Source organism: Juglans microcarpa x Juglans regia, chromosome 3S, assembly GCF_004785595.1.
Source record: "Juglans microcarpa x Juglans regia isolate MS1-56 chromosome 3S, Jm3101_v1.0, whole genome shotgun sequence".
Lineage (NCBI taxonomy): Eukaryota > Viridiplantae > Streptophyta > Magnoliopsida > Fagales > Juglandaceae > Juglans > Juglans microcarpa x Juglans regia.
In genome coordinates, this window is record NC_054599.1 from 2,093,168 (window position 1) to 2,221,165 (window position 127,998).

Here is a 127,998-nt window from a genome sequence, read left to right on the forward strand (position 1 = left end):
ACATTACATTTCCTAATATGTATGAGATGTTTCTTAGCCACTTCTGCTTGTTAATATGTTTGAGCCTTTCCTTGATTTGTGTTTGTACGATGGATAGCTAGTTGTGTTTTTCCTTGGAGGTCAGTTCGATAGATGATACAATGTTCCTTTGTGTTGAGGGATGAGAAGGGAAATGCTCCGTTGAACTGTTTTCATCCTGTCTGCTAGGTATGAGTGGAGACACTCTACTTAAGTTTGGCGGGAGGTTACCTTGACTGCACTTAAGGGGCGAGGAGGGAAACACTTCATCATGTCGTTTCCCTCGTAAGGTTGCTAGGTGTGAGTGGAGACACTCGGCTTAGATTCAACGAGATGTTTCCTCAACCGTGCTTAAGGGGGCGAGGGGGGAACACTCCGTTGAGTTTCTTCCTCTTATGGTCAGTAGGTGCAAGTGGAGACACTCCACCTAAGTTTGGTAGAGATTTGCCTCGACCACACTTAAAGGGGCAAAGAAGGGAACACTATGGTGAGTTGTTTACCTCATTTAGTTGCCAAGAGCTAGTGGAGACACTCAGCCTAAGTTTGGCGAGAGGTTGCCTCGACCGTGCTTAAGGGGGCAAGGAGGGAAACAATTTCCCTCCTATGGTCGGCAAGTGCAAGTGGAGACACTCGACTTATGTTTGGTAGGAGTTTACCTCAACCGCACTTAAAGGGGTGAGGAGAGGAACACTTGGTTGAGTTCTTTTCGTCCTATGGTTGCCAGGTGTGAGTGGAGACACTCGACTTAAGTTTGATAGGAGGTTGTCTCGACCGCGCTTAAGGGGCGAGGAGGGGAACAGTCTGTTGTGTTGTTTCCGTCCTTTGGTCACCAGGAGCGAAGACAGATCTTGGGATTCAACAACGCTTTTATTCTATTTAAATTATTACATGGGGAGCTATACAAGGTACTTCTTTAAATGCTCAACATTCTATCGGTGAGGTACCTACTTTCCTAGGGCATCTTTAAAGTGGTAAGATCCTAGTCTGTGGCTTGCTACGACAATGTAGGGGCCTCCCCATCGTGGTCTGAACTTTCCTTCTTCTGTGGTGGTTACTCCATTTTCCCTTAGGACCAAGTTTCCTATTTTGAAGGACCTTGACTTGACTCTTTTACAAAAATATTGCTCCATCTTCCTTTTGTTAGTTGTTGCTCTAGTCTCCGCATCGGCTCTTTTTTCTTCGAGCAGGTTAAGGCTCTCCTCCAGTAACTCTATGTTCTCTCACTCGTTGAAGTGATGGGTTCTACAGCTTGGCATCCCAACTTCAACAGGTATTACTGCCTTGCTACTATCCATCAAGGCGAAGGGTGTTTCTCTGGTTGAGATTTTGATTTTTTTCTATAGTCCTAAAGTATTCCAGGGAGTTCCACGGTCTAGGCGCCCTCTTCTCTTCTAGTCTTTTCTTCAGTATGCCCACCTTAACTTGTCCATTGGCCTGAGGATGTCCTGGGAAGAGTATTTTACTTTAATTCTGAGGTTGGGGTACCAGGTTCGATAGTGCTCATAATCGAATTGTCTGCCATTGTCTGAGGTGATGCTCTACAGTATCCCAAATCGTCATATGGTTATTTTTCACAAGAATTTGGTGACGTTTTGAGAAGTTACTGTCACCATTGCTTCGGCCTCTGTCCACTTTGTGAACTAGTTGACGACGACGATGATGAACTTCGCTCCTCCTTTGCCCGATGGCACGGGGCCAACCAGGTCCAACCCCTACTGGGCAAACGACCATATGGAGGTGACTGACGTCTGTTCCTTGGGTGGGTTGCTCGAAGCTAGCACGTGTAATTGACAATGGGAGAAATTCCTAATGAACTCCTAGGCATCTTTAAGGACATTTGGCCAATAGTACCCTACCCTTTTTACTTTAGCTACCAATGGTCTTTGTCTTGAGTGGTTTCTGAATGAACCCTTGTGCACCTCCTTCATAATGTAGTGGGCTTCTTTCCTTGACACACATCTCAGGAGGGGGGGTTGAGAAACCTCACTTGTATAGTGTGTCATCTATCAAAGTGAACTAGGTAGCCTTCTTAACCTTTCTTGCATCTACCTTACCGGTAGGAGTTCCCCAATTGTTAAGAATTTGGTTATGTCATGCATCCATGCTAGGGTTCTGTTCTTACCTCAAAAACTTCGAACCTGGTGGCTTGGTCCTCTAGTTTTCGAGTGATTGCATTCCATGATAGGGTTGTTTCATCTTTCCTAGATGCTGCTCATGCCAGTCAGTCGGCCTTCTAATTGTCTTCCCTTGGGATGCAGTCATTAGGACGTAATGAAGGCAATTGCATCCTTCATAGACCTGTTAAAGGTATTTTTTGAGTTTCTCACCTTTTGTTTGGTATTCTCCTGTTACTTGGTTGACTATAACTTAGGAGTCTACTTTAATCTCAACTTCCCTTGCTCCCAAGTTTCTTGCTATGGCTAGTCCTCCCAATACTACTTCATATTCTGAATTGTTGTTGGTGACTTTGAATCCCAATCTTATCACATAATATGTTTCGGTGCCATCCTTTGTTGCTATATAGACCCTTACTCCCCTTCCCATCGGCAAGACGAGCCATTGACATATACTTGTCATGGCTTCCTCATAGGAAATTTCGGTGCTTTCCTGAAAAAGTTTGAAAATTCGGCCACGAAATCAACCAGAACATGCCCTCTCACCACAATCCAAGGAATATAGTTGAATGGACCACTTTACTAGTCGGTCGGAAGTGTCTGGTCATTGTAGTATATTCTACAGGGATGTTGTCGTCACAACTCTGATGGGGTGCGCTTGGAAGTAAGATTGCATTTGGCGGGTGGCTATCACTATAGGGAATGCTATCATTTCAATTTTAAGGTACAAGTCTAGGCCCCCCTCAATGCTTGGTAGCTTCTACATTACATTTACGAGTTGGCTTCAATTCCTCTTTCCGATACTATGAAACCCAAGAACTTGCCCGACTGTACTCCGAATGTGCATTTTGTTGGGTTGAGTTTCATTTTGTATTGTTGTAATACTCCGAAGGCTTCCCTCAAGTCTTCTACATGTTGCTTTGGTTTTTTACATTTGACCAATAAATCGTCAACATATACTTCCATGTTTTGCCCTATTTGTTATTTAAGCATCCTGTTTACCAACCTTTGGTATATTGCTCCTACATTCTTTAAGCCGAAGGGCATGACTTTATAACAGTACAACCCTCAGTCAATTATGAATGTTATTTCTCCTAGTCAACTTGGCTGATCCCGATCTGATTATATCCCGAATAGGCATCCATGAAACTCAACATTTTGTGCCTTAAGTCTACGATTAAGTCTATTTCGAGTAGGGAAAGCTGCCCTTTAGGTAGGCTTTGCTGATATCGGTGAAATCCACACACATTCGCCATTTCTCGTTTGACTTTTTCACGAGTACTACGTTCGAGATACATTCAAGGTAGTGGGTTTCTCTAATGAATCTAGTTGATAGGAGTTAGTCGACCTCTTCCGCAATAGTTGTGTACTTCTTGGTACTAAAGCTCCTCTTCTTTTGCTTGATCAGCCGTGCACCTAGGTTGACACTTAATCAGTGTTTGATAATTTCTTCGTTGATTTTAAGCATATCTTCGTGGCTTCAGGCGAAGATATTTTGATGTTTCGTGAGGAGTTGCTTCAATTGTGGCCTTCTTTTGCCTTTTATTCTAGTCTCGATCCTTATCATGGCTTCAAGGTGGGTTGGGTCAATGGTGATTAGTTTGAGAGGCTCGTCGGCCTTGCCCTACTTCAGGGCATCTTCGTTTCTTGTTTCTACCACATGTACTATTATCTTTGGTAGGGGAGGTGGAAAAGAATCATTTACTGCCTAAAATGCGACCATTCTCACATCCTTTTTCTCCCTCCCTAAGTTTTTGCATATAGCATTCCCGAGCAAGCACTTGCTCGTCGCGAACTTTCCCTATTCCTGATTCTGTGGGAAATTACATTTTTAAAGGGTGAGTGGAGGTAATGCCCTTAAGGGCATTTAATGTTCATTGCCCAATAATGGTGTTGTACGATGATTAGGTCTTAACCAAAAAGCAATATGTCATCATAGTAGTTGTGCAAGGGCCGGACCCTACCGTTACTGGTAGGGCAATTGAGCCTATAGGTTGCACTGTCTCTGCTGAAAATCCCTTCAAAAGGACGAGTGCTCAGCATAATCTACTTTGGCTGATCCCTATCTTCATAAATGCATCCCAAAAGAAGACGTTAGTTGAGTTGCTGTTGTCGTGTGGATAATTGGACACTAGTGTGGTTATTACCAATGTGTCGTCATGCAAGTAAACTACTTCTCTACAATCGTCATTGTTGAAGGATACAACGGTTGTTGGTTGCAACCTGGGTTGCTTTTTTGGTCTCCCGATGTTGAAGATTTCCTTGTATCTGGCTTGGCGAACTTTTCCGTATGGAGAAGTTCTAGCTACAGCCTGCAAATCCTCTGGCGTTTGTGCTGATTTATCCAAGGGGTGGATCAACCCGATCCATGCTTCACTTAGGAGCTCTATGGGCGTTTTTCTCCTTCTCGGGCTCTTGCTTCTTTGGCATCTTTGTTCCCAATCTTGCCTCCTTTCGTTTGGTCACCTCAGGGGCGTGGTATTTCAGGTGACTAAACTCTTGAGTTCGCCATCGTCCTGCATTTTCTCGATCCTTTGTTTCAAGATGTGGTAGTCTTCTATTTGGTGCCCCCTTACATTATCGTAAGTGTAGAAATTTTGGGACCGTTGTCCATGGTCATCATCCTGGGTAGGTTCCTTGGCCTTTTCTTGGACACTCATACTGGAGTCTTGGGTCCTAGAACTTATCGCTTGTGCTACAGGACTTGAAGGTTCTCGTGTCCCTTCACATTGGTTCTTTTTTGTCCTTTGGTAATTTTCTCAATCCTTTTCTTGACCCATTTTCCTTGTCCCATCTTTTGATCGCTCCATCTATGATTTTCTTAGTGCGGTCAAGAAGGGCCTGCATGCATCCTCTATATTGAGAAAATCGTCTACCTCATCCATGAACTAGCGTAGTGTGGCTGGTCTCCTCCTCCTCCTACTTGCCATGAATTGGGTCAAGAATTTTCTACCCAACTCCTCAAAGCTCTCTATGGACCCTGGTTGCAAAGCTCCAAACCACCCGTGTGCCACTCCCTTCAGCGTCAGAGGAAATGCTCTGCATGCAATTTCACTAAGAAACCTGTGGAGTGTCATATGTGTTTGAAAAGTCTTGTGGTGCTCAACGGGTTCTTTGGACCCATCATACATTTCCACCAATGGGACCTCGAACTTTGGTGGGAGTGGTACTGTCATAATTTTTGCGTTGTACAATAGGTCTATGATAGTGAGTAGCTGGTGTATTGAGGAAGAAGCACCTATCTTTTGCACCATTTCTTCATATTTTTCCATGAGGCTCTGTTGATCGTAGTGCATTTTCCTCTTTTCCTCATCATTGTTGAGTGGCTTGTCCGTGCTTTGCGACTCTGCTTCCTCCGTGTCAACTTGACTTGGCGCAGCATCTTCCCCTGATGCCATATTCATGCGCTTTAGGGCCTCGTTTTCGCATTTCAAGTTCTCTCAATATAAACTTCTAATGTCTAGCTATGTCAACCATGCATGTCAACCAAATTCTCAATCAAAGATCGTATTCCAAGTGCACGCTAGATATATGCCGAGAATGACATGGAGTATATATGAATGAATCAAAGATTCAAAGTAGAGGCTAGCATGGGCTACATCTCAAGTTTTTTCTTCCATCTTTTTTTTAAACAATCTATATATTTGTAATAATGTAATGATAAAAGTGCTGGACGGCCGATTGAGGACTTTGGGTCGTTATTTTTTTTCATTTATTTGTTCTTCTCCTTATAAGTAGTTACGAAAATAAAATTCATTAATCGTTGAGCCTTCTGCATTACATTGGTTGTTATGGTGGCACGTAATACTTAATTTCCGAATGACCTCAATACAACTGCATGCATGGGAAGACTTGGTATCCTCATTATATAAGTACTTTATGAGAATGGATGGTCTGGCGACACCACACTGCTTTGATGGATGAAGCTGCAAAATGTTTCAGTTGTTCCGATCGAGTCAGAATGGGTAATGTTTCTAAACTTGCTAAATCTCCACCAGTATTGGGACATCATATCCTTGAGGTCACGAACCATAAGACAAAAAATTGCAACTTTTGTATGACATTTGAGATTCCTTGTCGATAAAGGAAGGTCTGATAGTCTAGGAGATTCAAGCACCCATTCTACAAGATGTCTTCCGAAGATGTCATCTTTCTTAAGACAATCAGTTTTATCGCCATGATTACATGTATATGTCCACACAATTCCTTTCACCACGAAGATCATTGCATCTAGGGGTACTCCCTATAACAATACAATTCACAAGAATAATTAGTGAGATAATATATATCAACTTCTACGAGATGGACATTGTTGCATAGTACTATTTTCAAAGCAAACAGGTCAAACGTGTTTGGCCTTATTTGGGAACAGATGAGATTATAAGATGAGATATTTCTATCCAAAACTTCTCACAATCTCTTTCCCAAATATCACTTAAATACAAAATATTTTTCAATTTTAAACTTTCAACTTTTTCATCTAATCATTATTCACATACAAAACCCTATACAATTTTCTCAACCTTCTAAACAAAACACAAAAAACATTAGATTTTTTTCAAATTTTAAAATAAAAATTATATTCAAAAATTATATTCAAACAATTTTTTAACTTTATAATATTTTTATTCAATTTCTTTTCTCTTCTTTCCCAAAACCCAATAAAACATCTTAACTCAAACAATTTTACTATTATTTAGAATATCCATAATTTCTCATCTTATTTCCTTACCCAAGTATGCCCATACATAAAAGTATGTAGTTAGTGTAAGTGAGGATGAATGTCATATATAAATCTCATTATAGCATTGTTTACAGAAAAATAACTGAAATTTTCACTTGAATTATTTTTTTGGTGGGGGGGGGGGGGGGGGGGGGGGGGGGGGGGGGGGGGGGGATCGAAACTCTCTCCTTCGTAGGGGCAAGAAGAGATGGAGCTAAATCAATCTTCTAAGTGGTGTGGGAACATGAGGAAATAGACTTTCTGCATCAATATTTTTGTTTTGATCATCTTCTAGTATTGTTATCACACAGTTCTTGTTTATCTGTTTTAACTGGTCAGGGAGTCTGTTTGTGCTTATCCAACACTCGATGCTACCTATTTTAGTTACTGCCATCCAAGTCTGCAAAGGAGCACCTAACATTTGACATCTTCTATTTGCTTATGATAGCCTTTTGTTCTGCAAGGCTACTATTGAAGAAAACTTTTGAATTTAACAATTGTTGGATTGTTATGAGAAGGCTTCAGGGCAGAAGGTTAACAGAGAAAAGACTGCTATGGTCTTTAGCAGAAATGTGGATGCTACTAAACAGGAGGAGATAATGTCTTTTTGAGGAGTACAACAGTTTTTACAATATGAGAAGTGCTTAGGATTACCCTCCTTGGTTGGTAGATGAAAAAGTAAAGCCTTCTATGATATCAAGCATAGAGTATGGAAGAAGTTGCAAAGCTGAAAGGAGAAGATGCTATCCTTGGGAGGAAAATAAATTCTTATCAAAGTTGTTGCTCTCTCTATCCCTACTTACTCGATGAGTTGTTTTAAACCAGAGATTCAAACTCAACCTCCAAAGGAGGTGATGACTTTCACTCTATGGACCAAATGTCTAAGAGACTATTTCTTTTTTATTTTTATCTAAACAAAAGGAAATAACAATAAATATAAAGATAGATATGAAAATGAAGGATTACAACTACAGATCTAAAATTCCAGCTTGAAGGAAAGCAAATACAAGAAACAAAAAGAATGTGGTGGCGCGTGAGGGACACGCGTCACGCTAGGAGTGTGGCAGCCAGTCTAGTCTAAAGAAACTGAGGTTTCTGGTCCCATAAATGCCATGCATGGCGGCAATAGAAGCTTCCTGGTGCAGTGGTGCATGGATCGCACGCGCTGCTATGACCCACACGTTTAACTCATGCGTCGCTCCTTTCGATGAAAACCTTCGACCATCCAAAAGATCGGCAACTTGGGAATCTTCTGGAAGGGACGTGTGGTGGTTGCTGGGTTTTAGAAAATAGCAGAACGACGTTTCACCATACTTTAGATGAAAAAATAAACAAAAAATTGGAAAATAAGGAGCTACACATAGTCCCTAATCTAACCTAATGGGAGGAGAGAGGGAGGAGCCAAAACTCCACCCATGAGTAGGATTTTTGCTCGGATGGCTCTTTGGAAAGAAAATGGAGAGAGTTCTTTTCCATTAATTCAGGAAACAAGCCAAGCTGCACAAATCTAATCTTTTTTTTTTTTTTTTGTCTACTATTGAAGGGACAGAAATGCATGGGTTCCTATTCACTACCAACGTACTACTACTACCACGTGACGGAAGCTGGATGTCGCCACTAAAACAACACTTGAATCTTATATTTAAAGTTAAGTTCGAACTAACAATGTTTTATTTAATATAAAATTAATATGTTCAAACGTAAACTACTACAAATGAAGATATAAAAATAAATAAAATTAGAATATTAGGCTTTCCAACGCAAGAATCTTTCCCATTAGTTCATGTTAGCACACCTGAATATTTTGCATCCTTGCACAGCAGCTCACAGCACGCATCCACTACCAGCACACCTCAACAGAATTGCTCACAACAGAAAGGCAAAAATCGTGTAATGGCACCTCAAGATCCTAACGATAAGGACTATGGAAACATCTAGAATATTTTTGTAAATCTGATTGGAATTACTGATATCTCTATAAATAGTGTACAAGCACGATGTGCTGAGATAAGAAATGAAATACTCTCTGTAATATTCATTTTGAAAAGTATACGCCCATTGAGGCATTTCAACAAATGTCTTGTCTTCATGTGTGCTATACGATTTCTCTTCATGGTATCTAGAGCCGCATAGGACCTCTGTCCATTCTTTCCTTATGGCTCCTCCCCCACCTCCGAATCCCTCCCTCACCAATGCTGCTACTCACCTTATTGCTGTCAAACTTTCCACTGATTATTTTCCTCTTTGGAAAGCTCAACTTCTCTCCTTTCTCAAAAGCCATCAGCTCTATGGCTACATCAATGGTTCAATTTCTCATCCTCCTCCCTCTATCGATGGCAAAACCAATCCTGCCCACAGATCAAATGATCATTTCGGCACTTTACTCCTCTCTCACTAACACTATTCTCTCTCCACTTGTTGATTGTTCAACCTCTCATGAAATCTAGACTACTCTTACCAATCTCTATTCGGCTCAGTCCACCGCTCATCTCATGCAAACACGTTACCAATTGGCTACCCTCAAGAAAGGATCCGACACTATCTCCGCATATTTTCACAAAACCTAAGCATTAGCCTCATCTCTTTCCTCTGCTGGCCATCCTCTCTCTTCCCATGAATTTATTGTTTATCTTTTGACTGGTTTGGAAGCAGACTATGAATCTGTAGTTTCTTCTATAACCACAAGACCCGAACCCTTATCCATATCTCAGGTTTTTAGTTATCTTCTAAATCATGAATCAAGGCTTGCACATCAGACCCAAACTACTCTCTCAGTTGTGTCATTTTCCGCTAATTCCACCTAGTTTCACTCTTCCCCTAATCCTTCCATTTGTGGTCGTGGTCTTGGTTATCGTCATGGTCGAGGTGGAGCTCGTATCTCTACTTCGGGTCCTCCTAATTTTTTCTCTGCTCAAAATAAAAATAAATCAACATGTCAAATTTGTACTCGGGTCAGTCACTCTGCTTTCCAGTGCTATCATCGTTTCACACATAACTATCAACCTCCTCCACCTTCATCTCTCACAGCCAATTATACCTCTATTCCATCTGCTTCATCTAATTTTTGGTTTCCAGACTCTGCCGCTACTAATCATTTCACGACAAATTTCTCCAACTTAAATATGGAATCCACACCGTATACTAGACCTGATCAAGTGCATATTGGCGATGGGTCTTCTCTTCCTATACAGAACACTGGCGCTAGTCTTCTTCCCACACCAAATGGCAAATTTCTTCTCCTTCATTTACTTCATGTTCCATTTATTTCTAAGAATTTATTATTTGTGCGTCAGTTTTGTCTTTATAACTCTGTTTTCTTTGAATTTAACTCCTCTGGTTTTCTTATGAAGGATTTGCACACCCAGGAAGTACTTCTTCAGGCCCCTGTTAAGAATGGCTTGTATGTTCTTCCATCTCATGATGAGCTTATTTTTGGATCTACTGCTTCTATTCAACATCAATCCTTCATCGGTGAAATGATTACTCCTCAAATTTGGCATTCCCGTTTAGGACATTCGTCTCCTCGTATCACTTCCTTGACTATCCGTCAACATAATCTTCCTACCACCTCTACACCACTCTCTCCCACTTTGTCATGCTTGTCTTCAAGCAAAATCTCACACTCTCCCTCACCCCCCATCTCCCTCTCGATTTGCTCATGCTTTTCAACTTTTATTTTTAGATGTTTGGGGACCGGTGCCTGTGCTATCCTCTAGTGGTTTTAGATTTTACTTTTCCATTGTTGATGATTTTACTAAATATATTTGGTGTTTTCCCTTACATGTTAAATCTGAAGTTTCTACTATTTTTTTAGCTTTCATTAAATTTGTACAAAATACATTCTCTAAAAATATCATTGTTGTTCAAACAGATTGGGGTGGAGAATTCCGTCCCTTGTCTTCTCTTTTTCTTAAATTTGACATTTCTCATCGCTTTACATGTCCTTATTCTTATGCTCAAAATGGTAGTATAGAAAGACGTGATCGTCATATTGTGGAAACTGGGCTATCCCTATTAACCCAGTCCTCAGCTCCATCAAATTTTGGGCTGAGGCTTTCCAAACTGCCACTTTTCTAATAAATAGGATGCCTACTCCAATTTTAAAAAATATCTCTCCCTTTCAAGCTTTATTCAACCAACAGCTTGATTATAATTTTTTGCAGATTTTTTGTTGGCCCAATCTTCGTCCGTTTAATCGTTATAAAATGGATATGCGTTCTCAACTTTGTGTTTTTATTGGATATAGTTTGAATCACAAAGGTTATAATTGCTTACACGTTCCTACTGGACGCATCTATGTCTCACGGGATGTGCGTTTTAATGAAATACAATTTCCTTTTTCCAACTCCAGTTCATCCTTGCACGCCTCAGGTTCACCCTCTCCCTAAACCGTCTTATATTCTTCATCCCCACCTTCAAATTCTTCTGAGCCCACTTCTCCCGAGCCCAATGTTTCTCTTCTTCCCATTACTCCACCTTCCCCTCCTAATAACCATTCCTCTTCCCCGGCCCATTCTTCTAGTATGCCTCTAGCCGAAACATATATTCCCTCATCAGCCCAGAGTACTCAATCTCCTCAAAACCTACCCGACACCAACCCACCCGTATCTCCTTCTCCATCGTTATCTCTTGCGCCACACTCTTCACATCTCAACCTTCCTTCTTCTATCACTACACATTCGATGCTCACATGATCTAAAACCCATCATTCTCGTCCTCTAACTCGCATGGATGTAACACTTCTTTGGCCTCCTTTCAAACACTCCACTTCTCTCACAGAAACCGTCTCTATTCCGGAGGAACCATCGTCTTATATTGTAGCCTCTCAATATCTGGCTTGGCGTGATGCCATGGCCACAGAATTCGAAGCTCTTTTGCGAAATCACACTTGGGATTTGGTTCCTACCTCTCCTAGACTTAATATCCTTGGCTGCAAGTGGAATCTTAAAACCAAAAGACACGCCGATGGCACCCTAGAACGTCGAAAAGCTCGACTTGTTGCCAAAGGATTTCATCAGCAAGTTGGATTTGATTATTCTGAGACCTTTAGTCCAGTAGTTAAGCCTGTCACCATACGTTTAATTCTTTCCCTTGCAGTGACTCGAAAATGGCCTCTTCATCAATTGGATGTGCAGAATGCTTTCTTAAATGGGGATCTAGAAGAGGATGTCTTCATGCATCAACCAACTGGGTTTGTGAATCCTGACTATCCACATTTTGTGTGTAAACTCCGAAAATCTATATATGTTCTGAAATAAGCACCCAAGGCTTGGTTTGCTAAGTTGAGTTCTCGTTTGTTAGAGTTGGGTTTTCATGCTTCTACATCTGATTCTTCTCTGTTTATTCTCTCTATTGCCTCTGTCTCTATCTATGTCTTAGTCTATGCAAATGATATTATTGTTACCGTCTCTCACACATCTCTGATCAATGAATTCATTTATGCATTGCGCCAATCCTTTCTTGTCAAAGACTTTGGCATGTTACATTATTTTCTAGGTATTCAGGTATGTAGAAATTCTTTTGGTTTACTTCTCTCGCAACATCGATATATTTCTGATCTCTTACATCGCACTAATATGCATCAGTCCAAACCTATGTCAACTCCAATGGCTTCTAACACCAAAACTCACTGCAGTTGATGGCCCCTCATTTGAGGATCCACTTCTTTATCGTAGTGTTGTTGGAAGCCTTCAATATCTCTCCTTTACTAGACTAGACATTTCTTTTGCTGTTAACAAAATATGTCAATATATGCACTATCCTCGTCTAACTCACTTTCAAGCCGTCAAACGCATTCTTCGTTACCTTCGTCTCACCTCTTCCTTTGGTCTTTCTTTTTCCCCCACCTCTTCATTTAAAATAACGGCGTTTTCAAATGCAGATTGGGCTAGTTGTCCAGATGATCTTAAATCTACTGGCGGTTTTTGCATTTATCTTGGTTCTCATTTAATCTCTTGGGGTTCAAAGAAACAACCTACTGTTGCTAGGTCCTCAACTGAGGCTGAATATAAGTCTGTTGCAAACACTACTTGTGAAATTCTCTGATTACAATCATTGTTGACAGAATTAGGAATTATCATCTATATATATAATGGTATCCACAAAGCCGTTTAAAAGGTTTGCAGTTAATTAATTAATTAGAAGTGATCGATGTATGTGGTCTAGGTTGTCGGGAGGGAATATGTACCTAGAGAAGGTACAAAGTCTTTGATGATCAATTACTCTACATGCATGATTGATCATCCGGCCTTTTGATTCAATACATGCATTAATCAAAGTTTTTTTTTTTTTTCCTAATCTCTTGGCTAATTTTCCGTCGGAAAGGGAGCATGAACCTGCAGGAGATCATCATGAAGTCTTGGATAATTTGAATCTTTGCACCTAAATATTTAATGACGTGATTTGAAGTTTCTGCATGCATTAGGTATAAACTGATCTAACTTGTATTGAATTTTCAAACAAAGAAGTTAGGAGTAGACCAAACTTTTCTAAATCTCGGTCAGATTGAATGGATTGAACAAGCTAGAGATTAATTTCCACTTGAGATCATCTAGTTTTTCTATAATAGCATCTAGAATCTGTTTTTTTTTTTTTTTTTTTTCTATTATTATTATTAAAATTACATAATTTTATATTTTTCGCCAAAAGAAATTATAAGGGATATAATTTTCAAATGATTCAATTAATACTGATTATATATATAATATTGGGATGGCAATAGTGAAATAAAGAGTAGAAAACCGCACATTATATACATAGTGGTGTTGAAGCTGCAAACCATGTCGTTTGAGATCATGACTTTGAGTAGCAAGCCTCGTTGTCGTTTATTGCTGGGAATTATATATTGATATTTGGCATTATATGTGTGTGGTGAGGACCGGTGTTCGTTAGAGTAGTTGTTGACGTTAAAAGGATAAGTCTAAGGTAATCAAGTCCGTACTCAGTTCAACATCTAAAAGTAGTTTAATCATTATAATTATTTTTAAATTTTCATATAAAATAAAATAATTAATTTAATTTTTTTAAATTTTAAAATAAAAATAAAAATAATAAATATATATTTTAACAATATTTTATTTAATTTCTAACTTTAATTTCAATCGATTTCATTTCGTCTGGTCTGATCTCTTCTGCGAAAGCAAACTAGCTTTTAGCAGAAATTTGTAACTTTTTAACAGAAAATTTTGAATCGATATCCTGTTAAATAGACAATATTTCTCATGGGTTTCAAAAATAGCATATGTTTGTTCAACATTTTTAACATTGAACTCAGTTTTAAAAGCAGATTGAACCCATCTAGTATTGTAAATGGATTTAACATCAATTTTTGGAATACTCTATTTATTAAAATCAACATTATCAATTTCTTTAATAGAAAAGTTCTCCTCATTAATGATATTAGAGGGCATATTAGATCTAGAACTAATAGATGAATTAAATCTAAACATTTTATTTATCATTAAATCAACCAAAACTAAACTTAACACTCACTAATCCTACCGTTGCTTATATCTTTGTTGCATTTCGAAACACATATCCTAAGGTCAACCATCTACCCACTCATGCACTAAACGTTTTTCCTAGCAAAACGAGTCTTACAGACATGGTCATTGAGATTCTTTACAACCGGAGTGTGCCATCAGAAATAGGAATTGAATAAGATGAAGAAAGTATGAAGTAAAGGATGGGCGACAACACAATAGATAAGATGAACAAATATAAATCACCTACCAGAAGCCAGATTTGGCTTTTATACCAAACGGGGCGGAATTAAGATAATGAAATAAGATAAGATAGAGAACAGATAAACAGATACAGAAATAGGGACCAGATGACTGGAATTGAAGTAGGGACTAGATAACTAAAGTGATAGTGCAGGTGAATTGACAAAAGAAATGAAAGTAAGACCAAATAATTGGAATTGATTAAAATAATAAAAGCAGGACTAGATAACTGGAATTAGATGGAGATAATAAGTATAAAGATAAAATGAATGTAAGTAGAAATAGTCGTTTATTCAAAATAACTTACAAAATATATCAAGTGTTATCAAAGAGAGATGGGAGAAATGGGAGAAAAGGAAGCTGATCCTCTTCTGAAGCTAGGTTCTCCTTTTATAGATTAAGGATGAGCCTTTACAATTATCTCAACAGTAGTGCAATAGTGCACAAACGGTGGAAAGTCCCAAGACTTCATTCTCTAGTTGATGGAATCATGACATTGTTATCTGGTATTGAGTCGATTTTGATTCGATCTTGTAACGATCCGGTCTAATAATTCTAAGATTGAAATATTAATAATTTTTATTGGATCTAAATTATATTTAATAAGTCATACTGGATAAGTCCATGAGCGATAAATGATTGATGTTGATTAGGAGTTTTAATTAGGTTCAATAACTAGGTTAAATTCTAATTATTATTTATTGAAGGAATTGGACTCCTTTTAAAATTTAAAGATCGACTATTAGAATTTTATTTCAATTTAAAATTATCACTGATTAAAGTCTCCTACGTAATTTCAGTCACTATCAATTTTGCATTGAATGAATTACTAGTTTTGTTTACATTTTGAAATTTTTTATGTCAATATAATATTTATAACTGATTTTTTTTCTCTTTAATGCAATGTCAGTTTTGTTTACATTTTGAAAATTTATAAAGAGAAATTAAATAATAAATTTATCTTGAAAATAAAAAATATTTTTACTAAAACAGTATTTCGTTATCTTCTACACTTTTATTTATATTTATTTTTATTCAAAATAGAGCGATGGATTTATAAACGTTGAGGTAAAATGAGTGCAAAGAGTTGAGCCCACCAAAGAGCCCATGGAGATTGAAGGTCCAGTATATAAGGATATAAAAGAGAGAGGGAAGAAGAGAGTTACCTGCCAAGGCACGATTGGACATAATGCTAGGATGAGCTTAAAGACGGAGGAGAAAACATAAAACGGAGATGAGACATAGAGCAAGGAATGATGAGTCATAAAATTGAAAGATAAGACATAAAATAAAGAAATAGACTACATGAGAGAAGATGAAAATAAAAAGAGTAATACCACGTACAATCGTAAAGTACGTAAATATTAAACAGTCGCTTTGAAAATGAGTGAGTCTATTATTAAAAAATTAATTTATTTTCACGTGAGTTTTGTATTTATTCATTTTTTTTAATGACGCCTGCACACTCACGACTAAATTTCTATTTCTCAAATAGAAAAGGGGGTTGCTTTCGATTTTGGGCTTCCTATGAAGACTAGAGAGCTGGAGGGAGAACTCGAAGACTATAGAGAACTCCATAGGCACTTGTAAAGAGCTTTGTGGAGATGGAGAGCTTGTATAAAACTTTGCTTATATTGGATTTACACTCCAAATCTCCTTTACTTTCGGTTATTTATGATTGAGTAAGACATGAATGAGAGCTTCAAACACAACACCACCACGAACTACCGTGTGAGAAGAGAGAGTACTCATCCGATCATACTCGTGTATTCAACTGTGACAACAAAATGCATTAAAAATATCCCAATTCCGTTTGGCCTCCCACATTAAAAGTTTTGGTTGCATCTCTACCGATGGAAGGTATAAAGTTTAACATTAAATATGTTAAGGTCCACGTGCTAAGTTTGTTACTTCTTAGTCACTAAAGGAGATTGAACAAAGAATTCATGTTGGGAATATGATCCATGAACAAGATAGTTAAACTAAACTATATGTTTTTGGATTTTATTTAAGAAAAAATTTACATACAAGTCTATTTTTTATATACCCAATACATCGCTGATGTAGAAGCTATATCAATTATATTAAAAAATGATTAATGTTTTAGTTTTTTTTTTTTTCCTTACCTTTTTAGGAAGGAAATTTTAGGATTCTTGCCGGAAACTAGCCACTTTTGTGCGTTGTTTTGGCATCATCTTTCGTGCTTGTAAATTTTATTTTTTTTTTGGAAAGACGTTAGATTCACAATTTTTTTTTATAAAAATAAATTAATAATTTTGATGTAGCACATAAGATTTATTGTATAGTAAAAATAATTTTATAGTCTGACTTACTACTTATAATTATATCGATTTGTACATTTAATTTTATAAGATCTCTTAATTTGTAAATAAATCATTTTTCCAGTGGTTGTTTGAGCTAACAAAACCAACACAACAGCTGCGAATGGGTTAAAAGTTCAGACGAGTAATGATTTTTGTAAAAAAAAATGATTTTTTTTATATGAATCTTTTATTCATTTTTTTTATTTTTTTTAAAAAGTAATAAATATATATGTTCACTCCAAATTTGAGGATGAATCCAGTGTACCGCAAATATTTTAGTAGGCAATGGGGCCGGATGCTATAAAGACCACGTTCAGTCCGAATATGGACTCCACCAATACAGGCTGTGGTTGCAAATATGTCAACTTGACAAAGTAAAATAAAATTACCTGTCAATGTGTTCACAATACTGTTTCTTATAGTCATTCAAAACATGGATTTGCATGTTGTAGTTTGTTTTTCGCAGATACGATGTGATTAAAATTAAAAATTAAATAAAATGTTATTAAAATATATTTTTTTAATATTATTTTATTTTAAGATTAGAAAAAATTAAATTATTTATTTTATTTTATGTAAAAATTTAAAAAAATTGTAATAATTAAACGAGGTAAAATAAGATAAATTGAAAAGAATTATCAAAACAAATTACTTGAGGACATCCTAAAAGACTTGAGTTTATCTTTAACAAATGTCAATAAATTTGAGATCTACGTAAAATAATTATTAGTTTACAAAAACAATCCACACGTGTCCTTAAACGACTACAAACCAGCACTATACAATCCTCACTTGCTATTGGCATCGAAATGAGTTAGAGTCGAACCATAAAATGTGAAATTTTTTTCTTTAAAATTTATTTTTTAAATTAAATTATACACATAAATGATGTTTGTTTTAGATAAAATTATTCTTTTTAATTTATTTTTTAGGATAATCCCAAAGAATAAGATTTTTCCTAGAGTTCTAACTCTACTATTTATTTAAATAAAAAATAAATATTATAAAATTTATTTAATACATTTATCTCTCCCATATTCTTTTTTTTTTTTATGTGGATTTAAATGCTTATAGAGGAAAGAGATAACATTTATCTCTCCCATATTCAAATCTTGGGGAACTCTAACGGCCCTCTTCCAGTCCCCAAATTCGAAAATTTTGAGTTTCTCTGCTATATATTAGCGTCATCAATATCTAGAGGTGTTTTGATCGTAGCCTTCTTCTCAACGATTCTTTTTTTTTTTTTTTTTTTCCTTGGTAACCAAATAGTTCAGTAAATGGGGGAAAGGGACTCGGAGGTGATAGAGATATCGCCGCCCTCGTCTGAGAAAAAGCTAAGAAGAAAGATCAGTCAGGAAAGTCAAGATTTTTATTTTTTAGTTTCTTCATACTGTTCTGCAGAGGAAGATGAGACTCCCATGAGACCCATGCTTTGCCTCAATAGCAAGAGCAGCGTAGATATCAAAAGCATCGAAGAAGTGGAAGACTGCTTCATCTTGGACTACGACCCATTTGAGTCCATCGACTTTACCAAGCTCTCCGTAAACATTAATCCATCTGATGCTTTTGCTGCTTCTGATGGCACTAGTGATCTCTGTGTCATTGCAGAAAAGGGCCAGGTTTGTGCAGAATATATATTGGTAAAAAGAGATTGAAAAATGAAGTATTAATTGCTGCTGCTTCTGTTGTTGTTTTTTTTTTTTTTTTTTTTTTTTTTTTTTTTTTTGCATTTCTTATGCTAATGATTTTGGAGGAATCGGATTGGAAATTGTGTTGAGATGTATGAATGAATGGTGAAGTGGGTTGGGAAAACTTGGATGTAAATGCATTTTTCATGTTAGAGCTTGTTTAGAAAAATTGCAGTACTTTATTATTCAGGTTTCTAAATCTTCGTGCTTGAATGTAACAAGTCTATAGCTGCTGTAGTTGTTGAGCTTCTCAAACAGACAAGCATGTGAAATTCATATGGTCTTAGTTCCTGGTGCCAGGAGAGAGGGGCTGGGTGGGGGGGTCGGGGGTGAAAGGAAGTTATGATGATGGGTATGGTCCAAATGGCTGGTACAAGGAAGAATTAAACAATAACCAGAGATTGATGCATATGTATAAAGTCCTATCTGAAGGGGTCTGCGGGATTGTTGCTTTTGATAAGGTTTTCATTTGTGCGGTGAAAGGAAGTTACTCAAAATATGTTGTTGTGTGTGTGTATGTATGAACATAAGGTTTTCATTTTATTTGATCATGGATAGGTAGCTTGTAGAGATTATCCGCATTCAAGGCATCTCTGTGTGGACTTTCCCTTCGAGACAACTCCTCATGAGAACTACTGTAAGCTGGTAATGGTATTATTCAATGTCTAATCAACTCAATGTGTATTTATCCTTCACCCTATGCAATTGAATTAACTTTAATTTCTGGATTGTTTCAGTGTTTCTGTTACGTTTGCGATTCCGCAGCCCCATGCAAGTATTGGACAGATCTCAAGCTAGCACATTGCAATGCTTCAGAGCATGTTGGAGATTGGACATACCAAAGGAAGTTGAGGAAACAGACATCAGCTGAGTTCAAATAAAATTGTTCTTGATTATTTGTGCCGTACCTCAGTTAATGGTACATTACAGAGTAATATTATTTTGTTACTAGGCTGTCAAAAGGATGCTTAGAATTTAACCTCTGGGTACTTTAGGTAGGTTTCTGATGCATACAGAAGTAATCCTTCAAGGCAGAACATATGAGAGTTTTGGGATGTTCATGTGACATGTAGATATTCTTAGATGTATAAGATGGAGAGATTTAGTGCCAAATGAAAGAAATCCATTCAGTGACTGGAATATTTATGGTCTGCATTAAGTTTTTCAAATCATGTCACTTTTTGAGATTGCAGTTTTCCTTTTAAGGGACATAAGTTGATTACACATCTTGTCTGGTGTTAATCCTGAATGAAATACCAAAATTGAAGTTGTTTTATTGTTCGAGGCCATTAATGCAGTAGACAATACTACAGTGTCACTAGCTCTGAGAAAGTTGAGGGTGAGGAAAGCCAGTTGCTTCCAGGAGGAAGAAGCTGTAATACTTTAGCGTCCTAGAACTATACTGGTTGCATTTCACAGATGAACTCCTTCATGGGAAGCAACCTTGGCGATAGAAGGCTACAATTTGTACCATTTAGGTTGTGACAAATGAACTGAAGAGTTGAGTTTACTTGGAATTTCTATACCCGAGTTAGTCTACATACAATCCCCATTTGGAGTTTGCTCATACAAGCCCATACAATTATGTTTAAAAAAATTTTAATTACAATAGTATCATTTTTAAAATAATGTTTTTTTCCCTTTTACTCTTATTCATTAATCGCAGTCTCCTACGCAGGACTGCAAATAGAATTTCTCTTCTACCCTCCCTTTCTTTCTCTTCCTCTTGTTGGAATTCCCTGCACTCTCTACAGCACTGATTTGCGACAAAACCAGATAATTACTCCCCCCCTCCTCTTCTTTCTCTCTATATGTATGCATATATGTATATATCTGACATATATCTGACATCAATAAGATTGCACACGCAGTCCCCTACGCAAGACTGCAAATAGAATTTCTCTTTTACACTCCCTTTCTTTCTCTTCCTCTTGCTGGAATTCCTTGCACTCTCTACAACACTGATTTGCAACAAAACCAGATAATTACTCCCCCCCCCCCCTTTCTCTCTCTCTATGTATGCATATATGTATATATCCGACTTAAATATCTATTGAGTTCTTTTTCCAATCTCCAAATTGTGAAAATTTGAGTTTTTCTGCTAATACAGAACCACTACTTTGTACTGTTGTAATCAACACCTTCTTCACATGACTCATTTTCTAGGGCAAAAATTACTGTCAGGTCTAAACTTTTTACAAATCAAATATTACGAAAGACCCAAACCAATATGATAAATCAACAAGGCATGTAATTGCCCAAACTACATATTTAAACACTATTTGGTAATAGGGCAAATCGGCTATTTTCATACAAGAGTATAGATACTGATAAGAGAATGAATAAAGTATTGTAGAATTGTATTGAATTAGAAAATGAAAGGATACATTTATAGTTGAGTTCTAGCGGAAAATATACAATCTACAGCCAAGTAACTATTGTGCATGGGATACATGTGATAAAACAAATTTATACAACTGGTAATAGCCCTACTCAAGCCAGATTGTGTAACTTAAGAACACCCAACTTGCCAAGAAATATATGAAATCTGTTAGAAGCCAAATGTTTGGTAAAGAAATTAGCTAACTGGTGTTCAGAAGAGACGTGAAGGTTCACAACTACTCTAGCTTGAACCATGTTTCAAACTAAGTGGCAATCTATTTCAATATGCTTAGTCATCTCATAGAAGACCGGTTGGCATCAACATGAATGGTTGCCTCACTATCACACCGATTCCTTTCGTCCAACTTAGTTTCAACCATATTGGCGCAAGTCAGATTTTTTTAGGGAGGGCTCTGATGATTGTGTGCTCTTCACGTATCCTTCTCCTTTTTTTAATTTTTCGATTATTTGTTTGCAACTGATTGCTTCACTAATCAATTGTGAACACCCGGCCAGTACATTTGGCATATATATCAGCCAGAAAAAATATATTTATAAGTATAAATTATAAATTATGTAACTGTCACGTAATCATATTAAAAAAATTAAATAAATATAAGAATTACATAAAAAAATTAATTTTTTATTAATAAATTTTATTTTTTTAAAAATAATTATACAGCATTTACATATTTATATATAGAATTACTCATATTAGCCCGATACAGCGATAGGCACGTATACAAACTCATTTTTGTATTAAACTAATAATGATAAAAGAAAAGTATATTTAAAAAAAAAAAAGATAAAATAATTATTATTTGTCATACTTTTAATTATTCGGAATTATTGGGAAAGATTCTTGCGTAGGAAAGCCAACAAAATTATTGCCGAGATGAGGGGTGGGTGAGGGGCAGAGGAGTTTTCATTACACTGATCCCGTGAAAAAACAGAGTCCCTTTTGAAAAGCATAAACTAAAGCTTTACATTTTGTCGTATACGAAACAGATGATATGCAATGATGCATTTCAAACGTGTTTATAACTTTATACACCGTTTGGATTGGATCAGGTACGTCAACTCATCTCCTAATTCAGCTTCCGTCACCTGGTAGTACGTTGGCATGAGTGCATGGGAAGCTGTGTGGGATTTCTGTCCCTTTCAAAAGTAGAAAAAATAAATTAGATTTGTGTGGCTTGACTTGCATTGACCTGAATTAAAGGAATGAAAAAGATTCTTCTCATGCAGAACGGATAATCTTCTAATTTTATTTATTTATGTATCTTCATTTGTTGGGTGAGGATATCATAATAATAATGATATTAGTAGGTGTCCAACCAGCAATTCTCAAATCCTAAAACGCAGTAATCGCAACCCTGATCATTTGTATTTTTTAATAAACAGACAAATAAGCATTATTATTAAAAATATAGATATTATCGTTGTGAAAAATAATAACCTTATAAAATATTAACATTTATTTTTAATAAAGTAGCATGATTTTATTAATAACTTGAAAATGATCAGTTGTAAAACAGTTGTAAATCGAATTATAGGTCATAATTTGATCCATTACATGAATTGTTTGAAAATATTACATTTTACATAAATTATAATGATTTATTTTATTTTTAAAGAACGATGCTACAATCATCGCTCTTAGCTACTGCTGGGAGTTACAGTTAGTTATAGAATTTTTTTTTTTTATTTTTCATACATGTAATTTTTTAACACTTTTAAATATTTTTTAAAAAAATAAAGAAATTATAATATTATTAAAAAACACTTCTTTAATCATTAAGTAAATAAAATTAAAAAATCAAACCAATAGAATAGAGTGGTAAGAGTAGTATTATCCATTTTCAAATCAATGTGTAGAGTATATAATCACTTAAATGATATGTAAGATTTAAATTATAAAATTTATTTTTTAAATTAAATTATTGTAAGCAGATTAGGTGTGGTTGGCGAGTTGTACTCTGGATCAGCTACTGCTCATGGTTGATCCGTAGCACACCTTAGCTGGCACTATATATATATATATACTAGCAGTGAGTGACGTGCAATGCATATTTTCCTAGTGACTAATATCCATAAAATGTAAAAATAATATGTTTTTTAAATAAAATTAATTAGCCAATAATTTAATGTACATGAGTAGAAAAATAAATTTTAACAAGATAACAAAATGTTACAGTAATATGAGTAATATGAAAATTAAAAGATTTTGGATATTCTAGCAATAGTTTTCTTAACAAAATATGTGAATTGTAGAATTTAACCATACTACTCAGGGAGCACTAAAAAAATCATTTTATCTAAATGATTTTAGTTAGTTAAGAATATTATGAGATTTAAATTATATTAAAAACTCTAATTATTTATATGATTTTATTCTCTTAAAAATATTTAACAAAACTTTATTTTTTATTTAATGATAAAGGATTAATATTTTATAAATTAAAGTTGAATTTATATTTTAATTATCTATTTTAAATTTGTTTACTTTTAATGTTTTAACCTCTACTGTTGGATCAATTTTGATGATTCAAGATGAAGGGTTGAGATTTAAAGTCTCAAATCTTAATTTTTTTCAATCACTATTCATTACTGTTGGCTTTTAACGTGAACAGTGATTCGTGAACAATAATCATTGTTCAATACTTTTGCCTTTTAACGTGAACAGTAATAACTGTTCATTACGGTTGGCTTTTAACGTGAACAATAATCACTGTTCATCACACTTTAACGTGAACAATAATTACTGTTCATTACTGTTCACGTTATACATGCTTTTAAGATATAGAAAGATATATATTCCTTTCTTTCTCTAAACTCTATTACATAATAATGATCTCTCAGCTGCAGGTCATTTATCTACTACAGAAGCTACATGTCATCTATTACACAATAAATGACCTACAACTGGGAGATCATTATTGTGTAATAAATGCAGACCACATCTCTCTCATTCGCTCTCTCTCTCATCAAGCTCTTTTTCTCATCACATCTCTCTCACTCCTCGGGTCTCTCTCTCATCTAAGTTGCCAAAGTTGCACCAAGGAGGATCAAAAGAGTTATGGTAGGGAGGAGAGGCATAGTTAGGGAAGCCATGAGAGCTAAGACCGAGAGAGAGAGAGAGAGAGCGATATAGACAGAAATGAAGAGTTTTATTCAACAAGAAATGTTATAAGGTGGTGGCGAACATGGACAAGATTGTTTTTGAGATTTAGCCAACAGATGTGAGCTGTCTGCTAAAGTAATAAACAATCCGGCCCCAGACATCTCTTGGGTAATATACTTCTCTCGAACTTTCCGTCCAGCACTCTTCAAGGAAAGTGGGTGCCATTCACTTTTGGATTAGAAATAAGAAAAAAGAAGGGGAAAGAGAAATTAGAGGGAACGGATGGAGTTTTATTATAGGATGTTTTTGGTAATTTTACTTAAACGGTGTGTTGTGGTTGCTCTCCAAACGGTGGCTGCTCCCCAGCTTTTTTCGTGGTTGACTGCGTGGGTTGACGAAGGAGTGATACACAACACAACTTTGTTTTATATAGGAGTTCATGCTAGGCATTTGATTGCACCACTCGAAAACCTATATAGGCGTTTGTCTCAAGACATTGCTCTTGAGTTCAGACAATATGGCCCCTGAACCTAATTCTGGTACCAAGTGTACTTGGAAAAGATTCCTCAAAAACTTTATTATACCAACCTCCCTACCATGGCGCAGGGATGAGAGCAATAAGGGGTCGACAGATGACGCTAACACCCGAAATCTTATCTTGGTGGCGGCTGCTTTGATTACTCCGGTGACCTTTCAAGCTAGAGTCGCTCCTCCTGGTGGAGTTTGGCAAGATGATGACAAAGCTGCTGGACACGTCCCGGGAGTTTCTATATTCTCTTCTCGAAGGGTACCCTATATTTTTTTCTTGATATGTAATACCCTTGCCTTTTCCTCCTCAACCTTTCTCTTACTATCCCTTACTTTTGGGTACCCTTTCTTCTTAGAAGTTTTAGTTTCCACTCTTGCAATGGCTGGGACTTATGCAGCGGCTATTTTTTGCATTACACCTGATGAAACCGTGCCGTCTCGTCTCATCTGCGTGGTAGCACTTGTGCCTTACACTCTAAGGGCGCCAATCTATTACTTCTCCCTCAGGGCCAAGGCCAAGGAGGAGGGCGACCCATCGCTCTGAACAAATAGTACTAATAATAAAAATTTGTATTTATCCCTTACTTTTTTATATACTTTTATTCTTATTCTTGTCCACAATTCATAGCTGGCCGCCCATGCAACCCGTTACCTTTCTAAGTAGAACCAGTTTTATTTTAAACTTTTAGGTCAGCCAGTCAAACTCTCTTAGTTCTCTTTTATCTCTTTTCTAAGCTTACCGTTCCTTTGATTTCACTGGGCGGAGGGGGTCCGGAGTTTAGGCTCCGACCACGTCCTCCCCTAGCCAGCCTCAGTGGCTTTTTAATGTTTATAGTTTGCTGTCTGTTTTTTTTTTTTTTTTCCTTTTCTTTCTATCTAGTTTTTTCTCCCTAGTGCCGATCTTCCCCGATCTACTACCTTCCGACCAACACGCGATGTCGATTCAACCTCTCTGGTTGCCAATCTTCATGCTCGCAGAAGAAGAATACGAATCTGCCCGGCAAGTTTGATGCATGCGCGGCCACAGCCGTGCTATATTTTCAGCCGCAGCTGCATACCAGAGGGGCTTCGACAGCCACACGCGGCCCCACCGGTCTTAGAGGCCTTAGATCCTTCAGATATACTCGTCTGTTCACCTCCTCAGGTGGCGTGTGTCATATATGCACCGCCACCGCCTGTGTTGGTCTGTTGCTACCGACTCGGCTTGGATTCCGGCTGCTCTATGTTACTGCTTTCTCTAAGTAGTAATCTTGTAAGAAGAATAGTAGATCTCTTCAAAATTCCACTCCAAACAATATGTGACAGTTCACCCACCACCACTACTGCTTCGAGTGGAGGAACAACGGTAGTTCCACTTTTCCGTCTTTATATAAGATGGCGTCCTCTTGTAGGACAGGGGTAAAGACTAAAATATTGGTCCCAAATAAACCTCACCCCCTCTCCATGTATTTAGCACTATTTTCTATAGCTTTGGGGTGATTGTTGGAAAACCCCGCCCTCTCTTCATGTATCACTTTTCCTGTTTAATGAAGTCAACTTGCTTAAAAAAAAAAAAATGAACCAGTTTTATTTTCGTTCCTTTTTCTTCTTTTACTGCTTTGTTGTAGTATATATATAGGTTTTTGTTAGTGTCCTCGCCCTCCTCATTTATCGTTGATTAATATTAATATCTAGTTTGTTTATAAAGAAGATGGAAGGAAAAAAAAAAACCTCAGCCTCTACGTACTTTGATTCATATACACTATAATATTGCGCCCGTTATTCGTGCAGGTTCATGTACTGACATGAGTAAGATGTTTGATTGACAACTCCGGCCAATCGATCGACATGGTGATCATGCATAGACATGACAATTAATTAGTTTAAGAGAAATACTACTACGCCGCTCTATTGTTACAGCTCATTTTGACCGTTTGGTAAAAATTTTTTTTTTTTTTAATTTAGTGATTAAAGAAGTGATTTTAAGTGTATTAGTATATTTTTTTTATTTTTTAAAAATATTTAAATGTATTAAAAAAATGTAAAAAAAAAAAAAAAAAAAACAACTAAGCGGCACGCCCAACAATAAGAGTGGGATAACATAATAGCCTCACTCATGATGATATATCTCTCCAATACATTTCTCATGCGTACGTCTTTGCTGATTTCGTAAGCTGGCATTTATGTCTCAAAAAAATTTATTCATTATCTCTATACACTACATTCTATTTTTTTTTTTTTTCTTATCAAATGTGTGATATATAGATGATGAGTAGAAGAATTCAATAAGTTTAAAAAGAATAAAACTAAAAAATTAAGAAAAAATTAAGAAAAAAATGTAATGTATGGTGTATAGAAGATGATGAGTAGCAAAGCGCAATAAAACAAAAGAAAAACACACAACTCAAACTGACCATGCATCAGCAGGAACTGGTAAAAAAAAAAAGTTCATACGATGCCACACCGATTGCTTTCATCTAACCTAGTTTCAACAATATTGGCGCAAGTCAAATTTTTTGGGGAGGACTGGTGATTGTGTGCCCTTCACGTATCCTTCTCCTTTTTTAATTTTTGGATTATTTGTTTGCGATTGACTGCTTCACTAATCAATTGTGAACACCCGGCCAGTACATTTGGCATACATATTACCCCGATACAGCGATAGGCACGTATGACCCTGCATGCGTAGCCAGTCAATCAGAAACACTAGTTTTCAGTATCAGTTATTTGCATGGTCCTAAAGATTTTTAATTTTGGATGATTAAGGTAATGACATGAATTACTTTGGTTGACATGCACGCAACTGACCTATTTATTAATTAGATCAACATGGTTTGACACGAACCTTGCTAATTTCTATAGAATTCAGACAAGCTTTAAGAAAAAAATAGGGCTGAGAAGGAAAGCCAATAGATTTCTTTTCTCGTCCCTTTCCACCATGTTCATTTGGCTAGACTTTGTTGCTCCGATTTATGCATGTTGGCTTTTCTCCCACCGCCTCCACTAGCCTGCCTGCTACAACCTCAGGCCACCACCCATTCTGCCTAGCATGCGAGCTGCAACAACCCCCACCCCCCCCCCCCCCCCCCCCCCCCCCCCCCCCCCCCCCCCCCCCCCCCCCCAGGATGGTTGGGAAATCGCTGGTCTCCCCCTTTCTGTAAAATTTCCTTTTTTTTTTTTTTTTTTTTTTTTACCTTTTTCCGCTAATTTTCGAATTATTCAATTGTTTTGACATTTTAAAATCCATTTAAAGTTTATTACATAATTGTTTTTTAAAAAAATTGCTAACATGTCAGGTTTTTGTTGACCCCTACCCACTCAACCACTCAACTAGTAGAGTAGACAATAATGAATGAAAGTAGTTAATTGCAAAATTTTAAAATATCAAATATAAATGTTTTGTACTAAAAACTGAGATGGCCTTTTGCAAACTAGGGAAAACCGAAACAGTGAGTTTGCAATTAACCCTTAAATTAATATATAACCATTTGCGAAGAAAATAAAAGATATTGGGCTGAGGGTTGTCCTTGTAATATTCTTTGGATGTATATGGGATTTCGAGTAATGATTTTCAGCCTATATTATTTTATATGGAAGAAACTTCCAGCTCATTTTTTATTGAAAATAGCCTTTTCTTCATCATCTTAACATTTGGTACTAGGATCTAAAGATACATGAGAAATGAAACCAAAGTTCATTGGACAACTACTCATTCAGAGCACCATAAAATTAGGTACAACACATTCAGATGTCTTATAAACAGAAACTAGTGTGTAAAAAGAAGGGGCTTCCATTCCTAGCATCTCACACTTTGGCCTTAGAACAGATCAGGTGCACACTTTTTTTATTAGTACAACAGATCAGATTCACACTTAATTTAATTAAGACTTCAGCTAACACATTAAAAATTTGATTGACCATCAAGAAATAAATCTAAATTTCCGTTTATATTTCATGGATAATCATTTCAGCCAAGCCTGTTATTGATATTAGTTTTCATGCATTTTACACGGTTATAGGATAACTTGCATGTCACTCTTGATAGCAGGTTTACCACTCCATTAAATGAACAAAGAAATACCACACTCCCAGAACATGATGATAATGCCAAAATCCATGATATGATAAAAGTTGCCATCCACAAATTGATTGTTGAAAGCAATGATATTACATGCTATAGAATATAAAGGCCTCACAAATACCTTGAACTCGGGTCATGGCCCCCATCTATTGGAGTGCAATAATCACCCAGTCTCTACTTTCACCGTTGGACTGATTCTCTATGTCTGAAAATCTACTAGGAAATGCAGATTGGTTGTCCCGAGATTGGAGAATCACGAAGAAAGGTCACCTCCCTTTTCAGAAAGGATGGCAAGGCAAATGCGGCTGAATGCATCTGTTACAAAAACAATGCCATTTAGGCCGTGTACTTGGGCTCTAACCTATCCTCATGATCAATAAAATCTAGTTTACCAATCAAAAAACAAAAATAGTGCCATTTGGTTTCAAGCCATAATGTGGCATGTGTTCAATTGAGCAAATAGGGTTTCATTCTTCTTCTTTCCTTTAGCTTTCAGTGACTGCAAATAAGGACTTCAATCACAAGAAAATGTACAACTTTGTGATTCTAGTATGAAGCGATTTCGTTCCATTTATAATGATTATAGATTAGAATGCAGAAAAGTCAGAATGATTCACCAAAGACCTATCAGAATAGGTTTTTAAGTACTCAGGTTAAGTGCAGTTTACCCCCAAAACTTGATCGCAGTCACAACCTTCCTAATGTCTAGGGTTAAAAATAAATATAGCTCTAACTAGAGATATGGGGTCAACATTTTTCTATGAAAGGAAAGAATAAGTTGCAGAGTAGGTTGTACAAGAGATATAAATTGAAGCAGAGTTATCTTACCTCTGAGTTGTAGAACCTTAGTTCTCTTTTATGCTTGAGAGCTCCTTCTAACTTCTCAATAGGATTGATGGGATTTATAAAATCAACAGGTGGCCCATCAGTTGAGCATATAAGAAATCCTATCACGCCACTGCATGACACAGAAGCAGTTCACAAGAATATGGTGATGAGATGTAACCATAGCAATTCAAAATGGGAATACTGAGTTGGAAGAATACAGTTGTGCAAACGGTGCAAACCTATTTGTAGTTGATTGTTTACTAAAATGTCAAAATGTCCAACTGAATGACAATAAAAGATTTTCCATACTATGAAAAATATTCATTAGGAGAAGCAACAAACACAAAAAGTTCAGAATAGTGCCAGACCAACAAGGAAACAAGCTAACCTTCAGTAACCCCCTACCAGTTTGACCACATACAAAGCAGAAAAAGGCAATACGCTGGCAGTAAAATGCAAAATGATAATCAAGAATTTTGGAATGCCAAGTATGAAATTAAGGAAAAAAAAAAAGTACATCAATACCTTGGATATGTTGGAACGCTAGCCCAAGCATAATGGACAGAACCCTTGAATGTTTGACGGCAAGTGGAGATCATATCTTGAATAAGATGAGTATGGAGCCACATGCTTTCTGCCATGTTACAGAGGACACCGCCAGGCCTTAATGCTCTAGCTACTGTCTCAAAAAAAGGCTTCCCTACAAGCTCCTGAGCAGGACCTATATCAGAAAAAAGAACCCCATGAGCAAGGTTTCGGGCGGTTAAGAGTAATGTTAAATACAGTCATGGATTGTGCATGCGCCGAACACTCCTTTTGATAAAGAGTGGGATCCACTATTAAAAAATTAATTTTTTCATGTAGACCCCATATTTACTCACTTTTTTCAAAAGGAGTGTGCAAACACTTGCACAACCCATGACTGTATCTAGCATTACTCTAATAATAAGATGGTTTGTGAATACTAATGAGATAATTTGAGTTAAGTGTTTATTGAGTTTTGGGAAATGAGAGAAAAAGTTAAATAGAAAATTATTATAAAGTTAAAATATTGTTAAAATATTATTTTTTAATATTATTTTTGTTTTAGGTTCCTTTCGATATATATATATATATAATATTTTTACTTATAAAAAAAAAAAAATTGTTTTAGGATTTGAAAAAATTGAATTGTTTTTTGTTTGAAAATTTAGGAAAGTTGTAATGATTAGTTTGAAAAAGTTGTAATGATTAGTCTGAAAATGTTTGTGTTTGAATAATATTTAGGAAGGAAATGAGATGAAATGAAATGAGATGAGAATACATAGAAGTTGTTTCCAAATATCCCCTAAGAGTGAGGACACAGAGGATGGGGGAAAGAAAATCACAGCTTTTAGCATCTCCTAAACAATCAGACCGCATATTTCAGATTTCAGGAAAACCAACATTTATTGGCAAATTTGAAAAATTAAAAAAAAAATCGAAATCAACTTCAGAAAATAATCTGCACCAGTAATCAATTATGAATATTATTTTTTTTATACGTATATCCATTATGAAAATTTTAAATGGATCATAACAGAGAAAGAAACTACAACATACCCACAGGGTCCGATGAATCAACAATGACAGCATCATACTTCCCCTTGGGTGCACACCGAAGAAAATCGACAGCTGTCAGGGTAACAAAGTAGGATCAACTAGAGGCATATAGCCTTTTATACTCACCAATTCAAAAGAAACCAATTAAAATGGAAACGAACCAATGACACTATTTTAAGCATACCATCAGCAATATAAAGGTGGACACGAGGGTCCTCAAATCCAACAGCCAACTCAGGAAAAAACCTTTTAGAGACCTAAAAGAAAAGAAAACAACCCAATAAGTTGATTAACTAGAAGCAATCTCAACTAGCAATAACACGAAGAATGCACGGTACATCATCCACTTACATCAATGACCATCTTATCTATCTCGCATATGTCAATTTGCTCCACAGAGCTATGTCGAGAAATCTCTCTAAGAACACCACCATCACCGCCACCAACAACCAGAACCTGTAAATTTGACTTTAGTAACACAGAGCACCATACTAATACAGAGAGGAAAAACCAAAATGCAAATCAAGCAGAAGTAAAAGGTGCCTGATGCTCCTTAGAGCTCTCTCAATTTATATCAAGTAATATTCAATCAACCAAAAACCTTTCCTTGAACATATTTTAAGAATGCAAAAAGCACCAAGAATTACCTCAAAGAACCAATTTTCCAAATGAAAGAAGCAAAACTAATTATGAAAAAAATAACCCACAAAACTACTCATTGCAGATGAAGCGCCCAAGCAATATTTTTTTTTTTTTTTAATGTCGGCGAACCTCTCCAAGGCAGCTTCGGGCCCATTCCTGCAGAGTAAACTCCGGTCCCGTGCACCGTACTCTCGGAAATTTTCTTACACGGAAATGGTTAAATCGCTAGCTTTTCACCAGGGGGTGTAACTCCAAAGGATTGTTTGCATCCATGACTCATAAGGTTTTGAACCTTGGACCTTGAAGGGAATGATACCCCAAGACCAAGGCCTTCACCACTTCGGCCAACCCCTTGGGGTTCCCAAGCAATATTTATACCATACTATATTCAACTAAATGTTCTTGGTGTCTACTATAGTTGAATAATCCCATATAAGGCTCTTCATATACGGTCTCTTCTCCATATGCCTAGAAACTGCACTTTGTAACCAAACTAGTTTATGACCAACGGAATGGCCACAATAATTCAGTGAAATGCAATCCAACCAAATTTATTACTGGGGCAAAGTAAAACTACCATTCTACAGCACCACATGCTCCTAAGACACTGGCAACTATAAGCATTCCACCACAGCAACCACTATAACAGAAAATACATTACCATGCCAAACTTATCATGCAACGAACAAATCACCATTACAACTACCACAGTCAATGCATTTCAGCACCAACTAGCATCACCCACATTGCTAACACCACAGTTGTGACAACATAAAGGATTTGCACTATGTTGTCAATAATAGACAGAACAGAACTTAGAGATTTTCCTCTCATTTCCCGCTTCAGATAGAAACTCTCTCTTGCACCCAAAGAGGGTACCAATATCTTTTTAAAAAAAAAACAATTAACAGGCTACCAATATCTGTTGTTTTTCTTAGAAAAGAAAGGGGTACTAATATCATTTCTTAAAAGAAAAACAGGCTACCGATATCATCTGGTCAAAATGGAAGAATTATCAGATTGAAAAAAATAAATTCAAAGCTGTGTTTTTCGAAGCAAAGCAAAATGACAAGATGAAAAGATCACATAGCAGCATGGCAAATGAAATGTCTACCCATTCCTGCCTAATACAGATTGATGGAACAACCTTTCCCACCTGTCTAAAGGGTTTCAAAGTTCCATTCCACTCTTCCTATCACCACTGTTTGCTGTTCTAATTTCAAAAAGAGAATGATAATCAATTGGCTTAAGTAGAAGGAAAAAAATCATATTTATTATCAATACTTTCTCTTAAAGTGCCCAGAGGCAGTACAGTTTTATAGTAATATATTTCTAAATGATACAGGCGCATGAAAGTATAAACTTCAATAATCACAATGCATTGATGCTGTAGTTTTTTGTTCTAATAATTTACTTCTCTTTGATATAAAAGGGAGTTAAGATTAACAGCATCATCTAATAGTATCAAATACCCTACATCTAGGAACTTTGTACACCCAATACTCAATAAAAAATCAAAAACAAAGAATATGAAAGAGAAAATAGTGCACAGAAAATGCATACTATCAACAGAAAGACAACAAACCAAGATTTTCAGATAGAAATTACAGTTTTGGGCGATGGAATAGAACAAAGAGGAAGATGAGCAATCATCTCCTGGTAGGCGCATTCATCTTTCTCTGTCAGTTGAACAATGCCATCAAGTACAAGTACTTTCCCATATGTTGAGGACTGCAAACAAAAGAAATGGTCTGTAGCAACTCAAATGAAAGAATTATAAGAATCCCATGTAAGAATGCCAAACCTCAAAAACCAGGACCTCTTGAAACTCTGAATTTCCCTTGTACAAAACCTTTTCCACTGCTAGTGAATGGGCTTCTCCTAAATATGATCAAAGAAATATCAGCTTGGTTATTTGTATGACTGGATGATGCATATCCCCTAAATTAAGTTAGACATTAACGAATTACATATAAATTAATAGAGAAACAATAAAAATAAAAGCTTCCTAGTATAAGGAGAGTGTGACTGGCTAGTCTACCACAAAAGATCCCACATTTGTGCTCAAAGAGAAAAGGGCAATCTAAATATATCAGAACAATAACATAGGTCACATAACTCAAGATATCAAAATCATGTAATAAAACCCTGTCATTTAAAAATGCACACATTCACAAAAAGAAAAAATGCTTTAATCCTTCTGCAAGAATACAATCTCAAAATGTATGAAATGGATACAATAATGAGAAACATGTAGTGCATGACATATACGAAGGCAATGCCTACCAGGCCACATCGGGTTGTTAAAATAAACCTTTTTTCCAGCTTTCCCTATACAAGGAAGACAAGAATAGGTTTATATCATTTAGCCCAGTCAATGAGCATAGGTGTATGAGCAAACATAAATGAAATGTTTAAAAACCCATAGATAATGACCAGAGCAAGAGTGAGTTTCCGAAAACCACCCAGAAACAACAGTTGAATGGCATTTTGCCTCAAGCTCAGGGTCTGAAGAGCTAGCCTTCAAACAACAAGAAGGGAGAACCTTCTCTGGGCCATTCCGGTTATTCACCTTCCCATCCATAGTCTTCCGGCATTCCAAACCTCTTCCTGCGCCGCCCTCCATATATTATCTTTTTCTTTTCCAGCTCCAGTCTCTAAATACCAAAATATATCCATAAAATATAAATTTTAAACCAAGAACTTATAATGGGATTAATCCTTCATACGCATTGATAAAAACAAAGAGAAGCATGTACCTTGAAGTTCAAGAATTCATCTCCATTACAACAGTTCATAAATTAAAGCATCAAAAGAAATCTATATAATATACATTATGTATGTATATATGTATAAAGAGAATATAGCATTGCAGAGAATAGCACCAGGCAAAATATCAAATATACAATTCCAAGCAAAAGGGTGCAAGCTATAAAGAAATCCATTAGCAAAAACGGAAATACATCCTGCAATCATAAATTAAATGAGTAGCAAATGCATATGATTTACAAATACATAAGATTAACAACAAATACATAAGATTTACAAATACATAAGATTAACAACAAAATCGATCACAACACTTCCCAAAGTACATTTTATGTAGCAAATAAAGAACCAACAATCATCATGAAATCATGCAATCGTATATCCCAAACTTAAGAAAATATCACAAGCTCCATTCCCAAAATGAAAATTTCCTACACCTCTTAAAAAATTCTCAGGTAATTTTGTTCGGTTTCAACTTTCTTGGTTTCTGTTTTGACTCTTGTAATTTTATACTGTAAGCAAACGTGAGAATAAATGATGGAATGGAAGGAAATATGGAACCCATGAGGGAGAAGATGAAATGCTACGGTAATTCCATAAATTGGATTTTCAAGGAACCCAAAACCTCCAAAGATCAGAGATCTGACAATTTTCCAGGTTCAGAATTAATCCCCTCGTCTTCTTCCTCAAGACTTAGCATGCGTGACCCTAACAGAATTTCAAGTAAAATGACTAAACAACCCCACTAATGACTGCTGTTAAACACAGCGTTTTAATGGAAAGCAATAAACTAAGGCCCTGTTTGGATAGTGAAAGTGTTTCATCTCATCTCATTATTACAACTTTTCCAAATTTCCACACTAAATATAATAAACAATTCAACTTTTTCAAATCCCAAAATAAAATAATATTCTAACAATATTTTATTCAACTTTCATCTCAACTCATCTCATCTCAACTTACTATGTAAACGACACCTAAAACTACACCATTTACATCAATGAACCCTGCCTTATAGGCTTACAACGACACCATATGCCCCTTCTCCAAACCGCCCGTTTTATACCCAATAAGCCATCCTCACTCTCGCAGACTTCCATTTGCCCTAGCCTCTATCCTTTTCGTATTCTCTTTCTTTAGAGCCAAGATCTCAGCTTTAGCTCCTTCCTTACACACGATCTTCTCACTGGAACCCATAACAATCTCCCCTCTTATAAAACCTTGCTCACAAGGTGTGGGTACAAAGTCCTGAGCTTCCACAAGTTTTCCCTAGTGCTATCCTCCAAGGGGGCTCCAACCCATTTAATCAGAGCTTCGGTCACAACATGGTGGCCTTGCTACCTCATGCGGTGCTCCAAAATAGCCTCAGGCTCAGGTATGATCTCTCCCATGTCATTTGTGGGCAGAAGAGTAGGAAGGGGCTGAACTCGTTCTCCAACTTTCATCTTTTAAGCAGAACACGTGAAAAATAGAGTGGATCTTGGAAGTGGATGGAAGATCAAGGCGGTAGGCCACCGATCCGAGCTATTGGACCACCTTGAACGGCCCATAGAAGCAGGGAGCGAGCTTCAAGTTGTGGCGCACGGCCACTGACGTTTGTTGGTACGACTGAAGCTATAGGTAAACCCAACCTCCTTCCTTGTATTCCCTTTCTGTTCTCTTCATATCTACATACAATTTCATTCAGTCCTGAGCTGCCTTGATGTTGTTCTTCAAAAGTTCCAAAATTTGATTCATGTTTCTCATCAACTAGTTGACGGAATCATTATTTGAGGTTCTTGGAATGTAAGTCATTAATTTTGGGGGTGGGTACTCGTATAGAGCCTCGAAAGGCGACAGCTTGGTGGAACTGTGAAAAATGTTTGAATATTGTTTTGGTTAAGGCACTGGAATGAAATATTTCGGTACCAGTAACATTTCAGGGTAGTCTATATATAATAAATTATTATATATGTATAAATTATATTTCAAAATAACATCAATGCAAATCTTAAAAAGTTAAAACATATATTTATAAAACTCAATAATACTTTTAAGTTCTCAATCCAACTATTTAAAAAAATAATTACTCATCTTCATTGGGAAAAAGGAAATAGGGATTTGATGTTAAGTCCTCGAGAAAAAGATATTAAAAAAAGTCAAGAAAATAGTCTTCAAATGTAAGAATTGAAATGAAAATTATGAAAAAGTCAGAATTTTTACATTAATTACAAAAAAAATAATAATTTTGGCTGGTACACCGAAAATCAGTCGGTATTGACCGAAACGCACTGGCAAGGCCAGTATTTGACCCGGTACGAAACATATACATTTCCTGTACTGGTCACTACTCCGGTAAGCTAAACATTGGCCATACTAACCGATACAGTACAAAATTCAAAACTTTGATTATACCACCACTCTACTAGTGGTAGTCATTGTCCCCAAGTCTTAGGTCTTGTTCACTTTCACAAAACTTTTCATCTCATTTTATCTAATCATTACAATTTTTTCAAATTTGCATACAAAATATAATAAACAATTTAACTCTTTCAAATCTCAAAAAAAAAATAATATTAAAAAAATATATTCTAATAATATTTTATTCAACTTTCAACTTTTATCTCAACTTATCTCATCTCATCTCATCTGCAAAAACATACAAGGCCTTAGGTTTTTGACCCACGTAACACCTTAGGTACCCCTCCAGACTTTTATTCAAAGCTTCTGTTTGTCCATCACTCCAGGGATGATAGGCAAAACTAAAATTTAGGGTAGTGCCTTGGAGAGCAACCAGACTTTTCCAAAAAGAGTTAAGAAACACAGAATCATGGTCTGACACAATGGTCCTCGGAACCGATGTAATTTAAACACTGAAGTCAAGAACACCTGAGCCACATCCTGGGCTGTTAGGGATGGGAAAGCGCCATAAAATGGCCATATTTAGTGAATCTGTCCACAACCACATAGATAACAATAGCTCCTTTGGAACTAGGTGGACCCTCTATGAAATCCATAGAGATGTCGGTCCATGCTTGTTTTAGTATGGCCAGGGGTTGGAGAAGATCAGCTGGAGGAATTGCTTCATATTTAACAGCCTAACACACCACATTCCCGCACCCACTTCTTTATGTCCTTTTTCATGTCGGCTCAGTAAAAATTCATTTTTGCCCTATGGTATGTTTTAAGATATCCAAATGCCCAGCCATAGGATCAGTATGAACATAATGAAGCACCTTTTCAATAAAAGGGGACCTCGGCACTAACATCAACCTTCCTTTCTTTAAAATGAGCCCTTGCACTATAAAGATTCCTTTAGGAATCTCATGTTGTTCCCTTGCCTTGGCAATCAAATCTGTGAACTCCTTAGACAGCTAGTAGCTCCACTTCAACTCTTCCACCCAATCTGGATTTTGGAAACGTTATCTAAGCCAAAACCCCTTCTGTGGAGTAGCCATCCTCCCTTTTTTGAGAAAGAGCGTCGTCAGCCCTATTCTCCAGGCCCCTCTTATATTCGATCTTAAACTCATACCCCATCAGTTTAGTGAGCCACTTTTGCTATGCTTTCGTGTCAATCCTCTGTTCTAATAAAAACTACAAGGCTTGCTGGTCTGTTTCCACTATGAAGGACTATCCCAATAGGTAGGGGTGCCATTTTTGAACAACCGTCACCAAGGCTAGTAGTTCCCTCTCATACGTGGAGAGGAGAAGAGCCTTTCCCTTCAACATCTTGCTTAGAAAAGATATAGGTTGCCCGAACTGCATTAGTAGAGCTCTAATTCCTTTCCCACTAGCGTCGCATTAGATAGTGAATGGACGCATAAATCAAGGAGTTTCAATACAAGGGGCTGGGTAACTACTTCTTTCGATTTAATAAAAGCTTGATCGGCTTCTGTGTTCCATATAAAGCCATTTTTTTACAAGAGGCCTGTTAGGCATTCCATACTCTTTAATGAATTTCCTATAGTAGCCCGTTAGGCTTAGGAACCCTCTCAAGGCCTTAGGGTTCTTGGGAGTGGGCCACTCAAGTATAGAAATTACCTTGGCAGCGTCTGCCCTTCCTCCTTAGGCAGAAAAAATGTGACCGAGATAATCAACTTTCTCCACCCCGAACCTGCACTTGGACAGCTTTGCATAAAGCTTGTGGTATTGCAGTAATTCCAACTCCTGTCTCAGGTGATCTAAGTGCTCCTTCCAGCTTCAGCTGTACATTAAAATATCATTGAAAAACACCAAAACAAACCATCGCAATAGCGGCTTAAATACATGGTTCATTAGCCCTTGAATAGTGGAAGGGGCATTAGTGAGCCCAAAGAACATCACTAAGAATTCATAATGCCCTTCATGAGTTCTAAACAGTCTTAGCAATATCCTCAGGTACCCCTCTTATCCGATGGTACCCCGACCTTGGATCCAGTTTTGAAAACAATGTCGCCAAACTCAGCTCATCCAGTAACTCATCTATTACTGAAATGGGAAACTTATCTTTTATTGTTTTTTGGTTCAGCACGTAGTAATCAACACACATTCGCCAACACCCATCCGCCTTGCGCACTAGCAGCATCGGGGAGGAGAAAGGTCTGGAACTGGGTCAGATCACAGTAAATCAGCCACTATTTTTTCAATCTCCGATTTCTTGTAGTAGGGGTAACTATAGGGTCGGTTAGAGATGGGTGTTGTACCCTCTTTTAGCACTATTTTGTGGTCATGGCTTCTTGGAGGGGGTAACCCCTGAGGCTCCTCAAAAACCCCTTTGAACTGCTCCAATAATTCCCTAATTTCTGCACTATCCACAACATTGTTCTCCTCCTTTTCTTCCGTCTGAATTTGTAACAAGAACCCCTTCCCTTTGGTTATCAAAGCTAACATTATCTTACTACTCCCCTCAAGGGACAGTGGCTAGAGTCCCAGCCCTCTAAGCTCAATATTCCTGCCATATTTCAAAATCTGCTTTGATAATTTGGAGAAGTCCCAAACAATGAGGCCAAGAGTCTCTAACCAATTCACCCCCAATACAACATCACACCTGCCCAACTCAAGAATATAAAGAGAAGGGAAAAACTGAGTATTTTAAGAAGGACCAAGTCACAATAACCTTCACTCTGAATTATTGCCCCATTTGCCACCCTTATAGCTAATTTTGTGGACTTCTTTACATTCAGTCTGGCCCTTAAGCTATGGGTGCTTCCTGAGTCCACTAGAATCACCATTTGTTCCCCACTAATCCTTCCCATCAACCTCATCATACTCGGGCTAGGAGTTCCAGTTGTCGCATTCAAAGAAATTTCAGGTGCCACCTCCACCATTGGGCCCATTACTATGTCATCCTTCAACTGATTTTCCTCCCTTTCATTTCTAGTTGGCTCATCTTCAGCCTCATCATACCCCTGCAACAAGTAGATTTTTGGAGATTTACACATGCAATGGGTGCCACTTTTCGTCGCAATGGTAACATAACCCTTTCTTCGTTTTTCATCCATCTGAGTTGATAATATTTTCTTTGTATGTGCAAATGGTTTGGACCACTTACTGCCCCCTTCAGTGGACTGTCCCCCGTATGATGTATTACTGGCAGTAGGTAAGATACCCTTCTCACTCCCTATTTTGAGGCTTTTTCGTGTGCTCATAAAATATTCTACTTGTCTTTTGGTCAACCCAAAGGCCGCATTTAAGCTCACCGGATTTAGCATTCTTAATGGTGGGCAAATTTCATCTTTCAACACGCTAAGAAAGTAGCTAAGTTTGTGCACATCTAAAAGGCCTTTAAGCCTGTTAGATAGTGCTTCAAACTGTATTTTGTAAGCTGCCACAATAGAGTTCTGTTTCAACCTCGTCAAGGCCTCCATCGGGTCATCGTAAGCAGTGGGACCAAATCTAATTTGGAGAGCTTGGGTAAAGTCTCCCAGTTGGTAAAATGGCCACTATCCCATGCGTCCTGATACCAAATAAGTGCCTCCCCATGCATGTGATATGAAGCCATTAATAAATGATGTGATGGATGAATTTGATGAAATTCAAAATAATGGTTTGCTTTAAATACCCAACATGTTGGGTTGTCCCCATCAAATTGTGGAAAATCTAATTTAACACCCCTTGTTAATGCTCTTCTAGGGTCATTTACCTCAAGGTCTTGGTCTGGTTTGTGTTCTAGTGTTGGTACCTGGTTTTGATTTTCAAACAGTGTGCGTAGCATGTCAGTGAGTTGATCTACACACTCCCTAAGATCCTGGATGGTGTTCTCCTAATCCTCCGATTTGCATTGCCTGGCCTCTTTTTTTTTTCTTTATGTTGGGGAACCTCTCCAAGACAGGACCCTCAGACCCACCCATGCAGAATAAACCCTGGTCTTATGCACCACACTCTCAGAAGTTTCCATACACAGAACTGGTTAAATCAATGGCTTTTCACCAAGTGTGTGGTCCCAAATGATTATTTGCACCCATGACGTATTGAACCTTAGACCTTGAAGGGAGTAATACCCCAAGACCAAGGCGTTCACCACTTGGGCCAACCTCTTGGGGTTTGGCCTCTTGTTTAGATCTGGTGCTTTCTGTCATTTGGATCGATAGGCTCTAAGATACCACTTGTTATGACTCTTGTAATTTTATAATGTAAGCAAACGTGAGAATAAATGATGGAATGGAAGGAAATATGGAACCCGTGAGGGAGAAGATGAAATGCTATGGTAATTTTATAAATTGGATTTTCGAGGAATCCAAAACCTCTAAGATTATGACAATTTTCTAGGTTCATAATTAATTCCCTCGTCTTCTTCCTCAAAACTCAACCAGCGTGACCCTAACAGAATTTCAAGTAAAATGACTAAACAACCCCACTAGTGACTGCTGCTAAACACAACGTTTTAATGGAAAGCAATAAACTAAAGCTACACCGTTTACATCAATGAACCCTGCCTTAATAGCCTTACAATGCACCGTTTTATACCCAATAAGCCATCCTCACAATTGCAGACTTCCATTTGCCCTAGCCTCCATCCTTTTCATATTCTCTTTCTTCAAAGCCAACATCCCAGCTTTACCTCCTTCCTTGCACACAATCTTCTCACTGAAACCCATAACAGTTTCAAATAATGTTATAAAGATTCAGAATAAAATCATAGCTCGTCTTATTTCATTTCCAACGTTTTCTTATCAACCAAGGAAATCCACTGTCGCGAAGAAAACAACGAAACCATCTTCCTTTACAGTCAAAGCCATATCAAACCACGTACGAACCAAGAAAAAATTCATCACGGAAAGCATCAGATTTTCCATCTCAGATTCCACATGCCTATTGCATTAAATTATCGCACGATCCTTCCTCTACGCACCGTTTTGTCACCCATATCTAACAAATTAGCACAAGCCCTAAGAACCCGTTTGGGTGGGAACAAACTTTCGGTTGAGAAAAATAAGAAGGGCATCAACTGGCATCGACGATAATTCAAACGAACATCGTATACCATTTCCAAACGGCAACAACTTCAAAAAATTTCTCTCGATATTTTCCCAGGAGCCAAACAGAGGCACTAGGGTTTAACACAAGATGATCCAATTAACAAAACCCGAAGCGCCACACTATAACCTCTGCTTCTATAATTAGAAGGTTAAATAAAATAGAACAAAATACAAAAGAAAATAAAGGAAAAGAATTCATTTTTCAGTCAGAACCTGAAACAGAGTAAGGGAGATTATATTATTTAAAAAAAAGAGAGATATTATACTGCAAACCTTCAGATATGGAGACAGAGAGAAGGAACCTCTATATATACATATATATATATATATATAGAGAGAGAGAGAGAGAGAGAGAGATCTTGCCTGGCGTTAATGGTAGTGATCTCTTTTCTTCTTCCTTGTCTCCCTACTTCTCTCTCCTGGGGGCAAAGGGTGAGCGGGAAAGAGATCACAGAAGGTCTGCTTGTTTCTCTGTCTCTCTCTCAAGCCCTTCGTTTGGATGGAAATGGAGGTAGCCAATATTATAAGATTGGTGCTAGAGCCACCGAGGATGCGGCGATGCCCACCGAAGTCTTCTACCCGAGTAGTGTATATTGTTTTTTAAAATAATATTTTTAAATTCTTTTAAATATTTTAAAAATTAAAAAAAAATATTTTCTTAACCAAGTAAAAATAAAAAACAAAAACAAAAACAAAAATCAATTTGATACATAAATTCGGTGAGATTATAAAAGAGATTGAGTGATAGTGAATTTTGTTTATAAAATTTAAAACATAATTTTTTAATTTTAAATTTTTTTTATAAATCAAGTCTTATCATGTCAACTAGATAAATGTGTAGATAAACTTTTAAATAGAATTTTTTATTTCGACGTGACAACCAAACTAATGCATATATGAATACACATTCTATTCCAAATACTTCTATTTTCAATAATTACTATTCCTTTTCTAAGGTGTCAATTATAATATTCAAAGCTTACGTTGATCTGGTCCAAGCAAATTAAATAAATAAATGTCTTTTCAAAGCATGAGTTATGTTTGACGTTGAAGAGAGATCGAGGAAAGAAAAAAAGAAGATGATTATCGATCTATTGCCTTTTATGATTAAAGGGATAATGTATGTCTGTCCCACTTTGGACCATTCTATTCAAAGACTACTTTTATTTTCGTTTTTTCCTTTATGCTTATTTAGAAGATTTTAGTGTAATTATGTCTTAGGTCTTCAAAGATGATCTTTTTTGTCAGATGGTTGGTAAGAAAACCAACCACTAGCGTTGATTCAATAAAAGAAAATTATTAGTTGAACATAAAACTGATTGATTGAATTTTTTATTTTTTATTTTTTTTTATTTAATGCTTAAAAAAGTGAATATAAGTAAATTGATATTTTTTTTATTTTTTAAAAATATTTAAAACTATGTAAAAAATAATTAAAAGAAAGGAGGAAAAAAATTAAAAAATTATTTGCACTTATCGATCCATTTCTTTGATTAAATCATCCGTCCCAATAACACCATCCTTGATAAAATGACGACAACTTAGCCATTTTTGTGTATTTCAACTGCCAACTAGATATTCAACACTTAAGTATTTTTGTTAGGAATGGTAGATGCGATTGTTAGGCATAGTAGATGCAAGGTTTTTATGCAGTATTTTTCTTCTCAACAGATGAACGCTCTACTGACTACACATTATAGAAGTCGTATATCATCTTATTCTTGGAAATGCTAGGGAATCGATAATGGTGCTCTGCATTATAGTGTAAATTTATTTTTTTATTTTTTTTTCCAATTATTTTTTATATATGTTTAAATATTTTAAAAAAATAAAAAAAAATCAATTCACTAATAATTAATTCCTTAATTATTAACTAAAAAAACCAAACAAACAAACAATCGGTCATATTTCTTGATCCATTAAGCATTTTCTTTTATTCTTTGGAGATCCTTTTAACTTCTTGTCTGCCGCACCAACAAAGCCGAGCAACGCCACAATAGGGATGCGACAAGGCTTTTATCTAATATAGATCTTTTGATTGGGCTTTTGAGTGTTGGGCTTGGAGCCCATTATATCCTGCCATGGTGATCAACGATTCGAGCCCACCTTGTGCAATCATTCTTTGATGGAGCAATGAACAACGAGCATTGCTTGAATCGTTTAATTAATGAGCTTTCTTAGGTGCAAGAACTTTGACGCATCAAATCACGTATTAATATTGATATGATTTTTTTTTATTTTAAAAAAGTAAAAGAAATATTTTTTAAGAGAAGTAAAAGATCTTATATTTTACAAAAATTATTTTCGTCTTCAATTCGTACCGTCTCATTAAACGGATGCCTTACATGTCAGTATCGGTGTGCAATTTGGTGCGCAAACTCACATACAAGAAAAATTTTTCTAAATTAATTTATTTAGAGCATTCTCATTCGATTTCTTATAATTTTCTCTAAATTTTAGCTGGAAATCACGCGTCTTATAATTTTCTCTTAAATTTTACTCATCTTTAAAAAGCTTCTTACATCAAATTCTCTATCATTTTTCTATTCTATTAAAATAATCTTTTTCTATTCTTTCTTTATTATTATTTCTACTATTTTATTTATATATCTTTAACTACTTCCAATAATATATATATATATATATAAAGTGATTTAGAGAATAAATAGTAGTTTCTTAAATATAAGGAGCTACTATTCACTTCCTAAATTTTTTTCTTAAATTAAAAAACCGAATAGAGCATATATTTAAAGAAAATTCTAAACATAAATCCTATAATTTAGAAAAAATGATATTTTAGACATCCGGATGAAAATGTTGTTTAACAACAATGAATTGTCGGGAGGCTAATGTTCATGTATGCCTTGTATCCTTATCCTAGTAGCTCACGGGACACGTGATAGACCCCCCTTTTTTTTGGTCTCTAGTGTTGTCCGTCCTTTTACAGCTTTGCTAGGGACAACCGCGACATGCAAACGTGGAGTAACCGGTTGTGCGTAAAAACTTACGTGGAATTTAAAAAAAAATAAAAAAAAAAAAAAGCAAAAAGGTAAAACAAAGAAAGAAAAAGACCTCCCTCTCGTTCTCTTTCTTCTTTCGAGTCTACGGTCTTGGATTTGGTTTACTTTCTTGATTTTTTTATTTCTACCTTTCAATTAATGTGTAATCCCTCCCATCTCCTGCATATTTTTATTTGGGCTAGTTTTTTTTAATAAATCCATCCATCACTTGTTTTTAACATTTTTCAAAAGAAAAAAAGAAGAAGGAATAGCTTGTATGGTCCATGTACATAACTACCACGCAATACACAAAGTATTTTGTGGTCAGGTATTTGGTATCTCCTCTAATTGGAGAAATATTAAAAACTTAACGGCGACGGTGTATTTCATCAAGACAACGACAGCAGCAGTGAGCTCTCCTTCTTCCAAACCCAAGATCGAGCAGAGCTTTCTTCCCAGACGCGATCTCTAGCTTCTTTTCATATGAGATTTTCCAAAATTTCCCTCATTCGTTTTAGATCTTAACATTAATTGCAAAAAAAAAAAAAAATGAAGTTTTCTCTAGTTAATATATTTGCTTCCCTTCTAAAGCATTCTAACATCTCCCATAAAATTCTTGAGATCGTCACTTTTTCTTTTCTCTACTCAATTTTAGTTGAAGGAAAAGCAAACTTGCGGGGTTTTGAAATGAGCAAAGAAACTACGGTGAAATACTTGGTACTGATTTCACCTTTCAAACACTTCCAGTTTAATCATTTTGGCACATCTTCAAAGCGAAAATTTTCATCATCTATGTCTTCAAAATCGTTGTTGGGTCTCTTGTCTTTGTGGTCTTCGAGAGTCTCAAATTTTTAACTTTGCACTAGACCCTCTAGCAGAAGTGGGAAAAAATTGATAGAGAGAGAAGGAACAAAACGAAAAAGTGGGAGGGAGTAAGAAACGAAATAGAGAGAGAGAGAGAGGATAAAGAAATGAGAAATTTTATTAAATGGGGCACTAGTTGTGCACCAGAAGGTTGCAACAAGTATTTTTGTTACTAAAATATGAGTAATGCTACACAACCTCTCATCCTCCATACACTATATTTTTTTAAAATTTTAAAATTTTTTAATATTTATTTTAAATTTTTTTTTTTGAGTTTATTCTTTTTAAACTAATTTAATTTTTCTATTCATTATTCATATATTAAATATTTGATAAAAAAATAATAAAAATTTAAAAAAATGTAATATGCGAAGGTTGTATGAATAGTAAAAAATTGTGTAAATTTTTTACTAAAATATTACTCACAATCACACTCATTGGACAATGTGCTGCCATGTTAGACCTGGCAGTTGAAGTTTTGTTTTTCTTGAAGGCTGAAGCCCATTTGTACTATGCATATTTAGAAGCAATATATATATATATTTTTTTTTTAATTTAGAAGCAATATTATTTTAAATCCTAAAGCAAGAACCTTCTATATTCTTTTCATAGAATACTTAAGAATACTTATTTACTACTATTTAATATTTATTATTATTTTTTTAATATTATTCACAGAATACTTCAAAAGATCTCACTATCCAAATGCAATAGTAATTAATTAGAGGATACAATATGTCATTTCATAGTATGAATTAATTGAAAAGTGTAAAACACTTTATAATAAGACTCTTTGCATTTACACCTCGTTTATTTTTACAGATAAGATGAGATGAGTTGAAATTAAAATAAAAAATTGAATAAAATATTGTTAAAATATATTATTTTAATATTTTTTTTTTTTTAGATTTGAAAAAATTGAATTGTTTATTTGATTTTTTGTATGAATTTGATAAAGTTGTAATGATTAGATGAGATGAGTTGTAATGAGTTGTAAAAACAAACGAGACCTTAATGTTATTTTGTGGATGTATGCAATCAATCTCAAATTTACCTCACTCCAAAAGAGAAAGAAGTGGGAATTGAGACCCTATCAAATAAAGGCTCCTTGCAAACTTCACAACACGATTGTTCACTAAAACTTTAAACACGACCGTGAGTCTTAGGAATCATATATTTTGGTTTTTTTTTTCCGTTATTATATAGGTTAATTCGAATTATGTTAAGCGGAGAAGAATTCCCGCAAGTTTGGATTATTGCTCATCTTACAATTCACGTCAAGTTGTTGAAATTGCACATCTAAGTCACTTAAGATACTACTAGAGTCTCTCAATAAATTACATACTTCAAGATCAAAAATCTAAGATGGTTGTTCTAGAAAAACGATAGAGAGAGGGAGAGACCTTTGTTTGTACGGTCACTCTTTTAAAAAACTAAAGAACATAAGATTTTTATTTTAAGAATATGGGTGATTAATAAATTTTTCTAAAATTTAATTAAATATTGTAACTTTTCCACTCATGGGAATGCTACATGGGTGTTGGGTTACCCATTTACTAATAGTATGGACCTAAAAAGTGTCATGGAAGACATTTTTCATATTTTTTAGATGTACTTCCTAGTATTGCTAAATGCAAGCTATCAACCGAAAACATTTCTTTCATCTAAGGTGAAACATTTTCCAAGGAGATTGTTCTTGTCAACTCACCGAAACATGCATCAGTATTACATATATATTTCTACATACTTTACAGTTTAAGTTCTAGCCCGCGCGCGCATAGCCTGATCAAGAGCTGACTTTTTCACTCTTGCAAAATTAGTATCCAGGTTTTTTGCTCGACTAGTTCATTTCTTCACGCTTTTAACATCAATCTCTGAATTCTGACCAAAGATTATCTCCAAATGTAGGCGATGGCCGTGATGTTTTCTTAATCTTCCCTTATAAATTAAAGGGTGTCTAGTACTGTCGATTGAATATATAATATATATAGTACGTAGTATACCAACCACTCGCGTTGATTCAATAAAAGAAAATTATTAGTTGAACATAAAACTGATTGATTGAATTTTTTATTTTTTATTTTTTTTATTTAATGCTTAAAAAAGTGAATATAAGTAAATTGATATTTTTTTATTTTTTAAAAATATTTAAAACTATGTAAAAAATAATTAAAAGAAAGGAGGAAAAAAATTAAAAAATTATTTGCACTTATCGATCCCTTTTTTTGATTAAATCATCCGTCCCAATAACACCATCCTTGATAAAATGACGACAACTTAGCTATTTTTTTGTATTTCAACTGCCAACTAGATATTCAACACTTAGGTATTTTTGTTAGGAATGGTAGATGCGATTGTTAGGCATAGTAGATGCAAGGTTTTTATACAGTATTTTTCATCTCAACAGATGAACGCTCTACTGACTACACATTATAGAAGTCGTATATCATCTTATTCTTGGAAATGCTAGGGAATCGATAATGGTGCTCTGCATTATAGTGTAAATTTATTTTTTTATTTTTTTTTTCCAACTATTTTTTATATATGTTTAAATATTTTAAAAAAATAAAAAAAAATCAATTCACTAATAATCAATCCCTTAATTATTAACTAAAAAAACCAAACAAACAACAATCGATCATATTTCTTGATCCATTAAGCATTTTCTTTTATTCTTTGGAGATCCTTTTAACTTCTTGTCTGCCGCACCAACAAAGCCGAGCAACGCCACAATAGGGATGCGACAATCTAATATAGATCTTTTGATTGGGCTTTTGAGTGTTGGGCTTGGAGCCCATTATATCCTGCCATGGTGATCAACGATTCGAGCCCACCTTGTGCAATCATTCTTTGATGGAGCAATGAACAACGAGCATTGCTTGAATCGTTTAATTAATGAGCTTTCTTAGGTGCAAGAACTTTGACGCATCAAATCACATATTAATATTGATATGATTTTTTTTTATTTTAAAAAAGTAAAAGAAATATTTTTTAAGAGAAGTAAATGATTTTATATTTTATAAAAATTATTTTCGTCTTCAATTCGTACTGTCTCATTAAACGGATGCCTTACATGTCAGCATCGGTGTGCAATTTGGTGCGCAAACTCACATACAAGAAAAATTTTTCTAAATTAATTTATTTAGAGCATTCTCATTCGATTTCCTATAATTTTCTCTAAATTTTCGCTGGAAATCACGCGTCTTATAATTTTCTCTTAAATTTTACTTATCTTTAAAAAGCTTCTTACATCAAATTCTCTATCATTTTTCTATTCTATTAAAATAATATTTTTCTATTTTTTCTTTATTATTATTTCTACTATTTTATTTATATATCTTTAACTACTTCCAATAATATATATATATATAAAGTGATTTAGAGAATAAATAGTAGTTTCTTAAATATAAGGAGCTACTATTCACTTCCTAAATTTTTTTCTTAAATTAAAAAACCGAATAGAGCATATATTTAAAGAAAATTCTAAACATAAATCCTATTATTTAGAAAAAATGATATTTTAGACATCCGGATGGAAATGTTGTTTAACAACAATGAATTGTCGGGAGGCTAATGTTCATGCATGCCTTGTTTCCTTATCCTAGTAGTTCACGGGACACTTGATAGACCCCCCTATTTTTGGTCTCTAATGTTGTCCGTCCTTTTACAGCTTTGCTAGGGACAACCGCGACATGCAAACGTGGAGTAACCGGTTGTGTGTAAAAACTTACGTGGAATTTAAAAAAAAAAAAAAGGCAAAAAGGTAAAACAAAGAAAGAAAAAGACCTACGTCTCGTTCTCTTTCTTCTTTCGAGTCTACCGTCTTGGATTTGGTTTACTTTCTTGATTTTTTTATTTCTACCTTTCAATTAATGTGTAATCCCTCCCATCTCCTGCATATTTTTATTTGGGCTAGTTTTTTTTAATAGATCCATCTGGCAATTTGTTGGGAATTTTTTTTTTAATTTCCTTTTTATTTCTAAATTTTTGAATAGATCCATCTGCTCAGTCACATGAAGGAGATGGGTTTATTTCTGAATTTCCGTTAAGTCGTTGCAAAAAGGTATAGATCATTGTAAGCTCTTTTATTTCAAAATCCATCCATCAACTTGTTTTTAACATTTTTCAAAAGAAAAGAAGAAGAAGAAGAAATGGCTTGTATAGTCCATGTGCATAAATACCACGCAATACACAGTATTTTGTGGTCAGGTATTTGGTATCTCCTCTAATTGGAGAAATATTAAAAACTTGACGACGACGGTGTATCTCATCAAGACAACCGCAACGGCGGCGAGCTCTCCTTCTTCCAGACCCGAGATCGAGCAGAGCTTTCTTTCCAAACGTGATCTCTAACTTCTTTTCATCTAAGATTTTCTGAAATTTTCCTTATTCGTTTTAGATCTTAACATTAATTGCAAAAAAAAAGGAAGCTTTCTCTGGTCAATATATTTGCTTCCCTTCTAAAGCATTCTAACATCTCCTATAAAATTCTTGAGATTGTCACTTTTTCTTTTCTCTATTCAATTTTAGTCGAAGGAAAAACAAACTTGAGGGGTTTTGAAATGAGCAGAGAAATTACGGTGAAATAATTGGTACTGATTTCACCTTTCAAACACTTCCAGTTCAACCATTTTGGCACGTCTTCAAAGCGAAAATTTTCATCATCTGCGTCTTCAAGATCGTTGTTGGGTCTCTCGTCTTCGTGGTCTTCGGGAGCCTCAAATTTTAGCTTTACACTAGACCCTCTAGCAGAAGTGAGAAAAAATTAATAGAGAGAGAAGGAACGAAACGAACAAGTGGGAGGGAGTAAGAAACGTAATGGAGAGAGGGAGAGGAGAAAGAAATGCAAAATTTTATTAAATGGGGCGCCGGTTGTGCGCCGGTTGCACCAAGCGGCTGCAAAAAATATTTTTATTACTAAAATATTACTCACAATCACACTCATTGGACAATGTGCTGCCATGTTAGACCTAGCGTTTGAAGTTTTGTTTTTCTTGAAGGCTGAAGCCCATTTATACCATGCACATTTAGAAGCAATATTTTTTTTTAAAATTTAGAAGCAATATTATTTTAAATCCTAAAGCAAGAACCTTCCATATTCTCTTAATGGAATATCTCAAAATACTTATTTACTATTATTCAATATTTTATCATTATTTTTTTATTACTATTCACAGAATATCTCAAAATATCTCACTACTCAAACGCAACATTAATTAATTAAAGGGTACAATGTGTCATTTCATAGTATGAATTAATTGAAAAGTGTAAAATACTTTATAATAAAACTCTTTGCATTTACGCCTCGTTTGTTTTTACAGATGAGATGAGTTGAAATTAAAGTAAAAAGTTGAATAAAATATTGTTAGAATATATTTTTTTAATATTATTTTTATTTTGAGATTTGAAAAAGTTAAATTGTTTATTTTATTTTGTGTGTGAATTTAATAAAATTGTAATGATTAGATGAGATAAGTTGTGATGAGTTGTAAAAACCAATGAGACTTTAATGTTATTTTGTGGATGTATGCAATCAATCTCAAATGTACCTCACCCCCAAAAGTGAAAGAAGTGGGAATTGAGACCCTATCAAATAAAGGCTCCTTGCAAACTTCACAACACGATTGTTCACTAAAACTTTAAACACGACCGTGAATTTTAGGAATCATATATTTTGATTTTTTTTTCCATTATTATATAGGTTAATTCGAATTATGTTAAGCGGAGAAGAATTCCCACAAGTTTGGATTATTGCTCATCTTAGGGCATTGGCAATAGCCTAGCTATTGCCAAGTCCAAACTTTAGCTAGAATTTCAAGTTTTAGCTACAGCATTAACCTTTGGCTAGGTGAATCCACATTGAACTAGCCATCTTAAAGCCAAAATAATAATATAATATTATATATTTTAATAATATTTTACAATTTTTTTTTTATATTTTGCAAATACACTTCATATATTAATTAATAATTTACATTTTACTTAAAATTATTATTTCCCAACTATTTGTTTCCTTAACCTAATATTAACATTTCATACTAATATTAACCAAGGTATTTAACCACATCCATTAGAATACTATAATACTAATATACAAATAGATGCATGGCTGAACCACCTATATTATTATATAATATCACTTCTAATAAAATTGCAAGTGTAATCAAATTTCACAATGAATCATGCTGATATGGACATAAAAATTGTGTGAGAGAGAGATAGAGACCTGAGCATAAAGAACAAATCAAAAACTCTATTCTCATTCATGAAAAGGAAAAAAAAATACAAATGTTATCTTCTACCTAGCACTCGACTGTACTGTCCATTGCACTTAAAATCAAACCTACTAAAAATACTAAGAATGACACTAACAGAAATTTATTTACAAGCAACAAGCCAAAATAGAGTGGTCCTTTGGTAAGGAATGATCTCTGTTGCATTGTGCATTCCCTGGTGGCTGTTGTGCATCACTTGGTGGCTGCACCTTCATGTCAAGATCATTGAGAGCCTCAACCTGCACAGTGAGCATGATCATCATGCTTCAAAATTTATGGAGGGTTAACAAGAACAATAGAAAAGTGCTTGTTAACAAGGCCTAGTTGTTAAACCTTTGAAAGAACTTTCTTAATCAAGACAAGAAACTCAAATGAGGAGTTGGTAGATAAATATCTAATAGAATGAGAAGGTAGTTATGGATTAGTACAGTGGCAGTGGAGGATTAGGGAGGGATATAGAGTATATTTCAGAGTGGAAGCAATACCATGTCTTTGATTTTTTTAAATGGGTAATAGATAATTTATTAAAGGTGCGGCCACTGCACACAGGTGGCAAATCTACAAGCAGTAAGCTAAAGTTATTATATGCCACTGTCCAAACATTGAGAGACGAGCATAATGGAATCATTCACCACACAGCTAGGCGACAAAGATTACTACTTTCCCTTTCAGCTCCACCCTTCCCAAGGGCATAACCCAAACTATCCCAAGACATTTGAAAATTCTGACCAAAGTGCTCTGGCAATGAATTAATTAGAAATATGAAAACGACAATGCCATAACAGTAGCTCAAAGCTATCAAGAATCAATGGAATCAATTTGCTTTACCTTGCTCATCCTCGGGGGGCTTTAGCCTAAAGGAATCCATTGTCTCAGAGTCTATAATGCAGTGGGAACGTCGGCCAATAACCAAATGACGAAAAAAATCATGTAGGCAATCTTGTTTTCTAACTTGTTAAACTGATGAGAATCGATGAAAGTTGGATCACTATTTTTGAACATCTTCACTGAAAGGGGATGGCAAAATCAGACTCAAAATCAGTACTCTGAGATGAGGACTGTTCCCACTCTGTAACTCTGACTCAAAACACATACCCTATTTCTTGAAGACATCTTCCTTGTGAAGCATTTGTTGGCAGCTTGGGTGCAGTTATATATACACTGTAGGCCTAAAAGCTTACCTCGAGAAGACTAAAATGGTTTTGACTGGGTTTGGAACAGTGGGTTAACTAGCCAATTACTTCAAGCTTGGTGATCAATGGGTTTCCTAATGATTTAACTAGCCAATACAAGTTACAATAGTAGCAAATAATGGAAATGCAAATACATCTATCCTTTCTTTCTTTAGTTTTTATTGGGATCAATAAGGACAGACTGGAAGGATCCAAAGGCAACCCCACTTCCATAGTTCCATTATTAACAGGGAAGAACAGGCTCATTCAGCCTCTAATAAAGTTGATATTTTCCACAAACAAAACCAAGAGCAAGAAAAAAGGAAAGGAAAAACATAAAATAACTTACATAAAGAGAGAAAAAGGAGGTTTGGGGGTTTGTTCTTTTTCTTCTTTCCTTGCAACCTCTGTTAAGCATCTTTGCTCACTTCTCTCTCTCTCTCTCTCTCTCTGAATTTTTTACTGGATTTTTTTGGTTTGATTTGGTTTTCTACTATCATTTCCTCCTCTGCTTCAGCTATAACTTATTGTTTTGGTGAGTCTTTATGGTTTTTGCTCTTTTGCATTGATTTGTTGTTTTAGCCGACAAAAGTTAGGTGCTTTTCTTATTAATTTTCCTTCTTGGGTTTTTCTTTTTCCCTCTAGAATTTGGTTTTATGGAAATTCACTGTTGATCCTTTCTGGATCGTATGATCATATCCTCTAGCTCGAATATAAATTTCTTTACCAATTTTTTGAGCTTCAAATTTCTGAATTTCGTTTCCCAGACTTTCATTGGTGCTCTAGATTTCATTACTTTCTATAGTTCGTTTCCCGGTCACAAACATTAAACTTTTGCCGATTTCTCGGCAATTTTCGTTCTTTATTTACCTAGGATTCTAATTCCATGGGACTCTGTCATGGGAAACCTATTGACCACCCAGCCATTGATATCAAGCATGATTTAAGACCCATAATTTAGGACCCCATCACAACCAAACATGATGCAGACTAGATCAAGCCAAAACCAAAACTAAATAATAAAATTACAAATCGAAAAAAACAAGAGAATGGGAGTTGCTTACCTTTTGTGAAGCACAATAGAACCCTAATAGAGGCATGACCAGTTGATTAAAATCGATTCTCTCTTGCAAGTCGACGGCTCCTTCTCCTAGTACCAGATCCCCAACTTCGACAGCCCTGGAGTAATGAAAACAGCAAGAGAACTGGAAAAAAATGGAAAAAATGGAGAGAAGGGAAGAGAGGGAGTGTCGGGCCAAAGAGACAACAGATGAAAGAAAGAAGGGAAGAGAGAAACGGGGAGAAAAAAATGAAGGGGGTGTTCATGGAGGGAGAAAGGGAGAGAAAGCGAAGAGAGAACGAATTCACGAGGGAAATAGGATGTTTCGGTTGAGTAAATGTGATTTTAGAATAAAATAATAGTTTGGCGATGAATAGTACCTCGCCATGTTTGGAGAAAAAGATGGAGTTACTGTAGCTGAAAGTTTGAACTTTATGTTTTACCGAGTCCAATGCAGCGGGCTCAAACACCATGAAGTTCATAATTTAGCTTTTTAAGAGTTTTAGCGAGACCAATGCGGATGCTCTTGCAGTTCACGTCAAGTTGTTGAAATTGCACATTTAAGTCACTTAAGATACTACTAGAGTCTCTCAATAAATTACATACTTCAAGATCAAAAATCTAAGATGGTTGTTCTAGAAAAACGATAGAGAGAGGGAGAGACCTTTGTTTGTACGGTCACTCTTTTAAAAACTAAAGAACGTAAGATTTTTATTTTAAGAATATGGGTGATTAATAAATTTTTCTAAAATTTAATTAAATATTGTAACTTTTCCACTCATGGGAATGCTACATGGGTGTTGGGTTACCCATTTACTAATAGTATGGACCTAAAAGTGTCATGGAAGACATTTTTCATATTTTTTAGATGTACTTCCTAGTATTGCTAAATGCAAGCTATCAACCGAAAACATTTCTTTCATCTAAGGTGAAACATTTTCCAAGGAGATTGTTCTTGTCAACTCACCGAAACATGCATCAGTATTACATATATATTTCTACATACTTTACAGTTTAAGTTCTTGCCCGCGCGCGCATAGCCTGATCAAGAGCTGACTTTTTCACTCTTGCAAAATTAGCATCCAGGTTTTTTGCTCGATTGGTTAATTTCTTCAAGCTTTTAACATCAATTTCTTAATTCTGACCAAAGATTATCTCCAAATGTAGGCGATGGCCGTGATGTTTTCTTAATCTTCCCTTATAAATTAAAGGGTGTCTAGTACTGTCGATTGAATATATAATATATATAGTACGTAGTATACCTTCTGAGACCGTAATTCAATTCATCAAAGAAATATGAGCAAGTAGAAATTTAGAGATAGAAAGACTGCCAATGAGGAGAGCTATCACGAATCAAAGAAGTACTTATTTCTTACAGAGAATTATCAAACAGATTTGTGTTAATTATCAAATATGGGAACACATACTGCCCTTTTTGACATGGGTATTTCCAACAAGTTCACCTCCATTTCAATCCGGTATCACTTTCTGAAGATGTATGCTTGCTAGCTTTCCGATACTAACATGATCAAGCTCGATTCACCTGATTGAATTGATGATATTGTTTGATCTAAATCATCCACCATATTCTGATCAATTTGTCTTTCTGGTGATGATAAGAAAGGTTTGGTAGGCATTCAACTTCTCCTTCAAGCATTTCTAGAACTTTTTTCATTGAAGGACGATCATTAGGTTTCATTTGCATACACCATAATGCGGCTATAATCATCTTCATGCCTATTTTCTTCTCCTCCTGCGTTGCATCTTCCATTTCTATTTCATTTCCATCTTCCAATTGGTCATATACCCAAGTGGGAAAGTAAATTTGGCTAGAATGATCTGCATAAGCATTCAAGTTCTTTCTTCTACTTGCCATTTCCATCAATAACATTCCAAAACTATAAACATCAGCTTTGTATGAGACGCCTCCAATGTTTTTGTAGAACAATTCAGGAGCCATGTATCCCAATGTCCCCCTTGCAGCAATCAAAGAAACAATGCTATCTTCTACTCGGTAGAGTTTCGCCAAGCCAAAATCAGAAACCTTGGGATTAAAATTCTCATCAAGAAGAATGTTGTGAGGTTTGATATCAAAATGCAAAATTTGAATGTCACAACCCCGATGTAAATATTCAATTCCATGAGCCACCCCTAAAGCAATATTATGCATTTTCCTGTAGCTTAGGAGGATACTTTTTTCTTGAGAAAAAATGTATTCATTGAGGGACCCTTTAGACATGAACTCATACAAGAAATCGTTTAGATCTTTCAATACAAAAACCAATGAGTTGGACTATGTTAACATGATGAATCCTTCCAATGGTTGCAACTTCGTACATAAAATCTTCTCCATTAGTTTTGGACTTATCTAAACTCTTTATAGCTACAAGTCGGTCACTTCGAAGTGTTCCTTTAAATACAGTGCCATAGCCTCCTTCACCTAGTTTGTCTTTAAAATTCTTAGTCATCTTCTTAATTTCTGAGTAAGAGTACCTTATTGGCATGAGATTATTGTGACTTTGTAGAAAACTTTCAATACCATCATACATTGATAAATGCCTCCTCCGCCATTTGTATATCAAGAATGCAACCACAAATGGAGTTCCCAATACCATTATTATGGCATGCAATAACCCTATACGTACATAGGCGTCACCAAAAAGAAAAAAAAAAAAAGTTAGGATAAAACAAATAATGTTGTTGTGCTAGCTGAGTCAAATTAAGATTTTTGTTATGATTAGGATCCTCGTAATCATGTACTTTTTATTTTATTTTATTTTTTGCCATATTCATTCATATGTTCATTAATTTATCCGCAATGACATGCGAAAAATGAACAAAAGAAGAAGAAGAAGAGAAGTAAGAGAACAAATTAGAGATATAAGCTCTTACCCCCAGCGAACACAACTATCAAGATGATCTGTCCATACGAAGAAGAATCTACAAGACATGAAAATTTATGCTAATTAATTATTGAAGAAAATGTCTTGATTAACTAACCTGAAAAGTTCCATACATAATAAATATGCATAAACAACTGATCTCTTGATCTCATTATAAGAAGTTCCAGAAATAAAAACAACAGTATTAGACTTTTTATATGTGTGCGTGTGTGCATGTATGAATGCTTTAATCCATCCAATGCAATGTCAATGTACGTTCTTGAGCTAACCTATTAGGTAGAGTGAATAGTTTGCTTACTCATGAGGCTTTGCAATGTACACTGGGTTTCGATAAGGTAATTATAATAGATCTACTACAAGAAAATTACTTATTTACGACCAGTTAATTCTAGCGAAATGACTATTTACAACTAAAATTGGTTGCGAATAATCTTTTAGTCGCAATAAATTAGTCACAAAAGTTCATTTTTCTTATAGTGAGAGTTTCTTTGCAGATATGCATAAAATGGTAATATTTAATTTGTCCTCAATGTTTTTGGGTGAATCGGATTCCCCTCCTTCTCCCAAACTATTAATGTGATCGCTCTCTTAAATTTTGAGTACTCCAAAAAATTCGGTCAGACAAACGACATACCATCCAATTAAGAGAAATGATTTATATAAATTTCACATAGGCCTTTTGAAAAATAATAAATTCTACCATTAAAATGTGTTTGTTTTTTTCTTTTGAGAGACATACTTTTACAAAAAAAATCTACAAGATTTATCTATTAGACTTGTAAAGTTACTCATTTATGTCAATAAACCAAGCCTTAAACTCTGATTGTACGTACATGATCATTGCTATTACCCACGTACGTGCTTGGTTTTTGCTCTACTAATTAGCCTATCATGGCCTGTCAGGCACTCACTCATCAATCTGTAATTTTGCCGTACTGTATCATCCTTGAAACAACTCTTGAGACAGGAAAATCTCACTCACCTTGGACGTAGGATTGAGATACGTACTTTAGCATCGGAATGTTAAATCTGTATCCTGTTAATTCGATGAAGAAAACGATAAATTAAATGTTTGGAAACTTTAAAATATCTACAATTACAAATACCATATAATTAAGGCTTAAGCAATGTCATATTATTCGTAGTACTTTTCATGACAACACGTACCATTACTTTTCATGAAGAAAATAATGAAAAGGAGAGATAAAGGTTGATTCATACGTACTTATAAACGCCGGTGCTAGCTTGTTGATAATGTCTACAATATGAAAAAAAAAAAAAAAAAAAAAGAAGACATTATTTATTCGATAATGAAAATTGCATAAACAACTTAATTTCCTATTGGCTGATGCCTTACAAGGAACACAAATAACAATACAAATAGCATTGAGAAGATCTTCTAAACTAATGACTTATATACATATATATATATATATATAACTGATATTTGCAGTACTCATAAATTATATAAATATCGCGTATTCTTTTTGAAAATGCATGCCCAATTAAGCCGAATATAATTCCTTATATACTAGCTTGTGTATCATCATGAGGCACGTACTACTCATCAAATTAAATAGTGGCCGTAAACCAAATTACAACTTTTGAGATAGAAACATCACCTGCGCATACTTCTAGTAGGAAACCAAGGAATCCTGGGTTTGACAAAAAGATGAATAACATCAGTACCCTCTGGAAACTAATTTAACCAGCAATCGAGTAACTATAATAATGGAAAATAGATAAAAAAAAAAAAAAAAAAACAATATATAATACAAGGTGGTGATGGTATTGGGTTATATATCAAGAAGTTCCTACTAAAGACCAGTTCAATAATCCTTGGGACATTAGTACAAGTACTTCTTAAAGATGAGGGGAAAACAATTTTGGGATAGATATTCACCATGATATACAAGATATAGTATTTCTTGGAATCCTGATAATCCTGTGACAAAGAAAGAAAAACATCAGCTGGCTTTCAGAAACTTAGGATTGAAAATCCAAGTCATTAAAAATGTTAGCTATCATGATTATCTGATGGAGAATTCTATTTACAAGTCTGTATATAGAACACACCATTTACATCATTTACTTGAAAATATTTAATTGAAAATAAAATTTTTAAAATTTAAATCTTGAAAATGGTATGGCACGGAAATGGATGAATAAACCCAGTAATTCTGAAAACGAGGAGATTTATATATGCAAAAGCAAAGCAGATCGGAATTGATATTTTCCTTTCTTTCTTCCTTTTTTTCCCCCCCTTTGAGCCGTTTTACCCACCACTTTTAGCGTCGCAACTGACGTTATTGTTCCTGTGATCGAGGACGCAATTTTCACTTTTGTTGCATCTTTCACAAGAAACGCGCAACCATGAAAGCAGAAAACCATATCTCAATATATCTTGGACATCTGTGCAGGAAATAATTCATGAGTCATTATATTCACTTGGCCAGGATGTCAGAGATATTTGCTCTACTCGGCGTAAGTTCCCCAGATCCGTTGTCTTCGCATCAGAGCCTGCTCCAACATATCTATAACCCTTGAAATAGGACAAAGTAGAGTTGGAAGAATACGCTTCATCATTGAAGCAAGAAGAAATATCCCAATAATATGGAGCATTCATTGGATTTTCACATTTCAGAAAAACCACGCCCTCCTCTGTTGCATCAGGTATGTCGTATGGATCCTCAGAACTAAAATTATAGTGGTTTAGAAAATAACGAGGGGTGAAGGAGTGGCTGTCCTTTTCAATACCGGCCGGGTCTGCAACTCGGATTGTGTGGTCTCCATAATTGATTTCTCGCACGTAGTATTTTCCAGCAAATAAGTATAAAACTGTTTGGTTGTTCTCGCATGACAAGTTATAGCTTGGGTAGCCACAGTTTGTTGGATCGCCTTTCAATTGAAATGGAGAACTTATGTTGTGGATATCGCCGAAGGAAGACGGTGCACAGTCATGACTATCCTTCGCCCTGCAAGTTTGATAGAGTAGCACAATAGCAATAAGGATCATGAGTTCTGCAGGGACGAACATTCCCTTTGCCATAGAGCCAGAGAGAGAGAGAGAGAGAGAGGCTAGCTTCGAAAGATGTGGAAAAACATAAAGTTGTGTATTTAGCCGTAAGAACCTGCGTCATATAATGAAAATTTGACATTCATGAGTGATACATTTTGAAGGAAGAGCAGGATCAATCAGGCTATCGCACCAAAACGGCAACACCCAATTCCCATTTAGGCAAGATATCAAACATCTACAATGCACAACAAATGAAGCCATAATTTCACCTTTTCACTCTTATCTCCAATTTTTTGAAATAAAAATGCGAGTGGCATGATAAAAAAATATGAGATTGTGCAACTTTGTCAATTAGCGTGTGGCACGACACGAGGCAAGTTGTTTCCAGCGGTTTGCAGGCCAACTTGTTTACTTGTACCCTTCCAGAAAAGAGAGATTCTAGTAAGAAATGGCAATCCCAATGTCCCATACCTCTTCTTAGTTTTGATTTTCGCAATAAACCAGTACGGAGAAGGCCAAAATCATGATCATGAATACTGTCCCGAATTACGGTGTGGTCGCCACGGCCCAGCCATACGATTTCCTTTCCAACTCAAAGACCGCCACCCAAAGTATTGTGGGTTTCCTGGGTTTCAGCTATCCTGCACCCATACCAAAGATACTGTGCTCGAGCTGCCAATTCCAGTAAAGCTGTTTGTCAAAAAGATTGACTACAAATCTCAGGAAATTCACGCATATGACCCACATGGTCAGTGCCTTCCTCGCCAACTTTTGGGAATCAATTTGTCTTATATTTCCTCAGATTTCCAACTCAAAAAAGATTATCATGAATACCTTGATGACTATGCCTTATTCAATTGTTCCCATACAAAACCTGATTATAACCCTCGGATCTCTTGTCTTAGTGGCTCTACCTACCGAGTTTGTGCCTTATACCATGATAGAGACATAGCAAACTGGCCCAAACCTCCTTGCACGAAGATGAATAACCTTATATCATTTCCAACGAGAATTATAGATGGTTTTGATAAGATTCTTCACTTGGAATGGTCCAGACCAGCCTGCGGATACTGCGAAGTTCAAGGCTTGAATTGTAGAGTATTGGCGAGTAATAGCACCGACTCAGAAACTGAGTGCTTCCTCAAACATGCTAATCACACCACAGGTAATGTCTGTCTTCTCTCCAACTTAGTTTTCACCTTTGTATTCACTTTTCCATAAACATATAGCTAATATGTGGTTAAGATGCATAAACAGTACGTTAATTGGGAGCAATTTTGTAAGCCATAAGTTAGTTTGGAGTTCCAAACCAGATTAGAACCAAGGCCTGTGCATGTCGAGAAAGTAGTATTCGAGGTAGTTTGCTCGTTTGCTGGAGCTAGGATATTAACCATGCAATTGCCGATCAAACCCAAGAAATTAAGTATGTCAATGTGAAATTTGCTTACAAAGACTCACATATATATACATTTTGGTATCTCTTGGAAAATCAAGTAGATCACCTGTCAAGTCCCAGGTTGTAGCAATAGGTTCACCCAGCATTTACCATAAGACGAAATAAGTTATGTATATATATCTTTTCTTTTCACGTTCTGATGATGAAGACAAGTCTAATGAGTATCTAATTTTGTTGAAATCTTTTGCAGCCAACTCCACAAAATCAGTGGCTACCGGTATGTTGTTTGCTAGCCATATATCTTTTCATTATTGTTGAGATATTGAAGTTCTGACACACAGATTGCTTACTAATTTGCAGGTGCCATCGTAGGTTCTTCTGTATTAATACTAGCAGTACTCTTTGGAGTCTACCGTGTGTATAGTTATAATAAAGAAGAAAAAGAAAATGAAGCAAAGATAAAAGAGTTCTTGGAAGATTACAAAAATTTTAAGCCCTCGAGATACTCGTATGCTGATATTAAAAGGATCGCAGATCGATTTACAAATATGTTGGGCCAAGGTGCATATGGAACAGTGTTCAAAGGAAAGCTTTCAAATGAAGTCTATGTTGCTGTGAAGATCTTGAATGCTTCCAAGGGAAATGGAGAAGAATTCATAAATGAAGTGGGAACAATAGGTAGGATCCATCATGTCAATGTGGTTCGCTTGATTGGCTTTTGTGCTGATGGATTTAGACGAGCTTTGGTTTATGAGTTCTTACCAAACGATTCGTTAGAGAAGTTCATATCTTCAGCAGATGCCAAGAGTTGTTTTCTTGGGTGGACTAAGCTACAAGATATTGCCCTCGGCATAGCAAATGGAATCGAATATCTTCACCAAGGGTGTGACCAACGAATCCTTCATTTTGATATCAAACCTCGTAACATTTTACTAGACACAAACTTCAATCCAAAAATTTCTGACTTTGGTCTCGCCAAGCTGTGTTCTAAGGATCAGAGTTTGGTGTCCATGACCACAATCAGGGGGACTATGGGTTACATTGCACCTGAAGTGTTCTCTAGGAACTTTGGGAATGTTTCCTATAAAGCAGATGTTTTTAGTTTTGGAATGTTGTTACTTGAAATTGTTGGAGGAAGGAAAAATATGCACGACGACGTTACACCTGAAAATGCTGGCCATGTCTACTTTCCAGAATGGATTTATAATTTCTTGGAACAAAAAGAAGACTTACGAGTCTTCATTGAAGATGAAGAAGATGAAAGCATTGCGAGAAAACTTGCCATTGTTGGACTTTGGTGTATCCAGTGGCACCCTGTGGATCGTCCTTCCATTAAATCTGTGATACAAATGTTAGAAGGAAAAGGAGATAAACTTATCATGCCTCCTAATCCTTTTGCCTCCATTGACAATGCAAGAATCAATGCGAGGAGGCCTACAATGCATTTAAACCGGGAATTAGAAATCCTACCAGAAGAAGAGTAAGGATACGCATGTAGACTCTGTAAATATTACATTCATTCTATTTCTACATGTACACGAGTACAGTTAATATTAATTATTTTACTTTCTTAATTTGTGAGGGATCATTCTATTTCTTACAAAGAAAATAAGGGATTAATCTCAAGTGATCAATCTTTTCGTCATCAAGTTCGATGAGTACTGTAATTTCCTGGTGAAGAGTATTGAGGCGCATCTATGTTTTTTTTTTTTTTTAATTTTTTTTTTTATAAAAGCATATTACATTCATTAATAATCGACATTGCAAATTTGACCTAAAACATATATTACAAGCGAACTACAATATTAATAACTCCTCAATACACACTCATAATTGGTATGGTCTAATTCAAGTTGTAAACCTCTACATACATACCTGCAGTCTGAGAGGCGCATCTATGTTTTGACTTGCCCCAAACAAACTGCGATCGATCGAGGACCATTAATTTTAGTATTTGTTTCGTTTTTGTTAGAAAAAAGAGTCATCATTATCATGTGTTTGAACCCTTGATAGCTAGCTAGGATTATGGGTGTAAAAAAAATTTGTGAACCGGTAAATCGGACTGGACTGGATCGGGTTCGTTCCGATCCCGAGTTTGGTTCGGTCCAATACCGATTTTATTTTTCTTAAAACAGGTAAAAATCGATCCAATTTTAATTTTTCTTTTTCTAAAACCAGATCGAACCGAACCAAATCGGTTCATTTATATATTATAAATTTTTAAATTGTATATAATTTTTATATATAATATATAATTATATATATAATAGTTTTGTATTATATGATAAATTACTAATTAATATAATATTAAATTTTAAAATCTCATATCACTATAGTCTATTGTATTAATAGTTATACTAATACTATATCACTATATCTTATAATATACTATAATATATCACTATATTATATATTATAGTATATCACTATAGTCTATAATATAATATATCATTATAGTTTATAATACAATTATAATATATATTATAATATACTACAATATATTATCTCTATAGTATTATATACTATAATATACTATTATATAATATAAAATATAGTATATTAAAACTGAAAAATTGGACCGAACCGGATCGAGACCGGTAAAACCAGAAGTACTGGTTTAGGAAGGTAACCAGTGCAGAGTCAATTCTTGAAAATACAAAATCAATGTATACCGGTTCAATCCTAAATTTTGTCCAGAATGAGACCAGACCAAACCCATTACATCCCTAGCTAGGATCCATAAAATTAAGGAAATTATTATTATATAAAGGTTTTTGTCCAAATTTGATCGGAGAAAGAAGATAGTTAATTGAATATATAATGCCACTCAATTATATGCACTAGTATATCTTTTTATATTTAATTATTTAAATGAAAATTTATTTAATATGTAAAATTAGTTGATATAATTAGAATGAATAATTTTAAATGAGGAACAATATTTTCTTGACTAACAATTAGCCAGGCATCGTTTTTTCCCTCCAATCTTTATAGAATTAACCGTTTGTTTGATTATTTTTATTAATCTTGTTTCAATAAGAAATTCTGAGTGATCATGAGCAAGAGGGAGATCTAGAGCGGGGTATCTATCTTGATTCTAACAATAAACGGTTATATATATATATATATATTATTATTCATATATTATAAATTTATTATGAGAAAAAAAATTAAAAATAATATACGTGTGATGTGTGAATGCTAAATAAAATTATTCATCAATATCCATATCATATTAGATGCGACTCATAGGAAGTACTGGTCCTATGCGATACACAGCCACCACGTGTCGAATGTTGAGCATAGGAAGTCAAGCACGACTATATTTGTTTCTACCGTTTGTATGCACAGCTCTAGGCGGGCCATGACACGACATAGGACCATTACCTATGGGTCCCATCAAAAACGTCATCAATGAGTCAACTCTACACAGTGAGACAAACGTGTACCATTTGTTGACCATTTCGCCCTTCGCTTGAGCCATACATATTCATTTCTTGGCAATGATTATTTGGTCAATGTGACTTTTTCTAATTAATCAATTAATTGGGTTGAATAGTTATTCATTAGATAATTGGATGGATACGTTAGATTTAGAGAATAATGCTGGTTACAAAAGCCAAGTGGACACATGTCTGATAATGATTTTCAGCAATTAATTAAAAAATCAATATTTAATGTAGCAATCAAGCTTTTGGCTCCCAGTAATAATTTCCCAACGCAACTACATCAGAGCTGCTGGTACGTACATGACAATGCAATGAGAGGCATTGAATATATTGAATTATTTTAATGTCTAGTATTTATCTTAGAAAAAATGCTACTCTTGAGTCTTACCACTCTTATCACCTGGAGTTACCGTTGCGATCTTTTATTTTATTTTTTAATATTTTTATTTACAGATTAAAGAAGTATTTTTTTAATAATATTATGATTTTTTTATTTTTTTTAAAAAATATTTAAAAGTGTTAAAAAATATATGTAAGAAAAAATAAAAAATAAATAATAATATAACTAACGGTAGCTCTCAGCGGGAGTTAGGAGCGGTGGCTCATATAGAGCCACCCTTATTAAGCTGCAAATTTTGAATTGTTGATATTGTTTCACGGGCTTTTTTATTATTCACATGATCCACAACTTAAATAGTGGAATTAGATAGACATAATTTGGTAGATAACTATTTTTGTCCAATCCTTAACATGGAGAGGAGAGCTAATTATATAGTTATCTCTATGTAACCTATGGCGGGACATTTAAGCCAGCCATAAGTGGCCATTATGTCACTTTTATTGGCCAAGACATAACACCTAACATTAAGTCAGACATTATGTCTTGGCACGTGAAGGGGGAGGATTGTCCACTATAGGTGCCCCTTTACATCTCCAACTCATATATAGTGGGCAAGATCTCAAATTTGCTTCTCTTAATATGCTTTCAATCTTGTTCATACTGGTAGATAGGTTGTGGGACCACCGAGCACACCTATGAAAGAAAAAACAAGAATACTATATCAAATCTTTCTGAGAGAAGACCAGAATAGCACATCTCGAAAAATTTCTCGTTATGTCCTAAGTCATTTGGTCACATCAAACTAAGCATTCCTAATTCCTCTCAAACCCATATGAGTCAGAGCAATGCTCAGTCTCCATAAAAGAATACGATTATCTACAACTATGTTACAACTTCAAAGAAACAACATAACCTACTAGAAGTGAGTATAGATGAAATGAGATTGAAATTGTTTCCAAACAACCCTTAACTCTTATGAGCAAACCATAATAGAAACACCAAATAGTATGAACAAACTAGATTATTTGGTATTCACAATCGCATTAATTGTTTATGGATTTTGAACAAAAACCTCCTAGAAATTGTTTTTTTCTTGTAGTCTCACAGGATATAAAGTTTGAACTACTTTTCACAAACTCAGGTCCACTAATTCATAGTATGGAAAATCACTTATTGGATGACAATTAATAATTTCAGATAACCATATCGTCATCGATATTAACTCTCTTAGAAAGATATTTTTTTAAGATTATCAACAGTGTTTAAGAACTCATTTTATTCAATAGGTTGTTAATAATAAGGACTGTATGTATTGGGTACCTTTGAATAGATGGCTGGTTTAGGTCGCATGAAACTAGAACCAGCAGCATTCATACGCTTTTTGTACCAAAATGGTACAAGCAACAATCATGCGCTCAAAGTATTTCACTCCTAAAAATCACAAAAGCTAACCATCTATTTCTTCTATGAGAACCAACTATTTAATTCCATCTAGAAAAGTTTCAACAAATATGTGATTAATGGTTATATAGAGGCAACTCAATTAGTGCCAAGGGATTGATTCAACTCCATTTTTCCTTTGTTAATCAGATAATCAACCATATGTTGGATTATATAAACGAAGTAAATCTAAAGTGCTATGTTATGACTTCTACTATGTGAATTCAGTACATTCAGCGGATCACATATTATAAATATTATCTTCTAGTACTCTCTAAATGACAAAAAAATATTGTTATACTACTTCCGCCCTAATTATGATGATCTTATATTCTAATAAATTTTGTAACTCACTAGCACTAGTGGTACATCCTCATTCAAATGTATACTCCCACTAATTACTGAATTACTCTCATTATTTTGGTGATCTTTTATAAAATAAAAAATATTAATATTAATATTAAGATAATGTGGGATAAAACATTCTATCCAAAAAAATAAGTGTTAATAAAATCCACAATACCTCACCCTCACCGAAAATATGAGTAATTTCCTTGACTCAACCAAAACATATTCAAGCTTAGATCTCCATATAATTTCCATCTTAATTGAATTCATGTTTGCACATAATCATACAATTACTCGGCCTTACTAAAAGGAGAATGAGTTTGATCTAAAGACAACACATTTGAATTAAGGCTGCAAACCCATATTACATCAATCTAGGTGTGATGTATCAACTACTTTGCGCCATAATTCAATTATAACTCAATTATCAGCAAGTTATAATATTGTGACATAATTACTCTCATCATATAGCTCATAACATTGCGATTCTATAAATATTTGATTTGAAAAATATATTTTCCTTCGAAATCGTATTTATATGATGATACAACTTTTCTTATTTCATGTCTTTAGAAATATTAGTGTGTATATATAGGAATTTAATATAGAAAAATGCTCATATTACATTTTCTTATTGGTCGCTAAATAAAAGAGAAGCATCTCACTAGCAAGAAAACTTTTAATTTCTCAAGTCTTACACACATTATCCTATGCCCCAAGGGCAGGTATTAGTATATCATATCTCCACTCAAGAAATAATATCACTAAGTTAATAAGTGACCATCCAACTTCTAAACCTCAATGAATTCTTACTAGCACCACTATATTCAATGAGTCTTATATCAATTTAGGCATAGATTTTTCCAATGTCTCATTAAACTTTGTTTAATAAATGTAGTATGAAGTTTTAGCAACTAACTAGCGATATATCTCTATTTTTCGCTAGCTCAGTCTTTTTCTTACTCTTCAATCCACTCTAGGAGAGAAAAGTTTGAGAGAAATTATCTTAGTCTAAAACCTATCTTGCATTAGTGCAACCATGAGTAAGAATTTCAAGCTTAATTAAATCGTACCCAGTTATTCAAACTTTGCAACAGTTACCATGCAAACGTCCAAGGTACTTAATATTTCATTACTCTCAAGGGTGCTCAAAAGTTCATATATCTGCAAGGACCTACTTGTCTTCACGAGAGAGAAAACAACTTCAATAAGTTTACCAGTGCTAATACCACAAAGAGGTGTACTAAAAAACTATTTAAATAAATGTGTCAGTCAATAATGGCCTCAACACTTTTACTGCACATTCACATTTAATGTCCTCACTAGTCAAATATACTAGCAAGTTTTAGATAGTACGTGCTTATCTGTGAGATAATTTAAGTTGATTCAAGATTATAATGTTTAACCTCAAATATGAGAGCAATTATTTGCATTACAACAAAACGCAACTTACATTATTACCCACAAAGTTCTTGAAGGCAAAATAGTGGGTTTAGTTCTCTATGTTAGTTGTTCCTTTTAACTTTTTATGAAAATTTTAATGCATGTGACCCTCACACACTTATAATTTCACTTAATGATTTCTAGAGGTTCTTTTACAATAATGATTGTCTAAAGCTATCTAACACCCATAAGAATCCTCATTGTTTTCAACTATTGATCATGGCGAAGATTAATGCGCCAATTAAGTCACATACCAAATCTTTAGACTTTCTTCTTTGTTATCTCAAAGTAATTATCCTATGCACATTTAATTATACACATTGTAAGATCAAATATGCGCTAAGCTTTCTAATCATCTTTTACACTACAATGCCTAATTATTCATTTCTAACTTAATTTTTATGTAAATTTATGTCGTATAGGAGATTAATTTCAAATCAATCTCAACCATTATCCCAGTAGTTAGTCATATGCAAGAAAAATTTCTTCTTAGATCGAGAAAATTCATTGGGGCCATTCATAAACATGGATAGTATAAACTCAGGCTACTTAATCATCTATTTTATCAAGTTCTAAATATTTGAAGACAAATTCCTAAAATTAACCTAACAAACTCAAGTGATGAAACAAGCTCATGCAATCATCACATTTAGCTCAAATATATAGCATTCACAAAAAAAATAATAATCTAGGCAATTTATAACATAAAATAAAATGCCTAACAATTGACAAAAAAAATGACCTCATAATATCATGGCATGCATGTATTCAATAATCATAATTATGCAAAAAATATTGATGGCACAGTTACGTTCTGAATACATAAATAATGTAAGAAGTTCAGTAAACATAAACATAATAATAATAATAATAATAATAATAATAATAATAATAATAAGCCGCATCCCAATGGCGGAGCTCCGCATGAGATCTTGGGTTCAAAACACTATTTATCACTTTTTCTTCTAGACCCAAACATAATGCAAAGCTTGGATGGCTTGTGACCCTTTGGCCCAAGTATGCATGCCAACAACTCCATTGCCAGCAAGTGTATCATGTGTCCTCTTGTTAGGTCACAAAAAATGGTCTAACCTTAAAAAAAATTGAGTCTGATTTTTCTTTCTTAATATAGCATACTAGACCAAAATAGAAAGTCTGTGCGCTACCCTCCTAGGTGCTCAACTTATTTGCCATTGTCCTTATGGTCCAATTTGCCTTGGCCTAGATGTTGGTCTAAATAATGATCGAGACATTTTACTTTCTTTAACACAAGAATACAGGCTAAGCCAAAATAAATTTAAAAAATGGCCTAACCCATTTTTTAGCCCACATCCCAAACCCATCACACACACACACAAACACACCAAAAAAAAAAAGACAATTGTTTATCTTCTTCCTCACTATTTAGGTTACTGATCACTAGAGGTGCTAACCCACACCTCCTGGACAAGGGCCACCCTGGTCTTGCCCACTACCAACGCATGGGCAATGGGGGGAGATTTGGGTCCTCGAGGCCTGAACCTACCTCTTGTGGGTGGATACCCTCGTTCGAAAGCCTGAGGTGGATTGGCCTCCGCGGCCGTCCACCCACTCCACCCAATACCTCCCATCATCTAAAACCAATTGAAAAACAAAAAAGAAATCTGAATTTCGAAACCAAACTCTAGCACACAGAGAGAGAGAGAGAGAGAGAGAGAGAGAGATTTTAGAAAGTTCTCTAGTTTTATTAGGAAGAATAAAACTTAAGAAAAAACGATGTTTTATTAGATATTTTTTTAATATATAGATATATATAAACACACATATGGTGAGTTGCACTGGCCAGACGGGGTAAACCTCAGACGAGCTTGGGCTCAGCATTTATGCGGTGCATGTTATAGTGCACGTAGCACCATTTAGGGCTTTTGAAGCAATGTGCGTAGCAGCTGCAATGCCCACAGCATCCATGCTGGCACACAGTGTATGATGTTGCGCAGACAACAACCTTAATTTAGGTCATCAAGTAGCATTGCACTCTATGACAACGTTGTTCTAGTGCGAGCTGTGCAGCACCCATGGGCGACTTTGCACCAAGCTAGTGCGCGTTGTCCCCACTTCAAAGTACATGGGCCTCCATGTCGCTCTACATGTGGCCACAACCGCTACATGTGTAGCAATCCTCTAGCTGCATTAATGATGGTTGACAACCACTAGGTGGTAAACGCTACATCAACCACCTCTTTAGCAGTGGTGGGGATCAAAACTTGTTGCCTCTCTAGAAATGCAGGACACCCTCAAGTGGTTGACACATTATGGTGGTAGTTGCACCTCAGGCGCAACACCCACATTTGCGATACTGAGGTGCTTTGTTACATCCACTTGAATTAGGCGCAACGGCCACACGATGCTAAGGTAGTGCTACACCCCAATGGTTTTTCACGGTGCCATGGCAGAATGTCGTTGCCCTCATTTCTCAACTGGTGCTACCTTTTATGGCAACGCTTTAGCTTCCGGAGATGAAATGACAAGAAAATTCTTTTCCAACATATACAAAGCATCTAAAAAAATTGGCAAAAATTTACAAACCAATTTAAATCGTGAGCAACCGACTTAAGCTCTTATACCAATATTAGAAAATCTAGATCAAAGTGTACAGTATAAGAGTTTACCTTGAGCAGCAAATCTTGGATCCAATGTTGTTGTTCCATAAAATTTTCCATCATTACTATCTGTCCAAGTTCATCAGCTTCGATGTTGGAGTATGTCACATGATAAAGACTACACAATTCTCATATATATTCTATAGCCTAGCCTAAATAACGAAACTGGAGAGACGAATTTGAGAGATAACTATTTTTGTAAAGTCCATAACATGGAGAATAGGACTAATTATATAGCCACCTCCATTTAACCAATAGCTGGACATTTAAGCCCAGCTAGGGGTGGGCAGCGGGAACCCACCCCCTGTGGCGGGGCAGATCGCCCCGTCCACCAAATTGTTGCGGGCAAGTGGCCCTACCTGCATATGGCACCCACAGCGAGGGCGGGGGCAGGGGTGGGATGGGGTGCACCCGCCCTTGCCTTTTATTATTTTCTTAATATATATATATATATATTTATATATTAGAAATAAATAAAAAATATCCCCATACATCAAAACAACACCATTTTGTCATTGTGCAAAATGACATCGTTTTATGTACGAGGGTATTTTTAAACACCTTACATCAAACGGTGTCATTTTGCATTGTGCAAAACAGAGTCGTTTGATGAGGGGTGTTTAACCTAAGGGGAATCCCCCCAACACTTTTTCAGTTTTCCCGAATCGTCGATTTCGAGCCCCTTAGTGCCCTCACCCCCCTTCGGCCTTCTTCTCTCTCGATCTCTCTCCCTTTCCTTCTTCTCCTAAGCTTGAGCCTTGCTTTGTGAAGTCTCTGTCGCTTGTTGCCGTTGCCCATCGTGGTTCTCTCCGAAGGTAAGTTTCCAGATTGGGTTTTCCCAAAATCTTTTGCATTTTTTTTATGCAATGGAGGATGAGATTAAAATTTAAATGGAAGATGTGATTGTGAATTGTGTGTTGTGGAGGATAAATGTGCATGTGAATTATTTGAACTTTGATTAAAATTTTTAGGGTTTTCGTTTGGTATGCATAGAGACCATTTATATGCGAGTTGTGTGTCAATGTCATGAAACGTCCTATATTTCCTTAGGGCGGATAGATGGAGGTCCACCCCCGCACCCTATGCAACTGACAAGGTACCCCGCCCCCGCATGAACGGGGATGGATTGTGGGGAAAGAATCTCCATCCCCACCCATGCGGGGCAGGGGGCGGGTAGCTAGGGGTGGCAATATATGACACGACCTGTTAACCCAATACGAATACGACACAATAAAAGCGGGTTAGGGTTTAGCCTTAACGGGTTCGGGTCAAAACGGGTTGACCCGTTAAGACACGATTACTTAACGGGTCAACCCGTTATGACCCGTTAAGAAAATTAAATTTACCTTTATACCCTTAGACCTAAAGGGTAAGGAGGATGCTCCACTTCCTTCTTCAAGTTCTAAATTTGTTTAGATCTGTGTTTTTTATTTTTTTATTATATTTGAGATTATAACATTAATATATTTATATTGTATGTTTTGTTTATTATTTTTAGGATGTAATTTTAACAATGAATATTATTACAAATTGTGTGGATCATATTTGTTTGGATTGTAATTTTAGACCTGTAGTTAGTTTTTTATTTTTTATAGATATTATTTATATTTAAATATTTATATAAAATCAATTAAGTCAAACGGGTCATGTCGTGTCATATTGTGTCTATTCAACCCATTAAAGTAAACGGGTTGAAACGGAACGGGTCGTGTCGTGTCAATTTATTTCTTATTCATTAACGGGTCATAACGGGTCATGTCGTGTCAACCCATTACCTTACCGTATCGTGTTCGGGTTTGAAATTTTGACACGAAATCCTTAACGGGTCGTGTTCGTGTTGACCCGTTAAGTGTATTGTACATACCTTGACACGACACGAACACAATCCGTTAACACAATTTGACACCCCTACGGGTAGCACCCTTAAGCCTAGCTCTAAGTTGTCATTATGCCACTTTTATTGGTAAGGCATTACATCTGACATGAAAGGCCTATTTGGGAACACAATTGTTCTCATATATTCTCAAACTACTTTACTACGATTCAAATACTATTAACTATTATTCACAAATAAAAACGAGCACTAAGTCAGAAGTAACATGCCTTAGCAAGTAAAGGGTAGGGTTGCGGCCACTATGGGCGCTGCCTTTTATTACACCCACGGTTTTGTTACTCACAATTCACTGTATTGGACTTATACAGGTTTATGGCCTTAATTGTTGTAAGTACTATACTCTCTTTGATCTTAATATACATATGTACATATATATATATGTATTTCTTGCTTGCAGAAAGAAAAAAAACTATGATAAGGACCACATGATAATCACGTCAATTAAGGCGGAGATAGGGCTGCAACCCGACCAACCCAATCCATGTCTAGGCCCGATCCGACTCAAGACGAAAGCAATCCGATATGGGCCGACCCAACCCGAGATTGGAAGCAGGCAAACTGCGAATCGGCTCCAGAACAATGCAAAACCCAAATTAGAATCGAGTAGTAGCGGATGCCGATTTTGCGAACATTAATCACAGGCTTGGGAACCTCCTCATTAGCATCACCTTCTCCGATCTCCGCAGCCATGAGAAAATAGTAAAACACACAAGTATCACCGAAGATCCAATCTTAATACATAAAGAGGGGAAAACAAAAGGACAGGAAAGAAACCTAATGGATGTTTGAGCTTGAATGTTGTTTTGGCCATGGCGAAACCCGTGGTACGGTGACTCCCTGCGAAAACAAAACACCAAAACATTACAAATCATTTCTGAACCACCTACCACAAAATCCAAATAAAATGAAGAAAACAATATCGTTTGTATGGGACCATTTGGGTAGGAGTAGATCAAAATCCAAACAAATGAAGAAAGCGTCCTTTACGTGAATAATATATAATATATATTCAAGAAACAAGGATTTGGGTAGGAGTAGATCTGAATCCAAAAGAAAAGTCAACTAAAAGGTCATGGACAGGAGAAACAGAGATGCGAACCCGTCGATTGTGAATGGGTCTCCTTCTCTCTCACTCCCCTTCTCTGTTGGGCTTCCTCTAGGGTTTGTTTACCACAGAAGATAATAATTTTGATTTCACCTGTGACATTCTGAATTTTTTATAAAATGGGGAGGGATGGCTCAGTTTCAACGGGTTCAACCCGCAAGTTATTTCAACTCCCTTCTTTTTTTTTTTTCTTTTTTTTTTTTTTTGATAAGATCGGATTGGGTCTCACAGACGGATTGGGTTTTAGAGTTTCCTACACAGCCCTAGGCGGAGATACGAGAACATGCTAATTTCAACATGGAAGTTACTAGTAACAGTTTCTTCATCGTGATCTATTATACCATTATCGTCATGAATAGGAAGTCCTATATATATATATATATATATATATACACACACATACATGTGTGTATGCATGCATGTATGTATAAACAAAGCGTTTGCAAACACTCTTAATTTGTATTTTGTAGTATGATAAACTAATGCGAATCCCAAAGGTGTGAAAAATTATTAATTGAATTCAAGCATACCTATCTACCTATGTTTCAATGCATGCATGACATATTATAACTTGGAATGGAAGGTATAATTAGTGAAGAAAAAGTGCAAAATATGACTACTTGCTTATTACAGAGTAAATTTAAAATATTTAAAAGGAAATCATCCTCATGAAACTTCCTAGCTACTAGTTGTCTCGACTGGCGGCCTGTTCACTCTTCCACAATTCAAACGTACGTAAGTCAATAATGAATTCTGACCAATATTGGTCTCTCTAAATGGCGCCATGGAATACTGGTTTAATCCAATATAGATGCAAAATTCAAGAAGCTGGTAGACAATGACAAGTGTAATTTGAATAATAATACAATGCATGCTTCCTCAAATGGAAACTCAATTCATCATTTTTCGTTAGTACTAACACTCAAGCATTAATAGTAAATAGAATTCAGAGGCAAAAAGATGATGGGAATAAAGAAAGTTATCACGAACCAAGAAACTTTTATCTTGGGAAAGTACACTAGCTACCAACATACCAATTAATTTACATCTACGATTCTGTAGGCTGACTGACTTCACCTGATTGAGTTGATGACCAAGTTTGGTTTGAACTGTATCCAACATCCTCTATTTGTCTCTCCGAAGATGATGATAGGAAAGGTTTGTTAGGCATTTGTAAGCATTCAACTTCTCCTTCAAGCATTTCCACAACTTTGTCCATTGAAGGACGATCAGAAGGCTTCATCTGTATACACCATAGTGCGACCATGATCATTTTCTTACTTGTTTTTCCTCCACAATTGCATCCTCTATTTCAAGGTCTTTTCCATTGTGCAGTTGATCATAGACCCAAGTGGGGAAGTAAATTTGGCTTGAATGTTCTGCAGAGGCATTTGTGTTCCTTCTCCTAACTGTCATTTCCATTAATAACATTCCAAAACTATAAACATTGGCTTTGTCCGAGATGCCTCCAATGTTTTTGTAAAATAATTCAGGAGCTATGTATCCTAATGTCCCCCTTACATCAGTCAAAGAAACAATGCTATCATCTATCGAATACAGTTTTGCTAGGGCAAAATAAGAAACCGTGGGAGTAAAAGTCTCATCGAGAAGAATGTTATGAGGCTTGATGTCAAAAATGTAAAATTTGCATGTCACAACCTCGATGTAAATATTCAATTCCACGAGCAACTCCCAGAGCAATGTTATGCATTGTATCGTAGTTGAGGAGGATACTTTCTTCTTGTGAGAAAATATATTTATTGAGAGAACCTTTGGACATAAATTCATATACAAGAGCACGCTTCGATCCTTCAATCCAAAAACCAATGAGGTGCACTACATCAACATGGTGAATCCTTCCGATAGATGCAACTTCATTGATAAATTCTTGCCCGTTAGCTCTGGACTTACCTAACATTTTTATTGCTACAAATTGGCCACGTCAAAGTTTTCCTTTAAAGAGAGTGCCATAGTCGCCTTCACCTAATTTCTCTTTTAAACTTTTGGTCATATGCCTAATTTCTGAGTATGAATACCTTATCGGCATAAGGTTATTGTGACTTTGTAAAAATTCTTCGACATCTTCATACATTGACAAATGCCTCATTTGCCATTTATATATGAAGAACGCAATCACAAATGGAATCCCCAATATAATTGTTCCTCCGTGAAAAAAGCCTACAAAAAGTATTGACTATTAGAAACAAATATGTTGATGCAATGGGGTCAAATGTTTTTTTAAGTATACATTTCACAACACAATTAATTTCCTTGCTTGATCCTAGTAATTAAGCACAGTTTCTCATCTTTTTTCTTGTAGATGTAATTGATACTTTCTTCTTGTCCGTGCGTCTGCACGTTTAAACTATCTCACATGCTTTACAAACCAAATGAGAGATTTAGGTTCTTACCCGCGTATGTAGATGCCCAGGACCCTCAATAGTCCGATCGATGGATCTGCAGGAAATAGGAAAAGATAAATTAATTGAATTGCATAACACTTTCCCCTTTGGCCATACTTAAGAAAGAATTAAATAGAAACAATCGTATAGGCCTCTCTAAACTTTCAATGCCCTCTTGAACGTGCTTGAGCTAACCAGTAGCTTAGTGAATGAATTGCTTTTTTGAGACTTGTAAACAAGGTTTGAATCAGGTCACAAGAGAACTGATGTGAATATATGCCTTTGCAGAATACTGACCCATCTCATCACAGAAACAGGAGCAACGGAAAAGAAAATATTTTTATTCAAGAGAGCTTGCTAATTTTGTACGAAATTTGATTTTTACTTTTCATCCATTTTTCTCAGTATCGACTGAGGAACAAACAAAGCCCAAAATTTGAGATCAACCATTGCCCAAGTACACGGCTATGTCTCCACTTTGTGTTAACTGCTATAATCAAGTACAACTTATCGAATTCTTGTCATTGTGTAAGTCTACACCTTCCCTGCAAACAACATTTTGAGAGTGAAATCTCACCTTTATCATATACCTCAAATCGTTTCTCTCAAAATCTTAGTGCTGCAGTTACAAAGAAAAAAATAATATCAGTGCCTGGAAACCAGGAACTAAAACTCTAGCCGATTTAAATTATGGTTACAACTTGATATATTTTTCAATGTAAATGTCATTACTATTCATCTTGCCTACATAGCGAGACTATTTCACACTTCAATCCATGAAATTATTAATAATCCTGTAAAAAAATCAAAGTTAGACATAGATTCTTACTCAGGTGCCTTGGTGCTATTGTATGGGTAATATCTACAAAATAAAAGAAACAGATACGTTAATTAATTAATTGAAAAATGAATTGATCAATTACTTCAAATATCCATGGCCTAATATGAATAAAATTGGGTTCTACAAACTTGGGGTTTAACTAGCATTTTAATAGGAGTCAATAATTTGCCCGTTGAACCTGGCAAACGTGGTTCTCAGTTTGGTTATTTGCATGTTTTACTTTGTTATGATGGAAACAATGGTGGCAACGGTAAGAAAATTTTTATTCAAGGCTAACATACTAAGTTTTTTTTTTTCCCTTTTATTCTGAGACCCAAACAAAGCCTACAGAAGTTTGAGATCAACCAATGCAGCACAAGGTTATTCATTGACTTGTATCATGAATCATGATTGTTAAACACAATGGTTTTCTAAATTTTCAGATTGTATTAATGGTACTGTGGCAGTGTATATTTATATACTTTTACAAGAGGAATAACTCTATTACAAAAGATTCCAATAATAGCATAAAGGTAAAAATTCTATATTCTAGAGTATTCTAAAAAATTAAGGTATTTTGCTAATACACCCTCTCGAGTCCAATGGGGTGTCAACTACATTGAAACTCGTACGAAAAAGAATAAAATTATCTGAAACTAAAGGTTTAGTAAAGACATCAGCTAGTTGATCTTTTGTGCTGCAGTGGGAAACTTTGAGAGTATTTGCAGCAACCCGATCTGGAACAAAGTGGTAGTCTACTTCTATGTGCTTTGTCCGCGAGTGGTAGACTGGATTTGCTGTGAGAAAAGTTGCTACAATGTTGTCACTCCAAATAGTAAGTGGCTCTGACAAAAAAATACCAAGTTCACGAAGCAGTGTTTGTAGCAAGTAGATGCCAAGGATTTGTACCTAGCTTCAATACTAGATCTAGCAATTGTCTTTTGTTTCTTGGAGCTCAAGGAGATAAAGTGTTGTCCAAGAAAGATGCAAAATCCACCAATTGAGCTTCTATCGTCTGGACACCCTGCCTAGTCAGCATCGGTGTAGGCTTGAAGGTTGAGCTTAGAAGAGTTCTTAAGGATCAAACCAAAATTCAGAGTACCCTTTAGGTATCTAAGAATCCTTTTGACAGTAGTCCAATAAGGGAGTTTGGGGCAATGCATAAATTGATATACTTTGTTACAGAAAGGCAATGTCAGGATGTGTCAAGGACAGATATTGTAACCCTCCTACAACACTTCTGAAAAAAGTGCAATCATTAAATTGAGGTGAGTCATATTGAGACAGCTTAAGAGAAGCTACCATAGGCGATGTTATGGCCTTGGCTAAAAGCATATTGCTTCGAGCCAACAGATCTTTGATGTATTTACGATGTGACAAAAACAAGCCAGTATTAGTGTAATTAACCTCAAGATCAAAAAAGTAAGAGAATGTACCAAGATCTTTAATAGGAAAAACAGTAGCCAAATCCAAAATGAGAGAATCAATAGCACATGACTGTGAAGAGGTGATCACCATGTCATCAACATATATCAACAAGTAAATGGTCAGATCACCATGAATAAGGAAGGATATGCTTATCATGAATAAGGAAGGATCTGCTTTTGAAGCAGAAAAAACCATAGTCTAAAACCCAAGTACTAAGTTGGGCAAACCAGGCACGTGGAGCCTGCTTGAGACCATAGATTACCTTATTTAACTTACAGACATAGTTAGGGTAATCAAAATTGATAAACCCTTGAGGCCGCTGTATATAAACTGTGTCAGTCAAAATGCCATGTAAAAAAGCATTATGAATATCAATTTGGCGCAGAGGCCATGCTTTACTAATAGCTAGAGACAGGATCAAACGGATGGTGGTTGCTTTAACAACAGGACTAAACGTTTCATTTTAGTCCAAACCCGACTGTTGGTGGCAGCCCTTGGCTACCAACCGAGCCTTTCTTTAAGCAAAAGATCCATCAGAGTTAAGTTTAGTTCTATAAACCCATCGGCATCCAAGAATATAAAAAGTAGGGAGAGGGGGTTACCAACGTCCAAGTGTTATTTTGAATCAAATCATTCTATTCAAAGGACATAGCATCATACCAATCAGGAAATTTTGAGGCAGTTGAAAAACTGGAAGGTTCATCTGGAACGACCACCGTGGTGTTGAGACAAGTCCGGCATGGGTAATGAATCATGTCATTCGTGAGATTCCGAGGATGAGAGGAGTTGGTTTAACTCCGTGTGATGATAGGAGACCTGGGAGGAACAAGGGAGAAAGAAGAAAATTGATTTTGTAAGCGAAGAGTGGAATTCGAAGAGTTCGTGTGAGAGGAAGGAGAGCTTGAGGGATGAGTGTTAGCGGCAAAAGAAGATGAGAGTGAAGGATTAGGGATGCGAGGGGAATTAGGATTCGGAATATTGAAAGGGGATGGGCCGAGATGATGGGTTGGGACTGGACCAAGAATTGATTGTTGAAAGAGAGGAAAAGAGACGTGAGTTTGGGTCAGACTTGATGGAGTGGAACTGGGCTTTGGTTTGGAGAAGGGAAAGGAACCTTCATCAAAGGTTACATCTCTAGAGATGTAAAATCTATTTGTGTTGGGCCCAAGACATTTATAGCCTTTATAGGAAGTACTGTACCCTAAAAATATACATGAACGGAGCAAAAATTTAGTTTGTGTTTGTTATAGGGCCTTAAGTTGGGCTAGCACTCACACTCAAAGACTTTCAAGGAAGAGTAATTAGGATCTTTATTATACACCATAAAATGAGGTGATTTGTTTTTTACAGCTTTGGATGGAAGCATAGCTATTAAATAGACAAAAGTTTCAAAGGCTTCTACCCAATAAGTTGTGGGTAGAGACGAATGGGCTAGTAGAGCAAGCCCAGTTTCGACAATATGTCGATGTTTACGCTCTACTAACCCATTTTGTTGATGAGCATATGGGCAAGAAAGTCTGTGTGTAATGCCGAGTTGAGAGCATAAAGTAGCTATGGGCTTAAATTCAGCACCACCATCAGTTTGAAGAGTAATTAATTTACAATAAAAAAAGACACTCAATGAAAGGCAAAAAACGTGAAAAGATAGTCTGAACATCGGATTTCATTTTTAATGGGAAAAACCATGTATAACGAGTATAATGGTCTACAAAAGAAAAATAGTAGCAAAAACCATTGTTTGAAACAACTAGAGATGGACCCCAAAGATCTACACTAATGATTTGCAAAGGCCTAGTGTAAATGTATTGGCTCAGCCCATAAGCTAGCTGATGGCTTTTTGCAAGAGGATAGGCAGAGCACTTTCGAGACGATCTGCTTGGAGAAAGAGGCAACAATTGCGTGCACAATCTTGGAAACGAGTTGAAGAGAGGGATGACCGAGTCTTTGATGCCAAGTTGGAAGAGTAGTCCGTTCGCCGATGTTAAGAGAGGCAGAAACGGATTTTATTAAGGGAAATGCATACAACTCATTACAAGTTGGACCTGTGAGGAGGGTTGTCCCTGTCTGAGAATCCTTCACAGAGAAATGAGTTACATGAAACTCAAAAAAGCAAGAGTTATGGATGCAAAATTGTAAAACAAAGACTAGATTTTTTGAAATAGAATGAACGTGAAGAAGATTTTTCAGAGTAAAAGAAAAAGAGTTAGAAGTAAGGGAGCTATCACAAGTATGTTGGATGGGAAGGCATGATCCATCACCGACACGAATTGTATCTGCACCAGAGTATGGTTCATTGTGAAGATTGAGGTTAGTAAGATCATGGGTAATATGGTGAGTGGCTCCTGAATCTGGGTACCAAGTGGGGTCTGAAAAGGATGTGGAAAAGGCATGGTTTGCGGCACGGTTGGTAGAGAAAGAGGTAGAGGATCTATTTGATATGAGGGGTCGAATATGTATCTGCACTAAAGGGCAATATGCCCTTGTTTGTTTCAAACTTGGCAGTTGGGTCTTTGGCCACCATGTGTTTGAGAAAAGTTTCCTGAGGAGTTATATGAAGTGCGACCACCACGGTTGTTTTGAAATTTGCCACCACGTCCTTTGCCTTATCTGCCACCACGAAAATAACCTCTTCCTCTTTGATCTCGGCTACTGTAATTAACAGAAGACTCAATGGAAGGTTTAGTAATATTAGCAACATGAGAAAGTCTACTCTCTTGAATCAGCAGTAATTGATAAAGCTCATGTAATGTGAGAAGGTCAAATCTTCTAGTGACTGTAGTCACAAAAGCTTCATAGGTTGGTCCAAGACCCGTGAGAAGATAGGTGACAAAGTCCTTGTCTGGAAGAGGATTACCTGTTGCTGCCAGTGTGTCAACTAGGTTTCTAGCCTTTCCAAAATATTCTGTAATGGAAAGATCACCACGGGAAAGATTTGCAAGCTGAAATTTAACTTGGAATTCTTTGGCTTGTGAATGAGATGCAAACATTGATTTGAAGGAGAGCCATAGACCTCATGTTGTGCTTGATGAAAGCACTTGTCCAAGAACAGAATCTGAGAGGGAGGAGAACAAAACACTGAGCACCAGTTGATCTGTTCGCCTCCAGGCAAGGTAATTTGGGTTTGCTTTTGGCTAACTACTGCCATCAACAGATAAAAATTGCTCAAGACAAGAAATGGTTCCATCAATGTATCCATAAAGGTCTTGACCTCGAAGATATGCAGAGAGTTGAACTTGCCAAAGCAAATAATTTTCTGTACTAAGTTTTGTGGTAACTACATGTGAAAAGGAAGAAGGTATGGAAGAGTGAGGCTGGGGAAGAGAGAAAGGTGTGGGCGGAGCCATGGATCACAAGACAACTAGTCGAGCTTCTCTGATATCATGTTATACATACTGGTTTTCTGAATTTTCAGATTGTATTAATGGTACTGTGGTAGTGTATATTTATACACTTTTATAAGAGGAATAATTCTGTTACAAAATATTCCAATAATAACATAAAGGTAAAAATTCTATATTCTAGAGTATTCTAAAAAACTAAGGTATTGTGCTAATAATGATCATCAGACAAGGCACATTCATCCGTTTCTATCTATTACACTCTGACATTATCTCATATACCCTTCAAACAATATTTTGAGATAGAATTCTCACCGCTGATTATTCCCTCTAGTCTTGCAAGGAATCCGAATCCCGGTGCTGCTTTGACAAAGAAAATAATAGTATCAAAATTTGGAAACCAAGAACTAAATCAAGTCATTACTAAGCATTGACATCCTGAGAAAGATCAAATTATATATTGAAATCCTTACGCACCATTTAATGGTAAGATAAATATTCAAAGTGTAATGTCTCTGCTCTCGCATTGATCTTTACGCACCTTTATCACTTTGGCAACTTGCATTGTTCGCGTCATCGAGGTAGCAGTAGTCGTAACGCCTAGTACCACAGCTTCCACAATGAAATATGTGCCATGAAAGCTTAAAACCATACCTCAATACATTGTGGACGTATGTGCAGGAAATATTTTTTATTCGGTACTGGGGTTGCCACGATGCAAGAGACATTTGGTCTACTTGGCACAAACCTTTCAAATAGTCTACCTTAGGTAACTCAAACTCAAACGACATGTATCTCTTGGGATCGGATAAAAAGGAGTTAGCAGAATACACTCCATTCTTAAAGCAAGTAGAAATGTCCATATAATAATGAGGAGATCTTGAAGAATTTACTGCTTTTCACAGCTCGCGAAAAGGACAATATCTGATAAAAATAGTGGTTGGTCGGTCTCCCCCTCATGAGTTGATTTATAACTGAAGTGTTTAGAATATGTGACATATGGAAGATTGCTTGAACTGAAATTAGCGTAGTCTAGAAAATAACGAGGGATGGAGAAATAACGATCCTCTTGATCAATTCCCGAGTCTAAAAGTGGAATCGTGTAGTCACTATAATTGATTTCCTGTACGTAGTATTTTCCAACAAATAAGTATAGCACTCATGTTTGGTTGTTCTCACAGGACAGGCCATACCTTGGATCACCGCAGAGATTTGCCCATGTTATCCTGTACAAAAATGTATAATACCCTTGAAGACATTCCAGATGTTATAGTGGGCGGTCGTGGCGATATTCTTCACATGAAGTGGGACAGTCCAGATCAGTGCAGACACTGTGAAGAGGAAGGCAATAATTGTGGATTGACAAATAACAATAGCACTCAATCACAACTTCAGTGCTTCCCCAGACCAATTACTGAAAACAGCAAAGGTATTATTATCTCCAATCCATGTTGCACCATTTGAGACTCAAAAAAATGAGAGTCTTTTTTGTTCTATGATAAGTACCATAACGAGAAGCTAATAATTAATGTTCTAATCTTTTTACAGGACCACCGACTAAAGTTGGGGCTACAGGTAATAAGTTGTTCGTTGGCCGTTTGTACTTTCATGGTTGGGGTTACAGGTAATTAGTTGTTCGCTGGCCGTTTGTGTTAAGTTCTTGACCCAAGATTGTTTACGGCCCTTGCAGTTGCAGGTGCCATCTTTGCGTCATTTCTTTTGCTCGGAGCAATATTTGCACTCCACCGTGCCTACAGCAATGACAAAGTAGAGAAAGAATACCGAATGAGGATTACAGAAATTGCAAGCCCACAAGATATTCGTACGCTGATATTAAAAGAATTACAAACCAATTTAATGAGAAGTTATGCCAAGGAGTCTTTGGAACAGTATTCAAAGGAAAGCTTTCCAATGAAATCTATGTTGCGGTGAAGATCTTGAATACTACTTCCAATGGAAATGGGGAAGAATTCATAAATGAAGTGGGAACAATGGGTACAATCCACCATGTTAATGTGGTGCGCTTGGTTGGCTTCTGTGCCGATGGATTTAGACGAGCTCTAGTTTATGAATTCTTGTCAAATGATTCTCTAGATAAGCTTTTATCTTCAGCAGACAACAAGAGCCGTTTCCTTTGTTGGGATAAGCTGCAAGATATTGCTATTGGCATTGCGAAAGGTATTGAATATCTTCAACAAGGATGTGACCAACGAATCCTTCATTTTGATATCAAACCGCAAAATATTCTGCTAGATCATAACTTCAATCCAAAAATTTCTGACTTTGGTCTTGCTAAGTTGTGTTCTAAGGATCAGAGTGCAGTGTCCATGACCACAGCTAGAGGGACCATAGGTTACATTGCACCTGAAGTGTTCTCTAAGAACTTTGGGAATGTGTCTTATAAAGCAGATGTTTACAGTTTCGGAATGCTAGCTGCTGCTTGAAATAGTCGGAGGGAGGAACAATGTTGACTTTACATTGGAAAAGACTGGTCAAATTTATTTTCCAGAATGGACCTATAATCTCTTAGAGCAAAAAGAAGAGTTAAGAGTTTTTATTGAGGAAGATGATATGGAAGCTCAAATTGCAAAGAAACTTGCTGTTGTGGGACTGTGTTGCATCCAATGGCACCCAATAGAATCATAGATCGCCCTTCCATGAAATTTGTTGTTCAAATGTTGGAAAGAGAAGGAAGTAAATTAACAATGCCTCCTAATCCCTTTGGTCCTACAAGTCTTGCAAGGGCCAACGTCGCAACTGTGCCTGTAAGAGGTCTAGATCAAGAATTAGAAATCATCCCAGAATCAGAATTATAAGCATGCATGCATTATTTGGGAGTATACTATACAGGATGATGATATATATGGGTGCCAATCATGTTGTACTCAGAAGACGATTAGCACTATTAATTACTAAATGTTGCAGCCAATGCAGATGCCTCTGCTTACAGCTTGTATACTGAGTATAGACAATATCCTATTGATTGGTGTCGGTCCAGGTGTAGTTTTTTCTTCAATCAACTTGCAAATGGGGACAACAAGAAATTATTTATCGTGTGGGACTTCTCTACTCTCAAGTACATCCATTCATATATATATGGACATAGGCCTAGATCAGACAATCCCATATCCCTCCCTTTCTACCTTTTCTTTTCTCTTCTTTTTTAATTTCTTAGAATGTCAATAAAATGAGAAAATTGTAAAACATGAGATTTTTGCCTTCAAAACCAATATCATTGTTAAAAATAAGACGTACGAATTCTTTCGATATATGTCTTTCAATTTTGTGATTTAAAAGGAAAAAAAAAACAGCAAGCAATGCTGTCGGCCTAATCCTTTTTTCATCATATTTTCGTGGCAAACCATATATGCACCTAATCTTCGCAGAAAGCTGAATGCATGATGTACGTACGTAGACCGATGCAATTAATTAGTTGCAGACTAGTTTGAAAGCTCACTGACTTTGAAAAGAAAGCTTTTTGCAACTGATTACGTGCACGGAATTATAAATCTCACCATCGACGACCCCTCTAGAATAAGCCAGCTCAGTTTCTATTCAACAAGGAAAAGATGAAGAAATGTAGAAAAAGAACAGTCACTTTGTGCGTACTCTTTGTGTATATTATTAATGTGATTGATTGCATGACTTTTTTTTAATATAAAATAATTATTTTAATCAATTACATCATTTAGAGTCTACAAAAATATGCAAAAGTGCCTCTAGCGGAACTGAAAAAAAGAAAGAAAGAAGAAAGGAACATGCAGCTAATAAAAGTACTCCTCCCATGATTACTTACGTCGATGGTCCTGCCAATCTTGTCTTTTTGGTCTCGCATGCACGGAATTCATGTCCAGTACCTTACGCACAAATATACATGATCATTAATATAATCACCCACCAATGAAAATTATGTATCATGCTCACGTAATTAATTGGATATCAACATGGTCCCCAAGTATGAAAGGAATATTTAGCTGTATCATGAAACATCCACCGATATTAATGCAGGTAATGGTTGAGGAGGAGAGTTTCGACAAATGGGGCATGTAGCATTCAACTTAAGCCATTCATCAATACATGCAGCATGGAAGCAATGTTGGCATTTGGGTATGGGCTTTAGTGTCTCCTTGGGCCGGTACTCGGATAAGCATATCGGACACGTGTGGTCATCGGGCTTTGGCAGGCGCCGGCTATCGCCGAGGACTATTTTTGGGTAGGATTCAATCGTTGGCCCATCGAGGCCTAGAACCAATGTGGGTTGTGGAGCAACTGAGGGGTTCGATTCTGGGATTGGGTCGCGTCTCCTAACAAATGACTTGACCCTGCCACAAAGGAAACTTAGTAGCCCTAAGAAGCACAAGCTTGCTGGTACTCCTACACCTATAGTAATCGCATAGCGTGCCCCCCTTGGAAGTCCTGAGAATAATTAAGCAAATTCATCATCATCATCATCATCATCATCATGTCTTTAGGATATTTATTATTTCACAAATTAAACTGTTTTAGATCAGATAAAAAAATTGATGTACAAACAATTTAAACATTGTTTGGATGCTAAGACCATCTCATATAACATGTGAATAATAATGAAATAGTTTATAAATAGTAGTAAAATAGTCTGAGAGCATCTGAGAACAATTATGTTCCGGCCAAACAAACCTTTAAACTCGTTAAAACCGTTGTGAGCACTGTGTCTCAACTTTCTAAGACGCAATGCTTAACACTGTCAGTAGATCTTCATTGTCTATCTTAAGAGTACTTCCGTTAACAAGTACTTAGTGAGTAAACATACCATTTTTTTACACAATATGCAAGTTTGTAAATAGATTTTCCGTTTCCCTAGTGAATCCCAACCTGATACCTCTAGCTAAATTCATTGCTTAATATATCTAAATGAATCGGGTTTGTGAAATCACTGCTTGTTCTAAAAATTTAAACTGGTGAGAAGAGGTAGATTCTATTATTTGTTTAATATCATAACACTTTCATTCACGTGTGGGTCAGACTCCCCCTCAATGAGTAAGCTTAACTCGTGAAAAATTTAATTAAATGTGATAGAATATAGAGTCAATATTCGAATTTAGGACATCTACTCTAATATCATGTAAAAATACCACTTATTCAAAAAAATTACTAATGAAAATAGATAAATTTTATTATTTATTTTATATTTTAAAAGTTGAAGAAAATTAACAGACATTGTAATGCAGCTGTCCAAACCAAAATCAGGTTTGAAGGTGAAGGCTGAATCATCCTGCCTCAGCATTAATGGGAATTCATGTACCTGTAAAGCCCATTGCTAATTGATTGATACAAAAACCTACTAATTATTTCCAAACTAGTTTGAGTGGGCTTGGCTTGATTAAAAAAGAACTCATAGAATTACAATTTTCATGTGGGACTGATCTACCATAAGGGTATAAGCTTGCATGGACCCTAAGTGGCCAGTCATGTGTTTTGTGACTTGGTCTTGATGCAGCTTATATTAATTAGTATTTCACTTGGCCAATAGCAGGAGACCAAGTCATGTTGGTTGATCACTATAAAATATAGGCTGCTACTTATCTATATATATATATATATATATATATATATATATAATACAATCATTATTACCGACTAACGATCGAGATCATCAGTAGTGAATCGATAAGGAACAACGACTATTGTTAATAATTAGGACATTATCTGGTTTTTTTACTAAATTATTGATGGGAAGTAATTTGATTATAATTATAAAAAGATGATCATGATTAGTATGGATATAAAAATAATTATATATTTGTAATAAAAAATGATTCCATATATATTAATATTTTGTAGTCAACCACCATATATACTGAAAGCTATGGTTGCAGTGTGAAAAGAGTGCTGAGGGCATCTCAAATGATCAAGGGTGGAGCAATTCAAAATATCTCTTATTACTTCAAGACTTTGGAGTGTGATCAGTTATAATAATTAATTCGTCGACACTTATCTTGAAGGCCCTTTCTAATCACAATTAAGCTTAATTTATAATAAAACAAAATTATTGATCATATGATAATATTAAAATTAATACAAAAAACTTTAGCTCAAAGTCCATGATCATTAATATAGATAAGTCTAATTAATTGCCATCAAACACCAATATTATCTGATGATCACTCTTTCTTCATGACTTGATCATCTTCTTTTAAAGCTAGCTAATGGATAAGTACGTAGTTATTAAAGTATTAAAAACTAATTTTGAAGAAGAAGTACGGCTAATTAATTAAATAAAATGATCAATCACTACAAGAAATCAGGCATTTTCCAGTAATTTTAAGATCAACACAAAAAAAATCGCCGCAAATAATCCTTATTTGCGGTGATTTCCAAGTCGCCGCTTAATTCCAAGGCGAAGTTGATTAAAACAATTAAGCTGAATATATCAAAGTCGTATCTTCTCTAAGGGGGAAATAATTAGGTAATTAATTAATGAAGTTGGTTGCATCACTAGGGAATGAAGTTGGCCAGCCAGGAAGAAATTCCTCCTATACAGGATATTGATAAGTAATACCTTATGATCAAATCACCTCACCATATTATATATTTTTGTTGCCTGCTAGCTAGTTTATCATGGCCTATTTGTAAAAATCTATATAATATAGTTATCCAGGTGAATTTTTGGAGCAGAATTAAATGTTCAGCAGTTCGCATATCTATCTTTTCTACTCTAAATTACTCTTTGTATTTCTAATAATAGGCAAGATCATGATCTAGAGATCATATCAAATTATAGAAACTTACGGCCACTTTGAGGAATGTGTGAACACACAATGTTATGGCTGGAGTTGCTCTTAAATCCACACTGCCCACCTTGTGACTCACACTTTCCACATCCAGGTTCATCCCATGTCAGCCTCAGATCATCACTCAGGTCCGATGACAATATCTGCTCGTCAAATGGGGACTGAACTGGAACCGACACAGTTTTGATTAACTTGCACGTTGTTGATAAGATTTCAATAACTCTTGCAGAGGAGGTAGCAAAGACTGCGTAGTTAGAATCACTGAGACAAACAATCGGAGTTAATTGACTAACTCCCAAATCAAAACTCTCTGAGCAATTAAAGAACGTAAAATTTTGATAATTTACGCCCTTGAAAGGAGAACCAGCAGAGAGATTATGGAAAAGAATTACTTTAGGGAGACAACTCTTTGGATCGTTTAGCCATATTTCCTGTTTGAGATAGTCTATCCCTTGAACCATGAATTCTCCGGAATAAGGGCCAGGCAACTTGACAAGTGTTTGGCCTGCTTCGTTGCAAAACAAATCAAAACCTGGATAGCCACATGATTCCGGCTGCCGGCTTTTTATTCGAAACGGGAAGTGAATCTTCGGCTCGTTGCGGCGGCAAACGGAGTTTAAGCATAACTCGTTGCTTGTTGCTAGGTATGGCATGGAGAAAAAGAAGAGGAGGAAGAAGAAGAAGAAGGAGGTGGTGGTGGTGGTGGTGACAACTTTGAGAATATGCATTATTTGGTGGAAGGTATTGGTGTTTGATGGGTCATTAAGAAGTATTGCTCATGCACTAATTAACTAGTAGCTAACAATATATATTAATACAATTGTTATAATACTTTTTTAATATTCTAAAGTACTCTTGGACCTCAAATTTTTAATATATGAACCCATAAGAGTGAGTATAATTTGTAAATCAAAGTCAAACCAAAAACAAAAAACAAAAGGCTATATTGGGGGGGTTTCCATTAATTGAGGTCAGGTTAGGTCATGCGCATTCAAACTGATCAAGAAGCTGAAATTAAGTGCATGCGTATTATTATTGTCTTTGAAGAATTTAACTCTTTATCACTTCTGAAAATACCGATACACTACTCCATCGATAAAGTTTACCAATTCTGTCTTTTTTTTTTTTTTAAAAAAAAAATTGTGTTTGTTCATATTTTAATATTGTATTTTGTTAATATTTATAAATGCTTTAGACTGTCTGTACCCAATTTAGTTGGTACTGTCTATTGGTGGCCCTAGCATCACCCAAAATCCCAAGAACTGAAAATTAGAAATATTTAAAATAGAGCAATGGGGACAAGTACTGTTTCGAATCTCGTACCGTACCATCCGATACGGTCGATATTTTTCGTATTGGCCGTTTGGTCAGTACAGGTACCATATCTGTTTCATACCGGCCTAAATACAGGCCGTACTGGCCTAAATTTCGGTCTATACCGGCCGATATTTCGGCCTTTGTTTTTTTTTTTTTCAAACTACAAGCTTATTTTTTAACTCTCAATTCAGACTAGACTATTTATAATTTATATATATAATTTATTCATATATCGACTATCCCGAAACGGTACATGAAACGGTACCAGTATCGAAATATTTCGTTCCAGTGCCTTGACAGATACGGCGTCTGGTACGGTATTCAAAATATTGGGGACAAGTCCCAAATGAAGCCTATGCAAGTCTTTTGTAAAAAAGTAGACTCCATAAAAAGAATTTGAGTTTTTCACACTTTTTTATAGAGCTTTGCTGCTCATGATTATCTCACACACAACACTTATTTTTATTTTTATTTTTTGTTATATTCCTGTACTTTGAATTCTTTTACTCATCATCTCTACTCTATATACTTGCTAAGAGAAAAAATAAAAATAAAAAATAAAAATTTATATGTGATATATGGTATAAGGATAATGAGTAAAATTCTTCTTTTTCATAATGAGATCTACCTTTTTATAAAAAGTTTGTATGAGTTTTGTATATGTGGGAGCTTTTATATATCAAAATCATTTAACAAAACAATAAAATATAAATATATAAATAAAAAATTAAAGTAAAACCAAATATCCAAAAAAATAAAGTAAAAAAATTAAAAGTTAAAACCCAAAACACAAAATAATATAAACAAAATTACCATTATAAAGGCATCTGGCCCGGCCTAGTAACTAAGTTCGCGTGCCTATATAGGTTGAGACATCTTTATATTTTCATATATATATTTTTTCTTGTTCATCTTTTCGTATACGTTTTTTTAGAAGTATAATTATATACAATTCAATTTTTTCAAATCGTAAAATAATAATAATATTAAAAAATAATATTTTAACAATATTTTATTCAACTTTAATATCATCTCAACTCACTATTCAAACTGTACCTTAATGTTTTGGTGATTTGATTTTTCATTTTTGTGTGTTTTGATTGATTAGTATTTACTCTATGCTTCTTCAATTTGATTTTGTTTTAAAAAAATTATTTGATAATGTTTTAAGTTATTTAGAGCTTTTATCTTTATATTTGTTTTCTTTTTAGTCATGCGGTATGCCGATTTTCCAGTATTGATGTACAGTACATGACCAGACATGTTAGAATTTTCATTTATATATTAGTTAACAAAAATCTGATGTAAATAGTTAATTGATAAAATTGTCAAACTTATGGAGTAAAATAATAAATTTGTAATATACTGTTTTAATAGTAACTCAAAATTATTGAAACGTTAGCCATAATTTCGTATGTTGCATTAGTGTAGTCAAGAAGTACTCTACTTGTTCATAATGCTCCATCAATTCCATGTCTTGTCCACTGGGAATTGTTAAGGTCAAAACGTAGATACAACGTTAACGAAATATTTAAGGTAACAAGCAGATGGCTTGACTCGATAACCTTTCGTGCATATTTTTCCATCTTGGAAGGAAAAAGGCTAAAGTCTTCTTCCTTAATTTAAGAGATCCATTGATGATTTGAAAATGAGATGTATCCGAAATATTTGTTGCTTACCAAGTGACGTGACATAAGGTATAGTTTAGTATAAAGATCGACCGATAAATTAAGTTTTAAACTATGATAAAAGAGAGAAGGAGAAGGTCTGACAATGACAAGTCTTGATCAGACATAAAGAAAAGATGAGACATAAAACTAGAGAACAGATATAAATTAAAATAAAGGGACTTGAAGGAGGAGGGGGAGGGAGGCAACATAGAAAAGGATTTGCTTCCTTTGAGGGTTGGAGGGACTATTAGAGAGAATGAGAGAACCAAGAGTTTTGAGACTACTTTTCTAGAGTTGTGTGATTGTAGAAAACTTCATGAGAATGGAGAACTTATATTCTACTATATTTGTGGTGGATGTAACCTTGAGGAACCACATAAATACTTGCATCATTTACTTTTAATCGTTTATCATCAAGCAAATCATAAATGAGCATTCTAAACATACTACCACTATGAACCACCATCTGAGAAAGAAAGAGACATCCGATTATACTGATAAAGCCGAAAAATGCATCAACAACCGTAATTATAGCATCAAGTATTTAATATTGTTTAAAAAATATATCTTGACAATAATAAGTATTATAAAATTATAATCTTTCAAACAATAATTCAAGGCATTTAGTTGGTCAAAATCGAGTTCTAGAACACCCATAATTGCAATTTGCACCTTGCAACACATTTCAAGGGGATTGAGCCATATAATGGCTGGCTACGGATACGTGACATGTCACATTTAATATTGGCTCGATACACTCGTAATTTTAAAATAAAAAGCAGGCTATTCAAATTACCATGATCGACTTGGAAAAAGAACCATATCTCTTGATCTGATTTGTTCGGTCTCAAAACTTTTTCATGTGTACCACGGCTATAATGCTCCCCAATGATTACAATATCTTCTTCAAATTCGCACGACCGACGTCTGAAAAGAACGCTATCTTTTGACTTACTTGGTCTCCAACTTTCTCATGTACCACACAAGGAAGAAAATGTTCAATAAGAAATGTATGCGCTTCATGCACCACGCACATCACTTTTTTTTGGTAAGAATTGTTTACGCTTCATGCACTACGATCATATCATTTTTTTAATAAGGCTATTCACTGATGTGATACGTTAAATTATAAATCTATTTTCATTGTAAAGTAAATCTTTTTTTAAAAAAATAAAATCTATATATTTCATTATCAAGCTTCAAACAATACAAAATTTGTCTTTTTCCAGACAATTTACAATGGAATCTAGAACTTCTTCTATCCGCACCTTTTCTTCTTCTAATCTTAAAGCTTCCTTAGCTAAAGTATGAGCCACTGTATTCTTATCTCTATATGCAAACTGTAAATTCCAATCTGAACTATTTTTAATATAATTCTGATATCTTCAACTAAAGAACCAAAAAAAGACAAATCACCCTCATCACTTTTGACTGCCATTACAAAAGCCTTAACATCCCCTTCGAAAATTGTCTTTTGTATATTAAGGACACTACACAACTCTAGGGCCTTCCAGAGTGCATTACATTATGCTACTGCTAGATTATGCACATTATCCCTTTGATCAAAGATACCAACCAAAGCCTCTCCCTCCTCGTCTCTGATCATGATCCCCACTCTCATTCTTTTCCTCTTGGTATCTAGGGAAGCATCCTAGTTAACCTTTACAAAACCAGCCTCTAGTTTTTTCCATGTCTGCCTATTACTGACAACATTCAATAACTGTCCATCATTTCTCTATGTTCTTTGAAAATGCTTGAACTCTTCAAGAACTTCATTTGTTGTTTTTAATAAACTTCTTGGGCAAGTGAATCTCTTTTCAAACACATCATTCCTTCTAAGCCAAACTTTTTCTATGTAGCACTGTCATCTCCTCAAACTGGTTCTTGTTCAATCTTTCCATAAGCTTCTCCCACAAATGCATGAAGTCAGCATCTGTACTACTCCATTTCTGGACAATACTTTGAACATCTTCCCATATATCATTAGCTATTGAGCATTCCCAAAGAACATGCATAACTGACTCCTTTTCTGAATGACAGATTGGGCAACTTTGATCTTCAAAATTTTTTCTTGAACATGTTCTGTTTTGTAGGCAGTAATTCATTTCCAGTCTTCCATATGAAAAGCTTTACCACACCTGACACTTCAAGATCCCATATGTTTCTCCACCTTTTATCTTCCTTCTCCTCCTTTGAACATACACCTCTACTGTTTTTTAATCTTTCAAGTTGCAGATAATAAGCACTACTTACAGTGAACACACATTTCTTCGATGGACCCCAAATAATCCTATCTTGTGCATTACCTTTACTCAAAGGTATACTTAGAATCTATTCAGCCTATTCACTTAAAAAATGGCTTTAATCATTTCCTCATCCCATTCCCCTTTATGCTTTACAATAAGCTCTTCCACCTTGGAATCTTCCCTTAAAATAGAGATAGGTGACTGCACAAAAAAGGATGTTGGAGTTGGCAGCCATTTGGAACCTCAAATCTGAATCTTGCTTCCATCTTCCACTCTACACCTTAAACCCTCTTTGCACAGCTCTCTAGCTAACCATATACTCCTCCATATTAATGATGGTTGTGAACTAAGCTTTGCCTCCATTAGACTAGAATGCCTAAAGTACTTTTCTTTGAAAACCATAACTGCTAAGGATTCAGGATTCTTGATATTCAGGATTCTTGATAAACCTCCACCCTTGTTTGGCCAAGAGTGCTAGGTTAAAGCTATCCAAGTCCCTAAACCCCAATCCCCTCTTCCCTTTTTGCATTCACATCTTCTCCCATTTTTTTTCACTATATTCCCCTTCTTCTTGCTGCTTGCCCCACCAAATTTTCGAAAACATACCATTTATGTCATTACACAATTTTTTGAGACGTTAGAATACACTCATGGTGTATGTAGGAATAGCCTATAAAATTGCCTTTAAAAAAAATTGTTCTTTCAACCGGTGATCTTCTACCACACTCTTATCTTTTAAAACTCTGAAAGTCTTATACTTGGATCTTCCTACAATAGCAAGAAGACCTAAGTACTTCTCATAGCTTCCACATGCAATTGAATCTCCAACTTCCATGATCCTCCTCTTGTCCTCAACCTTAATATTGCTATTGAAAAATACATAGGTCTTTTTATTAAGAAAATGACATGAAGCCTTTTCATATTTTTTCAGTAGCTCTTGAAGCCTGTCTTACTCTTCTATCTTAGCTCTTCCAAACAATATGCAATCATCCGCAAAAAGATGATGATTGATACTTTTTCCCCTCAAATCACTTGCTCACCTTTTGTAATTTGCTGCTTCTCATAGGTATTTAACAGGGAACTAAGCCCTTCAGCACAAAGAATGAAAATATAGGGTGACAATGGGTTACCCTGTCTTAATTCCTTTGAAGGGCAGAATTTATAGCCTACCTTCCCATTTATCAACACTGAATAGGTCACAGATTTAACACAAATCATAATAAGATTCACCCACTTCTAACAGAAACCCAACCTTATCATCACTGCCTCCAAATACACACACTCAACACGATCATATGCCTTAGACATGTCAAGTTTTATGGTCATACTCCCCACCTTCCCCCTCTTTCTTGTTTTCATATAATGTAACATTTCATAAGCAACCATGATATTGTCATTGATCATTCTCCCTAGTAGAAAGGCACTTTGGGTAGGGGCAATAATTTCATAGAGCACTTTTTTGAATCTATTTGTGATGATTTTTTAGACTACTTTGTAAATAACATTACACAGATTGATAGGTCTGTAGTCACTAATCATTTTAGGGTCTTTAATTTTAGGAATCAAAGCTAGATAAGTGTAATTGAGAGAAGGATCCATAGAATTACCATTAAGAACAAATAAGATAGCTTGGCAAACTTCATCTGAAACAACACTCCCGTGGTTCTGATAAAAACACGGGTCCAAACCCATCTAAACCAAGAGATTTTAAAGGTGTCATTTGCTTCACAGCCTCTTCCACCTCCACTCTAGTGAAGCTCCTTGAGATTCTTTCATTCATATCTGTTGTGACCCTTGTTTCAAGTCCCATAACACACTCCTCAATATCTTATCTACTTGGGTTTGTTGTCTGAAACAACTTTTCAATATAACTTCTGAAAGTTTTCTCAATTTCTTTATGCCCACTGACCATTTTGTTGCTTTCATTTTTCACTTCTTTTATTAGGTTCCTTTTTCTCCTTTGATTAGTACAAACATGGAAATATTTAGTGTTTCTACCTCCAAGCTTGTACCAATTTCTTTTGGCATTAAACTCAACTCTTCTTTCACTCTCCTTATCTCATCAACATTGCTTACCGTTTTACTTATCAAAAAAAAAAAACATTGCTTCTACTTTCTTCAGCTTGTAATCTTTGCAGTAGTTTTGTTTTTTCTTCTATCTCCATCCCTCCCCCCCCCCCCCCCCCCCCCCCCCCCCCCCCCCCCCCCCCCCCCCTCCCCTATTTTTTCTTTTCAGTTTACTACACTTCTGAAAAGCTTCTTTACTTCTGTTTAATAAACCAACCACATTGCTAGAGGGTTCCCTTCCAGCTTCTTCCCTCTTCCATACTTCCTTTAAAAATAGCTCGCAATCCTCTTCAAGAGCCCAATTGGCTTCATACTTAAAAGCTTTCCTTTTATCCCATCTTTTTTCCCTTTCCTTTAGCAAGTGAACTAGCAGTGGCTTATGGTCAGAAGTTCTAGCCACCATTACTTCCACCCACAACTCCTTATACACATCTAACCATTTAGGATTTGCCACTGCCCTATCTAACTTTTCCTTAGTGAAGGTTTCATCACCATGTAAACTTGTCACCCTTCCAACCTAAGTCATAAAGGTTCCCTTCATTTAAAACTTCCCTAAATAGTTCCATTTGTCATTCTGGTCTTGCTCTTCCCCCAAGCTTCTCATCATTAATGAGGATTTCATTAAAATCCCCCACTATGCACCACCCTTCAAACTCCTAAGGCTTGAAAGATTTCAACAAAAGCCATGAATCCTTCTTCTTAATAGTTTCAGGCCACCCATAGAATAGAAACAGGTAAACAACAATCTCGTTTCTACTTCTTCATCTAAAACCCAAGCATTTATGTTTATTTGGGAGTAATTCACTATATCAATTCCCACATTAGAGTTCCATAGTAGAACCATTCCACCCCTTTTTCCCACTGAGTCTACAACAAAACAGCTCTCACAGTGTAACCTCTTCTTCAAACTTTCAATCCTTCTTAATCTTAGTTTCCATAATGAAAACTAAATTGAGTTTATTTTCTTCTTTGCCAAATTGCAGAGATCTTGAATTGTTCGAGGATTCCCCAACCCTCGGCAGTTCCAACTTAAGATTTTCATAATGTTTGGTGGGGCTAACACTTGGCCTCCGCCAGTATAACATCTCTATGTTCTGCATTTTTTCCACTGCTCCACTTCCCTCTCTTCTTTATCTTGCCATTCACACCTTCATCAAAATCACCACATCCACTCCTCTTGTTTGTATCATTGGATAGAACCATCTTGCCCCTCTCTTTTTGATTTTTCCCCTCCCCCTCACACATAATCACTTCCACAATATTTTTTTGTAAATTGTTTTCCTCTACTCTTCCATTTATTGACAACTCACTTTCTGAACATCCCCCTTCCCTTTCTTCCCCACCCCTATTGTTTTTAACCTCATCCACGTCTCTCCCTCTCACCCCCTCTCCTCCTTTTTCTTCACTACTCCCCCCACTGTGTGGCAGTTTTACCCCCTCCTTCTTCCACCTACTTCCCTCCTCTTCCCTTCTAGGACTGTTGCTATAGTTCTTAGCCATTCGAATCTAAGTTGCCCTCAAACCATATTCCATATTGATCTTCCTTACCCCCTGAGTTTCCCAGCAGACTACAAAAGCCATTAACTCCATGGACAATGCACTCACAAGAGAAACATATACGCGGCAACTTCTCATAACTAAATGGGATCCAGAGGCTATTACCATTCACCTTTAGTGTTCTTCCTCTTGCTAAGGGTTGTGTCAAGTCTAGATAAATTTGAACTCTCAAGAAGCTACCCCATCCACTCCCATTCTCCTGCACATCCACCTCCTCTACCTTCCCCACCATTCCTCCGATCTGCTCCCCTTTTTCTTTTATCATGCAAGATAAGGGCAAATTGTACATCCTCACCCAAAATCTCTCGTAATCAAAATTCACCCGTTGCAATGGAGTATATCCCTCAAATTCCTTTAAAACTAGCAACTGATTATTGAAAAGTCAGGGTCTCCTTGCCCGTACCCTTTGCTTATCAGCTTGATTCTTGAAAATTATAACAGAAACATTCAGATTTACCTCCGTAAATTTAGCTGCCTTGCTTATCCTACATATTTTTGCCATTGTTGACCCCAGAACCTCCCTGCTTATAGCTCTTGTCGAGCACACTTTCCCCACCAAGCTTCTTTGTCCTTTGTTCTTTGTTCTTCAGAGGCATTATTTTCGATCACTATATCTAATATCTCCTCTTCCAGCAACATGAACCTCTTCCATTTTTCTTCCAGGTCATCCATTCTTCCTCTTAACTTCACCGTACTCAGACTCTCTTCCACTACAGCTACGTCATTAGAACCTTCTACAGCCAACTGATGTCGAGCCCTACCCCGGAATCTACCTCTCACTTGACACCTTGGACCACCACGAAATTCTCCTCAGTGCCTTGGACCACCCTTTTTATGTTATAATTGTCACCACGTGCCCCTACGCACACTACCACTCCACCCCTTTTTCCAGAGAGAAAAAGAGAGGAGACTAAGATTTTTAGAGAATTATATTATAAAGTAAATCTAAGATATCATATGAACCACTTAAATGGGTTCATAAATGGAAAGCTGTGTAAAATATTGCACATCATGTGATATGGTATGATTGAAAATGATAAAATACTAAGACTGAAAAATATAATTTTCCATTGTATAATTATTGCATCTTAAGAAACTGATGGGGCCAAGAGGATTGATATTAAGCAAGTAGGATCACAAATTCTTGGTCTATTGAAAAAGCTGATCACAGGGCACTGCTCTTGTGATAAAAAGCAGTCAATATGAATTACAGCAGAGTATGTGAACTCGGCTTTACCTGCATTCACATGCACATCTTGAAGAAGCAAAAGACCATAAAGGTCCATTCCTCCATGCGAGTCGTACAAAGCTTGTTTGAATGTTCATTCCCTTGTCATTGGCTTAGTTTCCCTCTATGTTTTCATGGCTACCAAGCCAACGTCTTGTTCATGCGGTTTAATTTCATCTATTTATTCAGAATTTTTGTTTACATCCAAAACAAAAATACAACCAAATAACTAAGCAAAAACAGAATGCAAAATACAAGGAAATTTTATTTTATTTTGCTATTAAAACGGCACGAACTGATCTCATATATATGAAAATTTAGTTAGAAATCAGAGCACCGACCATTTCGCTCCCAATCGCCGAATCGGGTGGGCTCGGGCCCGCGAGGCCCACCGACTTCACCGGTAGCTTTGTTCACAAAATCGTCATCATCTTCGTCTTCTTCCTCTTCTTGATGATCGTCTTCGCTTTCCTTCTGGATATGATTTTTGGTGGTCTCATCTGCTTGTTGCTTATTGGTGTTTTCGTTAAGTGGTTGCGGCTGCTGAGTAGCTGAGCAGATGAGTCGACTCGCCGAATCGGACACCAACGGGTAGGATTTACTGTTGGATAAGCTCAGTTTGGGAGCGGAGAGAGTGGATATGGATGAGAACAGACGGCCCAGCTTGCTCGCCATTCTTCCTTCTTTGGTCCTCGACTTTGTACAGAGAAAAAGCCCGCTGACGGCTGAACCTGGGGGGGGGGGGGGGGGGGGTGGGTGGGAGAGAGAGAGAGAGAGAGAGCCGCGTCAGGGTTTAAGCTTTGGAAATAATCGGTGCCGTTTAATGCATCGTGGTGCCATATGCACCTGCAACGTGGACGACCGAGACTCTTTTTAGGTGGGAGAAGAATAATATCCCCTAAAATTTCTTCTCTCTAAAAAAGAAAACTTCTACAGATAAACAGAGAACACAAAATCGTACATATTACGTTACTCAGCACCACGTCATTAATTTTTTTTTTCCAATCTCTCCCCCCAGCCCCAAGTTCCCCCTGTTCCCAACAGATCCCCCTGCTCCCCGCGTCACCCTGCATTCCGGAATCCCAAACCCAACCCCCATCGGCGCTGTACCATCTCGCCGCCAGTTCGCATCAACGACGCTGTCGCCAGTTGCCATAATATATTGAGATTCTTTGATCCGCTGTTTGGCCATTCAGAAAGCTGTGGGTAAGTAAGACAAATAAGCTAAAAGAGTTGATTGGGTTTTGCCAAGCTGAGGACTTTTTTTGCTTTCTTGGGTCCCCCCAATCAATCAAATATCGAAGGTTTGGAATAGTCAACAATTTTCCTGCTTTGTCTCTGCAACCATATGTTTCTAATTCAATATTATTGATTGTGGAGCCACCATTATCAAAGCCAGTTTTCCGACAACGAAGCTCGGAATTTCACTCGATACATTCTGGATCCGAAGCAAATTCACACACCCTCCAAAAATCACTTTCTTTTTCATTAAAAAAACAAACAAAACAAAAATCTGGGAAAGAAAAAAGACTCACCTTCTAGGAACTGGTGATGAGCTCTGAGGCAAGTAGATCAGATGGGTTTGGGAATTAGGAGTGGTGGAATCGGAAGAGAGAGAGAGAGAGAGTTGAGGAAGAGATGGGTATGTATCAATAAAATACCTGGCGGTTGGCAGCGACGTCGGTGTAGACGCCGTCGAAGGTAACTGGCGGCGACGCTGGCGTGAGCTCAGATTTGGGGGGTTGGGAACGGAGGGGAGGGGAGGGGACTCGGGGCCGGGGCACGGTGGAATGCCAGGGGTAGAAATGAAAAACAGCCCTCAAAATACCTTGGATTTAAGTTAAGCTTTTATGGGAGAGATATCGATATGGGTCTGGGCTAATGCTGGGCCTAACACCAAACATCACGTATAAGTAAGAACTGTAAGATAGGCAAGGCCCACTACTTATATTAGCTTAAAAAGTGTCTTTGAAAAAAATAGTAATTAGCGGAATTTTTAGTTTTTTTCACTTCTGTAGAGGGGATGTCTATAAAAACAATAGAGATCTCTAATTTTTTTTTTTTTTTAATTTGGTAGTTTTATTATGGCAACAAGAAACAAGAAGAATTAATCAATCACAATGCTAAATAGAGTCTTAGAGTATACAATTAAAAAAATAAATATGTAAATCTTATATTTACCTAATTTTTTTAAAAAATACATGCGGGATTTATACAGCATAAGACTACAAATATCATTTCTTATCATAAAATGAAAGGCGATAAGAAGATTCTAATTCAAACTCATATATGAACCAAGCAAGGGAGGGGGGCGGGCGTAATGAGTTTAGAGTTACTAATTAATATAAGAAAACCTGATTTAAACTCATTGCCTTATCATAATGAGTTTAGATTACTAATTAATTAAATAAAAGTAGAGTTATCAAGTTTTCTTATATCAAATTAATTTGATAAATGTAGAGCTACTAATTAAATTTTTAAATTCATACTTTTCTAATATATTTTATCTAGAAGTGAAAAGAATACCATCTATAATGTAAAACTTTGTTATACCTATGAATATCATAAATAAAATAAATATTAGCAAAGAGCAATAGAACCTGCTTTTGCAAAGCAAGTGGTCGCCGGACATGCTTTACTTTATAATTAGTTGATATAAACTTTTAACTTGCAAAGAAAAAAAGTGTCTCAAAATTCTATACATCATACTACTATCCCACTTTCATCCCATTACGTATGATGTGGCACATTTATCACCAATAAATGATCATTTATTGCATGTTTCTTTATAATCTAATAGTAATGAATGTGCCACATACCACTTAGTATGATCAAAATAGAATGATAGTGTGGTGTATAGCATTACTCCAATATTAATATTTGGCATCCAAAAATAAGTAATAAAGCATAGTAATTGAAAGAAAACAAGCAAAGTAACAACAAACAATTCAAAGAAATTGTAAGGATATGGGAAATGAAGAGTACCAAAAGTGGATTGCACAAACAAATGGAAAATTGGATACGATATGTATTTAATTTGGTTGTGTGACGCTTGAATCAGTGATTTGAAACGTTTATATCAATCTTAAGTATAGATCATTTGGTTTATTGCTTTGATAATTTGCTTCTTAGTTTGTGTGTTTACAAATATATCTATTGAAGAGTGCCATAATTTTCAATGAACAGATCTTACAACTCAGGCTCAACGTGCATCCAACAGTAGGGACACTCAAAACATTACTGTTTCAGGGTCAGATGTTCCAGCAGCTAGTACCCACAAACGCTACCATGGGAGGGAAAGCTTCTCTTCAACCACAATGGACACCGGTCTCACTCAAGTGTTGGGGTATATGTGGAGACTGGTTTTAGAGTTGAAAAATGTGTTTGCTGAAAGCTGGCTCGATAGTTAGCTTGAGCCAAAGTTCGTTAGACATCGCTCGACATACCACTTGAGCAAAGCTCAAGTCCGAGAGTTCGCTCGAGTCTCGCTCGACACTCCACTCGAGCGAGATGCAAAACTTAGTGTTCGCTCAAGTCCCGCTCGACACCCCACTCGAGCCAAGTTTATTTGAATGTTCGCTCGAGGCGCGCTCGACAAGCCGCTCGAGCAAAGAGAACCAACCATTTTATTGAAAAAATCATGCCCAGTAATTGACCCTTGGATATAATACATTTTTTTTAATAAGAGGACGGTACTCCAAGTTTATTGAAAGCCCTCACTTGTGAAGGAAGAAAACTGTAGTTACAACCAGACACCTGAGGAATACAAATAAATATAAAATCCAAAATTCAGGCATCAAAAATAACCAAACACAATGTACAAAACTAAAACACGTACTGGGTAAAAACAGTACAAGACAAAGAGAACCCACCATAAACAATATAAAAACCTGCAAAAAATACACGTGCAAATGAGAATAACAAAACAAATATATTACAAACAACGTACCAAACCAATCAGAATTTAAGGCCCCAGCTCCCTGTTTGGATATAATACATTTGCTGGAAATCATATGAATGAAATTATGAAACAATCTGTTATGACAACCTGATTTTACGCAATTCATCAAAAGGAGGTACAGACAATTGTATTTCAACTAGATAGATCCTTACATTGATTTTATCTTCTTCCTATCACCTTTCGCAGTTGGGCGAATGCTTCTGATGAATTAGCACCATGGAAGTGCAATTGATCAACATTTTGGATCTAATGTATATCAATTTGCAGAATAACTCTAAAGTATTCTGTTATGGTATTACTTAAAAAAGTTGGAATGTAAAGGAGTTTCGAGGGAAGGATGACAGGAGCAAGTGACTTGGAAGGGATGACTTTCGATCTTTTGGGACTGGAAGAACAGTCCTAGTAAAGGTTGTAATGGAGCGTTGGGGTCCCTACTTCTATTTGTACAAGTCGAATACTTGTATATAAACAAATTCTATAAAATTAAATTCACAAATTAATGTAACTTGACGTGATACGTTAGATTGTAAAGTAAATCTAAAATCTCATATTGAGTCACATCAATTTGTAAGTTTAATTTTATAAGATCCTTTTATAGATGTAATAATTATACATTGTTTCCATTGTAAAAGGTAATTGTCAATTTGATCAAACCAAACACGTGATAACTTGACACATCAATTAAAATTGTATTTTGACGTTTTATAAAACCATATATGATGGATCCAGTTCCAAAATTCGCAAAAATCTCTGAAAAAAAAAAAAAAAGAAATATTATAATTTATTCAACTCAAAAGAGGTCGGAGCTAGAATTCAGATTCAAGCATGCTGAAATTGAACATAAACGAACTGTACATTATTTCTTAATAACAACCACATGAACTAAACTTCTAAACAACTATAAATAAAGAAATTGAACATAATATATGAAAACCTATCCCGACCCCCCACTACTATTGAAGCTACTTCCTGCTTTCTGCAAAACCTTGCAACCTCAAGCAAACGTACTGGCCTTGTGTCTAGAACTGGGAGTTGAGCATCACTTGTGGGCAACCATGAGAAAGATCAATTTACAAATAATTTCTCTATACATCGTCTTTCAAATGGTGGGGTGGAAAATTTGAGGTCAGCTATTTCATTACAGTGTATTTGCTGCTGTCTTGCTGCCTCTTGGGAAGATCATGATGCCTCTTAGTAAGATCATCCCGGATCAAAGGGCTAGCAGCAGGGCCTTTTTCTTCTCTTACAAGATATTTGTCAACCTGGGCAGCGGCTTGCCGGCCTTCAGATATTGCCCATACCACCAAGGACTGGCCACGCCGGCAATCCCCTGCTGCAAAGACCCCATCCACATTGGTTGAGAAACTGCCATACTCGGCCTTGAAGTTTGATCGAATGTCTGTCTCCAATCCCAACTTTTCTGCTATTATCTGGAAAAGCAAAGAGCAGAATACCACTGAGCAACTGTGTTTAAAAAACATCCAAATCCGGTTCTAAATATCAGCCCAAGATAACTTGGATCAACATTTCCTTGATTCTTATCTAATATTACTAGCCAAAATTTGCTTGTCCTCGAAGACTTTTACTCCAGGAAAGGAACTCAACTTGGTCACTTGTTTCATTCTACAGAGGAATTGTAAGGGCCTAGCAAAGTAAAGGAACTAACCGACTCAGGGCCAAGGAATCCCATGGCTAGCAGGACAAGGTCAGCCTCGATGGTCTCCTTAGAGCCCTCAACTTCCTTGAATTGAAACTTTCCACTAGCATCCTTCTCCCAGTGGACACGTACAACTTCAACTCCTTTAACTGCACCATTCTCATCTCCCACAAACCGCTTGGTCAATACCTCATAAGATCTTGGGTCTTTTCCAAACTTGGAAGCAGCTTCCTGATGACCATAGTCTACACGGAATATACGAGGCCACTGCAATCACAAAATAAAAGGGACTAATTACACGAGCATCAACTAGTATAACTACCTCATTTTCTGCCTTCTTCGTATTTACACTAAAAACTGAATATCTCAACATATATTATAATACTTTCAAATAGTCATTATCTCATTTGATAATCATGCTTTGGTATCACTCTTGTATATGTCCCAAATTGGGTTATGCCTACTATCATCAATAAAATTCTTATTTATTGATAAAAAAAAAAATTAGGTCATTATCTCATTCAAAATTCATTGACGTTGATGTAAACAATATGCAAATAACTGAGATGGTTGAGCAAATATTAATGATGAGGACCATCAACAAAATTCGATTTCTAGAAGCAAAGCAAGAAATAAACATATCACACAGTTAATGGTTGCAATCAGTATTAATAGAAACTAAAAGAAAAAATTATCTGCTTTGACACTAGCCATAAACTAAACATTGGGAAAAATTAAGTCAAAACCTGTGGCCAAGGGTTGCCTGGCGCCCTGGTTTGTGGTGGTTTGGGGAGAAGCTCTAAGTTTATGATGCTACTACAGCCATGCCGAATAGATGTCCCTATGCAATCTGTGCCAGTGTCACCTCCACCAATGACCACTACCTTCTTTCCCATGGCAGAAATGTAATTGCCATCCTGTAAATTGCTGTCAAGCAAGCTTTTGGTGTTCGCATGAAGAAACTCCATAGCAAAATGGACTCCTGATAGCTCCAATCCTGGTACGGGAAGGTCCCTGCATAAAAAATAACTAGAAACTCTGAACATGTTCTACAAGTATCAGTTTAGCTAAACAAAACTTAGCGATTATGCACGACAAGAATACAAATCAATAATCTCCATCTTTCCACCTACTATGAATTACCTTGGTTTTGTGGCTCCAACAGCCAAAACAACAGCATCATTTTCCTTTCGAAAACGTTCAAGAGAGTACAATGGATCAGTTCCAACGTTAGCATTAACCAAAAAATTGACACCTTCTTCAGCCATAAGGTTCACTCGCCGTTGAATTATATCCACTTTGTCAGCCTTCATATTCGGAACACCATACATCATAAGCCCGCCAATTCTGTCGGCACGTTCATACACCGTCACTGTGTGACCCATTCTGTTTAGCTGATCTGCAGCAGCTAAGCCAGCTGGTCCACTTCCAACAACAGCCACTCTTTTGCTGCAAAGTCATACAGATTGAATCATTTTCATGTGGTGGAAGTAAGGCACTTATCCATACAGAATCTCTATACAAAAGTTGACTATTCTGACTGGCAAATACAACAAAAACTATCTGTCAGCATACGATTTAATCAAGGAGACATCATTTCAAAGAGCACCAGTCAAGGAAAAAGAATCTCCTCATTTAACAAGATAGAAAACTTGAAAGAAAATACCACTTCTTGTCAATAGATTTTGAAAAGGCACACCTAGTTCTCTTGAGGGGAGGCCGTGGTACCATCCATCCCTCCTCAAATGCCTTGTCTATAATCGCACACTCAATACTCTTGATAGATACGGGATTCTCAATAATGCCCAGTACACAAGAACCTTCACAAGGTGCTGGACACACTCTGCCAGTAAACTCGGGGAAATTATTTGTCTCAAGGAGCCGGTCTAATGCTTCACGCCACCGATTCTGGTACACCAACTCATTGAACTCAGGTATTTTGTTTCCAAGAGGACATCCGGAATTCTCCTGCAAATGAAAAGGGAGCTTAAAGTGATCAATAAGCATATGTGAAACTTTTTTTTTCATTGGCATCGGGTGTCCGGGAACAGAGTCCCGACAAATCCCGAGGGTGCACAGGCCCTCGGCAAGGAGTTTCCCACAAGTGTACCTCGGGTAATTCAAGGGGAAAATCCCCCAATCCAATGGCCCCTAGAGATTATTTGCACCCAAGGGGATTTGAACCTTAGACCTGGGGAGAGCATACCCCAAGCCCAAGGCCTTTACCACTTGAGCCAACCCCTAGGGGTTATATGTGAAACTTTAAATAGATGAACACAAATAGTTGCATATAGTTTCCAAACTGGGAAAATTACCTGATGGCAGAAAGGAGTACCGCAATCCATGCAACGTGCAGACTGAGTTGTGAGAAGTGCGCCAGGTTTTGATTCCTCCATAACTTCCTTCCAGTCATTCATCCGGATCTTGGGATCCCTGTATTGAACGCCCTGACGACCATAAGAAATAAAACCTCCAGGTTTAATAGCATCAGTAACCCATGTAGGCCTCTTCAATGGTTCAACCTCTTCTGCCTTCTACATAATATATACACAAAAATCGCATCAAACAAATGAATTAAAGATTGAATAAAACAATTTCCAGTAAACAGCAAAGCAGTATCCCAGTGAACTCCAGACCCCACCCCCTACTTCCCACCTCCCCACAAAATAGTAGGACAAAGAAGTATGAAGACTTAAAAATTCACAAATTCCAAAAAGGTTCTAGCAGGTTCAAGAAATATCATTTTTTTTAGGTGAACCAGAAAACTAAACCAACCAATAAAAAGTGGCTGAAATGCTGAAGCACAAGAGAAGACTCATTTAAAGTTAGTTCATTTTGCGGACTAAAACTAGTTCATTTTGCGGACTAAAACTATCCACTTATTTAAGGTTAGTTCCTTTTGACCTCATCAAAATCATGAATAAAAAAACCAAACCTTTATATGTTCTGAATAACATTATTAAATCAACAGTACGAAAGACAATTTATGGTCCAGCTAACCATAAATTTCTTGTGTGCATGTTACTACATAAAAAAAATTCCTTACATCCATGAGAGCAAGGGGAGAAGGGAGCGGGTAAAAATCCTAGTAAAAGTTAATGCTACTTACAATCAAAAGAGCATTACCTGATGAGAATTCCCATTTAAAGATGCAGCTACCTCTGCTTTCATGTTTGCAAGAGCCTGTTTATACTCCCTTGGGAAAACTTTAATGAATTTAGGGAGAAGATTCTCAAAGTTAGCAAGTACTTCTTTCGCTAGCTGGCTGTTTGTGTGACGTTGATGTTGCTGAACCATCATTCTAACAGTCATGATATCCTTCTCTTCAAGTTTATCAAGATCCACAAGCTCGAGATTGCATCGAGAATGGAATTTTCCATCCACATCAAGAACATAAGCAATACCACCACTCATACCAGCAGCAAAGTTCCTGCCAGTTCTTCCAAGCACAACAACGGTACCACCAGTCATATACTCGCATCCATGGTCACCTATACCTTCCACAACTGCCTTGGCCCCTGAATTACGTACACAGAATCTTTCTGCTGCCATCCCATTGAAATATGCCTCTCCACTTGTTGCCCCATAGAGAGCCACGTTACCTATTACAATGTTTTCTTTGGGATCAAACATGCTTTCCTTTGGAGGATAAACTACAATCTTGCCACCCGATAATCCTTTACCAACATAGTCATTGCTGTCACCTTCAAGCTCAAGCGTGATTCCAGGACAGAGGAATGCTCCAAGGCTCTGACCTGCACTTCCAGTGAATTTGAAATGGATAGTATCTGCAGGAAGCCCTGCCATTTGATAGCGTTTAGTCACTTCATGGCTAAGCATTGTTCCAACAGCACGGTTCACATTGTAGATTGGATTTTCAATGTAAACAGGAAGACCCTTTTCTAATGCAGCTTTGGACATCGGAATAAGTTTTTGGTCCAAAGCCATGTCCAAGCCATGATCCTGTTTCTGGATACAGTACTGTGCCGCTTCAGGCCGAAGCTCAGCTGCAGGTCTAAGTAGTAGTGATAGATCAATATTCTCCAGCTTCTCATTGTTCTTAGTCACTTCTTTATCAACTTCAAGCATATCTGAACGGCCAACCATCTCATTTACAGTTCGAAATCCTACCTGTGACATAATTTCCCTCATTTCTTCTGCTACCATGAAGAAAAAGTTAATAAGATGTTCTGGTTCTCCAGCAAACTTCTCTCTAAGTACTGGATCCTGAGTGGCAATGCCAACAGGACAGGTATTTTTGTGGCACTTCCGCATCATGATGCAACCAAGCGTAATGAGAGGTGCTGTGCTGAAGCCAAATTCTTCTGCACCAAGAAGAGCAGCTATGGCCACATCTCTTCCCGTTTTCAGCTGCCCATCTGTCTGGAGAACTGTTCGGCCACGAAGGTCATTAGCAACCAATGTCTGGTGAGTCTCAGCCAAACCAAGTTCCCACGGGAGCCCAGCATTCTTGATTCCCGTCCATCTAGAGGCCCCTGTACCACCATCATGACCTGAGATCAAGACATGGTCGGCATGCCCCTTCACTACTCCACTAGCAACTACTCCCACACCCACTTCAGATACCAACTTCACACTAATTCGAGCAGTTGGGTTGGAGTTCTATAAATCAAAAGGGAAGGTATCAGATTGCCCACAAGTCAATTATTGAACAAAGGGCACTCAAATTTCAAACCCCATTTGCCTCCTAGAAAGCATAGCCAAGCATTACTCACACAAAATGAAGGGGAAAGGCAAGAAAATTTCTACAAAGAAGCAACTTATAAGTCCTTCCAGAAGAGCAGGGGGAGGGGATACACCTGATATAGCCTGTTATGGCCTTCAACTAGACATGAAGTTTGGCTCATTACAAACCAATCTCGTGAGTGCAAAAACAGCTGTACATACCTTAAGATCATGAATCAATTGGGCGAGGTCTTCAATTGAATATATATCATGATGGGGTGGTGGACTAATCAGTCCCACCCCAGCAGTAGAATTCCTGGTGACCGCAATTTCTCCTACGACCTTGTGACCTGGAAGTTCACCTCCTTCACCAGGCTTCGCCCCCTGCAAATTGATTTGGACAAAGTTCAAGCAATATTAATTACTGAGACTTAACAAAATCAGCCCATACTTAACTTCAACAAATGCCAAAAGTTGGTATCATTTAAAGATGTGAAGGCATCCACAGGTGCTTTACAGACACAGCAGCATCTGCCATGAATGTTGAACCATAAACAAGAGGAACCTCTGTTCCAATTGAAATATAGAGCTGAATATAATTATATCAGATTAAAACAATAGTAGATCCGATGGCAGTGTGCCAAGGAAAGGACCAAATTTGGACCATCCCAGTGCTGGCCACTTGTTCATATAAACAATGGAATTCCAATTGTAAAATATCAAACAGGTACCTGAGCCATTTTTATTTGTAATTCATCAGCATTGGTAAGATAATAACTTGAAACTCCAAATCTTCCACTCGCAACCTGCTTAATTGCACTCCTTTTTGGGTTCATGGAACCATCTGAAAGAGGTTCCATACGAGATGGCTGCTCACCTCCCTCGCCTGCAGCAAAAATCAAAGCAAGAATTAGTCGGTTGAATATATCATTAGGATAGGCACAACCTTTCATCTTTAGCTAATTGAATTTTAAAAAAGTAAATCCCCATCATAAGCTAGAATTTAGTTTTTTTTTTTCAGAAAATAAGAAAATTCATGTGTAAGATATTCTGAAAGTTAAATAAAGAAAATTCTTAATGAGACTCTTAACAAGTAAGCAATGCAAAATTAAACCATTCCACAACCTGATTCAATCATCACAAAAATTTATGGTATTTAGCAAACCCTGACAGACTCATCAACAAAAGTGCCTTAGTTACAAATAAAACCATGTGGAAGTTATACAGGGTAAAGAAACAAACCTGTATTCGACTTTCCTCCAATTCTATTCATAGCAATAGCCAGGGTTGTGTGAGCCTCCAATGATATGGATCCATAACTCATGGCCCCAGTACAGAATCGTTTGACAATCTCACTGGCAGGTTCCACTTCATTCAAAGGGACTTTCACCTTTGCCTCTTTAAATTTTAATAGCCCCCGCAAATTGCAGGCTTTATTCAATTTATGGATAAGTTTGGAGTACTCTTTGTAGGCAGCAGCACTGTTGGTTCGGGCAGCCTCTTGTAGCTTTGCTATTGCAAGAGGATCATTGAGGTGAATCTCACCACCTTTCCTCCAATGATAATCACCTGGGTTAGACAGTGCTACAGCTTCCGCACTTTTGGGAGGAAAACCCCGAGAGGGAAATGCCAACTCATGCAGATGAAGTGTATCACAAGCAAGCATCTCAAATGTTGCACCCTCAACTCTACTTGGAGTGCCTGCAAAGCACCTCTCTATCACTTCTGACGAAAGACCGAGAGCTTCAAATATCTGAGCACCCTTGTAAGAGGCCAAAGTTGATATCCCCATCTTAGCAAGAACCTTCATCATTCCATAGTTGCTTGCTTTGAAGTACTTCCTGACCAGCTCTTCCTTTGAGTGGAATTCACCACTTGATTTTGTTGGGATCTTTCCATCAACTTGCAATCTCCAAATGGCTTCGATAGCCAAGTATGGGCATATAGCATCTGCACCAAACCCAACAAGCGTACAGAAGTGGTGCACTTCACGTGGCTCAGCACTTTCAACTATCAACCCAACTTGAGTGCGCTCAAGCTTCTTAACAAGATGTTGATGGACAGCACCAACAGCCAAGAGGGAGCTTACCGCAACGCAATTAGGTGAGAAAGCTATTCAGTCAGGAAAAATAAATAAATCAGAACAAGGTTTTCTATTAAGTATCTGTTGAATGCATCCTGTTAACTTGAGCAATCAAATGAACAAATAAAAAATAGAAATGTGATACCTCTATCAGAAAGCACAAGTAAGGTATAACCCTCTTTAATTGCATCAAGTGCTTCAGCACAAATCCTATCCAAGGTCTCCTCCAGTCCATTCCTACCTCGGTCCTTAGAATAAGTTATGTCCAGAACCTTGCTTCGCCAACCTCTATAATTCATCTTTTTTATTGCTTCCATTTCATCAACGGATAAGAGAGGATCTTTTAGTGTGAGTCGATGACACTGTTCTTCAGTGGTTTCTGTCAGGTCTCCTTCTGGACCAATCATGCATTCCATTGAGGTGACTATCTTCTCCCGAATTGGATCGATTGGAGGGTTTGTCACCTGAGCAAACATTTGCTTGAAGTATTCAAAAGTGAGCTTTTCTCTGTTAGACATTACAGCTAAGGGAGTATCATTTCCCATTGATCCAAGGGCTTCTACACCATCTTTTGCCATGGGAAGCAACAACATTTCCAAGGCTTCAACAGTGTAACTGCATATGGAAGCCAGAAATTGAAAAAATGAAGTCCTTTTGAAGTGCAAAAAATGAAAATAAAAGATGCAGCAGCATATGCAGGACAAAGATTTACGCACCCAAAAGCTTTTAATGGAGCCAATATACCATGAATTCCCATGTTTTCCAAGCCATCTCCAGATGCCTAAAGTTACAAAGTATACGAACCAAATGAGAATTATCCACAAAGGAAACTCAAGGAGAACAGTCATAAAGTACTTACCGGAATCACTCCCACAACTGGATTGACCTTTTGAGATTCCTGAACAGATTCAACTATGTCTTTGAGTTCAATTTTTTGCCTTTTAAGCCACTCGCTATAAGGCCTTTCCAGTGAGTATTGCTGCTTCAAGGCTTCATCATCAACAACAATATGGTTTTCAAAATCCACCAAAAGCATCATGCCAGGGTTTAGTCTCCCTTTCCTACACACATCTTCAGGTGGAATGTCTACCACACCAACTTCACTGGCCATTATAACTCGTCCACTGTGGGTGACGTAGAAACGACCAGGTCGCAGCCCATTGCGATCCAATGTTGCTCCCAGATAGCGGCCATCAGTAACTGCAAATGATTTACACAAATAAGAAGCTAGAAACTTAGATGATATATGAAGCAAACTTCTGAGTTGGTGTAAAAACTTTAAAACTATTTACATGTTATAAGAGCTGGTCCATCCCATGGCTCCATCAGAGCAGAGAAGTATTCATATAATGCCTTTCGATGAGGATCCATATTCTTGTCATTTTGCCATGCTTCAGGAATCATCATCATGATAGCTTCAGGGAGACTTCTGCCAGCTCGAACTAGAAGCTCAAGGACACCATCCAAAGCTCCTAATAGAGGAAAAATCATAAAAAGCACGTCAGTATATGATAAGATGATCTGTGTAACCTTATAATGCCTGTCACCATTTAAATTTATATAACTCCATATTATACATGATGCAAGATGCAAGCTAATACTTCACCTGAATCAGATGAACTGGCATCTACAATAGGTAGAAGCTTCTTTAACTCATTCTTTGAGAGACCAAGCTCCCCACACTTTAACAGACCCTCACGTGCCTTCATCCTAAGTACAATGTAAAATTGGGTCAGCATTGCATTTTCATCATTCTTTTCAACAAAAAATGAAGAAAATCAGCTTTGACCATAAACTATCAACAGCCAGCAATGCAACTTTTTAATTCTTTCATACGTTTTAGAAATTTTTTGAATTGATAGCGGGTGGTTGGAAAGTAGGACAGTGGAGACACATTTAGACCAAGGTTATGGGGTCATAAACAAACTTGACTTCAATAGCAAGTGGATTCACAACGAGATCTTATTTATTACTTGCACCGACACTGATACAATGCAACAATATATATAACTTTTAGGACCAGAAGTCTTGCCTATCCTCCAGATGCCACATGCCTGAACAAGAAGTCATTAATTGAGCAGCATGAATAGCAATTATATCCTAAAATTCACTTAACATTTACATTTCTCAACAAGCAAGCAGATTCACATAAAAAAGCTGCCCTTTCTTAAAGATTATTTTTTAATTTACTTCAAGAACAAATATATTGCATCTAATCAATGCAAACATTCAATGACATCACCAACCTTTACCAGGCTACCTGGCGACAAGCATGGCAAAAATGGATAAGAAAATGAGCTTTCTGAGAGATGACATTATCATTAATAACTTAAGCCATAAACAAGCATTCTTGACAAGAAATTAAGAAATAATATCTAAATCAACAGCTGCTAGTACTTTTTTTTCTTATAAGTACGGTGCCCATAGTATATCAATCACATCAAACTGATTGAACAAGGCTTGCACTTAAGAACATAAAGAACTCTTTCTCCAAAATATACCAGTTTACGTTGCCCCTAAGTGTGTTGATTTCTCCATTGTGGCCCAAGATACGCATAGGTTGAGCACGATCCCAACTGGGAAATGTATTTGTTGAGAACCGAGAGTGTATCTGCACCATAAATCAAAAGAAAACAGATTTTCAGGGGCAATCCCATCTACTATATCCACAAAAGAAATTGATTTGGAAACAGCACGTGAAATTCTATTCAGGCGCTTAGATTGCATGACACTATAATGCTAGGATACCCTAAGCTAGTTTAACCAACACAATTTCCATCGTACAATTCAATTGAAATTTTCATCCCCAACAACCGATCACAAGGAATGCTGCACCGTGTTTCTGCAAGCATGAATATCTCGATAATGAAGCTTTCTTACCAACTCACCCAATGTGTCTAATCCAGCATCCAAATTCAAACGGTAACCAAGGGAGTGGAAGAACATAGAGATCATTCAAATCTCAATACCTCAGAAGTCATTCCTCAACCTTGCACCTCTTCAGTTACCGGTTGTTCCCATGCTGTTTGTTGGAGTATATAGTTAGTAGAGGGAGAAAAGAAGTGGATGGATGATATATTTACCAGGGCCATGTAGCTTGTAAACCTTTCATTGCCAATGTCCGCATAATAATAATCCTTCAACTGATCTGGCCTTAACTGACCTTTGTAAACAATGGTCCTGGAAAAGAAGGGGAAAGATATAACAATCTGGTTGCAAAAAGCAAAGAACCTAGATTATATGCTACCTGGATTCTATGGAAAATAATGGAGCTTTCAAAAAGCTCACCTTGAGGAAAGAGAACAGATATAGAAATCCTTAGCACCACCATGTTCAAGGTTTAGTGCAGCTCGTATAGCAACCATTGAAACCCTCCTCAATATGTACATCTGTGAAGAAAGCAATGGGAGAATGCTATTTTAGGGTACGTTTGGTTATGGTAAGAGTAGATAGGACATTTTGAATAATTTTTTTTAATACATTCTATATTGGGGTTTGTGAAAGCGGATACCTAGAGTGTTGTTTAAATATAATTTTTTTTAAATAGTTTTGTTTTGGTTATTGTAAAAGTTAGTTTTGATTTTGGTGTTTTACTTTCATTGAAATCTAGGCAAATGTTGGGATGAAATGCTGAAATAGAAATTTTTTGAGATTGATGTTGTTTGAATTGAAGTCGGAAATTTTTTTGAAAAAAGTTTTGAGAAGTGTAAACCAAAAATGGGCTTAATGTTCCAACATTAACAAGAAGGAAAAATAAATAAACTAAACAACAAATAATCAAATCCCTGCTTCTTCCATTTATTAAGTTATTTTACTAGTTTGACTGTTGGAATCATTGAATCATACAAATCGTTTTTAACATATTAATTTCTCCAAGTTATCTACTTGGAGACATGCTTCGTTCGAAAAAGTGATTGGCAAGCAAGACTATGATTTGATTTAGAAAACCTCATCCTAGCAATACTGCAAAATAAGCATGCTTTCCCACTTTATTAAACATAACCGACTTGAAGAATATAAGAGAGGGCACCCGACCTGCTGCTCCAAATCAACATGTGACCAATGAATAGGGGTAAGGAACACTTGCTCAACCACAGGTTCTGTCTGCAATGCAGACTTCCCCAATCCTCTGTTATCTGTTGGCACAGGTCGCCACCCAAGTACGGTATGCCCAAGAGACTCCGCAACCTTCAACACAAGCAAAGGTTTTCACATGAATAATTTCCGTCAAAAGAGAAGAACATAGAAGAAACACGCATGAGACGAAGAGAAGTAGGAAATGAAACTCAATCCAACAAAGCAAAATTTCCGAACTCAAAAATCACCTTTGTAAATACAAATTTGCTTTCTTCTCTTCGACTCTCGGATTTGGGCAAAAAGAACATGCCAACTGCATATTCCTTCGGTGGTGGAAGCTCAAATCCATGATCCTTGGCAACCTGAAAAAATGCACCCCAAGAACAATTAATACAGAATTTTCTATCCCTAATACGAACGTAAGAATAATATTAGGAAAAAAACCGAACTCAACTAAGGTAGACCAATTTCTTTAATTACGAATCACAGATATACTAAAAAGACAGAACCACAGATATCTGACGTACTTCGATTTGATCGTCCAGAAATATGATAAATATTCCTCGAGGCTAATTTGTCCCCCAGGATCCATTTGTGGGATTATAATTTATGTTCCCTCATAAGAAATATAAAATTTAAGGGGAAAAATTACTCTCGTAGATAAGATAGTATTTCCAGGATTTTAACAAAAGGAAAAAGACTCCTTTATTGGTGGAAAATACTTCCAGTGCCATTTAAAGCAAAGAGCGAAGGCCCGAGGCAGAGAAAAAGTTTTGTGCATTATTATCACTACTATGAAAAGACATTTATCTGAACAGAAAAACCTGTCGAAGTAAACAGAAACCAACAAGGGGAAAACAAAAAAGAAAGTAACTTTAAAAAAACAGAAAACCTCATTATAGAACTCGTGAGGAAGAGCGACAAGAATTCCGGCCCCATCACCGGTGTTGGTTTCACAGCCACAAGCACCTCTGTGTGACATTCGTAGTAACATCTCCACAGCATCCGTAACCTACGAAAAAAAAAAAAAACACAACAATAGCACAAACCTCAGGACACACAAATTCACCGTCACCCACAAATCCGGAATATTCAACCTTAATACCGATACCCACTAAAACTCACACATACACTCAAAGAAGGATCACAAAAACAACCGCAAAATCTCCGAAAAGCACAACTCATAGAAATCACATGCAAAAAATCTAAATACAAAGAGAGACCTCAGAGAAACCTAATTACATGCAAATATACAGACATAAAATTCATTGCTAAAAGCACAGTAAGTATACAGTTTCGCATCCCCCTCCATCAAAACGTGCATACATGCATAATACAAAATACAAATTATATTCTTACTGTTTTGCGGCTACTTTCGCCTGATAACTCCGCGACGAAACCGACCCCACACGCGTCCTTATCGAACGTCGGGTCATACAGCCCGAGCGGCTTCTCTGGAACAGCGGATAACGCCGAGCGGACTACGACCCTGAGTTTTGGCGACCTTCCGGGCCCGTCCGACCGCCAAAGTTGAACCCTTTCCAACACGGGCGCCCGCAATCGCGTCCCGAAGAACCTCTTGTCTGTCACATTCACCGACTTCTTCGCCGCAATGCATCGCGTATTAAACCGGGTAGTCGGAACTCTCGGAGCTACATTGAGTTTCGGTTGTTGGTTTGAGGGCTTGTTAAGTGAGGGCAGAGCACAGGAAGAACCGGCCCGGAGCTGGAGAAAGGAGCTCGAGCTCGTCGACATTTACGAAAATTCACCGAGAATTCAATAATGGTTGGGTTCCCGAATCTACGGTAAGAGTATAAAATTAAATGACTCCTATAGAGAGATTTGAGTTCTTAGTTGTATAAACTCGGAATATACGTAATGAAATTCAAAATTCAAATCAAAAAGTTTGGATAAACGGAAACCTACAAATCGGACGAAAAATATAAGAAATTAAGGAGTTAGAGATTTTCACATAATTTTATTTAATTTTTTCATAATAAAAAATTCATAAATCTAAATATTCTAACTTCATTTTCTATAAAATAATAGCGCCGACTTATTCTTCTATCTTCGTGAATAATTTCAGTAAAAAGAAAATAAAAATCCAACTGATTTCAAGAAATAACAGAAGTGTTTATGGTTTAAAACATAAAAAAAAAAAAATTCAAAACAAAATCTTTATATGTTGTTCCTTTTTACAAGTTGGCAAACGAGAATCTCCCTGTCACGTGCAGAGATTTTCGAGGTCGAAGGAAGGGCAAACCCAACCAACAGCCGGCTTATGCGGAAAATAAACAAAACAAAAAAGCAAATGCAGAAGGAGGAGGAAACAAAAAAAGTACAGACCGAGAGAGAGGGGGGAGAGAGAGCAAGAGGAGACGTGGATTTTATAGAGACTTCGAAGACAGAAGGGTAGGGACCAGTCCTCACGTCTATAGATGTGTAATTACAGTATTAGCCCGGTCCGACCTCAGCATTCTTTATTTTTTTTTTTTTTTTTTTTTTTTTTTAGGCCTCAGCATTCTTTATCTCTATTTATTTTATACAAACATATATATATATATATTAAATATATTTGTGGTGAGGTGACAGATTGGAATTTACGGGATAGCCACGTGTTAGTAGCCATATGCGGCATGCGACAGCCGCTCATGGTGGGTCCAATCCCTGGGATTTTTTTTTTTCTTTTTGGGAGACACTGGAGACTTAGGCCTTGTTTATTTTTGAAAAACATCTCATCTCATCTTATCTTATTTCACTATTATAATTTTTTCAAATCTTCACAAAAAATAAAATAAAAAATTTAATTTTTTCAAATTTTAAAATAAAAATAATATTAAAAAATATATTTTAATATTATTTTATTCAACTTTTTAACTTTAATCTCATCTCTAAAAACAAACATGCCCTTAGAACATAGTGTGTTATTTATTTATTTTATTTAGATGAAAAGGCAAGGACTTCAAGATGAAACAGTAGATTTTTGAAAAATTAAAAGAAATTAAAAAAGCTGATTTATTATGTGAAAATTGGCATTTTACGAGGGAGGGGTATTTTGGGTGAAGAGAAAAAGGCTGACGCTATGAATGACGAAAACGTGGCAATAATTAAAAAAGAAAAAGAAATAGGATAATTATGGTATTTTCATTGATGATTACAACATTACAGGCATACGCGGCCAATAGTTTACAAGTGATTAATCCTTGCCTGCCAGCCTGCCTGCCTCCTGTTTTATGCGGCCAACAGTAAATGAAAAGGAAAATGATATAATAAATATCCATTTACAATTTTCTAAGTGAAATAATATTTTTTTACTTTATTTTATTGATAAATTGTAATTAGATTGTAACAAATGAAAATGTTTTCTTCACCTTCGAAAAAAAAATAAAATAAAACTAATGAGAGGGTTGTCCAATCAATTCCGATATTAATTTTTTTTTTTTTGTAAAAATTAATCTCACTAATAAAAAATAATTCTTTTACATCTTTTTGAAATAGAATCTATTTTTTTATAGAAAATTATATAAAATTTATTTATTTGAAATTTATATAAATTATTTTTTTAATATTAAATATATGAGCAGTATTAATCTGATTAGGATAATTAATGCTAATTTATGACTTCCAGCTCAAGCTATTTCTACTGGTCGTTTTTATCACCTTTCTCGATAAATCCAAACCTCTGGCCAGCAAGTTTACTAAATTTTATGTAACTTTTATAATAAATTCTATTCAAATTTAGGTAAATGTCAAATCAAATCATTTTAATTTATAAAATTTCTTTATTTTCAAAGTAAGCCTAACGGATTATCAAGTTATTAATATAATATTAAAGCTGGTATTATTAATTGAATTGTTTTGGTATTATTATCTCGTTATTTACATTCTTCCTCGCTCATTTATATGTTGAAAGATTAGATTTGAATGTGGAGCTAAATTAAAATAAATTGAGTTATTTATTAATAATAGTGAGTTGAAATGATGAAATAGATTTTATGGAACTCACTTAAAATGAATTTAAATGTATTTATAAAAAGTTAAAAAAGATTATGAATCCCGTATATAAAGAGATGTTTAGTTAAAAATATTATGAATATCACGTATAAAGAAGTTTTGAGTCGAAATGAATTTATTGATTTGAGAGTTTGTTATTTAAATGTTAGATTCAGCTTAAAATTAGACTGAACTAAACTAAATATAAAAGTATTTTTCAACCCTTCTTCTCCTATTTTTTGTTCACTAATTTATATGTTGAAATGAATTAATGTGCCTAGAAGAAATTGAATCACACCTACTACTTTTGTTACCCAATCCCATGTCCCAATCGACCACCAACCAATGGTCAGGAATTTACAGAACAAACAACCTACGATCGGATGTAATGTAGTCGGATGATAATTTAGAAGAATTATTTAGGGCACTTTTTGGAAACGAAGATTATTATTATTATTATTATTATAAGGACTCCTGATTATCAATTTGCCGAGATGTACGGATGCCTACTTTCTGAGCAGCCTTCAGAATTCAGGTTTGCCTTTTGAAAGAATTTATATTTCCCTCCATTCACGGCTGTCCCCTCTCTTTAGTTTTTTTTTTATTTTTTATTTTAGTTTAAATTTGAATGAAGCATGTAATTACAACGTAAAAGACGTGACGAGGCTGTGGCTGCAGTTACCAATTTCCCATGATCCGAAAATGGAAACAAAAATGATAAAAATAGAAAAATGACTCAGTGGCTTGTGTGTGTGCAAACAAAATGTCATTTTAGGTTTACACGTAGGTTAGAAGGACCCCATGCATGCATTCATACATAAATAAATGTCTTCTACGTACTGTACATGAAAATTAAGTTTGAGCTGCGGGTGAAGATGGTCGGTCATCGATCAGGACCCAAGCTAGCTAGTTGTTGCATCTATTGACTTTTTGTTTCCTTAGATCCAATAATTCAAGTTTATCATTCAAGGATTAGACAGTGACATGAGATGTTCGTTTACTGCATTTTTATTGGTGCATTGCTGGCCGCTAGTTTCATGGATGTTGATCATGTGGTTTAACTAGATGCAGCCATGTCACAAATAATACAGTTATCAATCAATCAGAAGCATGCACATGCATCATGAGCCATTTCATTTAAAAAACAAAATCTCAGAAATTCTAAAAATAAAATATAAAATATATAAAACTAGATCAGTATATAAAACATGAAAAACTTAAATTTAAAAAATATTTATTTGGGCTTTATTTTCTTAATAATAATTTTATTTTTTACTCTCTTTTTTTATCCTTTTATTAATTTTTATAAGATGGATAGTATAATACTACCATTTTACTTTCATCCTATTAAATAAGATGTGACATATTTATCACCATTAAATTATTATTTATTACATATTTATTTATCATCTAATAGTGATAAATATGTCACATACTACTAAGTATGATCAAAATAGCATGAGAGTGTGGTGTATACTATTACTCATACACAACATGCACTTTTATTTTATTTTGATCATATTAAGTAGTATGTAGATACTAAGTAAATATTATCTGAAGTACTTCAATTTGATCGTCTATATATATAATAAGTAATATGTGGTACATTCCGCTATATATATATATATATATATTTTGATTAATGCTTTGGCATATGGTAGCTAACATTGGTCACTTATTATTGGTCTGACCCAGGACTGATCAGGTTTCCGCGCGCTGCTTTTCAAGTACTTTATTAATTCATTGATAAACAAATTAATTAATTAATTCCTCACATATCTTTTATCGACGAATTAATAAAGAGAACGAATTAATTAAAGGGGACCAAAAGAAAATTAGTAAAAGAGAGATCGAAGAAGCAGTCGTACTTTCTCTCTCATATATAAATATTTATTGTAAACTCCGCTTGATTCCTTTGATTAATTTAATAATCGGCCAGGTGGTGCAATCAAAACAATGTAAAAGCTGGATCCGTCATAAAGCAATGCAATAATTCATGACCACCCGGCTTTGCTCATATCGATATATATTATATATATATATATATATATATATATATATTAATGCATAATTGGCTGCTAGCTAGCTTCATGACATGCATGATGATGGTAGTTGTTAATTAATTCTTTAATTATGCCACAATGCAATTAAATATAATTAATTATGGAGACACTTAATATCTAAAAGCTTATTATTAATTTATAAGCATATGTTGCTGTTGCAATTAATTAATTGTCCACTAGTACTACTGAATCGTGAGGAGATCAAAGCAAACAAACACAATATTATTATTCACGCCGTTGGTCTTCATGTATCGATCTCTGATTTAATTTTAATACATTTTTTTAATAGAAAGAAATAGTTAGAAGGATCTCATTCTGATCATCTAATTAATTTGGCATGCAAGTGGGTCCTAATTATTAAATCTTAAGGACGAAAATGGGGAAAGGATATTGCTAATTACTCTTAATAATTTTTTTTTTTTGGTCTTAGGAATTGCATCATGTACAGTTTGTATCTTTGTATCATAAGCATTTTTATTAACAAAATGACAATTAAATTTCCTTAGTTGGCTTTATATATACCTTAAATATCTATCTGTTTTTGTTTTCTACATAGTGATAAGATTGCATTGTTTTTTTTTTTTTTTTCTTTTTTAGTTGTATACTAAGTAGAGATCACTGACTATATATATGGTACCTTTGTTTAATTAAATTAATTAAGATTGTGAACAATGCAGCCTCGAACGTTCATCTTGCTTAGCTCTCTCTCTCTCTCTCTCTCTCTCTATATATATATATATAAAATATGAGTACTGCTACATCCACAAAAGAATTATACAAAACAATCTCACAAACTGACGTGTTTTTATCTGATCTGTTAGATATACTTTATAATAAAAATAATTTTATAATTTGACAAATCACATCAAGTCACATCAGTTTGTAAAATTTATTTTATGTAATTATTTTATGACTAGAGTATTTTTTATAAAATATATGTTGTATATCACTTTCTGATGAGCATAATTTCTGTCGAAGAAAAGGACGGAGAATCGTCAGCTCAGCAACATGCATGCATGCATGCATGCACATAAAAGATAACGAAAACAAGAAGAAAACTAGCTATGCGCGCACATACAGCAAATGGACGCGGCTTCTCGAAGCATGCATGATCGGTATATACATGATTAATTTGGAGGAGACATGAAACGTGACAATTCATGACGTATTACTGTCTGGGTGGTGGACCACTGGTGGTTGTCATGATGGGCATTGACGTCGTGTGTGTGTGTATATATATATAGATCTGCAAACATGTATGTGATTATAATCTCAAACTTTTACTTTTTTTTTTTAATTGAAAATCACAATTGTTTTTGGGAATTATGGAGGAGATTGGTCAAATCTAACATACATATAATATATATTATATATAAAATTAGGAGATCAGGAGACGTTGGTTATAATACTCCTTCGGAGATTGTAAGGGTCATCAGATGCAAAAAGAGACACTCTCATGCATGCAGTACTCATGTAAAAGCTTGCTCCATGCATGGGTCAGGTCGATCGTCTAAATTAATAACCTAGTTCATATCAATCCTCAATATATACAATTAGTCTGTTGATATATAACTCATGTATCATATTCTTAATAATCTTTTTATTTAAATGATTAATTAGTATATGTTGCATGATCAATTGGTGTTACCAAAGATGATACAATCAAGAATGAAAAGTAATATTAGCTTTATTTTTTAAAACAATTTTTTTTTTTTTGTATTTATTTAAAGAAATTTGAAAGAATTCCAATTTCAAAAGAATTTTGGGCATGAGTTTTTATCAATGCTTCGTTCATTTGGGTGCAGATCGTAAAAAGGATATATAATTGAAATAAATACTCCATAGTAACTTTTATTATTTGATTGTGAAAGAATTTCATATTCATATGATTATCAAGGGAAAATTATATTTAAAAGTAAATCCATATAATTATTAAATGAAAATATTAATATTTAAGTTCATTTCAATAAATTACAACATTTAAATTAAAGAAGAAATAAGAAAATGTCGTGATAGTAAACAATTATTTAATTCATTTTTATTATTAACTTCTAAATAAGGTTATTTATTTTCCGATCTTTTCCATTCCATTTTATTGTCATTTCCATTCAGTATACTCATTCCATCAATTAATTCAATTCCATCCCCACCCCGCTCTTGTCTTTGGTAAAAAATAAAGGGCTTCAGATCTGATTTTTGCATAAGGAAGAGATCTCAGCTTCCTCATTCTTTTCCCTCTCCTTCCCCTTATTCCTCAATCCACCCACTTTGTCTATCAATGTAGTTCTTTTTTACTTAGTTTTATTTTGCTTCATTCAAGATCGAAAAAAACAGATCTACAGCTTTCTGACAACTCTCAAGAGACACGCCTGGCATAAGTAGACTCCCAAGCCGCAAATTGTTCAGAGGAAAGTGATGATTTTGTGAAAATCACCACAAGTGATCCTCACGCGCCATCATTTCTGACAACTCTTCTCACCACACGTGCCAGATCACTAGACTCACCACAGATTTGACCTTTGTAGTTGAAAAGAGATAAGCGTGTTGCCTTTACGCACCGTCACAAATTCCAAAGTCTACCGTAGTTGGTTTAAACTGTAATGAAGATAAGATCATTCACAAAAGGAAATAATGTACTGATGGAACTCCAAATGTATTATTTTGATTTATGATGTCATGTTTGATATGGAACATCTTAAAATATATCCGCTTATGAATGTATATTTCTTGATAAATGAATAATAATATTTTCCCGTAAAAAAAAAAAAAAAAAAAAAAAAAAAAAAAAAAATTCATTCCATTCCATTCATTTCCTCTTAATTTTTTTATTCCATTCCATTCATTTTCTAAGTACAAACTCCCAAACGTAAGCCTGTAGTGCAAGTGGGTCTTGTATTCTTCCTCGAGACGAATTAGGCCAATTGGGGTAGTGCTTATCTAATAAGGTTGGGCTTAGTTTGGACTGTAGAAAGCGAGAGGCCATTTTACATTTCTTTATCCCAACTCCAAGCCTACTTGGAGCTCAAAGAATTTCGTAGTATTATATAAACGAAAGATTTATATATGAAATGTGTTATTTGAAAGTTTTTATACCACACATCATTTATATTGCATGATTTAATTTATAAAATTTAAATTTTAAAATTTATCTTTCAAATCAAATTATGTCATGTTGATAGTATATGATGTAAAAACTTTCAAATATATTTATTCTTATATATCAACTCATTACACATTTTGAATATGACCAAAAGCGATAAAATTATTAATACACATAGATACAGTCTTAAAGTGTGTAAATTTTATGCATTTTTTTTGAAAAAAATGAGGTCCACCTTTAATTTTGTTTTTTTCATATAGATCTTAGATTTATCTACTTTTTACAAAGATAGTGTATAAAACTTACACACTTTACGACTCACGTTGTTAATTATCTTTTAAAAATAAAAAAATTATAGGGATACAACAGATCCCACACACCCATCATTTTTTTCCCAGAAATCCTGCTGCCCACCCTCTGGCTCTCTCTCCTCAATTCTCCCTTTCGATTCCCAGACCCGCACGTCGCAAGTGAGCAGTAGACCCCTCGCTGACAGCCCGAACCCACACCCTTGTCGACAACCCTCTATGTTGCCAACAATTCGAAGCCAACCCAATCCACAACCCAGCACTCATGTTTTGGCATAAACCTTCAATATTTGCTTTTTAGTGGTATAGAACTTCACCCATGTTTTAGTTCCGGATCAATATTGGCTTTATTAGCATAAACCTTCACCCATGTTTTGGCATATTAGTGACGCCGGACATAATTTAGATTAATTCTGACAGCTAGTTTCAACAAATTATCAATATATAGAAGATAAGAAATTCACCAAAAAATATAGAGAAAATGACTACAATGTTCAATTGAAAACTATCACAACTCAAGGATGTCGAAATCAAACCACGAACTAGGTTGTAATAGATGTAATTCGAAAATATCATATTTAAAAAAAAAAATAGAAAAGTCCCAATAAACACATAAAAAAAATGTAAATAAATAAGTAATATGTCAAAAATCTGGTCAAAATCGTGTTTAAAATCATTTCTTAAATGAGAAATTAAATATTGCCATAAAAGGCAAAAAATATCTAAAAATTGACATTTGAATGGGAAAGCAGCTGATTTTGGCCTAAAAAATGATGCACATCAAGCGTAGCTCGGTGACTAAGATGTGTGCATTGAAAAAATCTTTTCGAATTGGGATCATATGCAGGATTCCGATACCAATAGTCAAAGTTATAGCCAAAATACTGACACGTGCTCAAAACTGTCTCAAATCAAGGAAAGATCATTGTTTCCTATTGTACTTGTACTTGCCGTCTGAAGGTAGTTTAGCGCTATCAACGTGCAATCTGACAATTCAATATCATTTGACTCAGATCCTCCTGCATCAATCAAAATATATTCTGGCACTTGCTTTAGGGAAAAGTAAACAAATCCTTATTGGACATGACCAGGATGGCTACACGTTGATAGAACATATACAAACCAAATGTAATCAGGTACAATCCCCTTCCCAAGCATTTCCTCAAACAACTCAATGGCTTAGTTTGCACAGCCATGTTGTTGGCAAGCAGCAAGCATTGCTGTCCAACAAACCACATTTCGTTCTTGAATCTCTTTGAACACGCGATTGGCATCAACCAAACTCCCAATTTTTGCATACATTGTAATAAACGAGCTTGCAATGCATGCATTGTTCATAAAACCTGTTTTTATGGTTTGATAGTGGATCAAAGTGCCTTGATTTAGTGCTGAAAGACTAGCAGAAGCATGAAGGATAGAAGAGTATGTAACCTTATCCGGTGCTATACCTAACCAGAGGACGGAAGCGGAAAAATCGAAAAAAATAAAACCATTGAAACTAGAGAGAGTGGCTTACCAGCAGCCGAGGAAGCTTAAATGCACGGGCGGGAAAGAAAATCGCTGAAACAGAACGCAGGGACTGGGAAAGTTGTTGAACGGGACAGTTAGCTGAGACTGACGGGATGGGACAGCTCTGCAAAACTCTGAAAAAAAAAGGACAAAAGAGCTCACATGGCATTAAGTATGAAAAAAAAAAATTATATTTATTATTTTCGCACATAACATAACACACCACACTTTTTTATTAAATATGTAGTAAATAAATGATGAGTAAAAAAATTAAATAAATTGAAGAAGAATAATAAAATTAAAATTAAAATAAATAAAAATAAAATAAAAAATATGATGTGGAGTGTTTAGAAAATCGAAATGATGAATAGCAAAGCTATTTTAAAAATATAGCACAAATCATTTTCCAGTAAGCTTTTTATGTGCAATTAATCCCTTACATAACACCAATTCACACCCAAGAAAAAAAAAGGAAAACAGATGCAGATATAGTTACTATATTCCATCATCAGCATACTAGTAAGATTCATGGCACAATTTATAAGAACTGCAAATTATCTACTTAACAATTCACCATATTATCAGACAATTGAGAGACTTTAGGACCCAGAAAACGATAAAGTATTTCTCTGATTATCGAGTTCCTGGTTTCAACCATTCTCAGTACGAATTCATTGCTCTAATTTTTGTGTATTGAAAATTGTTCTCCTGATCCATTATCTGACAAGATAAGCAACTAGGCATTCATAGAGACTGTTAGAGAAGTGTTGAAGGAAAGTATGAGAAGACAGAGAATATATGTATATAATTGGAAGTCTTGATGATACGTCAAATCGACAAAGCCAGGAGAAGGACTCGATCCTCGTTATTTCCCATCTTCTTATACTTTCCTTAACACTTCTCTGACTCCATGAATGCATCAGAAACTGGATCAGGGCCACAAACAGATGCTTCGATACACCAAATTGAGAGTCAAAACATGAAGAGCAAGGCATAACCAGAACCTCCAATCTACCACTGTATTATCTCGGGTATGGAATTGTATATATAGGGACATGTCCTCCTTTAGCATTAGTATTGTTTTCTTGATATAAAAATTGAAAAAGGAGTTTCATCCACTTTGGTGAATGGTTAATCTGATGGTTTTACATTCAATGCATACAGAAGCAAAGTAGCTAGTGGACACTTTCGGCCAACTTTTTTTCTTTTCTGCCTCTTTCTACCAGTTTTCGGTTCATAATTGACCAGGGCACGACTTTAGTATGAGTCTTGTTGAATATGTTTAGAGTGTTTGTCGTTTGATTCATGGCTGGTCAAAAGGTAGATATGGTAGGTTGATAATTAGTGGCTGATGGACCAATATAACTTATGCTTACCCTTTAGTCTTTACACTTGAAAGCATTCATTTAAATTAACAAAGAATAAGGT

General features: G+C 35.9%; 7 protein-coding genes, 1 long non-coding RNA gene and 3 pseudogenes across 18 annotated transcripts; 4 read left to right on the forward strand and 7 right to left on the reverse strand.

Moving 5' to 3' along the window:
- Positions 1-7,983: 7,983 nt before the first annotated feature.
- On the forward strand, positions 7,984-25,521 carry LOC121257089. The gene is made up of 3 exons (XR_005939151.1): positions 7,984-7,994; positions 14,523-14,525; positions 25,361-25,521. It is a non-coding gene; the product is annotated as an uncharacterized LOC121257089 (long non-coding RNA).
- LOC121257088 lies at positions 18,011-19,704 on the forward strand. Its single transcript, XM_041157963.1, has 3 exons — positions 18,011-18,522; positions 19,150-19,236; positions 19,329-19,704. The coding sequence occupies exons 1-3, from the start codon at positions 18,181-18,183 to the stop codon at positions 19,470-19,472; spliced, it is 573 nt and encodes a 190-aa protein (XP_041013897.1). The 5' UTR covers positions 18,011-18,180; the 3' UTR covers positions 19,473-19,704.
- A 3,011-nt stretch (positions 25,522-28,532) lies between the features above and the next one.
- LOC121257090 (spermine synthase-like) lies at positions 28,533-42,498 on the reverse strand. 7 transcript variants are annotated; one of them, XM_041157970.1, is made up of 11 exons: positions 42,305-42,498; positions 34,309-34,393; positions 34,023-34,067; positions 33,556-33,617; positions 33,345-33,467; positions 31,446-31,550; positions 31,279-31,351; positions 31,095-31,166; positions 30,039-30,234; positions 29,514-29,643; positions 28,533-29,000 (listed from the first exon to the last, which is right to left on the reverse strand). In XM_041157970.1, exons 2-11 carry the CDS (start codon positions 34,331-34,333, stop codon positions 28,902-28,904), a joined length of 930 nt encoding a protein of 309 aa, XP_041013904.1. In that variant the 5' UTR covers positions 34,334-34,393; positions 42,305-42,498; the 3' UTR covers positions 28,533-28,901. The 7 variants fall into 7 exon arrangements, with proteins under 7 accessions (XP_041013904.1, XP_041013900.1, XP_041013903.1 ...); XM_041157966.1 differs by having other exon boundaries at positions 34,173-34,393; positions 42,305-42,497; XM_041157969.1 differs by having other exon boundaries at positions 33,541-33,617; positions 42,305-42,496.
- Positions 42,499-55,881: 13,383 nt separating this feature from the next.
- Positions 55,882-56,926, reverse strand: LOC121257832 (annotated as a pseudogene).
- A 2,716-nt stretch (positions 56,927-59,642) lies between these two features.
- On the reverse strand, positions 59,643-60,263 carry LOC121257840. The gene has a single exon (XM_041159089.1). The coding sequence runs from the start codon at positions 60,261-60,263 to the stop codon at positions 59,643-59,645; it is 621 nt and encodes a 206-aa protein (XP_041015023.1).
- Positions 60,264-60,548: 285 nt separating this feature from the next.
- On the forward strand, positions 60,549-63,113 carry LOC121257842 (rust resistance kinase Lr10-like). Its single transcript, XM_041159090.1, has 2 exons — positions 60,549-61,398; positions 61,990-63,113. Exons 1-2 carry the CDS (start codon positions 60,549-60,551, stop codon positions 63,111-63,113), a joined length of 1,974 nt encoding a protein of 657 aa, XP_041015024.1.
- A 12,194-nt stretch (positions 63,114-75,307) lies between these two features.
- Positions 75,308-83,484, reverse strand: LOC121257094 (annotated as a pseudogene).
- LOC121257092 lies at positions 83,479-85,292 on the forward strand (annotated as a pseudogene).
- Positions 85,293-86,076: 784 nt separating this feature from the next.
- Positions 86,077-89,815, reverse strand: LOC121257093 (putative RING-H2 finger protein ATL21A). Its single transcript, XM_041157972.1, has 2 exons — positions 89,047-89,815; positions 86,077-86,691 (listed from the first exon to the last, which is right to left on the reverse strand). Exons 1-2 carry the CDS (start codon positions 89,774-89,776, stop codon positions 86,255-86,257), a joined length of 1,167 nt encoding a protein of 388 aa, XP_041013906.1. The 5' UTR covers positions 89,777-89,815; the 3' UTR covers positions 86,077-86,254.
- A 9,639-nt stretch (positions 89,816-99,454) lies between these two features.
- On the reverse strand, positions 99,455-99,808 carry LOC121257843 (succinate dehydrogenase assembly factor 4, mitochondrial). Its single transcript, XM_041159091.1, has one exon. It carries the CDS (start codon positions 99,806-99,808, stop codon positions 99,455-99,457), a length of 354 nt encoding a protein of 117 aa, XP_041015025.1.
- A 4,045-nt stretch (positions 99,809-103,853) lies between these two features.
- Positions 103,854-117,946, reverse strand: LOC121257095 (glutamate synthase [NADH], amyloplastic-like). 5 transcript variants are annotated; one of them, XM_041157974.1, is made up of 23 exons: positions 117,797-117,946; positions 116,957-117,397; positions 116,490-116,609; positions 115,846-115,959; positions 115,556-115,708; positions 114,809-114,909; positions 114,604-114,700; positions 114,022-114,131; positions 113,127-113,230; positions 112,813-112,992; positions 112,380-112,720; positions 112,237-112,301; positions 111,666-112,135; positions 110,680-111,549; positions 110,169-110,323; positions 109,660-109,821; positions 107,878-109,374; positions 107,067-107,285; positions 106,451-106,719; positions 105,895-106,200; positions 105,498-105,789; positions 104,761-105,018; positions 103,854-104,524 (listed from the first exon to the last, which is right to left on the reverse strand). In XM_041157974.1, the coding sequence occupies exons 2-23, from the start codon at positions 117,350-117,352 to the stop codon at positions 104,225-104,227; spliced, it is 6,579 nt and encodes a 2,192-aa protein (XP_041013908.1). In that variant the 5' UTR covers positions 117,353-117,397; positions 117,797-117,946; the 3' UTR covers positions 103,854-104,224. The 5 variants fall into 5 exon arrangements, with proteins under 5 accessions (XP_041013908.1, XP_041013911.1, XP_041013909.1 ...); XM_041157977.1 differs by lacking the exon at positions 117,797-117,946 and having other exon boundaries at positions 105,498-105,765; positions 107,067-107,282; positions 116,957-117,503; XM_041157975.1 differs by lacking the exon at positions 117,797-117,946 and having other exon boundaries at positions 107,067-107,282; positions 116,957-117,503.
- Between the last annotated feature and the right edge of the window lie 10,052 nt (positions 117,947-127,998).

Coding starts and splice junctions, on each gene's coding strand:
- LOC121257090 (XM_041157964.1), bottom strand. CDS start 34,362: ATGGAGGGCGGCGCAGGAAGAGGTTTGGAATGCCGGAAGACTATGGAT. Junction 31,551..33,344: donor CTATTCCATCGCCCAAAACT/GTAATTTCTATC, acceptor TCAAATTTACAG/GTTCTGGTTGTTGGTGGCGG. Junction 31,167..31,278: donor CCACCTTTATATTGCTGATG/GTATGCTTAAAA, acceptor TTACCCTGACAG/CTGTCGATTTTCTTCGGTGT.
- LOC121257843 (XM_041159091.1), bottom strand. CDS start 99,808: ATGGCGAGCAAGCTGGGCCGTCTGTTCTCATCCATATCCACTCTCTCC.
- LOC121257840 (XM_041159089.1), bottom strand. CDS start 60,263: ATGGCAAAGGGAATGTTCGTCCCTGCAGAACTCATGATCCTTATTGCT.
- LOC121257095 (XM_041157974.1), bottom strand. CDS start 117,352: ATGTCGACGAGCTCGAGCTCCTTTCTCCAGCTCCGGGCCGGTTCTTCC. Junction 109,822..110,168: donor TACAAATAAAAATGGCTCAG/GTACCTGTTTGA, acceptor ATCAATTTGCAG/GGGGCGAAGCCTGGTGAAGG. Junction 107,286..107,877: donor TAAATGGGAATTCTCATCAG/GTAATGCTCTTT, acceptor TATATTATGTAG/AAGGCAGAAGAGGTTGAACC.
- LOC121257093 (XM_041157972.1), bottom strand. CDS start 89,776: ATGCATATTCTCAAAGTTGTCACCACCACCACCACCACCTCCTTCTTC. Junction 86,692..89,046: donor ACACATTCCTCAAAGTGGCC/GTAAGTTTCTAT, acceptor AATTATTCTCAG/GACTTCCAAGGGGGGCACGC.
- LOC121257088 (XM_041157963.1), top strand. CDS start 18,181: ATGGGGGAAAGGGACTCGGAGGTGATAGAGATATCGCCGCCCTCGTCT. Junction 18,523..19,149: donor TCATTGCAGAAAAGGGCCAG/GTTTGTGCAGAA, acceptor GATCATGGATAG/GTAGCTTGTAGAGATTATCC. Junction 19,237..19,328: donor ATGAGAACTACTGTAAGCTG/GTAATGGTATTA, acceptor GGATTGTTTCAG/TGTTTCTGTTACGTTTGCGA.
- LOC121257842 (XM_041159090.1), top strand. CDS start 60,549: ATGATAAAAAAATATGAGATTGTGCAACTTTGTCAATTAGCGTGTGGC. Junction 61,399..61,989: donor ACATGCTAATCACACCACAG/GTAATGTCTGTC, acceptor ACTAATTTGCAG/GTGCCATCGTAGGTTCTTCT.